This window comes from Onychostruthus taczanowskii, unplaced genomic scaffold (assembly GCF_017590055.1).
Source record: "Onychostruthus taczanowskii isolate IOZ18803 unplaced genomic scaffold, ASM1759005v1 scaffold1, whole genome shotgun sequence".
Classification (NCBI taxonomy): domain Eukaryota; kingdom Metazoa; phylum Chordata; class Aves; order Passeriformes; family Passeridae; genus Onychostruthus; species Onychostruthus taczanowskii.
In genome coordinates this window covers 27,387,784-27,531,962 of record NW_024496525.1, presented here as the reverse complement: position 1 = coordinate 27,531,962, position 144,179 = coordinate 27,387,784, and positions in this window count along the sequence as shown.

The following is a 144,179-nucleotide window of genomic DNA, read 5'->3' as shown; positions in this document are numbered from 1 at the left end:
GAGAGATAATACAGGTGGGAAGCATAAAACTGCTTCAGTAGCCAGCCAAGTTATAACTCTCATTAATTGTCAAAGCCATCTCTCTGCTCTTTTCAAAGCAAAGCCATCTAGGAATCTTCCCAGAGCTTGTTCGGCCTCAGGACAGACTTTCAGGTTGAACTCTAGAAATCCTTAAACAATACTTTAGCTATCTGCATAAGTCTTCTCTTGGACTTCTGCATACTCAGACATCACTTCCTTAATTATAGCCCAATAGCTTGCTTAATTATTCCAAGTTCTAACAAATATCACAAAATAGAAGTGGATGATAACATAATATGTGGCACAGTGACAGAACTCAAAGCAACTGTACAGGAAGGGTGTAATTACCCATAATTCACAGATCTTTAAAATGAGGTTCAGAGGGGTAACATCTTTCCCTGGACACAGGGAAACTGTGGTAGAGACAGAAGCAGTCATGTGGCCTTTATTCCTATACTATCCTGTTGTGTTTTGAAATGTGGAGTAAATGAGACATTATCATAAAATATGCTGTAATCATGGTTTTGATTAAGCCCCAGATCATGTTAAAATACTGGATTAGGCTCAGTGTTTTAAAGACAATTACATCTAGTACAGTAATAGAGGGACATGTTGAGCAGTTTGTTTTATTGACTCTTAATTAGAAATATATGCTTCGTTTATCATAGTACTCTCTGTAGGAGATCAAGGTGCAAGAGGTTTCAGTCTGATGTCACGATATGAGCAAGTTGGGAACAAGTACATTTCTATAAATTAAAATTAGTGCTTTAATAGGGCCTAAAAGAATTTTTAAAATTGTCTATAGGGATGAGTAAATAATTGCTTTCTCAGTACACTTCTCCCTTGGTCTGTGAGTTTTTAGAATTTTACTTTACTTTTTAAGAAATATTTTCACCCAGCTCTTAGACAACATTTTCGTCTTCCTTCAGGTTGTTCCAGGCCCCATGTTAGAATGAAAATTCTGCTTTTCCAGCAAAATCCTGTATAAGTCACTCAAATATCTTCATTTGTTAAGTCAATAATAAGACTGCTATAATTCTCTGTCACACCAATAGCTCTAGATTCAGTTATATGTGACAGATAAGTTACTAATGCCTGTAAAACTTCTTGTTCAAACAGTATGCTATGCTACTTTTAGAAACCAAACATTTTACCACTTAGATGATGAAAATATATCTGATCTATCTTGTAAAAGAATCAGCTACATTTATAGCAAATTTTGTGCACTATGCAGCTAATTAAGAAGACTGTCTTTCTGTAAAACAAATTATTGGACCTGAAGGGTACTCATGCAACTCTAATATTTCAGGCAAACAAAACAAACCAACAACAAATCAAGGAATAGCCTTTTCTCATTTCATTCTGAAAAATAAAAAGAAATCCTACATTATTTTTAAACCTATAGATTCATCATATTTCTTATGAATCCACAGCATCAAGAACCAAAACACTTAGAATGTCCATAAGATTACTGCCCAGAATAATTTATTTTTCTTGAAGAAAAAAAACCCCACCAAACAAAAAAACCCACCAGAACTATGTGTAGAAATTACAATTACTTGTAAGCTTCTGTGGTCATTCCAGGCTCAATGCAAAAAAAAAAAACAGAGCAGGAATGCTGTTTGCAGCCACTACTTATAAAATAATTCATATTACCTCTTTTCAGCTTTTAAAAGGTATAATTAGACAATGCTAGTCTAATGCTTCATTTGAAACCTGGGCCACTCCTGTCTGAAATTTTTACTAGTCTGGAACAACATGTTTTTTTTGCTTACATTACACTCATTTTACAAACATGACTGAAATTTCCCTCAGAAACCTCTCCCATCCCCTCTCACAAAGAAAGCATACACAATGCATGTGTTCAAAAAGCATTAAAGAGCATCACAAAAAATATTTGTTACCAGATTTATGTGATAGCTTGTCTATCCATCAGCATTAAAAAAAAAAAAAAAAAAAAAAAAAAAAGAGAAAAAACCTTGAGACGGAAGAAAAAATAATTGTGGAAGCTAGATTAAGAGCATAATTTAAGATATTAATTTAAGATGTCTCTGTTCATATGTTTTCCTGTTATTGTTGCTACTGTTTACAGTTGATGTTACTGTTTTTATTCTTTACTTGTCCACTGATATTTTGAAGTTAATTATGATCCAGTCCATGAGTATCTCTAGTGTATATGAAAATACATCCACAGAATCACTTTCATCTTTAAGGCTATGCTGAAAAAAACATATGTTCACCAAAACATACCCCAGAGTTAGATTCCCTTGTACTTCATATGTAAGCAACAGACCTGGGAGCAAAATGTTCACATCCCTGATCCAGATCACCAGGCCCTATGTCTGATTTTCTCCATCAAGTATCTCAGAGAATCAGTACTCAAAATATTCCTACGTTTTGTTTGCTCTTATTTCCAGTCACAATTATTTGGAATGTTTTCTCCCACATTACTCAGAGTACCAAAGCCCAAGGGAATATCTCTCTCTCTCTCTAACACAGAAAATTAACTGTATTTTCTGACTAAAGCTGAATGGTGATTTTCTGGGTGGTTCCACTGCAAGAGGCATCTCTATTTGCTTTCAGTTTTTCTGAGATTTATCTGAAAGACATACAAACCCACTAAAATCTGAGCAGGGGGAAAAAGCTTTGTAAGGGGCAAAGAGGAAAGTAGAGGAAAGCTGCAAGAGCAGCTCGTTTCCTGTGTAGGAAAGAGTGTGACTTTCTTGGCAGCAAGTCCATGGGCCTGACTTGTGATACCATCTGAGGATCCCCTTGACTTGAGCTCCAGAAGTATTCACCATACCCCATGCTACAGGGAGTTTATTATTTTGAAACTCATTTTCTTTGTACACTTTTGAAACCCTAAATGATAGAGTACACTGAAATCAATTGATGAAAAATGCTACAAACAGAAATTTTATTATCAAGGGCACTCCAAATGAGGTTGAGCTGTTTTAAATGCAGGTATGTGTTCCCAGCTAGTCTAATCGATCCCATACAATACATGTAATTCCAACTTTATATCTTGTTATTGTCTCCACAGGGGTTTTGTGGAAACAAGATGCTCCACATTACACATTTCCTATGATAACACACAAACATTGAACTATGTTTTTAAAGAATGCAAACATAGAAGCCTTAGTGAATAGTGGGCAGCATTCCTTTTTATGGGAAATCTTATTTGTAGGGATGCAGTCCAAGGACTCTTTTCTGCCAAAATAGCACAGAAAAATGTCCAACTGCCTTTGATAAAAGAAAAAAAAAATCCACCTTGTAGTCATCCCTGTTAAGCAGAAAAGTATGGAAGTTAGTGAATGGACTAAATTAGAAGAACTAATTAGGAGGACTAAATTAGAGAACCAGCCTGAGAAAGGATTCAAACCCAAGAATGTATTTTGGCAAAATTAATCCTTAGTTTAAAATGACACATCAGAAAAGAAAACCTTCCAAAATGTGTTAGGCTTTTTTGAGCATGTTGCACTTATTCATCAAGGAACTCAAGGAACAAATAATTGTAAGACATTCAGGAAATTCAGCAGGATTCAGGAAAAGAATTTGAAGGTGTTTAGGTGCTGCAACACCTAACTGTAGAAGTTAAGTGTAAATGGTTTCAAGAAACTGCTGGTTCTTAGTTAAAATCCAGGAATTTGTCCCAGATACAAAACAAATCTAAGAATTTTGTTTCTCATCATATCTGTGCCCCTTTAAATAATTAAAATTATTATTCACTATCCATTTTTGCTCATTTGTTTATCCAGATATGCTGGCACCAATATAACAAACATTAAACACACAAGACGAACATGAATTTTACTGGTTTGATAAATCAGTGGAAGGCCTACACAAACAGAAACTACACTGTGTTCATTAACATAGGTTTCAGTATTTGACTAATGATATGTGACTTGTTTTGGCATTATAGGCAGTAGTTTAATATTTTCAAGAAAAGAAAATAATCACCTTCAAAGGCTACTCTATGATATTGATTCTGTTATCAACTTTGTTTCTGAATTGTTCCAATTTCATATTTTTATAGTAATGCATTTTTAATATTCAATTCTACTTTAGCTACAGAGCTGCTGATCTAGATTCACAGAAAATCTTTAAACAAAAATATTTATCCTTGGTTTGTTGTTTTCTATAATGAAAATTATTTTCTGATTGAGTACCTTTGCTGCTGAAGAGTATGCAATTCCTTCTCATCTTCTCTTCAGCTGTTAACAATTGCAGGTTTTTTTCTAGTTGTACCCAAGAGATCAAGAATTCTTGTCATATTCCCCAAACAGGTATCTAAACCAGTATGAAATACTTCAAGTTTACTTTCTGTAGGATATGACTTTCATTATCTTAACCAGTTCTGTAGTGGTGTTTATCTGAAGCTCTCCATATATCTGTATTCTTTCTAATCATGAATATCTGGAGTGGACAAATTATTTCAGGAGCTATTGCTTCTGTATCAAATATAAAATAAATGTATTGCATTGTTCTAAAGAAATCTTCTATACTAGCCCCTGAACACTAACATGTTGAGCCATGGCACTTACTAAGAGTAGAGCACATAGGAATATTCACAAATAAATCCTCACTGAAGTTGTTTCTCAAACAACTTTGTCCTACACTTCTTTGCTCCTAGGTACACAAACTACCTTTGGCCATTGAAATGGATCCTGCACTTAACTTTTACACCTGTTTTTTTTTTCACTCTGAAGCATGTTTCATCTGCAAATTTCACCAATTTGAATGATTTTCTCACTTCCATGTCAGCAACCATGCTAAAAATGGTATTGTATATTCAGCTATGTTCCCCAGGGCCTCCTTCATGCACACCCAAATTAAGAAAAACAAAATATGCAATTACAAAATTTTATATTTTCCTTTTTCATCATAGGTAGTTGACTAGCATCTTACAATAGTAGGAGCAATATAGTTTTCTTTCTTTTCTGGGCCCAAAATCATATTCAGACTTATCTAACAGCTTGAATAGAGCTGTATGTATTTCTCCCTCCAGAATTCATTTTCTGCTACATCATACATGAAACTAGTTTATTAGCTCTTTAAACAGCAGGACAATAATTCAACTCTGCTATGTCTGGGCCCACCGATTTTCTGGAAAATATCCTGTAGGTTGTAATGTTATTTTTGCAAGAGTAAAAAATGGAGGGAAAAAAGGTATCTATTTCAGGAGATAATCATAACAGTTGTGTAGCTACTGTGCTTTATTTTCAACAGTTTGGTACAACATGAGCTATACGTTCTTGCATACAAAGAATTCCCTCTCCTCTCTGTCTCAGATTTTTGGGCAATAAGGATTGATTGGTCAGAATGTTACAGAGCTCAGCAGAGGTCATCTCACAAAAACTTTTCAAGGAAAAAGCAAAAGATCAGGTCAGTAGTACATACAGGAGATATAACCTTTAGTCAAATATTGTTCCTCTTCCCATCACAAAGCACATTCTGTAAACAAGGATAAAAAGGTGACTGCCAGCTTTACTGGTCCCAAAGGATGTCATGGTTTTCTCAGACCTTCTGACGTCACATCACCACTGACTGCAATGGCTATCATATGGACAGCAATGGCTATCATGGGCTGAAGTCTAATTGTGGAGTGTCTGCCACAAATTCTTTAATTTTTTTAATGTATTTTGTGCATCACTGTGAGGCTTCTGGCAAAGCCAAGTCTGAAAAGATTTGGTCTAGAAACATTTTTTAAACATCTATAAACCACTCTTTTTTCAGAAAAAATCTGTTGCTTAGCAATTTTGTTTTTTTGCCACTGCACACTCTTCATAAGAGCATGTATTTTGTGAAGAGTTCAGTGATATCTTTTTCAGGATTAGCTTTAATTATCATGGTTACAAATTTTTCTCTTGGGTCATCTCTTAGAATATACCCTTTTGCATGTCTTCTTCACATAGTTCCAGGTAGACTTTTGTGAGCTGAAGGGTTGTAAAGCACATTGCTGGCAATAAAAAAATTTGAAAATATTCAGAAGCCAGAGAGACTATTTTTCTTGTCTTTGGAATATTTCCTTCAAATTTCCAGCCACTAGGAAGAGAGCACCTGTGTTAGTGGAGAGACAAAAATTTCCAGAAACTTACTTATTATCAGTTATATTTCATGAAGAGAAAACTGTGCTTCACTAAGTCTGCACAAATAGAAACAGAGATGGTAGTATATAATGTAAAGAATAATGCATAGGTAGCTAAAATGGCATCTCATTGTTGAAGTTATTAAAAAATTTGAAGTTATTAAAAAAAATCAGTATAGTTATTGTCACTGTCACTTAATTTTAAGTATTGTTATCCATTCAACAACCAATCAGAGCTTAAAATAAACTTAAAATAAACTCTAGACTATCTATTTCCAGCACAAGGTGTGAAATGTATGCTACAATATAATGTGTTTTCTTCATTTTAGAAGCGGTCAGAAGAACAAGAAAGAAAATAAAAACTTATTCCTTAATGTTTAAATGGGGATCACTTCTTTTGATTTGCAATTAGAAAAAAAAATCACAGTATTAAATGTTAGGAAGTCAAAAGTAAAAACCTGAGGAAATATAGTTAAAGCTCGAGGATCAACTCATTCTTCAGAACAGAGTAGTTATCTAATTTCAGCTAAGAAAGAAATTACTCTATACTATGCAATGTATATCAGGAAATTGTAAATGTTAAACAAGGATTAGCTATGAAAAAGAAATAGACAAGTAAGAAAGTAATCTATAGAGGATAAAAAACAAAAATTCCTCAGGAAGGACCCTTTCCAACATGACAGCCCCTGGAAGACTAAAGGTACTCTTAAAAGGCAGCTATAGGTCATAGCTATAACATGTACCCCAAGAATTTCCTTTTGTATTTATTAAGCAAGGGAAAATAAAGCAAGTATAGAGCAGCACACAAGAGATCATTAAGCAGATGATGAAGACAGACTTTAACTTACCATAGTAGATCTTTTCTTGGAAAAAATTAATTTGGTTGACTCTGTTGCCAGGAGATGTTTGGGAGTAAGCCAAGAGATTTATGGCAATAAATCAATGAGAAATAAAATAAACACGAATTAGAGATATTGTCAGAAAGTTAATGTCTTGCTATCTTGTTTTTTATAATACAAACTAGTTCCTTATAAATGTTCCAGCTATTTTTGCAAAGGATTTTTTTTTTTAAATGGCACTGATCCTAACGACATTTGAGAGGACTTGAGTCGGTAGAAGCAGAAAAAGGCAACTAAAGCTTCTTTCTGCTCAATACAGTGTTTTAAGAAAAATCAGATCAAACCAGACAAAATCAAACAAACAAACAAACAAGCTAAAGACAAGCAGCAAACTACCACAAACCTGAATTGAGTGATAATGGGAAGGTTGCAATTAATAGTTCTCTCCATGAGTTCTCATCATGAACTGCTGCTGACGTAGCATTGAGCACTATCAGAAAGTGACCTGGGCTGAAGTTGGCCAGTTATCAGAAGTTCAGAAAAGTCTGTCGTTAATGTTATCACTAAAATTTCCATTGTCCTTGAAAAATCATGATATTGGGAGGCAAAGACCATTAAAGACAGGTTTCAGATCAGATTTGGAAAACTACTCCAGTACATGCAGACATCAACAAGTCATGACACTTCTGTATAATAGGCATGTATTCAGGAATGCAAGTAATTACATTCTGTCTTCTCTAAAACAGTGTCCCTTTTGTTTCATACTGAGAAATCGTTCTTTCCTAGAACACACTCTGGTGGAGAAGTACAATTTACTTTGTGTTATACCAAAGGAAAATGGGGCATTTTTAAAGGAAAGGGGTGACTCCAATATATGTCTAGCTTTTGAAGGATATTATCATATTATAAAATTGCCACATAAATATAAGATATAAGTTATTATTGTTAGAATCAGTGAATGTTTCTTTATTTGAGAGGATTTTCTTTCTCTGAAACAAACAGAAATATCAAAGAAGCAAACTGCCTGTTATTCCATGTCAAGGAAGTGCATATAAGCAAATGAAATGGATAATTTAAACTAAAACCAATACAGAAATCTCACTTTCCCCTTCCCCTCCCTCCTCTACTCATATATACACCACACAAGGGAGGTGAGATGCTTAACAGCATGATAAAATGATCCTCCGATGGCAAACACTTTAGGGAACTGACTTTCAGCATCCCGTCCGTCCTTCAGTTGCTGTTATTGCTTAGGTTGTAGAGTCAGAAAGTTATTTAGCTGTACACATTATGTTCTGAGTGAGCTGAGTGCATGTAATTTATGACTGTTGCACTTTAATGCATATTTAATAAAGCTGCAGACATTTATACACCAAATCAACTGTGTCAATTTTGTTTGCTTTGGGAAGATGGAGATGTCCCATGGCAATGCTGACACTCCTAGTGAGATTTAAATTATAAGACATTTCATTTGAGAAGAGAGCACTTTTAATGTACTATAGCTTGATACAGCAAAAATAATCAGCAAGGGCTGACTAACAGATACAAGGAATAAGAACTAGGATAAGTCTTGTAAAGAGTCTCACCTTTTGCTTGCAGACAAAAAGAAGGAAATTAGATACTAGCTGGCTCAGAAAACCCCCAGCAAATAACCAAAGCTGACAATTAAATTTCACCTCAGGTTTTAATGGGAGAAGGGGAGTGAGTCCATGTAGAACAGGGAAAGAAGGATAATCTTTCTAAATTAGAATTGTCTACAGAAGTTCTAAGTGTCATTTCTTTTTTCCATACTAGGACCACTACATAAATAGAAGTGACTTTTCTTCTCTGCCGTTAAGTTTCACAGCAGAAGCAAACTCTCTCCTGATGCCTTGCAATATTAACTGCACTTTTAAGTGGAGATATTTGTACCAATTACAAGGAAGATAAATTTTCCTTTCATCTCTTCATATGCTTTTCAATCTAATAAACCAAAATGTTAGGGCAAGAGTATCAACTGATTCAATAGTTTCTAAGTTTATAAGCCCTTTAAATAACTGTATGTGGAAGATGTCTCTCATCCAGTAAAAAAGCCTGGACTAAAGCTAGCTGCTATTTGAAGCACAGATCTGGACTGCAGTCCTTGTTCTGACAGTCTTTCAGATGGATCTGGTTTACCTAGCCAAGCCTCAATGCTGCTAATAGCCTGGAGGTCTGCAAGGCAGATTTGAAGAGCCCCTGCCAAGCTGCACACTGCTGCAGCTATACAGCCAGCAGCAGCCAAAGCAGCCAGCCTGGAGCTCAGTGGATGTGTCAGAGCAGTGATTTCAGGGTAGGTATGTCCACAAATGTCCAGGATTTTCCCACGTTTTATGGTGTGAATATGACCACTGAGTTACGTTTTGTATCAGAACTCGAGGATGTGTTTAGAGAATTACTTCTTTTTTTTGTAGTAAATATTAACTTCTCTCATGGGTAAGCAGCCAGGTAGTGACATATATGAATATAAATAGAGGGTATTTGACTGAGGAGCTTAAAATTGGAACTAATCAACACAGCTGAGAGTTTGTTAAAACCAAAAAATCCCACTTGGAAAAGAGTGCACTGAGACATATTCAATATATATTCAATATATATTCTGAAAGTATTGATGACAAAAATATGTGGTCTTAATTGAAGCGATGAGCTGCAAATCTCAATGAAAATGTATCAGGAAATCTGTACTTTGTTTTGTAAAAATCTAAAAAGCTCAACCATTTAAATCAGAATACTCTATTCTTTAAACACTAAGAATAAGAAGGGGCGGACAAAAGAGACTGACTCCATAAGAATCAGTGGGAACTTCACTGATGTCAACTGACCAGTATTCCATCTGGTAAGCATATTTTGCTCCTACAAGTCTGAATATTATCATTCTTTGTATGCATACTAATGGTGAGATTTTGCAGTGTTCATGTGTACACAACATGTATTTATTGTTCTCAAAACTTAGGATTGTAGTAGGAAATCTTTATTCCTTAGGTTCTGTTTACAGAAAGGGAGATCATTGTCTATCAGTCAGGGAACAGGCCACGCCACTCTGGAGCCCCATAGTTCATAATGGGACACAAAACACCAAAGCAGATATATGTGAGAATGAATATGAATAGAGTAAAATATATTGATTTTCTAGAATTTAATGCCATATCTTTGTTCCTTTTTTTTCCTTTTTCAACCAATTTTCAGACTTCTTTCTTGTCCCCCTTATAAATAATTCTTAAAATAACTTCTTAAAATATTCAGTGATTGATTGTTCTTGTTCTTTTAATCTCATTTCTATTCCTCCCTTGCTAATGCTAAGGTTTTCCCCCTTTACACAGAAAGAAAACAGTAATACAAACTATATGAGAACACACACACACACACAAAAAAATTACCCTGCATGTATAGAGCGTTTTCCAGCCTGAGAAGCAAAAAGGTGTGACCAAAAAGCCACATCTGGAATAAGGGTTTTTGGAAGACAGGTTATTTTTGCTATAACATCAGAGTACAATGCAGCAAGCTATGGGCAGCCTGTTCTGATAGCATGATTTATTCCTGCTCATCTGGTGTCACCAACTCTACCCTCACTGCAGATGATTACAGTACAAAATCATTTAAATTTACAAAACCCTGCTCAATTAATACTATTCAGTCCAGCAGCTCAAGGGTGTAAAAATTACTCTGTGTCAACTTTTCTCTCTTCTACTGTATATATTTAAATTGGACCTTGGGATGACCATTTATTGCAGTGCGTTTTATGGACACCCAAAAATAAATGACTTTTTGACACAAACTTTCAGGCTTTCTAAATCCAGCTTCCACACTGCTTGAGGCTAGAAATTTCATCTAAATATTATTGAATTCCAGCACAACATTAGCATGAAGAGATATTTACAATAACACAGCCATTACAACTCAATCAAAAGCTGATTTCAGCCAGAATTATGCAGAATTAAATCTTGCAGGATTCAAATTATTAAAAATCTGAGACTCAATAAAGTGTGGTCTAGAAGTCCCATTTATCAAGGAAGCAGAAGTGGTTCTACTGTTATAGTGAGTTTTTCATATATATTCTGCAAGAATTTGCATGAATTTTAAAACATTTGAGTTTAATTCTTATAGAAATCAAGTAAATATACCATATTTATGTGGCAGTAGGAGCCAAGTGAGAATAATTTCTTTATGTTTTCCTTTCTACATATCACATTTTAAATACATTAGGGTTTTTTTCTTTCTGGTTCCCACTGGGTAGAAAAACATTAATCCAAAATTCAAGAAATGTATGTATGCTTGGTTCCAATAAAAAGGGAACCAACACACCATTAAAAGTAGCTAGAATTAATTCAAAGCAACAATTAAAAAGAACATTTCTAGGCAGATAATGTATTGAAAATAATCTCTCACTTATTATAGTTGACCAGAACAATTGTTTTCAAAATTCAGTATATTCATTTTGGCCTTTTTCCAACTCATCAGCTACAAGCAGGGTCAGAGTCCAGTTCTCAATAGTAAGGCACATCTCACTCCATATGCTCAACTTAGCCCCCTCCTCTTACCAGTTCCCACCCCAACCTTTCAAACAAAACATCCCATGATTAATTTCAGTATTTTTCATTGACTTGTTTAATGTGTGATGGATGAAATCCTGGCACCTGTCTCACTGTGAATCCTTTTCATTGCTTGCTTCTTTCCAAACCACAGCATTACTATCCTAATCCATGTGTCCTATTTTGACAGAAAAAAACAAAGCCTCCCTTGGCCTTTATAAGGATAAGAAGTAAAGGCATGGATCTTCAGTCAGTAACTTCAACACTTATATTGCACCAGCTCAACACTTAGTTACAGAACAGCAATACTGATCTAAAAACAGAAGGTTTCAATTCCCCTGGTTTTACCCCTGCTCTAGAAATGATGTTGACTGTATTTCTGAGTAAGTTCCAATTTTTTTTTGTATTAAACAGATGCAGAAGCAATGTCATACACAGAAGCTAACTACTCAGTCTGAACACTTCTCTAATTTGAGAGATTACTACGAATTACCACTGGCAGTGTTGAAATATCAGCTTTCAGTCCGTTGTCCTCGTTCATTTTATGGTACCAAAATAGTCTAAATAACCAAAAACTACATTACACGCTGGTGCCAAAAGAAAATGTCCTGTGCATCTTCACAAGACTAATTGCCCTCAATCACAGATAAATTTCCTAGGGAATTAAAGAACTGACTTGCCTTCTTCCTAACCCATGCTGGCCATGAGATCAGGTCATACTAAAAGCTACAGTCTAAAGTAAAACCTGTAAGCAGCATCCAGAGCTCTCTAGGCAGGACAAGATGGACCCTGCTTCCCAAACACTCTCTTCCAGTCCCTGTCTTTTCTCCCACAGCAGACACAGCTAACACAGCATCTCCAAGCAATGTCTTTGCACACCCAGCTGCCAGCAGCTGTGCTGCTCTCATGGAACCAGCTTCTCCAGTTCTGTCATCGCACAACAGCTCCTTCGCATGCAGTGCCACCACCCTGCAATTTACACTTCATGGAGATCTGATCTCGGAATTTCTGCTCTCATGACTAGAGAGGGAGGATTTGGATCCAATTTGCAGTATTCTAGCTTTGATTTCATTCTTATTTAAAATTAATTTCAAATTGACCAATAATTCTTTAAGTAAACTGCTCAAAATTAAAAGGAAATAAGCTCAGTCAGCAGTAAGAACAATCCAACAGCTAAACCACCACTAAGAAGAGGTGTTAAAACACCATCTGTAGATATGTTTAAAAAGGGATTATAGGGCACACTGAAGATTAGATGATCTAACATCCCTTCTAGTTTTAATCTCTGATTCCATTGTTCAGTTGGCTTAACAAAGCATACCCATATTAAAAGCAGTCCTATAACATCAAATAGTGAAGTATTTTTCAGGAAAAATTGTCATTAACTGAACATAAACCAGTTATGCACCACTCACCAGGCATTGGACCATTTGCTTTTCACCAGCCTGAAATTGTGTATACTTCACTCAGGTGTACTGAAACCACTTTCATTTTTTTATTAAAACTGCATTTTGGTGAACTCATAGGAGGAAATATGTTACATAGTATCAACCAAAATTTGAATTTAATTTGAGATACAGAACACCATTCAAGTTAATGGAAGCTACAGGGGCACATCTAAAGGCAGAATTTTCCTCTACATGATAATATAAAATTATACAGCAGAAGAAGGTGAAAAACTAAAATAAGGAATTAAGTAATTTAAAACTAGAGGTTGCAATTTCTATCAGAATTTGAATGTCTACGATTGCAAATATGTTATGTTCTTTGACAGGTCCAAAGAAAAGTGATTATTTTCAACTCAGGGAATGTATTTTAATGCCACTTAAAATTTATGCTGTAACAAACTTCACAAATGAGCCTTTCCTCAAAGAAGAGATTGTTTCATTATATTGAATTTTTTGTTGTTTTTATTTCCCAGGAGATCTCTTAAATAAAATGGTAACATTACAAGTGGGAAGTATGTGTGCATGTAGGTGCATGTGCGTATGTGTCAGGGAGAGGAAATTTTTTTACTAGAGTAAATAAAAAATACTCTAAAATCTTTAAATCCCATTTACGAAAGCTAATACTTTTAATAGCTTTTACTATGGATGGGAAGAAAGTTTCATTCACAAATGGACAGATGAATTAAGACATATTTAAACATAATTAACTTTAATTGAAAGTATACAAAGAGATCTTATTCAGATACTCCTTATGCAAGTACCAAGTTGAAAACAATGCATCAAGGAATTATCTCTATTCTTTTTGGCCCATTATATTTCTAAATTATCAAATGAATTCTTGAAATACAATTTATTCATGGAAAGATGTATCTTTTATTGCTATATCTTTCACATCCAGTGTGCCCCAAAGTGTTTTATAAACCGTATTGTAGGCATATGTGGACACTGGAAATTATTATCACCAGAATTTTGCTTTGAAAATAATAGCTTGGTTTTTCATAAGGGGAAAACACTGCCAAGAGGAAAGAAGATTCAAATTTCCCTCTCAACACTAAAGAAAAAGGAAGGGTTTTTTTTCTTTATTTGAGGTAGTCAGCACTGATGGACTGAATGGGGCATAGCTAAATGTCTGGAAGGCTGGGACTTTTTTGTTCTTGTAATGCAGCTTGAAACATCCCAGACTTCAAATGGTAGAAGAATGAAAACTGTAGTAAACTTGAGATGAGCTCAGTCTTTTTTTATGATTGATGTGACAACCCTTCCATCCTGGTATAAATATGCTGAATCCAGTAAAAATAGGGAGACAACATGACTTTTTCATATTTGCACAGAACCCACCACAGAAGTTTTTGAAGATGACAAATGCAAACAAGGAAAAATTCTCATTTAAATTGAAGGCAAAGAGCTATCTAGGATCAGCCATAATAATCATATTATTATCACATTTTATGCTGGTCCATCTCAACTGAGTTGCTTTCTTACAGTTAAAAAAAAAGGTGAAAAATTGTTCCATAGGATTTTTATTAAACAATTCACAACAAAAAGAAGAACAAAAGTTCTGTTAACAGAAAATGAACAAAAAACTAATAAAAATTCCGTTAAATAAATGCATTAGCTCCACTTAAGCAAAATAAGAATATTCTCTGCAAAATACAGAATTGTTAGAAAAATTAATTCATTTCTTAATTTTCAATTTTCCAATATTCTCTTTTCTACCCTTCAGAAGACCAAATTATTTCCTTTTCTTTCAGGGAAAAAAATAGAGCTAGAGAGCTTTAGAATCAATTGTCAATACCCATCCTGACTCTGACTACTTTTAAGGACTGTCAAATCACCAAGCTTCATTTACATCTAGATCATTTTCCTGGACTTTAACCCAGGCCATTCCTAAATGTTATGAAAATTACTCTGTATGATATATTACTTATTTTAATCAAATACAATTTTTTCTAATTGTCAGTGCTATGGCAAACTCACAGGGGATGGTCTGACTTGTGTACATTTCTGACAGTGAAATCGGTAACAACAGCTGCTTTGTGCCAGCCAGCGCGTGTACCGTACCTCTCAAGCCTTGTCATTCACATCTCCCCTAATTACCAAACATCTGCTTTCCATTTCCATTAACACTGCACTACCAGCTTGTCTAGTTTAATACCAATGACTCTTGACCTCCCCCAAGGAAGACACTTTCTGTCAAAATTCCCCCAAAAGAAACCAGCTTGGCACACTAAATTTGTATTTAAAAAAAAAAAATCCACAAAACACTTCCCCAAGGAAAAGCCTCCTGCAATCAGATAAATAAGATTAAAAGTAATCTTGAACAAAGCAAACATCCCTTGCAAATTGTGCTTTATATCTCCAAGAAGCTTAAAATCTTTAAGGCCAGAAACATGAATATTCAAATGTAATATACAAAGCAATGGGTTACATGACGGGTTACAGTAGCAGCCTATAGGTTAGGGTGACTGCATTTCTGGCAAATATGAAACTATTATCTGTAATGATATCTGTCTGCTTAAATAGAGACCATAATGGAAGGTCCCAACTGCCTCTATTATTTTTTTAATTATAGGTTATTATAATGGTGTTAATGTTCACTGGTTAATCCAGGATCCTAAAATTCAAAAGAATTATGACTCTATCACTTAGAGCAATTCTTTTTCTTTATTCCAGGTTGTGATCTCATAAAAATTTATTCCTATTTGGAAATCAGATGGTACTTAAAATATTTAATAGCTTCATTTTGTTTTCAAGTTGCAGTACATTATAAAAGTACAAAAATTTTTTAAAATAAAAATGGGGAAATATTTTAAAGTGACTGCATAATACAATCATTGCCATCAAAATGACAGAGCAGTCCACATTTCTCTTAACCTTGATGACATTTTTACTCTGGACAATGACACTATTTAAGACAATGTGTTTCTCAAATTTAGGGTTATATTGTGAAATTTTGATAACAAATATAAAGAAAATCAAAGTGTGTCTCTCACAATTTCACAATCATGATCTAAATATTTTTTTCTACTCCAGAGTTTTCCATAGTGTTATCTCACTAATAGTGAGGCAAAAAACCACAATATAACCAGGCATTTCTTTGCCTCCAAAATCCAGTATTGCGATTCCTTAAAATCTAGGCAGTAGGTTCATTGCCTTTCACAGTACAGATAGTTCCCACTAGGGGAATGGACACTCAGGAGTGATTTGCACTGCCAAAAACACAATTCTAGAACACAGTCCTCAAATATCTCAAATATTAAATGTTCAAGTTTAAGTTTATTAAAGAGTAGGAGAGATAAATTGTTGATGAAAGGGGAATGAAAACTAAAGCGTAAAATCATTAGAAGATGACAATACAACATCTTGTAATTTGTACCAGCAAGTATAAAAGGATTCAAAGTACTTTACTGCAGGATATCTGCATTGGTATCAGCTTAGTGGCGGAGGATGGCACCATGGACAATGAAACAAAAGAGATTTAAAGAGAGGAGTTTGTTTGGGAGTGGGGGGTGGGGGGTGTTCAGTGTTCTTTGGTCGCTTTTTTGATAAGAAAAGAAAGTGACAAGATAAAATGCCGGAAAAATTATGTTAAAACTGTGAGGTTTCAATGTATAGTATCTTCCTAACTGTCAGCCTCCCTGAAGAACCTATCACAGAAAAACAGTTTAACGGAAAGAGAAAAAAATGATCTTTTAATCTCAACAATAAAAGCATTCCAGCCTTTGTATCTGCTGACTTACAAAAAAGTGCTTTCTAACAACAAAAGATGGAGCAGTAATTACATAAATCTCTTCATTCTTGATGAAGACACAATGGAGTATAAGGAAATCAATAGTGTTTCTGCTGTAATTCTGGTTTTTATTATGAGCTGAAAGCAAACTTGTTAAAATTGGATTCTGCTGCTTGTGTGTGTATGCCTGTGTATATGGAAAAAAAAATTAGGATTCAACAACACCAAAGCAAGAACATGCAGCTTTTAAAAGCATATAATTTTTGTCCTATAATACTTATAAGACTTATGATGCTGTGAAATCTTACATTAGAAAATGGGTATTATAAGAGCAATTTAGCATTTTACATATATCTTGAAAAATTGATAGCAACATAAAAAAATACAGTTTTAGTGGTTATTCTGCAGACAGCCAAAATGCCTAAAGGTTACCGACAAAATTGAAATCCATGTATTAAGTAAACTAAATGCACCCTGAAGTCAAATGTTTCTACCTTATTTTCAATAAATTGGCTGTAATGATTTTATCCCACAACATACATTTATAATACATGCCGCTCAAGAATGAGTAATACTGTTGATTTTGCAAAGAAAAGGTGGAAATTATTGCATTTAAAAATAATTAATAGATGGGTCTGCATACCTTTGAATTAAATTAAAAGAAAAATATTTCTTTTTTGTGGAGATGATTGCATTCATATCCTGTTTGGTGTGAAAAGTAGATTCCAAAAAGCTTTTAACTAATTTGTTCAATTTGTTTCAAAGCCAACATGAATAGGCTTGGTGCAAATTCAGATTCATTAAAACTTAATTAATATGCATCATTATGCAAATGAGGTTGCAGTTAATGAGTTCTTAAAAGAAGCTTTCTTTAATTAGTTCAGTTTTAATGGCATCATCATTTATCTGACTTGTTTTTAAAGCCACATGACATACAAAAAGTGACCATCCTCTACAATGTTGCAGTTTTCTGTTTCCTAATTGTGTTTCATCTTAATTCTTTAATGCTGAAAACTTTGAAAAAGTTAAATGTTTTGATGTTCAGTTCTACTGACTGTTATTTCAATTAAAAATACACTGTTTTGTTTAGACTAGAGATATGTCTCTTCTTTTTAGTTATTTTTGCCTCCTATTATCTAGACACTTGTTTTTCAGTGTACACACAGAAAAGGCAAGATATGTAACTAGCAGTCTTTAAACTCTGGGATGATTTAGTCTATGCGTTATTAGTGGAGTTCACAAGATTGTATCTATACTGCAAGACTTTACTAAAAGATGAGAGTTTATTGAGAAGTAGTACTACAAGGAGAATCAGAGGATTAGTACAGGTGTGAAACAAAACAGGTTAAACGATTGTCATGAGATCTAAAAAGACAAAAGCAATGTAGCTACACATTTCTGTAGTTTCCAATCTGGAAGCTTCAGAAATATAATAAGTTTTAAAACATCTTTAAATCTACAAAATATTGTGCTGCATAATTGCAATTATGTTTTGACAAGCTTTCTTCAGAATTTAAGTTCTGTGTGGGGAAAAATTATAAGTCTTTTACAAAGGTGTCATTTGCAATACAGCAGAGTGATTCTTAAAGAGTATGAGACTTGCAGCACCTCTGCAATGAGCTAGTCTGGCCACTTGCCTTTGGGGAACACATGCAATCATGAAATTTCTTGTTTGAATCTCAAAACCTTTACAGCCTGGGCTCTAGGTAACAGAAATACTGCTTGCAATGAGACTAAACTCTGTGGAAGATATTCTTGAAACAGATGTAATTCACTGCTGGCCTGCAAATAATGGCTCAGTTTTTACGCAACTGAAGCATTTCAAGTTGACTCGAAAAATATGCAGCTATGGCTTGCATTGTTTACAACTCAGGTTCAGGTAGGCAATCAGATTGGTTGTATCAACATGAATTACCAAATAAGGACTTTGAATGCCCTTTATATTTTGTTTATTCATGTTAATCTAAACTAGAAATAATTTATGCCAACAGAAAGACTCCTAGTGTTTCCAGTGACCTCTGGATCAGGCTGTTGGAATATCACATTAAGGGAAAAAGGGGTTCCACACAGCTGTGCTTTTTGTTTAAATCTGTAGAGCTGCTTGCATGAGCAAGGGCAGTTTACCTTTCTGCACTCGTGAGGATCAGGCATGTGATAGAGAATTCATCCTACCTTCATCATTAGCTACTGATTGCTGGGTTTAAGCAGTACCTGTGAGAGAATGGTTACTTTTCTAATATGGTCAGCAGTGGTCTTCTTTTCTCACTGCTCCTCACCCAAGAGCAGACCACTGCAGAAGCTGAAGAGATGGAACAACAACAGGCAATTGATACTTTGGTCATTTGGCTCCAGTGTACGTAGCACAGAACCCCACATATTTAAGACAGGTTGTAATGTGCAAGGATTAATCTGGTGAGATTTTACCATGCAGAGACCATCTGGGGAAAGGGACAGAGGTGATTATGGCACTCTGGTAGAAAAAACAGTAAAGGAAGTGAGAGAATGCAAGATCTAGGCAGAGGAATAGTTCACATATAGAGGCAGGTAAAACGTGAGTAGTACAGAGGACACTAGAATATCACTAGCTGTCACTTGCAAAATATTTAGAATTCAAGTAGTTTAAGAGACAAAAAGGAACTGAGATGCTGTTGTAACACAGGGCAGAAGTTTCAGTCTTTTGCCATTTCACCAGGTTTTCCAAATACAGCAAATGGAAATCAGTACATCAACTCCAGCTTTCCATCACACCTGGACTTGGCTTGGTGAGCAGCAGGTTTATTTTGAGTGTAATTCTCAGATAGATGGACAGACCCATCAGAAGTGTCCAACTCTATCTTCCATGAAAAGCCTACTTTTTTTTATAACCCATGCTTCATCTTTTTCTGCATTCACACTGGGAAAACAATGAAACTAATCAGGAAAGCTGCACTACCTTCAGACATTTTAAATGCAAAATTCCTAGTCAAACACTTTCAGAGATAAATTGGTACAGGTGATGATTTATAGATGTTTAGTTTTCTGCACAGCAAGGTTCAGCTACTCAAATTGTGGTACAGTACACATCCAAGAACACTTTGTTTGGAAGTAGGTAATGAAATCCCTTTGGCAGAAATGTGAGGATGTGTTCTGTTTTACGTGTCATAACCTCCTCCATCTGAGAAGGCAACAGGGGTTAAAAGTTGCAAATTTTGTCACTTGAAAGAAGAGAGGACTCAACAAATACAGGATTGGTGGACAAAAGCCAACAATTTCCAGGTACCAACTGCTACACTGATTGTATTTCCACTGTTGCAAACTTTTCTGTGTCTGTGTCTTTTTAATAATTGCCAGACACTGATATTAAATTGCAAACATTTTGACAGGGCAAATTCCCCTTCTCTCTTTTATTCGTCTTCTCATACAAATATTGCAACTAATTAACATCATTTCTATAAGAGGAATAGAGTTCCTTCGCCCACAAGTTGTTCTATCACTTGAAGCTTGGGTCAAATATCTAAAATGTCACACTATCATCATTAAATCGATGTTTTAATCCTCCTTAATATATGACAGAAATGAGCTGTCAATTATGAGAGAAATATTGGCATTTTATTCCTGACATAATTTTCAATGCAAGAAATAAAACACCAATTAAACAACAATTATACACCAAGGTACAACATGTTATATATTTGACATACAGTAAAATAATTAAAAAAATAATTTCTCACTAAAAGTAAGGAGACTAGGAGTTTATTAAGAACATCAATTATCTCTTGTCTTGATTCCTTATCTCGGTATACCTTAATACTCCAGTGGAAATTATGGCCCAAAACTACAACACTAGCCTCAAGTCAGGAATAGAAGAAAAATATTCAGGAAATGTTACGGCAGGCAGTGACTGATTTCTGAACTTAGCTCTGGGGAATTCCAAGAAGAATGGAAGTCTTACTGCAGGGACAGACAGAAGGAGAAAAAAAAAATACAAGCAGAAGTTAAAATAAGATGACTAATTTTAGGCAAGTTACTTCCATGTGCCAGTGCTTCCTCTTTGATCATGACTTCTTTTAAATTACAGCACCCATCAGTCTGTCCTTGCACATTTAGGAAGTGTTTCCTTAGATGCAAGGAAAATGCTGGTACCAGCAAATCACATAATTCCAGGGGATTCATCTATGCTGGATTCCCAGCAGAGCACTGAGAGAGGAATCTGCCATTAGTACCAGCTGCGTGTATAGCACACAATCTCTCTCTAGCGATCACAGGGAAAAGCCAAGTACTGGTTGAACTCAGTTGTATCTTTCATTTTAGAGACAGCAAATGGCTATTATGTGTCAGGTCCTTCACGACTTCCAGTGCCAGCTCTTTGTGGGAAAGCTTCCTCAGATTAGCTTGAATGAAACCTTTCTTCTTGGGGGACTGACTGCAGAATGAGAAAATCTGTCTGTGAACCTAGGGTAGCTAGGATTGTTGCATCCTCCCCAAATCTCACAAACCAATGGTTTTTTAGAAGACCTTTCTTGTTTTCTGTATTGCAAGACAAGAGGGATTTCAGAGGATGGTTTTCTATTTTAAGAGGGTAAAGAATTTAGAATCCATATTAATTTGCCTTTATAATTTCATCACTGACTTTCACTGAGACCAGAATTAGGCCTAATTTTTAAGCATCAAATAAAGGTGTTTCCTAAAGGCTGTTATTCTTTAATTATACTTTTGTTTTTTATTTTCTGCAGTGGACAATAACAAGAACAGTTCTAACCCCAGACTCCACATATTGCATAAAAGGTCTCAGTTAAAAGTCTGGGAATGTCTTGCAAAATGAATTCAGTGGGATACAGCCAACAGACAAAGTCCTGTATTCAGATAACCACACTCCACACTGGATGAGTTATATTCAGCTGGAAGCTTCATTATCTTTCTGAAAGTGGTAGAAAATCTTAATCTGAACTGTAATCAGTCCCTAGACTATCATTAGTGTCTTTCAAGTTTGGATAAGAAGGCTTAATTCTGATTTTATGCTCAAGTAAAGAAGAAATAAATCTAGTGGAAACTTGTGTGAAAACATACAGGCTGAGTTATCGTGGTTCCAAACATTGCCATCCACCAGCTGAGTCCTGGTAACCCATCACTTGTGTACTCCAAACTATCCCAAACACAAATGAAAAGGGTTTTGGTTGGTTGGTTGATTTTTGCAGTTTTTTGATATGCTACTCCGTGAGCAATCAATTACTCATTAATGCAGTAACTACTCAACTCCTTTGGACACACTGACAACGTCACCACACTTCCATTTTTTGTTTTGTATTTTTCAGTAAGTCAGACCTCTTCATCTACATTAAAGCAAGAGAGAATTGGTGTCCCCTGATTGTACCCTCAATTTTGTCATCATTTTCCTCTGGTGGAACTGACACATTCAGCAAACATCCTCAGATACCACCTCCTTTACAAACCTCTACAATCCTTTTCCATTGTAATCACTTTCTCTCAGGATCAAAAAACATCTTGAATAGTGATACCCTGTCTTGGCCTGGATGCTCTCAGGTGATTTCTCTCAGCAAATACCTTTCCTTTTTTTTGCCCATAAGCATCCTATTTGTAGGTGCTACTTCCCTCACAACTGACCTGACAGGCCAGACAAAAAATAACAAAAAATGCATTTTTATTTACGAAGCACCCAAGAAAACTTTGTGTATCTAGTTGTAAAACACTGTAAGTGGTAAGCAGTAAATAGGAAAGAGAACATAAAACTGATGAGCACTTACCCTCTATTCCCTACTGATGCTTCTACTTAGCCCTGCTTAGCATTTCAATCTATATAAAGTCAATGGGCCATATAACCTTCTTCTATATACACTAACCAATTAACATTATTCTTTAATAGGAAGAAGTTTAGGGAATTCTTTTTTCCAGTTTGCTTCAAAGTAGCACTATTACTAAACAACATTGGTGAGGAGCGCAAGAAGATGCACTTGCTCCATGAAGACAAATGATGTCTAAACTACTGGAAAACTTGCAATTATTTTTAATAAGAGAACCTCTTAAACAATACTTTCTTAATAGTAAGTAATTGTTCCATATACCTGTTAAAAAGTTACTGCAAAATATTGCACTTCCAGACTACTTAGGGAACCAACAATTTAAAAATATACAGGAAAGTATGGTAAAGTAAAAGGGATTCAGTCAGATTCTACCTTCCTTTTCTTTTTTTTTTCTTTTTCTTTTCCTCTTATTTGGGCAATAAAAAAATTTTTTTGAGTCCACTTTTGTTCAGAGGGTGTTTAAAACTCTTTGCTTGCAGTTGCTCAAGCACAAAAATAATGCTTGTTTGCTTGCAAACCCTTCAAATAAAACAGATTGGACAGTTCTGGAAGTGAGGTTGCATTTGGGGATTTGGAGTGCTTTTCTTTTCTTTCATTTTTTGCTCCCAAGTGTCTAAGGTTTGATTACTTTCAGGGAAATTTGTCTTTTGAAGCTCAAATTCAGCAATTTTAGTTGGTACAATCTCTTCAATATTCTTTTCATCTTACTACTTCAATATGATACTACAAGGATTTTTAAATGTGAATTTAATATCACCCAAAACCAGGGCCCAATTTACATCATCTTTGCTCATTCTAATTATGCTTTTTAAAACTTCATTGTGGAATCTGTCAGCCATACTATCCTAAAGAAGGACAGAACCTTAACAGTGAGAAAGTGACCCAGCATCTTGCAGATTTCAAGCCACACTCTCTGTTTAGTAACTATTTCTGGAACATTATCTCATACCAGGGAGATGTTTGCCTCCACCTGCCCTTCAGAAGAAAACACATATGCTTCTCAAGATTCTTCTTCAGAGTTCTTCCCACCTGTCTTTGCTTTTAAAGCAGTAAATGGCAAACCTAGTGATAGGGAATAGGTGAGATTTTTCTCTCCTATGGGAAGGATGGTATGTTAAAAAGGAACAAAGTACTCTGGCTGTCTTCCCATTGGCTTCTTGGGTACAACATGGGCAGCTACACCAATCATTTAGACACGGAGTGAGAGAAATCACAAATATCATTTAGGTTTGGTGAGGGTTGATAAACTGGTAATACAGAAAACTGATGAAAAATAACACAGCAGAGGCCAAATTTCATTAATTCTGACCACTAAAACTTGAATAGGAAGATCTAACATTTACTGAACATTTAGTAAAGAGGAGAAGGAGGAAGTCCCAGGAAAAGTGGCAATAAGGATATAATCTATTGGATGAACAATGCTGCAGGATATAAACTGTGCAACATTTCCTGGGAATACAGCACCAAATCTTTTGGGTTTAAATAGGGGCTGTAACTAAGGGCAAAGTTAGTTCAGATTTAATTCTGATTAGTTCTAAATTTGCAAAATAATTTGAAAGTTACTATGAAATGACTGTCTTTTGAAAGACAAAGGAAACACAGACAAAATTTCTAGAAAAATGGAATTCACAAAAGAAGAATCTAGGAAACTTGGATAATTAGTGACTAACACAATGGAAATATGATCAAAATAAGTGACTACAGAGAAGAAAACAGCTGACCAAAAAATCCAATCAATTCAATACTTGGGATATTGTCACTAAGGAGATTTTTCCAAATCCAACAATACTTACTTTTAGTGACAGCTTGGATGATACAGTAAAGAATAAATTTATAAATCTGTTAGGAATAGCAAGAAGGAGCCTAAAATTCAAACCAACCTCAGTAAATTAGAATAATGATCCAAAACCAGAAAGAGTACTGCTTCATACAGGGATAGAAAAAACGATGTTCAGAAACCTACAGTGAGTAATAATTGTGCTGCGTGCAGTTTTTAGGGGATTATAGAAGATCTCAGACTGAGAATGAACCAATGCTGGTACTGCAACAAATGTCAGTGTCGTCCTGGAATTTTTAACAGGAATATCTCAACAGGAAGAGACAGTTTTCTCCTCGACTAGAAATGGAATATCCTCAACAGAAATTGTGTCTATCTATGGCACTTGACTTAACCAAGACATAGACCAAACCTGAAGGTGTCAGAACCAGCAAGAAGCTTAGAAAACAGGTGTTGTAAAGAAATTCTGAAAAGACTGAATATGTTTAGAATAGAGAAAAATTAAGAAGAAAGCGTGATGAAAGCCTTCAAGTGTATTAAAAATTATTTTGAAGACAGTAAGCAAAACACACAACAAAAGTGATTTGTTATTTTGCAGGGAAAAACAGAAAGTTTTTAGATATTAAAAATCTTTCTAGATACAGGATTTTAAAAAATGAACCATGTTAACTAAGAAAAGCACTATATTGGAGCTAAGGTAAACAAGCTCTCAAGGTGATTATATATACATTTTAAGAGAGATGAACAAACTATAATAAATAAAAATATAAACCTGAGTCAGCCTAAAGTGTAAGTTTCACTACACATGCCCTATAAATAATTTTCTCTTAGAAATTAAATTTCTCTGGGGTTTTTTCCCCCCACTTTTTTTGGCCCTTTTGGAGGCAATTCTAAAATCTCATCATTTTAATGTTCAGAACTTCTTTATATTTCCCCCATTTGCTTCCTCCTAGTTGCTTAGTTTCCTTCTCCATTTCTCACTGCTATTGCAAATAAGATATAAAATACAGATGAATTATAATGATATTAAAATCTTTTACAATCCATGAAAAAAAGATTAAATTCAGATATTCTTGATTTTAAAAATTCAGAGTTTCAGATAAGACCCTAAAATGGACCAAGTTCTGTGATTTGTGACTACCAAATTATTGAGTGCCAATTTTGAAACTCCAGATTGTTTCTAAGCTTTCTCTGTTTCTATGATTTCTGTCAGAGCCACCTCAATCACTGTTCTTTGACTACTGACGTGCCATTCAGGTTTTTATTTACAATTTTACTTGTGCTTCTTATCATATGGACAAGAGACTTCTTGCAGATAATTATTTAAATTCTCCAGTAGCTAAAGCCACATATAGCAATTTCAGTAGTCTACTGAAATAAGACAAGTCTGTTTCATTTTCCTTCACATGTCCTTAACGGACCCCATAAGCACATTCAGTCATAAGAAAACCCCACAGGCACACTCAAAATAAAGTCTTCTTTTGTGGTTAAAGTCTTGCCTCTGATTGTGGCACAAAATTGTCATGAAAGCATATACCTGAGGTTTTTTACACAAATTTCTCTCTTTTCTACTAACACCTTAGTATATGACCTTGGGAATATGCCTTAACTTCTCTCAGCTGTTACCGGCTGAGATTGACCTAGTTAATTAATGATTGTAGTTTTGTTGGTACACTTTTTGATTCATTTTTATGAATCAAATAATTATAATTATTTGATAACCTGATAATATATTTCAATTTATAATATTTGGTTAATATTTTATGTTCACCATTTGTATTACACAGTGTAAGGACTGAGAAACAGTCTGTCTAAAATACTGTTTCTCTAAACATAGACTACTGCATATAGTAAAAAAATGCAAATAACTTGGGCTTGGACATAGTGAGCAACTACTACACAGGCACATATATGGTAAAATCCAAAGTGTCTTCCATCCATTACACCGTTACAGATTCAAATTCCTCTCTCACAGCACAAAAGCAAAAGAAAGCAATTAAACAAAAAAAAAATATTTAAACCGATAACAGCAAATACATGAGAGAAAAAAAGACAACTTGTTACCCTGAAAAAAGGGTAAAGTTAATGATAAATGTACATGTATAGAAGTGTACTTAATATCTGATAAAATATTCACAATCCAGTTAAAATAATCAGTATACTTCATGAGACTGCTGGATATAAGTCAACAGGAAGACCTTGTCCAAAGCACAGTGTTAGTATTTGTTGATTAGCCTCAGTTAACATGGACCAATTAGCAGATTATACATAATGGCAGAGACAAACACAGGACTAGTTTAGCTTGTCCTGAAGGCAAAGTTCAAGTTTGGTTTCCTGCTCTCCAAGCACCAAATTTATGTCTATGTCTACCTAAGGCCTGACAAATTTTGTATTACAGTTCTGTCCTGGAGTTCCTTATAACCTCCATTGATGCAGCTGCTGCCAGATAGAGAGGGAATATTGGATCAGAGAGATTTATAAACACTCAACCTGGCATCCTGGGTAACAAATCTACAAGAGAGCTGCTTATGAAGTCCAGGATTCGAGCCATACTCATTCAGCATGACCAGCTTTTTTCCAGGAGAGCTGTGAGTGCTCAGTCACAAATAGCAAATCACTCTCTTTTCTGTTACCAGCTAAGTTTGTGATGTTCTTCTGAACCTTCGCAGTTGTTCTAGAAAAACATTTTTATTTCCTAAGATGCATCAGTTTTGAGGGTCATAACTTAATGGATCCATTTTCTCCATGAATCACATGGAAATACACAGTGTCAGAATCACTTTTACTCAACTGTAACCGTTGGTTAAACCACATGATATACCCATAGTAAAAGAAATTGTACATATTTTCCCCTTGCAAGCTTTTTCTGTGAATAAGATTTATTTTTAAAAGAAAGAGAGCGCATATGAGTCAAAAGGTTCATTTACAAGGCTGTCATGGAGACAGCATTTTTAAATAACTACAGCTACATCAAATGATAATCATCAAACCAAACAAACTAAATGCCAAAATACTCTGAAACCTAAAAATATAAGCCAAGTCTAAATTACTCTAATTTCTAAGGCTTTACAACGTTTCAAAAGGTAAGTCACGTTCTGAGTGTATACTCTTTGTTTTTCATACTTGAAGAGCAGTGAAGTGGTTTGTGAATCAGGCTTTTAAGACATTTGGCTGTAGCAAAATTGTAATAAAAAATGCATAATATGTACTTAAGAAGGAAAGTAACACCTCTACCATAAATTGGTTCTTTGAAATATTTAAATTCAAAAGTCCAAAGCATGCTATTCTCTCGTAAAATAGAATTAAACAGCAAGTAACTTAGATATGTGAGTTTCCTCACAGAGATAAATTTAAAACTGGGAATGCTCAAGGAAAGGAAACTTTATTCAAGACAATATCAACAAGGCTAGTGGAATTTCCTCAAATTCAGGGTTTGGGAATTTTTTCATTCTCTGGGAGATCTTTCTTTCCATTGTAATTCATGGAAATTAACACTAATAATGAAAAAAAAATCTTCCTTTACTTCCATTCCTTTTAGTATAGTAGAGGAATTTCAGTGAAGAAAATAAAAAAAGCCTCCTTTAATGAAAATTAAAGTATAACTCTATGGTTTAATACCTTGTTCTACTCTCTAAACACAAAACCTGAAAGTCCTTAGACGCTGTTCCCACTCAGGCGTAATTCCCACTCAAGTAAACTGGCATTTTGCCACAATAAAACAAGTAACATGATAAGAATTCAGCCATGAGACTGTATCAGTTTATTGCAATATTTCCCTACAGACCACAAGCAAAACTGTAGTCTGGATGACAGAGGAAGACTGCCCAGCACATATGCGGTTACTGGAATTCTGCCAGTCGGGCAATATCCCCTGTATTGCTCCGAAACAGAGCAAGAAACATATTGTGATAGGCAATCAAAGCAGGGCAGTCACTTCTGCAAGCAGGGGCATTTGTCTTTCTGAGTTCCATTTTAATATGTTTGGGAAAATCATCAAAGTTAAAACAGCATGTAGAAAAAAGACGTCCTCCAAGTTCAAGAGATTTCATCTAACTTCCAGCAACCAACTAATTCCAAAAACTGAAATCTGTTCCTTTGCAAAGAGTTATGGTTTTTTACAGTTTCTCTGTCTCACCTGAAATTCTATTAATTCAGGTTAAGAATGGCCAGAATACCGTTATCTGAAGTTGAAAAGGATAAAGAAACGTAAAATTAGCTAAAAGCAGCAAAACCCCCCTACACGTGTGATTCTCTCTTCTATCTTGAGGAGTGCGTCTGTTCCATTCAGTGAGTTTTATGTAGAACCCCTGCATCTTTTGATTTGAATTCTTCTTTATTTCTCTCAGTTTAGCCTCTTGGAACCTGTGGTTATTACTAAATTCTCAAGGCAAGTCATGATCTAAAATGAGAAACACCTCTATAGGCTATAAATACAATACAATTAACTTCAACCATGAACTTCTTACAAAATGCACCAACCCTCTTTTGTCATACTGACTACGACTTCAGAGGAGAATGTGGATCTGTAAATATATATTGCATTCATTCTGTGTATCATGCTATATATCACATACACAAACAGAATTATTAATGGTCTTCTCTCTTCCTTCTCTTTATTTTCAGTGGATAATATTCACCCTATCCATCCTCTGTCTTTTCTTGTTCAAAGCCACTTCACTATGTGTATGACTCTCAGAACTTCTTGAAAAAAGAGCAATATTCATTAACTAATTAAATGTATGTATTATATAGTTTCTGTTAGTGACATGATAGTAAGAGTCTGTCAGCATTTCCCTTACAAACCCTGTTTTCAGAGGTTTATAATTACAGTGTAATTTTGCCTCTCCCACTGCAAAGTATCAGCTTGAGGAGAAATGTTGTTCCATAAGGATTTACTTTTAGCTGTTCAGAACATAACATATGAAATATGAAACATTTAAGTATGAAATATGGAACCAAAATTTTCATAAATTTTAATGATATGCATGGTATATCAGACTTCTTTTAAATTTTGTAGCTTAAACACAAGATTTGTGTTAACAACTAAAACAATATGGTTCAAGTTATTCATAATTGTTCCTTTTCCTAAACAGCTTTTTAAAAGAGTCTGTAGATCAAAGGCACCACTTTGAAGTATTACAACTTATACAATCATTACAAGCTTAATGATAACTTGGTAAGTCTTAGAGCAGTAGGTATTGTCTCTTGGCTAAGTTTTTATTTGTCTGCACTGAAAACGTATGTGGTCATTACTGTTCCACCTTGGCTTGGTCTCTCTCAGTACCAAACCTATCAGCCAAAGTAAAAAAAGGAATAATCTGCCTATATAAGAAGTTAAAAGGAAGTCTGAATTGAGACACTGGTCATTGGTTTCAGGAACATCCATAGCTGAGAATATTCCTGTAGCAAGTGTAACACCAGTTATTCTGTATTTTCCAGACACAAATGTAGATTTAACCTGTAACTCTTACTTTTGTATTCATGCAGCTTACATTCCAAGGTAAGAATTTAAATGTAGTTGTTATAAACTGCACTATATAGAAACAAAATTAATTACTCAGCCATACTTAGACATATGCACCTTTATGTTAAACGTTTACATTGCAGATAAAAATTTTGCCAAATGGAATTTATATAATTAGATAGAAATATATTTCCTACATGTACCCCCAGTAACACAGCAATCATTGAAACTCATTAAAATGCCAAAGTTTTAATATTTTTTCCTAGCTTAATTTTGTCTGAGGCCTACACACTTGAACTTCAGGTACCTTCATGAAGAAAATTTCTTTTAAAATTTGACCCAAGTTTGTTTAGGTGCTCCCGTCATACCAAAAGTGTGGTTATGCAGCTGCAAGCTACTAGCAAAGGATCCAAGTAGGTGATCTGTGGTCAGATCTACACTGGCCAGCAGTTACACTTGTTCTTTCCAAGTATATCAAAGTTAAATTGATTCTCATTCCTCAACCATCATAGTCTCACAAAAGCTTCTCTGACCTTTGAAACAAGACATTAGACAGTTCCAGGTTAGGAAGGCTTCCTTTAGTTCTGACTGGCAACCCAATTGAGAATGCTCTTAGTGTATCAGAACAGGGCAGATAAGAAACAAAGCCAAGCATATTTCTGTGAGATGCAGTTTGGCTGCAGTTCATGATCTGAGAATGGATTTTGATGAAGCTCTGAGAAGAATCACAATTTTAGCACAGTGTGTTTCACTGTTGCCTTTAACTACCTGTTTCCTGCCTCCATCCATGCTTTTTTTTTTTTTTTCTGAAGGAGTGAAACTTCCAAAGAGGAAAAAACTTCCTTCAGGGTGGCCTGTGTCATACATATTTCTCAGAACATGAGTATAATTGTATATAGATATATAAAGACATGCTGGCCTTAAAAAACAAAACAAAACAAAAGAGGGGGGGAAAAAAGAGAGAACTAAACAACCAAGAGCTTAAGTATTCCAGGACATCTTCTCTAATAGTTTTTGGGTTTTTTTCATTCTGAGAAAGAAATACACAAAAATTCTCTTGGGTGAATGCAGAGATTGAGGAAATCAAAGGCCAGAAGGGCTCCGGGTAACTTAAAGTGTGCTGCTTCTGTACCACAGTCTAACCTAGATCACCTTGGATTCACCACTTTAGCAGCTTGAGGCTGTACTATAATCTGCTAAACTGTCTTCACACCACAGACTCCAACGTTTCCCTCACTGGGCTCTTTCTGTCCTTGGTACCATCTGGCTTGCAAAGGCGTCCTCAGAAGTCCTCATTCTATGATGACTCCTGTGCAAAGACCTTCTTCCCAAAGAAATGGCAATTTTAAGACCTCATAAGATCATTCTAGGTCTTTTAACAGGACAGAGCAACATCCAAATTTCATGTTCAATCACTTGTCCTTCTTTGTTGCACACTCAGCTCATGTAATATCAGCTATCAAACTTCAGTGATGTTTTTGCTTGACTCACAGAAGCTGGAATCAAATAATTAACTACTGCACCTCATTTTATTTTAAAACTAATTTTTAATTAAAAATTTAGAACTAATTACTAGCACTCAGAATTGTTAAAGAAAGTTTAGAAATTTGTATTCAGCCTTTAAAAAAATATGACAAATAAAAATAATTTCAAATGTATTGCTTTTTTAAATGTCATGAATTTTCAGTCAAAATCCTGATTTTTGCCAGTGCTCACACTTGGCAATACTATTTAGCCTAGCAATTTTACAGTGCATCTGAGATAAGGAGAGATCAGCACCCCCTCAGATTTGCCAGCAGAACTGCATGTGTAGCTGCCCTCTGAACCCTCTCTTGCTGAAATGATAGGGACATGGGCTTTTCAAACACAGCTTTGACTAATGTGAGTTAGGGAGGAATATGCAAAAGAAAAAATTATGCAATGGACAGAAGTAGAGGTAATTTCTGTTGTGACTACTATGGCATGGAGGATCTCTTTAGCCTGCTCAGACATATTCAGGTGCTGAAGACCATCAGATTCATTTAAGACAAGGCACATTGGGAGTATGAAAATAATTAATTGAATATCAGGCCAGGTAGCTGTATTATTGACAGCTTCTTACATAACAAATTTTCTCATAACTTTCAACATGAATTTAAAAATTGTATGTAGTTATTTTTATTTTTCATCATGAATGTCATATTTTATAGCATCAGGAACAGCTGCTGCAGTTAACATATTTTACAGTACTTTTATGCTTTAGCATGTCACAAACAATATCTTGATTTTATAGAAGTTATTCTCACTTTTTTTTTCCCAGACACTAAACATAGTTAATATTAATTCAGAATTAATGATAGATTTCACAATGAGATTATCTATTGTGACTTTAAAAGAAATTTGTAAACATGTATATGAGCAAAACTGATCTTGTAACTGCAAAAGTTCTCCCTCGAATTTTCAGACTATTGACCTTCAGCACAGCACAGCTCCACACATCACCTATGAGCAAGAAAGAGCACAGCCAAAAGTCATTCATAAATCTGATTTTTTTAAATATACATGCCTTCTCCCTTTTTTTCCTTATTCTATGACTAACAAGTCCATTGAGAATTCAAGCATGTAGCTAATTGTCCAGAAGAGCTTTTCTGTCATTTCTGACATTTCACACAAGTATAGCCATGGTCAGAAAGAATCCCAGTTTTCAGTTACAGAGATGAACATTGTCTTTTGGAATCTTAAAGACCAAGAATGGGGAAAGAAAGTAAAACCAAGAAAGAGTAATTCCATATTAAAAATTCATTAAAAATACTTCTATGAAAGTCTATAACTGTATATGTAGACAGAGTAAATTGATTTACTGTATTAACTTCCTTACTACTGAAAGATGTTTTCACCATGGAGTTTTATACAAAGCAGGAACAGGACGGCCTGCAGCTGCTTGCCCTGAATTCTGGAAAACATTTTCCATGGAATTTGCCACCTTGAACTATTTTATTCAAAAAAAATCTGAAGGATTTGTTATATGGGGCTTTCCAAACATTTTTTGCCAAAAGTCTTAATGTGTGTCATTAGAGCTGCCAAGCTGTACATAGCATACAGAATGTCTTGCTGGAGTTTATAGAATCTGGCATAAGAAGGTTAAAGAAAACAGAGCACATATATGGAGAATGACAGCTGATTATTTATTTTTACATATTTTTCAAAGTATCAATAAATCCATCTGAAATTTCATAGGCTTGAGATGTTGTAAGGGCAGCAAACCACAAATTACAATTTAGTTTCATTTGCCTTCTACACAGTTTCCTCCCAGGCCCAAAAGAAATTTATACAGAACATATGCCCAAAATAAACTTTTAATAATCAAATGAATTTCAGCTTTCTGAAAGGCCTAGAAAGGTGTTATCAAAATAAAATTATAAAGTAATATTCACTTCACCAAACACACAGGTTTCTATCTTAATAGTTCACCAGGATAATGTAAAGAATAATGTGTTTGATCCACCACAGAACTTAGGCACCTGCAGTTTGCTGCTGAGGATGCAAATCATGCTCTGGTTAACAGCCAGTAACTTTCATAAGGTACCGACTTCAGAGACCACCTTTAGACACAATTAAAGGTGAAACTTATGATTTAAGGTAAGACATCATACAAAGCTTATAAGGTCATAAATCTTGCCAAACTTCAGTAATTTAGGTTAAAATTGTCTCTATTTGCCATCTGCTTCACGTAGTGAATCATTCAGGGCGGTGACTTTCTTTGGTCACTGCTGAATCTTATGGTTCCACTGCTGAAATTTTTCCAGTCTTGGTCACTTACTAACCCTTTAGTGCAACTGCATTTTGCACATGCTCAACAAAAACCTCTCCAGAATTCAGCTGTTCCCTAAATCGTTTGATCAAAAAATATTTAAAAACAATTTCAATCCCAGGATCAAACTCATCCTTACAAGTGACTGCCAGAAACAGTTATGACCACAATGGATACTGATGGTGACTTGTGTCTGAGTTTTGGGGTGTCTTTTTTTGGTTTTTTGTTTGTTGTTTGTTTGTTTGGAGGGGTTCGGTGGGGTTTTATTTGTTTGCTTTGGAGTTTTTGGAGGGGAGGGGCCAGCATTTTTTTGTGGGGTGTTTTTGTTTGTTTGTTTGGGTTTTTTTATTTGCTTTAGCCAGATCCCTGGAATCCACACCAGTTAGCTCTGAGGACTGGGTCAGACCATGTCAAAGTCAGGTTCTGTAGTGCAGGGGGAGAGAAAAGGCTGCTGCTGGTCAGCCATCCCCTTATATGTGCTCCCCTCCTTCCAGAAGCAGCAAGAATGATTGTCCAGACTTCCCCTCCCTGTCTTACTGTTACTTCTCCTGACTAAAGAAAAATCCAACTGGGACTACAGTTCCTTATCCCTTTAAATTTTGCCTACAGAATTAAAAAGCTTTGAAGTGGCTCTGAACACAAAGCTGGCTCCAGAACTCTCCCTCCTGTGCTCTCAATGGACCATATGTCTCACAGCCTGCAGGACAATGCAAATACAGTCAGTTCAAATACAGATTGAACAAATGCTAAGCCCACTGGAAGAGCAAGAAAGAGTCTATGGAATAACCCGGCATTAGATACAAATTGAGGCTGGAGGCTGCTAGGGAGGGAGAAGAACACAAGGAATGACTTCAAAGTAAATAAGGCCTAGGGTCTTTCCTTGAGACATTTCTGAAGCCATTCCTCACCTCCCAGTAATTACTTGTGCTTGGAATGCCAAGAGAAACTTGGAGGTGCATTTCTGCTGCCAGGTTGTTCTGGAGATCCCAGGATGCAGCTGAAAATGCCACAGCCAAGTCCTATACTCTGTACAGGCAGGAATGGCTAGAGGATCTGGACACACAAAAAGGCCTCAATTTCTTTTTAAAATCTCTACCAGTATTTCCAGTGCCATAAAACTGACATCTCATCCCAAAACTGAAATGTAAATTCTCTTTGTTCATCTGCTACTTGACTCCATCAGACAACTTTCCAATCATCTTAGTTTCCCCAGTGCATTGACTTTTATTTCCAAACGCCAAAATTACTTCAATCTGTATGGCTCAGTGCCCATCTTCAACTGCAACCCACAAGAAAGGTACATCTTTCAGAAATCTTCTAATAAGTTTAACCTACCAAGTTAGCTGGTCAATGTCATGTTATATTTTGTGATATCTTTTGCACATTATTTAAGCAGAGAATATAATCTCCAGGGCCTCCAGTATACTGTAGTACAGCTCATCACAAAACACAAAATTCCATTAAAAATAAGTATATCAAAAAGGAAAATCTGTATTAATTAGTGACATGCTAGAAAGAAAATATTTTTTCTTCCTTATTAAAAAATTTCTATATATTATATTCCTTTGGAGCCTGGCATTTAAATATAGCTGATTTCTTTGTTTCCAATAACATCTCAGCCACAATTACTTAATAAATTATAAATCAAAATGCAGTTTTTATGTAAATGTATTTTTGTATTCAAGCATAGGATTAATGTTTGTGTATGCAAATGAACAAAGGATATTTTCAAAGAGGTTATGGCTCAAACCATGGCAAACTTTAAAATGCTTTACTGTATTAATGGTTGAATAGGACACTGTTCTCTCTCTCTTTTTTTCCCCTTAACAATTAATAACTTATTTTAAATGCACCTGTTGCTAATGCCTAATTTCTGTTTAGTGCAACTTCAGAGCAAATAGGGTTCTTTGTCAGTGTATAGTTCCTGCTTGATGTTGCATATAATTCTTATAATATTCTGAATGGCATGTGCTAATTATTTAGCACAATAGCTCATCTTATGGAGCTGTAAGGCTGTAAAAGAAGGGTGGCAATTACTTAGGCTGGGAGCATCTATTTTTCTTGTAAAAACATGTGTTGAAGGAAAAAGAAAATAAAAAAAATAAAAGGAAGGAAAACTTAACTAACAGTCTAGGAGCCATAGAAGGGTTAATGTTTTGAAGTTTTTATTATCTTTAAGGCTAGATCTGAAGCTTGCAATCCAGATAGTAAGAGCTTCAAATTTCTATGTGTAGTACTGAGGTCAGATTCTGCTCTCCCCAAATAGGAGATTTTGTTTAGCTGACCAAACACAGTTCTTAACCCACCACTCTCTTAATACTTGATTATAAGAGCACACCTATACAGGTGTTCTCTCCTTATGCAGAGGAGATGTACCACTGACAGGTGTTTAAAGCAGTTTCAAAATCCATGTACAGAAAGTAGCTTAAACTCACACAGAAGAGAAACAAAACAAAATCAAAGCAACAAACCAAATTCACAGAATATATCAGAGTCATAGAATTATTTTAGTTGGAAGGAAGCTCACAGATCCAGTTCCAAACCCACTGCCATGGTCAGGGACACCTTCCACTAGACCAGGTTGCTCAGAGCCCCATCCAGCCCGGCCTTGAATGCTTCCAGAGATGGGGCATCCACGGCCCCTCTGGGAAACCTGCTCCGATGCATCACCATCCTCACAGTAATATTTTTCTGATTTCTAACCTAATCTAGACTCAGCTCAAAGCCATTACCCCTATTACTGTCATTAGATGGCCTTGTAAAAAATCCCTTTGACCTTTCTGGTAGACCTCCTTTGGGTGCTGGAAGGCACACAAAGTTCTCCTTGGAGCCTTTTCTCCCCGGCCAAGCTACTTCAGCTCTCTCAGCCTGTTTTCATAGGAAAAATGCTTTAGACTTCTTGTATGTGAAAGAAATTAAATTTGTGAAAAGGATGTTATTTATTTTTTAAAAGGTTATGCCTTAGGGTTCTGAGTTAGTTTCAGGCTAAAACAAAGAAAGGAACACTCAAAACTTCATTCAGACAAATATGGAATCATGACTTGGGGGGCTAATCTGGAGATTAGGAAAAGTTTGATGGAATATGTACAATTAATATGTCTAAGCCTGTCTATGATGATTGGTCCTGTTTTTAGTCCCTCAATCTTGTCAGAAAGATCACAGAGAGAACTTGGACATTTGAACTAAATCAAGGTAGACTAAAAAAAATGAGCATGGAATACAAAAACAGATATAAAAACCAGAATGGCACAAAGAACACACAGAAGGGAAAGACTCTCAGATAGTATTCTGAGAACTCATTAATTGTGTGGAGAGAATAATGAAAAAGTTCTTCCAATACTCATTTCAATCTAGATATAAACACTCTGCAGACCTCCTCTCAGAGTAGTCAAGCAATCAAGATATATTAGTTCAAATTTTTGGGGACAGTGGATCTTCAGCCTCTGTGTTCTACAATTCACTGAGATAAAATTTTTTAAAAAGCAATTTTCAAAATCCTGGCAGCAGAAAGAAGATTACAAGGCCTTAATTTATCCATCTGAAGTACAAACAAGGCCATGAAAATCACATCACCAGTCACAACTAAGCTACATATTTTAATTTCTGTATATTAGGATTAGTTGTTCAGGTTAAAAGAAAAGGGTGGGGAGGACTCCTCAGGAAAAGCTGCTTTCATTAATTTCTAAGAATCTAAGAAATGGAGATAAAATTGGAATTTACTTCTGAATATTTTTTTCTAGAAGAAATGGTAAAGTCCACCAAATAAATTAGACTTTAGATGATATTTTAAATACAGGTACAGCCCACAGAGAGGTCAGAAAGTCAATACATAAACTGAAAAAGGATAAACCAATATTATCTTAAACTAGATCATGTTCTAGATCATTTTTGAGACAGGACTCAACACAAAAAGATCCAACTTAAGCTGAAATTTTACAGGACATTCGAATAGCTGAGACAGACTTCACAACTAACCATATGCTGAGCATTTATCTACATGGGGCTTCCTGCTTCCACTGATGATGTGAACATTAAATTGCCACTGACTTCTAACAGAACCAAATCAAATACTATAATTATACACTTCATACTATCTGTGCTGCACTGTATTATTATCTATAATTGATTATTCAACTCAGTAGCTATTGTTCTTTAAAATGCTTTTGACGCGTTGTAGGAAAAGTGCTGTATTAAACAAAGTTGATGAGCAGAGAGATTTCGGACTTTCTGCCACGTGTAATGATGAAGCTGGTGTAAACCAGACTAGTTTCCCTTCCAGAAAGTCACATCCAAATTTTTTGAGACTGTGTTCCACATAGATAACCTTCAGCTGAGAAATAGACCTTGCTATGCTGACTATTGTGCAAATATATTAAGAGGAAAAAAAACCAAAAACCTGACTGCTAAAAACTTCCACATAGACAAGAAAAATATTTAGCTTGGGGGAAGAAAGGTGGAAAAACTGCAGAGCAGTAAGTTATTTGCCAGAGAGGTACATCACCCTAAGTTACAAAAGCACAGCCTAGCTCAAGTTTCTGGATTAAACATCTTAAGTCATAGTTACAGAGTCTTTTCAATCAAGTGTGAACCAACAGAATCACAGACAGGGAAGGTTTGGCTATTCTTGTCTGCCAGCTCCTGACTCCCATCCTGGAACAACCCACTTGTGGTCATGTGGCCATGTAGTGGACTGGACCAAAGAACAGATCCAGAATAAAAATAAAGATTTTCCTTCACTGAGTTAGTATTCAGTTTTTGTCCTCAGCACTTAAAATATTCAAATAGAAGAATTTTAGTTTCTCTCTGAAAATTCAGTAGTCTTTAAATATCTGATAGTTAAGCAGTCAAATTCTATTCTCAAAACATGAAAACACTGTGACCTATTCCCTTAGATTCCCATATATCAACTTATTTTGCTAAGCACAGAAAGCTGGTTTTGTATTTCCCTTTTTTTTATGCCAGTAAAATAAATAAGGGTTGGGTTTTAAGCTATCTAAAACTAGTAGGCTTAGTTCCAAGTAGCCTCAGTATTTACAAGAATGCCAAAGTAATGTCTACATTATTTTCAGATTAAGAAAAGAACCCTGAGAAAAAAATTATTGTTGGAGTGTAACAAGTTTCCTAATCACAAAAATATTTATTTTCATGTCTTCAGAACACATACTATTGCTTCCCATAATTACAAATGAGATTAAATGTTAACCAATTTAAATCTGTCAAAATATTTTAATAAGTGGGGCAGATGTTCTGTTTTGTTAAGTATCACTATTTACTTTATGAGGTAATAATAACCTTACCTTTCCTCTGCAATAGTTAATAGTAAATGGTTAGAGCTTGCCAAAGAGCAAATAAATCATTACACTAAATACAGGTTGTCAGGCTAGTTTAGTACCTTGTACACTCCATTTTACTTAGATAAATGGCTTAGAATGGGATTTACTCTCTATGCAATTTTATAGAAAGATTCTGGCTTTCCTATTGTGTGTAGTTTCATGTCAGATTTTAAGAAAGGTACTGTATCAGTATGCAGATTTTACATACACTTACTTGTGTGGGTTGACTTCACATATGTACAAATGTGAGACAAGCTGCAGACTTCCCAGGAATATCATTACAGAGAGTACTTTTGTAGAAAGACTCTGGCTTTGGTAAATAAGTAAGTATACCAATGCAAAACTCAGACAGTTGAATAGTGTAAAGTCAAGACTCTGAAACACTTCTGAGTTGTCTCTGATTTAACCATATTAATTTATAGTCCATTTATAGTCACTCTTCATCAAACTTGCAACTGCTCAGCTCCACTAAGATGCACAGACAAGTTTTAAAATTATTGCTGAACATATGAAGTGTAGATGCCACATTTTTCTGGATGGCTGAGACATATTCAGGGCTAAGCACAAGTGGTTCTGACCACAGTCCTGAGAAGGTTCCTGTTGGGGCTGTTACACAATTCAAACCCCAATAAAAATCTCCTGTCAGTCAGGACCTCATTTGCTCTTATAATTATATAGATAAAATCTTCATTTTGCACAACTAGACATATTTGAAATTTTGTATGGAACAATATTTGTACAGTTATATATTTCTTTTAGAATCACTATTTCATTTCTTCCCCCACTTCAAAATTCCTACCATCCAAATACTGAAAAGGAATAATTTGGGAAATTAAGCAAAGCTAGCAGCTAATAATGGTTGAAGGAAAGAGATCACAAGTTCCATTGGCTGACATTTGTATAAACTATTTGCAGAAAACTTGAGAAAAGCAACTCTGGCCATGGAAAGAAAGATGAGGTTATGAGTGATCTGTGAACAAGGAAAAGGTCCAATAAATTGGCTCACTTATTCACACTGAATAATTCAAACAGCTTGACTCAACACTAGGCATACTCCTTGCTCCTTTTAAAGTATTAAAATATTCATGGTTTCTTCTGTCAGATGCCATTATCACTCTGTGATGTCAGGAGCAATGGCTATCTTCCCAGGGCTGTAAGAGACTTGGATGTGGGTCATCAGCTCCAGTTGTGGGAGCTGCCTGGCAAACACTGCTTCTGCCTGTGGTCTCAGACTCAAATCTGTGTCCTAGCAAAGGCAACTTCAAACACTATCTCCATCTTTATGCCCATGTTCTAGTGCCACATAAGCACTGTCAGGCTGTGCTGCCTGAAGCAGTGTGTAGTGATAGCTCAGAAAGAAGGACAGCTATTCCAATCACAGCTGTGGCAAGATCATGTTAGACAATATCCTTACCTTTGTACAAATAAAAGAAATTCCATTTTTCCAGCTCAAGAACAAACTTCACTTTGGCTCTTTCCACAGCCAGGCACACAGAGGCAAATGGGAGCAAGTGATGACAAGGCAAGGCGTGCTGAATCGTGAGTATTTTGTGTCAGAGAAAGCCACTACAATGGGTTCTACAGAAGCCATCAACTTCCTTAAAGCAGCTATTGGCATCTGTCCTCAAAATAAAAATACAGGGGACAAGGAGCTAATGTGCTGGAGCACATTCCCAACCACAAGTTTCAAAGATACTCAGAAGACAGCTTTTCTTTAGCTGTATCAACATTCCAGTATACTTCAATTCATGTCTTGCAAGATGGACACACTTTATAAATTCTTTAAGGATTCTCTCTGCATTTGGTAAATTCCTCTTTAATACAATCCAACCTGTTCAGTTTTTCAGTGGATTTTTTTTCCCCTTTCTTTTAAAGACATCTTAATTAGTCTAATCCTGACTGGTCTCTTTCCAATGTTCCTGTTGGCACAGTAGGATTTCAATTAACATTCTGCTTTAGCACTGCAAATGCCCTTGCTCAGATTTTTTTTAATGTGCTATTTTGGATGCCATCTCTGTTCTCTTTTCTTCCTCAAAAATTGTTCAGCTTCTAAAAGGTTTTGGAAGCAGAGGTTGTTCTGTCAATTTGTGTTTTCTGAGCTTATGAAGAAATAGCCCACTATTAATTTTTTTTTTTTTTTCCCTGCTTGAGGGTTATAGTCCCTGTATGTTCTGACCACATCACTCATCCCCCTTTCAATCCCTTCTGGTTTCTGCTTCTTGTCCTCAGCTTCAAGGCTCTTCAAAACTCCACCCTTCTTTATTTGTCTGTTCTTCTCTCTAATTGCATATCTCTTTCTCTTTTTCACACACACATACACACACACTCACACTCTTCCTTCAAATCCACCAACAATAACAATCTTCTCTGCTGTTTGTCAGCTTCCCTCACACACAGCTCCACCCTGCCCTCACACATGGAGTGCCCTCCCTGAACTCAGCTGTCAGGCGATTGTCCTCGCTTCTTTGAAATCTATCCTTAAAAATCCACCTCTGCTGCAACGTCTAAAATAAATCAGCTAATTAATGATGGTTATTTTGAGGGGCAGATGGAATAGCTGACATTTAATTTACAATAATAATTTTAAAAACCAAAAAAAAAAAAACCCTTTTGTGCAAGTGTGAGTAAGTATCTTAATCTGTTTTAGACTGCTCTTCCAAAGGGACAGCAATATGGATGGAGCGGTGCCTAGATCCTGCAGCCTGTGAACATCATCCCTGGCTGATTTTAGATCACAGGAAACTCTCTCTTTCTCTACTCTTTACCTGTTTTGCATGTTTAAACTATAAACTCTGCAGGATAGTAACTGTGGATATGTCTGCTCTGCATACCATGTAGTAACTGATAAGCTTTAAGTGGAATAGGAGAGGGAAGTCCCAACAGTGTGGACTTAATTTACTCAAAAGGTATTGTGTCTTATACAATACATATCCACAGCAATTAACACAACGAGTAAATTATCTTCATTGAATTATCTTGGAAATGCATAGCTCAAATAAAAATAACAATGCTGAGCTAAGTACCTTACTACTACTGCAAATACAATATAACCATATTTCTGTTTAACCTGCAAGCCTGTTAACCACAACTATTTAAACACACAGGCTTGAAGGCTTGACTTCAAAGACACTGCTACCAAAATTATCCATTTATGTCCACTGTATTTATAATTGCTTACAGGCAAACAAATTCTTGCTGTGAATCTAAATCTGCAAATTTCAGTTCCAATCCAGACATCTGTAAAATTCTGCTACTTTAATACAACTAGAAACCTCATTTATTAGGCTAGAAACAGAGACACACATCTGCAGCTAACCACTCTTTTTCATTGCTCTTGGCTACAGAAATTGGCACACCTTAACCACATGGGCCCAATAAACCAATCAGACTTTTCTGTGCTTACTCATCTTCTCTGGAAAACTAGCTTACGTTTGTGGTGCATCAGTTTTCAGTCACTGAAAGGAGTGCAAAATATCTACATGTTGACAATTTTGTTGCAAAACTTAGGTATTTAGAGAATAGCAGATAAACAGTGGTAAGCCAGGATTTTTGCCACTATAAAACTTCTTCAAATTGGAACATATAATCAAGATAGCAATCTGCAGCAAGTGAATGAAAGTTTTCAACTGTTCCAAAAGATATAGTTAAGTACAAAATACCTATTAAGAAAAAGTTCATTTCCACCCCTTATATAGTGACTGAATAGTGCTGCTGCTTTGTGTCTTATTACATTCCTCTGATTTGAAAAACTCCATTAGAAACTGTGAAAATAATAATAAATAATTTTTAAAAATCCAGGAACATGATACATTTTCAACTCTGCAGTCTTATAGGAAAAGAACCAAACCATCCTCCCCATGGGCACCGAATGCTGACGTGAATTTTCCATATTTCACAAGAGATAGGTACAAGCGTATGGAGACGTAAGCATCACCTGAAGACCCCAAAGGGTTTTCCTATTCCAATCCCACACAGAGTGACCCTGTTCACAGATAGCCATTTCGTGGCTGCATCAGGATTTTCCATCCCAGGGTAAACCCAGTCATCTGCTATTTAACACCTTTTCATGAGTTTTCATCCAGAGGAACCTCACCCATGAGCTCTGGGATAACAGGGAGCACTGCAGGAAACACACAAGTAAGTTTGTCAGGGTGGAGGAGGAAGCTAATCTTTCAATTACTGTTTGCTCTGTACAGGGATCAAGTGAACATAATTTGTGCCAAACAGCTCAGACTGACATGGTGCACGAAATCACAATTAATCTGGGATCATCATCCTGTAATAGCACTGGGTTATTAGTTTTACCTATCAGGAAAATATCAATGTCTTATCACTTCTTTGAGAAAACACATGAAATGAGGTGTTTACACACCTTATATTTTGACCATGCAAATCTATAGATATATTTTTTCTCCTTTTTTTTTTATTAAACTGATGTTTCTAGCAGGTAGGGGAGGAATACAAAGCTGGTAATGGTAAGGAAAAGAAGTGTGTGGGATCTTTTGAGCATAATTCTTCAGTACATTAAATGAGACTAACAAAAGAGAAATTAAACATAATACCGTGCCATAGTACTATGACATAAGTGTCAACTTAGAATTTCAAATACAATAATAAGAGTCTTCTAATAATTATACAGGTGGCAAACAAGGCTTTAGGGCAAACATATGTGGCAAAAAATTACTAATAGCATTCAAAAAGAAAATCAGCTATGACCGACCCCTCCTATGCATCATATTCTGGTAAGGTCAGCTTGGTGGAAAGGTTAAGAGCAGTTAAACACTGACCCATCCCTCCCTAGTCTTTTCCATATTCATAGGAAACTATCATCCATATTCATGCAACAAGATAAGTACCTTGAACATGCAGAGGTTAAAAAAAAAATTCTTTACAATCTTATTCAGTGCCATGACACTAATTCCCAGAGCATGGATCAGGACATAAATTAGTGTGTCTGCAAGGCTCGGCAGGATGGGTGAACAGAAAACATAGAGCAGCCCTTGGGTGACACTTAAATATTGAAAGTATACATTCTGAAATCCTGTAACAAATCCACAACTCTTGGGCATGAGTAAACCAAAATGATTTCCCAATATGATGCATACAAGTGTCTGCCTTTGCACAGATCCACCTGCATACCTGAAAATACACGGACATCTGCCACCTGAATTTCCAGCGCTCACAGGTAAGTGGCATGAGGGGCCCAAGGTTGTGACACAGGATCTTAGGCCAGTACTTTCAAAAAATAACAGAATCAAAAGGCACATCCTGTTGTCCCTGTAATACTGGTGTTACTTTTTTTTTTTTTTTTTTTTTTTTTTTTTTTGCAAGAGAACTATCTAATAAAATCATAGAGCTTTATGTACCTCTTCTTTTGGTCTTTACACTTCTGTTGTGTAGCACTGAATGCAGTTGGAGAGGAGCAAGGCTCAGAAACACCCGGTCCTTTTGCAGAACTTACCTTCCATGCATATCATTTTGTCTTTTCAGTGAATTAACTCTTCAAACTTGAGATCTTCTTCAGTATCTCCTTTGTTTCTCTGTCTTCATTTCCATCACTTAAAAAAAATAATAAATTGCCTAATATTAACTTTATAATGAATTTATATTTCTTTTGCCCTACATTTTTTGCAGGTGAAAAATATATCCAATTAACTGGTACTCCCCCCAAACAGAACTTCTTTTCCTGCCGAGAGAAACAGAAAATAATGAACCTCACTAGAATAATATATTCATATAGTAAATGTGAGTTTCACTCCCTGCCCATTTCTTTTTACTGGAAAAAGTTACCTTCTTTCTTTCCATTCCTACAGAAGTATCAGCTCCTTCAGTGCATTTCAGTAGGCAAAAAGGCTCAATTTCTTTTGCCATTCTACTCATCATTATTATCATAAGGGTGGCAGAGCAAAAAGGGAGGCTCGGCTTAAACTAATAGCTTTCTACTATACTTATTAGGTACAGATTTATACAGCATCTTTGCAAGCATTAATTTACTGATTTTTAAATGCAGATTCTATCTTCCAGGGCTCAGTCACAGAAGCCCAGGTTTCTTCATTGGAGCTTTGCTGAGGCAGAGGTCTGAAAACTTGTATTTATACAGACCACATGGAGGTAACTCAGCCTCAATTGACTAAAAAATAAATTTAAAAATGGAGGGAGGACACAGGTGACCTTGAGTGCTGACAGTGTGGAGGGGCTCCCTGCCACTGCATCTGAGCCCCAGCTCTGCCATCTACACCCAGTGCTCACAGGGGCAAGGACACACCCATGGCCAGGGCCAGGCTTCAGGGGAGATGATGGGAAGAGGGTGGCTGAGGCCCTGGCAGCAGAAGGCCCATAAATTGTCTCTGAAGATTAAATGGTTCCCTTAAAAACTCCTCTCCTGTTTGTGATATACAGCTGGGCTGCAGGGCCCCCTGTAATTCCCAGCCATTGGTGTTACAATAACACTTGGGAGCCTGCGCTGCTGTCACAGCAGGTTTCATTTCCCTGCCTCACACCCCTTTTTCTCCCCAAGGATAGGTGCAATGTCTGAGCACCTTGCTGCCTTCAATGGATTGTATATTTCTGATGCCCTTCTGAAGCAAGGGAATGAACTTTTTCCAGACAGGTGAGAGCTGCCTAAGCTGCTCCTTCACAGCCCCTCAGCCCAGCCAGCCAGACTTCAGAGCAGGAGAGTTTCTTCACAGCTTTGGACTGGAGTGCTTTGCACCTGAAGCAAATGTTTCCCAGCTGTGCTGCAGAGACCAGGCTGCACGTGGGTAAGACAAGGCAGCCAAAACTCAAAAAGCAAGTAAAGCCCAAACCAATTCTATAGCTCCTGAGATCACATTAGGACTTTTCTACTTTTCTCATCTTAGATTTTAAAAAGACAGGTAAAAGAAAAATATTAATATCTGTTATTATGCTGTGTGTTGTCTAATTTGCCGGTTTAGTTTGTATGAGTTGCTGAGTTTCATAAAGAGAACTGAGAAAGTTTATAAATATGTAAGTAAATATTTACTTCCCTTGAGAACCACTTTTTGTCACTAACTGCTGCAAAGGGAGTTTATTATTGATGAAATCAGCTGTCCTGAATGTTCCAATTTAATAGGAGCACACAGAAAAAAAAAGTCCTATTTTTAATCTGTTATATAAAGGAAATTCTGAGTCTTTTAAAATTTCATAGATTCCTTTTGATGAGGAAGAAACCAGGCAAAAGTAAATGCTGATTTAAGAAAATATAATCTTTAAGTAATTTGATTTTATCTTTGATTCTATAGCAATTTTTTTTGCTTGTTTGTTAGCACTAAAACGTCACTGTGAAGTGTGTTGGTGATAGAAGAATTAGCAGATGATACTGCAGCTAATAAAAATTCTAGAATAAAATAATTTGGTAAGAGATTTGACTTTTAAAATTCAGGATCTCTTTCTAGCCATATACTTATGTGAGAACATGTTATCCAGAGTTGTCTTTAGACAATAAAAACTAAATGAGAGCTGTGGTGACTGCACACTGTAATGACAGGCTACTTAGCATGATAGTCTAGGGTATTTGTCCTCCCTGGAATGTGTGAAGGGTGTGCAGAGAGATCTAAGACAGTGGATCACTGTCAGCAGTACAGCAAGTTTCCACAGTGTTACCTACTGAGACCAAGCTGCCCTGTTTTTTAGCAGTGTTCAACCACCCCATGCAAAGCACTGTGCAGTTCCAGGTCACACGAGCCCAGCTCCAGTGTGGCTGCCACCTCGAATGCTGGCTGTCCAGATTCATGATTGCTGCTAAATGTTGTTACAGATTGCTAAAGCTGAAACATATTTTCTTTGCATAATTTTTAGCCCTATCTCACCTGAAAAGAGTATTTGACCCTTGTTTTACCAACTATATATGCTCTGTGACCTCCTCTCTGGACAGATCAAATGGCACATAGAAGCAATGTTGGTGGCAGAAGCTTGTATGTGCAGAGAGGAGAGCATGCCTGCAGAGAATCCCAAAAGATAATGGGAGTATTATAAGAAGCAGGGGAGATCAGTATGTTGCCAGATGAGTCCTAGAAAATCTGCCCAGTTTAGCAAAAATTAGCAGGTCAGAATTTGTTGATTAGAAGTCCTTCAAAAAATATTGTATAATTTAAATATTTTTAAGAGTGTATACCTGCAGAATTCCACAGGTCTATAAGAAACTTATGCAGAGAAACTATCTAGCACACTTTGTGCTCTCTTAGCAAAAGCATGGGGAAACTCCTCTCAGCAGCCTGAGATATGCAACATACTGAAAGTAGAGCAGTAGTTTAAGTTAAAATATATATTACTACCTGGGATTACACGTTTTTCTGTGTTTATGTTTCAATTTGTCAATGTATCTGCAGTGTATTCTTTGTGGCCCTGGCACATTACAAGGGAGCAGTTCTTCCTCCCACTAATCTACAGAAATGCTTCAGTTCTTTGACAATAAGAATTATGGAGCCTTTTGCTCAAGTAAATCAGGCAATTCAGGATTCATGTAGATTTAATGCTTCTCAGGGAAGTTGCACTACATAGGCTTACTTGTCCTAGGATTTTGAGAGCCTTTTAAAAGCCTCTTTTGGATAATAACAGGCCAAATGGTCTTCCTTTCTGCTTGCCCCTGAAACTTCCAGTTTTCCACTTGACTCCCAAAGTTCAGTATAAGACACAAGGTTTTAACCTTCTTTGTTACCTTTTCTCCTGAAAAGGCCATAGGCTGGGAGCTCTATTTCTTCTTGATCTCTTGTTCAGCATGGCTGCAGAGGAAGCACACTTTAGCAAAGTGCCCCTTTGCCTGTAGTAGGGAATTTATCAGCAAATGTGGATCCCAGCCTTGCCAGATATCCCAGCTTCCATGGACAGGGTAGTCTACTGACAGAACTCTCCTGCCAGCAAAGGCAAGGACTTTTGGCTTCTGAGTCTATGAGGTCTGAATATCAGCTCTGGAGTCCATGTGTGTCCTGACCTCCACCCACATTATCTTTTATTCTAGAACTTTTTAGTCCTGTAAATAACAAAGCTCAGTCTGATTTTTACCCAAATCTGCTTTGTGCCTTTTTTAGGATTACACTTTTAAAAAGTCCCACCACCCCCATCTCTTGTAATCAATAGAATGGGATCAATATCTAAGGGTCAGGACCTTTTCTTTTTCCTGTGGCTAAGCTTCTTCCAGCCTTGTATTTTAAATAAAACCTGCATTCCCAGTCATCTGTAAAAAGGATAGGAGGCAAAAAGACAGCTGATTAGTGTCTCTCCTTTAGGTCTTAGGGTAATGGCTGCTTTTACCTTTCTAGTTTAATTCAGCACATTTACAAAGCATTAAATCTGTCAGTGTGGCATTAACTTCTATCATGTGCATATTAATAGGAATAGTAATCAAAACATCGAGCGAGTTTGGGTGTTAAAACTGGTAATATTTTCTTTAAGTGCTAGTACACATTTGGCTTGGAAGGTGCTCAATATTGCAAGAGATTTTTAAAGTAAGATTTATCTCCTATCTATATAGAAATGTTTTGTGGTAAATCTGCTCATTTGCACCCCAAAGGGCATGACTTTGTCATCATGCTGATGTTTTCATGGAACATATTTGTAAAACACAATTCCTAACTTTTCTTGCTTACATTAAGAAGAATGCTGATTAAGTGGAATCAGCATGTAAGAAAATATTTAGCAGCTGTTCTCTTATTGAAAAATCATAAATACATGGAAAAATAATCACACATATATTTTATGCCAATTAGCAAATACTTCTTTTAATTAAATCATATTGAACATTACAGCATAGTCTTAATATTACTAAAATCCATATAAAATATAGGGATAGTGCAAGGAGAGAGAAAACATCTCCATCAATATATTAGGAAGGTTTTGTTAATAAGCCAGTTGAATGGGTTCAAGGGATTCCTGTTTTATGTGATTTTTTTATAATTTTACCTATCATTCCAGTGCTCTCATTAAAAAAAAGGGAAAAAAAAGGTAAAAAAACCTGCTTTCACTTTAAACAGCACAAAGGATAGGAAAAACTACTGCCTTACTACAAATTACTTGCAGCTTCAGCGTTGCCAACATATAACAGCTGTAAATCAAGGATCTATTTTGAAATAACCTAAATCAGTTTTTACAAATCAACACTCTTAGTAACAGCTTTCAAAGAATAAAAGAATACAGCCATGGGAATTCATATTTATGGCTGAGGGTAAGTATGAATTAAATGTATCTATTTCACTTATATTGCAAAGTACTATTATTCAATGGTCCAAAATATATCAATTTATCTGTATTCACTTTTTATTAGGAAAGAGGTGCAAAACCATGCAGGTTTTAATGATGTAGATAATAATAATCAGGAAAATAAATGCTCCCCAGTGAGGATGAGAGGAATGCAAGCTACCTTCTCAGAGGTTCAGCACTGTATCTCTGGGAAAAGAAGTATACATGCAAGAACATTGTTCTGGAACACAGTAAAGAGTTCACTGTCTTTGTCAACTGCAAACTAAAAGCCTTTGCTCTTCCCTCCTCTCGTATCTAATCATTTTTGCCTTGCACACACCACCTACACACCTAACACTTCACTGACAATGGTTTGCCTTTCCCTGCTACCCTGCAAACACAATGGAAAGTTAATTGAATGTTTTATGCTTTAGCAATATCAAAGAAATGAAAAGAACGCAGGTTTCAACTGTATTTCAATAATAAGTGCATTAATTTTTACCTTTTAACTGACACTTGTACTAATTTCCTTAAATGCTCTTTTTTACTCTTTTTTGATCTGTCTGGCTTTGTCGGGTCTGATGATGAGGGCTTACTTCAAATGCAAAAAGATTAGCTCTCTTTCCTTTAATAGCACAATTACAGCTTGTGTGATGTCTAAATCATGAAAGATATCAGGGACAGACTTCTAAAGTCGCATCAGTTTATTAAAAAAATGGTAGTAATCATTTTAATATCAAAATTACTCTCATTTCCTAGTGGCATTTAGGAATTGTTGGGCACAAATACACATACAGACAAAGATTAGTAGCCATTTACTTCTAATTTGATTTAGATAATTGTTATAAATAACACAATGAAATTAAAAGGCTCTGTGTTATATTTTCACCTCTACCCAAGATGTTGTTCAGGCACTAAAAGAATATTGCCACATCAAAGCAAGAACCAAGAGATCTGGTTCGACATTTTAAGATATGCCAGAATCTACATCTCATTTTTGGATTTAGTTCAACATGGGACTTAGTACTGAACATGGAAGAATAAATGTGTCTTCTATAAAGATATGTAATACATTTAATCCCATCAATGCTTAGTCTACTTTTTAAATCCTGGATTTAATATACTTTACTAAGAGAGGGCAAGATTAAGATACCCTTTCTCATAGTGGATCACATCTACCTCCTCAAGATTACCATTAGTTTTATTACGACAGCAAGAAAAGTCCCTGCTCAAGATGTGGGTCTGCAAGTGATGAAGTAGAATACAAATCTAAAGGGAGAAGGAAGATTTAGCTCACACTCCAAACTGGCTTTGAATCACACCCATTCATGGAATGGTCATGGCTGGCTAAGATAAAGAGAGATAGCAAAACTTGGATAAGGTAGCAGCTATCTTCTTCAAGAATATTCCCTAAAATACTGCATTTCTGCATTAAAGACTTATAAGCAGTACTAATGCCTTAAAACATCTAAATAACACATTGGGTGAGGCAGGTGAAAGAAAAAGTCTGTTGCAGTGATCTTTTTCAAGTATTTTAGGATGTTATGGCTATTAAACAGCAGTTGTAAGGGAGAATTTGATAGTTAAATACAGAAGTGAAAACACAAATTGCTTTAGAAAGAGCAAGTACTAGCTTTGATAAATTTTAAGTTCATAACAGATAAACTGGAACAGTTTGACCCATTGTCAGTCTATTTTAAGATGAACATTTGTTAAATTCTAATGAAAAAATGTAGCACTTAAACTTTGGCAGAAGGACAATTAGTTTTTTTCCCTGAGTTGAATAAAATCACATGGCACTGATTTTTACTTTAACTACAAGCAATAAATATGAGCTGCAACAGACTCTAAGAGCTACTGTGCATATCTACGTGGATACAAGCAAAGTTCACTTCAATTTCAAGCACACAAAATTCATGTCTACACCATATAGCTTATCATGCATTAAACCTGTGCATGCAAGAGCCGATTTTCTAGTGTTAAGAACAACTTGCACCTTTTTGATGTGCAGGGCTATAATCAGCACAGCCAATCAATGCTGCCTCCACCAAGAAGCAAGAAAAAGCCTGAGTAGCTATTATACACCATCAGCTAACTCCTGAACACTTCAGGCAGTTGAGCCTGAGAACTTTTAGTTTAATTTACATTAAAACATCTACCTTCTGCCACTTATCTTCCACGTGCATTAGGATTATTTTTTTGTTTTGCATTTTCAGAGATTGCTAGTGAAGCGTGTGGCTGGGGAGACACTGTGCCTCCAGAAGACACTTGAGGAAGTTTATAGGGAAACAAGCTCCCAGTTTCCTACTCACAGTCGGTAAATTTACAATTTACTATAATTAGAATGAACAGTTAGCTGTCATTCATCAGTAGATGTTCTATGGATCTGTCCACGGAGAGAAGATTTTGGAAGTGGATAATCTTTGCATTCTTAGGCTCTGCTTTGAATATGTCAATTAAAGAAAAAAATAACAAAGACAGGCAGACCAAAAAGAAACACCAGAGTTCTGGAAAACCTCTGGAAGAAAAGCTGATAGTGTCCTATATAAGACTGAGCAAAGTGGGGAGGGGGTTGTCTGCACAAGTTTCACTCCTGTGACTAAATTTTGCACAAACCAAAATTACTAAAGGATGCACCAGCTCAGGACCTTTAGCACTGACAGCACATTGTGGTATGCACAATGTGAATTCTTATACTGGATGCTGGCTCACTGTTTTAGGGCATAAGCTCCCAGATTCTAGTTTTAAGCTGGCTGGACACAGAAAACAATATGGCATTTTGTCGGGCTTGAAAGTGAAGAACATGTTGTCCATGTGGAACTACCTTGACTGTTGCTGGCCAAAATTATAATTTTTTCTCCCTAATAAGGTTCTCAAAATCATCCACTGATAACCATCATATATATCCCCATTCCAGCTCATAAGGGCCCGGTTAGGCAATGCATGGTTACAAGTATATTAATAGAAATGGTTTCTTTCTAATAGCTGAGATGTGTATGTTTGAGAATAACAAGATGAATATTTTATGTTGTTGTTTATTTGAATTTCATTTATCTTTTAAATACACTAAATACTTACTTACCACTTTAAAATGATGACTAGGGAGAAAAGTTTTGCCTTTATAGGTTTAGTAAAAATGATAAAAATTTGCAAAATATTTTCCTATCATTTCAAGAATTACTATAGATGGAAAAAAAATTACCCAGCAATGAGAACAAACTTTTTTTATTGTCTTAATTAATAAACTTAATAGAAAATTAAGATAATTTTTTTTTTCATAATTTCCAGAAGACAAATTTTAAGGGAGAGCCCAGGGCATAAATGTGTTCCAGAATGAAAATTTTGGCAGGAGTGTCATCAGTTCTTACTAGAATCTATTGCACTGTTTTATGGTAATTGTGATGAAATATATGGGCAGAAGTCTCTTTTACTCTTTGTATGTCCATGCTTCCCCACATATACTCCTGCCACTGGGATCCAGAGTGCTTTTCCCGCTCTTGCCAAGCTTATTGAATTTCTATCTGTCTACATCATCTACAATTTCCTGCTGAATTAATCTCTTGTAGCCTACTTCTTGAACCTATTAAATCAGATTTTCAGTCTGTACTCCACTGAAACTTAACTGAAACTTCTCTTAAAGGTAGCTCTTTTCTTCCAGTCAAATTCCAGGGTCTGAATCTTTTTACATTTCCCTGTGGCATCTCAACAGGTTTTCACATAACCTGCCATCCTTTCTGTATAAAGTCTTAAATCTTGTCTTCATAAATTGGTTTGGTTTTGGTTTGTTTGTTTGTTTTTTTTTTTTTTTTTTTGTTTTTTTTTGGTTTTTTTTTTTTTTTTTTTGTTTTTTTTTGGTTTTTTTTTTTTTTTTTTTGTTTTTTTTTGGTTTTTTTTTTTTTTTTTTTGTTTTTTTTTTGTTGTTGTTTTTTGGTTTTGCTTTTGGGTTTTTTTTTTATTTTAAATTGTCTTTCTGTTCTTCTATCTCTCTAAACAATGCTTTCAATGTCTCAGTGCACACTCCTCAGCTCTCTCCACTACCTCCCACATCTATCTAATACAGAAGGTAACATAGGGCCTTTTGTTACTATATTTTCTACAATGTAATCTAAATGAGCAAACAAATGCTTACAGTGTAGTAACTATGAAGACAAGAAGAAATCAAAGGTATGATAGATAAAATGGTATAACTGCTTTATTTATTTTTTTTTTTAAGTGTTAACTATTTCAATGACAAAGTGAAAAAGGTAAACACAAGGCAAATTTATCCTCTTTCTAAGCTCCAGGGAGGGAAATAATGCAATTTTAATTGTGTCTTGTTGAAATTGTCCATTTGGATGGCTAGCCCTTTTCTGACATGGTTGGTTTTTATATTAATAACTGTTCCAAATGATGTCTTTTCCTATTACACTGACATTCTGTCAGCAGTTTGTGCCTGATGAAAAAAGTGAGGCACTGGAACAAAGCAGTCTTGGCAAAATGGAGAATGTGATATTTGGCATCATCCATGTTACTGTCTCATAAACATCTTCAAAGAATATTTTTTAATTCTTTGAAATTTTTAATTCTTAAAATTCAATTCTAAAGCCAGTTTTCTTTCAGGCTATATTTGTTAAAGGAACAGAAGATTCATCTACTCTGAATTGGCATTACTTTTCCACGTAGAAGTGTCAAAATATTTGGTGTATATGATCTGGCATTCTAGATATTTTTGGTGCTGTGTGGTGGGTTGACTTTGCTGGATGCCAGTTGCCCACCAAGCTTCTCTATCACTCCCCTTCTTGGTGGGAGAGGCAAGGAAAAATAAGAATGCTGGTTTAACCAAGAAAGATAAAAGGTTGAGAATGCAGAGAATGCGAAAGAAAACAAAAAAATTTAATCTACTTCCAGAAAGAAAGGTATGTCCATCAGCTTCCTGTGAAGCGGGTCTTCAGTACATGTGGTGCTTGTTCCAGAACAAAAATAAACAACATAAACAACATAATAACAACATAATAACATCATAAACAACAAATGCCCTCCTCTTCTCCTCCTCCTTACTAGCCTTTATTGCTGAGCAGACACCATTTTGTTGGAGTATCCCTTTGATCAGTTTGGTTCAGCTGTCCAGACTGTCACCTCCCAAGATCTTTCCCACTCTTAGACTGCTGGCAGAGGGGGGGTCAGGGGTTGGAATTTTGGAGACAGCATTGATGCTGCTGGAGCATTCCTCAGCAGTAGCCAAAACACTGCTGTGTTACCACTTTTCGAGCTACCAGTGCAAAGCACAGCACTGAGCACTGCTACAGGGAAAATAACTGCACCTCAGCCAGGCCCAGTACACAGGGCTAAAGGCTTGCTCTGCTTTGAATGGCTTGCATTGTCTTTCTGTGTGGAGTAAAGTGTCATATATATATATATATATATATATACATATATATGTGTGTGTGACTTACCTTTTTTTAAGGTTTCTAGGGTGGTTTTGTCGATTTTGGATCAAAACAGCTGCTACAACAGATAAAAATAGATGAGACCCAATCACACAGCAATGACACTGACTCTACTCAGATTAAATGCAAGAAGAGGAGGTCAATTTTTTTTTTAATTGCAAGTGGCTAATTCACTGATTACTAAAAACCGTTCATGAATAATTTATATCTCAAATATTAAACTATGTATGGGATGAGTTACTGGCGCGACTACAAAACCACAAACCTGCAACTCTTCCTTCCTATAAAGCCTATCCTAAGACTTGACCTGTGTAACTTGCACTATTTATTTTTTTAATGACTGATCCTAAAGTATAGAAATATCTGAGTCATTTATATAACTTTATTGGATAAAAGTATTCTGCAATTTTAAGAAGCAATGGTGATTTACAAAATGAACCAATTTAAAACAAATTAAATCTCATGGGCCAAATTTATCATTACTGCCTTTTATCATTATTTTGCTTACACATTGTGATGTGTGGAAGGATTCATCCCAGTTTGAAACAAGCCATGACAATAGGAAAAGAGTGAGAAGACAAAGGTTCAGGAGATGAATTTCACAGTTAGTTTCTTCATCATAAAAAACAAATATAAGCACGATGCTCAATTAAATTTTTTATCTTTTGCTTCCTAGCACATGAGAAACATTTTCACCCCTTATTACACACCTGGAAGCCACTATATGTAAGTATTAGCAGTTCTATTTTATAGCCAAGAAATTAATGCATGTTGAAGACTAGGATTTTACAAATTAAGGCCTCCAGTTTGGACAAATGAAGGTTTGAGTACTACAAAATTGTGACAAATGGAACACCAGGTCATCAGCTTCTGAAGACCTAGCAAACATGCTCTCCTCAAACTTATCAAGCGAGACCCGTGAGCTTATTTTGAAAATGCCATCCTAAACAGCTCAGTGGACCTCGGAGCTGCATCTTACTGATCTCTAAACCTTGTTTTCATTCCCCATATAGGTTTTTGGGGATATCTGTATAATGAGGCTAAATGTTGCCCAGATGCTAAAGATGGTCCCTGTTTCTCTCTCTGCACAGGACAGGTGTGGAGGTTTCTGCTGTGGCAAAGAAGCCCAGGATGGCTCACAAACCACTCAGACTGATCCAGTGTAGGATGTACTCCAACCCGGACACTGGCAAGCGCTGGTCCCTGGCTCCCCAGCAGCGCAAGACGAGGCTCTGCCGGGTAACCTCCGGAGAGCTCCTGCTCCAGCTCCAGTGCGGCACCTGGGACCAAGGCTCGGGCTGATCCAAGGGGAAGAGTGCCACCTACTGAACCACCTGCACGAGCTCGCAGCTCCCGCGGCGCCAGGGCGTGCTGCTCCATGGGGAGAGCCCGGGCACGGCTGAACCTAAGAGCTGGCCACACAATCGAGCTGGAAAACAAGCGCACATCGTCACACCGGAATGAAGTAAAAAGATAGGGCTGGGTTATTGAGCAGATGTTGCTAAGTGTTAGCAGGCGCTGTCATGCATATGGCAGTGCACACGAAAATAATGTCTTTTAAATGTCTATTAATGTCTATTTTTATATGTACATAAATCTATATTTAAATTTCTATTTAAATATCTATTAAATACACTGAATTTTGATAGTCGCTCAACTAGAGAAAGGCTTGAGTGAGCTTTCCTCTCAACCATTTACTAGTAGGGTTGCTGGAGCCCATCAGAGGGGAGGACATAGTAGTTAATCACGTGAAAGTAAAATGCAGAGCTTAAGGACCTCCTGTTTAAAAATACTTTTCTTTCCAGTACTCTTATGGATGCTTTTGTTTTAATCTTGGGACCCATCTGTCTATCTACACAATTTCATATCTATTATGCAGCTGCTTAGCTTGCACTGCTGAAATACTTCTTCAGTTCACTCAGTATGTCCTGTTTTATTTACAACCACAATCAAAATCACCTGAAACTGACATTTTTCATGTAGAATCCATTACGTGGCAGAGTGCCATGTTTACACCAATACCTAAAAAACAAGTACAAGACTTCTTTGGAAAACCTTACTTTTCAGTCCTGCTCAACTTCTGAAATAAAATGGAATTTAGATCTTTATATTTCAATATTTTAACCTCAAACATTTCCGAAAGACGCTATTAAAAAAAAAAAAAAAGAAAAAACAAAACACCAAAACAGAATTGAAATGGTTAAACCTTTTATTATTCACATTGCATTCATAGTAAATTGTGTAATAGTTTTCATGTCTTAATTACTTAAATTTTATATTGAGCTATAGTGATATTATCTCTCTTTTTGTCTCCACACAATTGTATTTTATAATAGCTTTTATTAGGGCCTACATGAATAGAATTTAAAATGAACACATAATTTCTGTTACTTCTGCTGTTGAGAAAAGAGAGCGCTTTTCTGATATTTGGTGTGAAAAGTGCTTTCCTTTGTGTTTTATGACATATAGCAAATTGTACTAGTTAGGGACAGATTTTGAGCAGCAAAGAAGCTAAGAGGAGTACAGGGCACTTCTGTCACTTCCAGTGACTCCACCTCAGCCTGAAAGAGGGTACAGTGCCCAGCATAAAATGGAATAGTCCCCCTAGAAGAGCTTGATCTTCTCATTGAAATAAAAGGCAAAACTTCCACTGGCTTCCACAAGAGAAATATTGGAGTAGCAGATACATAAGTTAACGGTGTGTTTATACAATCTGCCTACCTGCCTTTGAAAGCAAGGTCAGCTCCCCCAGCTCACAAGCTCTGCCTCCTCTCCCAGCAGTGCACACCTTGATACCATCACGAGGCCCTCCATGGACTGGGGCTGCTCCTTGCATTTGGGGTGCCTCCCTGAAACCTGGCTGCCAAGCCATTTCCTTCACCTTTATGAAATCCTTCCTAAAATCTCCCTTCTGTCAGCACACCTACACTCAATCTGTGTGTAGGATGTGCAAATAAATTTAAATAAATATTTGTTTTCAATTGTTAACAGAAATAGCAGGGTATGCACATCCAGGGCTTAGACACACAAACAAGATCCCATAAGGTAACAAGTTTCTGTTGAACTGCAAGAATTGCCTGGATGCACACTGTTCCCCCCACAGCATTGCAAGGTGAGTCAAGTCAGCCTCACACACCTGCACAGTGGGCTGAGCCCACTCCAATTACCGTGCATTTGTTGGAGCCTAAGAGGACACAGGTGGGCACACCACGCATCAGCTGGTACTTGGGAACCCTTTGGTACAACTTGTTTATCCAAGCTCATTATTGCTACCCTGCCATTTTTCACAGGTAGTTTTGGAATTGTAATGTAATAATTTGAAATATGTGTATAAACACATACTATGAAATCAAGGAAGTGGGAACCTGTAAGTTCTATTTTAAAAACTCTTTAGACACACATATGCTTATTCTTTCATTATAACTTAATAAATTATCTTTTAAAAGCCTATTTACAAAAGTTTTAGTGGCACCTAAACATCATGAGATGTATTGTTTGCAGTTCTTAGGCCAGTAGAAGATGTCAACAGGAAAAGAGGGTAGGCTAAGAGCACCATTCCAAAACATTGATGGAAAAATTAAACATCTAAATTTCACTCATTTTTCTCCAAATATGTCCTTGTGAGCTCCAATCTTCCTATTCAGTAGGTGGGTCAGATTCTGCCTTCATTTATCATGTCAGCAAATTTCCTCCCAATGCCAAAAGCTGAGAAATGTCACTGTATTATAGACCACAGTTCTTTGTATGGCTGGCTGAGTTTGCCTAGAAGTTCCATTCAGTCTTTCTCTTGCTAAATGAAGTGCCTTCAATGTTGATCTCAAAGAACAGTTGCTCATTCTGAGTGAACACTTTTTATTCTGAAAATGGGTTCCTCTTTTTCTTCCCCCCTTTTTTTTTTCTTATTAACATGTCCACACTGTTACTAAACATAAAGAGTTTCTCAAGGAACCAATTTTACCACTTTTGTTTGGGTATTATATGGATGTTCAGAATAGAAATCAAGAGTACAAAAATAGATTTTCTTGATTTATGAGACATTCCTGTTTTCAATTCACCATCAGTATGTGCAGACACGATGCAGTCAAGAAATGAAGCATCTGGTTCTCCCACGTTTCATTTATGAACTTTAGCACCAGATGTAAATCATTCATAAAATCCCAAAGTGTTGGAAGAGTCTCTTCCTTCATTTTAACAAACATATATTCCAAGTACTGTACCTAACACTTCACATCATTTGTTACAAGTGATGGGATCTGAATTTTAATGACTTCCAGAGATAAATTTCAAGAAAGAAGGAAAGAGAAAGAAAAACAGGTAAGTGTGGCATTCCTTGTTTCTGACCATGAATTCACTTTGAAACCAAAAGATGTCACTTTAAGTTATTATAAACAAACTCTACATGTTATTACCTGAACACAGAATGTTTTGAAGAGAACAAATCTATTACCTTATATCTCTTCTTTTCCCAAATTCTTTCCATTAGTGTCACATTCATGTCAACAACTGCTGATTCAACTTCAAATCTGAATTGCTTTCCTGTTCTCATCCGCCAATCACCTTTCCTCTCCTCCTTCAATCCTCCTTTCAGCCCCATTTGTTCAGAGAGCCCCTCTTGCCTTTCTCTCAGCATATGTAATCCCTTCCTCCTCCCTTCCCACTCCTTTGTTTCACTATGTGCATTGAATTTCATAGGATAACTCACACTTTGGGAATTAAGCACCTGCCAAAATAATTATGGGATCAAGGCCTATTCTTTATGTCACGGAAACCTGTCTTCTTTGCGTACAAGAATCCTTTCAACAATATGCATTAGACAACGCTTTCAACAACAAATCAGTCTTTTCTGGCCCTTTTTAATACTGCATTTCTTGCATATTAATTTAGCTGCAGAGTTATCAGCGTGGGTTTCACGCTCTGAGGTTTCTTTACAATGTGGCAAGCTGAGGAAGTGCTAAGGAGGTGCACAGCAGATACAGCAAGAAGGCTCCTTTACAAAGGACCTCTTGATGGAGGAACCTCTAGGTGAGGGAACAGAGAAGGCAAGAGGATTCACAGGATCACAGATCTTCCCTTTCTGCCTTGCTGCCTTTTTGCCATTCAGGGCAGCTCTCTTTGCTGTCCTCTCTCTCACTGTACAGTTGCTTAACTGCTGAACTTCTACATGAATGGGTGCAGTTAGCCTCAGTGCACAGATATCAGCAGTAGAAAAATAGGATAATATCTAGATAGTTTCAGTTGTAACATGCCTCTCAATAAACTTTTGTAAAAGGAAGTTAAATAGTATCTAGAGAAGTAGTCACTACTGCAGCTGGGCACCTAGATAACACCATATTAAGTGCCAAGAATGGACTTGAGACAAGTCCACGTTTTGATTGAAGGGAGGAACTGTCCCACCAGTGGCCGGGCTGTAGATAGACTACACAAACTGATGGGGCTGTGGAGCACCTCCAGACATCCCCCAGCCTGATGTGCAACATGTTCTGCAAGAACACGCTGGGAACGTAGCAAGTTGCTTTACTCAGTCTGGGAGCACAGCAGGGCAAATCCAGGGGCTGTAAATCTCCTGCAGAGATCACAGCTGCAACCATAGCCCTCGGTTTGTAGCACTGTCTGTAGATCAGTTTCTTGGGTGCCTAAAGCCCTTGGGCAGAGAAGGATTCTTTCCAGTCTCTTGCAACCTTGTTCTCCAGCACAAACACCAACTGTTCATCCCCTGCCCAGGCACAGTGAGTTCCCCTTAAAACTTTTGGGGGGGGGGGGGGGGGGGGGGAGGAAGGAATTCTTCTCTTGCAGGCAAAACTCAGCTACTTTGGAAGCAGAGCAGATGTTCAAGAGCATGGGGAGAAAAAGTTGCACTGCACAATTTAAAGCACCAAATGAATGATACTGTATCAAATCAAAACTTCAGGGGAGATTTAGGTAGACACACTATGAATGCTGAAGCTGAAATCCAGCCTGAAGACGGGGACTTAACATCTCCCCTCCTGAGAAATGTGATACAGGAACTTAGCTGCTAAGCATCTCAGACTCCCACGTCACACCACTGCCAGGAGCACAGCTGACAGCCACTGGGACATTGGTTATGGGAGGCAGAGTGCCCACAAACCACCAGCACCTCCCCTCTGTGGCCAGGGCATCCCCTGGCAGGTGTTAAAGGTGTCCCAAGGCTTCACCACTTTTTTTCTTAGAAAAATAAAAAGAGGATAATTTTCTATGGATAATTTTCTGTGTTTCTTATTTTGCTTCCTTACAACCTAAAATTAAATCTAATTCATTACTATATTAGACTGATCAGCCTTTAATCATGATTGCCATGTATAAATATAAAAAGGTGATCAGTTGCACTCCAAGAGGTTTCCCTGTTAAAGATGATCATTCCGAACCTCATAACTATGTCCCCCTTGCAAAAATTCCAGAGTGTTAACTGTACAAATATTTATAAGGATACTGCTTACTGTTTCTGCTGGCTCCTTTTAACTTGGGTGTTTTTTGGTAATACTCATTCATGTTCTGTAAGCCCTATTCACATGGAATGGGTGTCTTTTTCCGTAAGTAATTCTTGATGACTTCAATAGACCAGTTACGATGCAAGGTTCTTAATTTCAATGGGTGTATCTGACTATGGTTCCTGCATTCTGAAAGGGACTAGTGGCAAACAGTGAATAATGTACAAATACATCATCATTACTTTTTTTTTTTGTATTATTTTACCTAAACTTTAATTCATTTTCAAAACAGGCATAACTATTACACCTTTGTCATATTTTCTCTTGTTCATTCTATCTACAGTGCTAATCCAGCCCAGGAAAAAAAAAAAATGTTAGGAAGAACATCAGTTCAGGTAAGTCATGCCTGCTATACAGGAAATACCACCAATTTTATTTTATTCTCCACCTTCATACCATGTCAGAGGCTGCAGCCTCGGCCTTTCAGAACTCCACAAGCATTACTTCCAGTCTCATCTAAGACCCACAGTGCTTGGGTGGTCTGTCTCAAACTAACCAAGGCAGGAATCCCACCTCCTTGATCCATAATGCGCTCATCCATTTCACTTGTCTGCTCAGACATCCCACGCCAGTGATTTATTTGCAGAGGTGAAGCTAGAAAAACCTCCCCTCTTCCAAACACATGTACACATACTTTTATAAACTGGCTGAAATATTCAGTAACTTCCCAGTGGGGAATGGTGTTTCCCCCTCCCTCTCCCGTGTGTTCTATACGGTTTCCATTATTATTTGATAAATGTGTTATGACACACTATTTACCTCGGTCAGCAGCTCTGGGGAGCTTTGTGAAGCTTTGCTCCCCACCTCTGCCACCCACTAGATATTTCACAAATAAATCACATTCCCAGATTAAGACAATACAGTTTGGTGCAGGCAAGGGAGGAGAGATGTAGGATGAAATTTTCTGTAGGAGGCTTTGGTTTCATTTCTCTCTTTCACTTCTGAGTCATGTGGAGCTGGTCCTCAGTCTGTAACAGTGGTGCTTGCCTCAGTCAACTTCCTTTTTCTTTCAGGGATAGGAAGGCATTCTCTGCCCAATGTGCCAATTCTCCATGCTTGAGGTTCCCAGAGAAATATTCAGAGCTCAGTTTTCTATACAGGAAGGAGCAAGTCTAAGTATGTCTCTTGTAATGCACATGTTCACAGGTATTGAAACAATCTTTTCCAAGGGCAGGAAGTGAGCCAGGATGTACTGTGTGAAAGAAGGTTTGCAGTCCTCTTCTGCTGAAAATCAGAAAATATATTTTGGATTAATTATCACAGAGAGTTTTGTGTGGACTTGGTCAGTAGCATATTACAGGCAAAATTTGTTGGGTGGAGGATGTTACCTTCCAAAGTAGTTATCAAATGGCGTTACTGCAGCCACTGCACATACTCCCAAAATAAGGCTTGTCAGGAAAAACTGAGTGTCATTGCAACTTCTTTTCATATGAATTTGACGCCAAAATACCAGGACACCATGAGTAGGGTCTGTAGATACAGTGAGTGGTTTGGGAAGCATTTTGAAATCAATGATTCAAATGTGTGTGCACATACGTGTGTGTCTGAATGGGGTAGTATCAAACCTGGTTAGACCTGTTTGCTTGAAAACTACTGAAAAGCAGACCTTCCCTATAGTCACAGACTGACCTTCCAAAATCAAACACAACCAAAAGCTCAAATGAGATTTGGTCCAGGAGAAAAAGCAGCCAGCTGTAGAAACAGAAAATGTTTCAGAGATGTCCTAGGGTGAGGTTATGCTGCTTGTATCCCCAGCCGTGTGTTCTGTTGGTGCTGGGTGTTATGTACTGTGCCTTCAAGACTGGCTCTGAAGAGCAAGGTTTGTTTTGGTTTGTTATCAGCCTGCTCCCCCATGGCTGGTGGGACAGAGAGACGGGACAGTACATAGTGCAGCTTTTGCTTTTTGCTGCTTGCTTTGCTCTTGCTTCTGCTGCGCTCCCGCTCTGCTTTTGCTTTTTTGCTTCCGCTTGTTAGTTAGTTTAGCTAGGCAGTCCAGATTTTTCCCTGGACTGTTTTTCCTTTCCCTTTTTGGAACCACTCAGACCTGCTCCGGACTGGGACCTGGAAAACACCGAGAGTTTACATCTTGTGGCTGCAGCAGCTATCCCCAGCGCCGGAGGAAACAACAACAGAGGGACCACTCCCAGGAAAGACTTTCTGAATTTGTCATCCTTTTCAGATCAGTGAAAGTGTTGTCATCTGGTATTGTCCATTTTGTGTGCTGGGGGTGTTTTTCCTGTTAAATAAACAGGTTCTTTCCACTTCTCTCTGAGGAATCCTTCCCAAACCGGTGGGGGGAAGGGGCCGTGTGGGTTTGCTTTCTAGGGAGGCCCCCTTTGGAGGTTTTGTCCCAGATTTGCCCTAATCCAGGACCAGAGAACACCACTGTTGCTAATGCTGCCTTGCTAATCCCACCAACGCAGAGCACTACCTGTAGAAAAGGCCAGAACCCAATCACAGTTTTGTTGATTCCACATTCAAAAAGTATGAATTAATAGTCTCTTTTTCTTTGCCATTGCCATAAATTAAAAATAAAAATAACAAGCCTGACTGAGAATCACAGGATTTTTGTGGTTTTTCTTCTGTGTTTTATAGTTGCAATAATTTTTAAAAATAAATAAATTATGATAGAAGCATACTAGTATAAGAAAAAAGGTGCTCCCCATCATCACCTCGATGACTTCAGGGTACTTGACAGGGTTTCTCAGTTAAATTAGAGAAGCACCACTGAACCATGCTCAAAGTGAAGTATATATATCACAGGCACCAGTGCTGCCTTCTCAACACCTTCACTCTCAGATAGCCAGATCCTTGCAATCTTTCTTTGAGCTCACTAACAAAAGCAACATGGGGAGGTCCTCCCTTCAGGACTATGTGGCTCAATGCTCATGACTTTTTCACCTTCTCCTGAGCTTGTATAGAAAGTTTAAGGGTTTTTTACCCAATATTTCCTCTAACATTCATCAGAGGTTGTGAGACGTATGTTTTCTCATCAATACTTCCAAGTTTCAGCCTTCTGTTAAGATAAGTCAGTCTGCAAAGAAGTAGAACAGTCACAGACCTTCTGTCCTAGTAGTTCTAAATACCAGACCTCTGTGCAGGGATGCAGAAGCTGCTACTGGCTCCTATTCTGTACATCCTAGAATAGAAATCAGCTACAGACAGTGCCTGCTAACTGAATTTGCAGCTGCAACAAAGCCTTTCCCATCTCCTACATACATTTGGAATATAACTCCTATCCCTTATGTCCTCTGTGATATTAGAATGAAAGACAAATGTGCTCACATTTATAAGCAGTAACCTCAATAATATGAAATGTGGGTATTTCCCTATGAACATAGAAGAGTAAAACCCCAGTAAAAACATCCCCTCAAATTCCAATATTAAGGAAGAAATTTAGCAATTATTTGTCACAGGTAATATTTCAAGATCTGAGCTGTGTAATTAACGGAATGCTATATTCTGACAGATTACAATAATACATGGCATTAAGCAAAAAAACCACAATATGCTGATGTAAGTGGACATGGCACACTCTACAGATGACAATTCCTGTTTGTGTCAGCAACAATATGAAAAGAAAAGAAAATCACAGGAAAAATCCTACCAGATAATTTAGAGATAAGAATTAGTTACTGGGAAAAAAAATTGGAATATTTGGCAAAAAAAATTGGTTTGATTTGGTAATGGGCTTAAATGCCAATATTGGGATTTCAGCATAACAATTTATATTTCTATAATTATTGAGCCCAGATTGTTGCAGTACGTGTGTGCTTGTGTGTCTTTGTTTCTCCTTAAGCCTGTTGAAGACATGAGCAAATTTACAGTGATAAAAAAAAATCAAATCCACCTCAACATGCTATATTAATGGAATTGCCAGATTTTCGCTTTCTGTTCCTGAGTCTGTTAAAATATAATAATAATTAAAGTAAAGCAGATGAAGTATACATGTTGCTTTCCTAATAATAAGCAGGGTACTTGTAAAAATCAACAGCCTTAAAAAAACCCCAGATATTATGGACAGTTATCAAATTTCAAGGATAAATCAATGGGAGAAAAAAAAAGGAGAGAATTATATGCTGTGATAGTTTTTGTAGTTATTCTTCCCACCTACATATTTAAAAAATGAAAAATTTTGTCAAAGCAGTCATATTATTTCAGCAGAAGACAAATGAAACCCCAATGTCATACAAATGTTTATCCTATATCCTTCATCTTCCCTGTCAGAACAGTGCCCCAGCAAGGAAAAGATAATTCTTGCTGTAGTTAGTCCAGGAGAAGGCTGTTTGTCTAGTCAGCTAATTTTGGCTTGCTGAGGGATAATTAGCATAAACTATTTTTTCTAGCCACTTACTCATTTTCATTAAACTTACAGGAATTTAAATAGGGACTTCCATTCCTCAATCAAGTTTGTCAAATCTGGGCCTTGTTTTTGACTGACTTTGCTCACAGGAGACAAACAGTATTGTTGCACAAACCTTCATTCCCAAGGGAGCTGAAACAGAAGCTTAAGTGCCTTTGGAAGGCATAACCTGAGTACTCAGAATAAGGTTATAAATTAAAATAAAGCAATTTGTTTAACCTAGACAGAACTGAAAGATTTTCACCAGGAAAAGTGAATCCTGGTTTGCAGTAGTTTATATTGTCACAAGAAAACAGACAGGGGTTCAGGGGAGGAGACAACCTGGGCAGAACCACTTTTAACATAAAGGGGGAGGATGGGACATACATAACTTAAATCCATTTAATTATAACTGATTAGGAACGCACCCCAACAATATTGCAATTCCATTTTTTCCACACCTCTTTCTCTCACTGTGTATCATCACCATGCCTAGTGTAACATCACATAAAGTCTCCACTGCCATCTCATTCTTCCATTTCTCTGTCAAGTCCCTGAGGATGACCCAGGTGTATAACAGCCCAGATGCTCCTGTGACTGCAGGGCAAGGGGCAGGCTGTGCTGAGCTGAGAGCCCAGCCAGGCCAGCAAGTGCAGGTGGGACAGTGGCCAGCACAACATGGCACATGGAGCAGCTGATGGCTGCCTCAGAATTACAGCCCTTTTCTCAGGAAGGTGCAAAAGATATATCCCAGCGTAGTACAAACATCAACTTTTAGGAAATTACTTAAGAACTTTGTGTTTCTGAGACTTCTACTACCTCAACAAATTTCATGGAGAGTGGCCAACCGCTTTCACAGTTAGTGAGGGCAGGAGCAGATAGATAAACATCATGATAGCACATGTCTCATTTCCTTAAAAAACAGATTAAAAGATGAAGACACTCATGTTCACCTGATTGTAAGTGATTTCCTGCCACTAAGCTGTGTTTCTGTGACCCCAGTCATTTAATATGTTTGCTTTTCCCTATGTTGTCTGATAGTGGTTTGGCAGCCACCCTCCCTGTGACAATGACTCAGTGTGCTGCTTTTCCTGTCTTATTCTATGAAACACATCATTTGATGTGACTAGCACAGCTCATTTTGATGACTCACAGAGCCAGGAAATATGAAGAAAATGCAGTTTTCTGAAGGATGAAGTTCAAACAAATGTTAGAAAAATATAGTTTTAAAAATTCCTTGTATTAAAATTGTGTATATGGTATAGTTCATGTCTACCTACCTACGTGGTACAAAGTCCTTCTTCTGTGTTAACAATCATTACAACATGTCTGAATAATCTGGAAGATGGATGGGGAGAATACACGGAAGGACATTTTCTCTGTCCATGGTACACAGTTAACATCCAGTTTGTGACATTCTTGGAGAACCCTCCTAAAACTGAGCCTCACTTTCTATATCCTAATATGCAGTCTGTAACTTCTGCCTTTATTTCAGTTCATATTTTAAAAAACTTGTATTCTAATTTGATAGGTCCAATCAAAAAAACAAATATTTTGTTTGTGTTTAAAAAAAAAAACAAAAACCTTACACCACACTCTGAATCCTCTTTTTCCCTTTTCCATCCTAGAGCTATAACCACAAAAATATTCTTCCCCTATATGTGATTATAGATATTTTTCTTACCTGCATAGGAAGGGAAAACTATGTGGATTTTCACATCTCTTCTTATGAGATTCTTCATAATTGAGAAAGAAAAAGGTCAGAGAAAAGGAGTTGCCACAACCTTCCTCCTTTCTCTGACCTCAAGCAGATACCAACTCCTCCAGCAACACTAGAATGGGGAGTGGAGAGGAACCAGGACAATAATACTGCTCTTTACACTGCTTCTCAGCATTGTTTCACTGGATTGAAGACAATTCCCTCTGCTACAGCCGCTCCTTCGCCAAGGATGTGGCGAGGTTCTAGATGCTTTTATTACTGTTGAATTCTGTAGAGTATAGGAAAGTTTTCTCATCATCTCCCCTGACAAAAGCAACAGCTTGAAGACCAGGAGTGCAATAAGAGCTCTTCCCCTGCCTCTCCTCCAGCACCCCCAGAAGTGTGCACTGCCACTCACATCAGGAGATGTGTCACATTTCTCCTTCTTCCTCCTCTCAGGAGCTAATGGTGAAATAGGTGTTTTGTAGGTAACACCTGAAAAAAATCACTGCTTGCTGCAGAAAGGGCATAGGAGCTCAGCCTGTTAAAGCAGAGGTGGTTTGAGCTGGACGCCAGCAAGAGCCAAACTGACCTGGCAAGAAATTCTTTGCAAAAATCGGCAGCTACAAACAGCCAGGCCACTGGTGAGAAATGGAGGAATGTAGAGCATGGTCACTACAGCCTTTTTCTTTCCAAAGGCAGAGAAATAATCAAACTGAGCATCATCACCTCCTCTCCAATTATGACCAAGTGCACACACTACAGAATACACTTTTGCATAAAAATAATGTACTTATTTGAAAATAAAGCATGATTTTTTTTTTAAGGAAATGGCAGAGAACAAAGTGCACAAGGCCAAACTTTCTAATAAATGAGATTTATTGTGGGGAAAAAAAAGTCCAATAATTACATTTTCAGGGGAAAGGTCATTATTACTTAGAAAGAGGTTAATAGAACAATATTAATGGCTTTTCACAGGGCAAAAGAGATAGATGCAGCATTAATATGAATGAAAACAAGAATGAGAATGCTCCCTGTTACCAAAGTTTAGACTGAAAATTCAGAAGGTCAAATTCCTCTTTCATATTCCCCAAAATAAAGAATTAGACAGTATAAAATCTTATCAAGCCTTTTCATTCAATGAGTTTAACAGAAAGCAGAGAAAGAAAGTGATCAAAAGTTTTAGCCTGAAGCCAACAATTAGAAGCATGGCTCCAGTTCTGTGTTTCTGGGAGACTCTAAGGGAAGATTGTTGAAGATAAAAGTCAACATGAGTCCATCACTGAACTTTTGCTAAAGCAATTGCAGTAATTCTGTCTATTTGGCCCGTATTTTAGATTAGACTAATTTTCTAAAGTAATGGGAAATTGCCAGAGATAAAAAAAATTCAATATACATTAATAATAATATTACATTACATGTCCATAATGCTGTCCATGCAAAAGTCTTAAAATGCTTTATAAACACTTAATTAAGCCTCCCAAAACCCTGAGAAGTAGATGATTTTTTTTCTCAACCATTCATCAACTGGAGAATCTAAGGCGTAGAAAATTTAAAGCAAAATATTTGCCTCAAGTTATGTAATGACTAGCACTGGTTACAATCAATCATGCAGGAATGAAGAAGGCATGTGCAACAAATATTGCCAAAATCAAATAATTTTTCTGTCAGAACAAAAAATGTCCTGCATACTTTACCAAGTCTGAGCACTCAGAAGCCTCTTAAATACATCTAATATTTTTTTCCTTGTGAATATTTTTACATACATGCATCAAATAAATAGGCAAACTAATAAATAAACAAAATGTGTTTATTTAAAATACATGTTGCAGAAATATTGCACATCCTCATTGACATAACTATCTAAATGATAAAAAATATCACACTCCAATAATCTTGGCTGTTAATCCCCAGCCTTGACCACTAATACTGATTTTCCTTTTTAGGTGGTGTTGAGCAAGGAAGAAAAGAGATATCCAAAGGTGGTTACAAAGATGGTTATTATCATCTGTCACACACATGTGTAAATTATTAGCATGTTTTAAGTACAGGGCTAAGCAGGATCTGTCTAGCTAGTAATTCCATCCTGAATGCTCTCAGCAGTACCACACCAGGACTCACAATTATGTAAGTTTGCTATTAAAATGCAAGTTGGAATCTACTGCTAAATCTCCATAGTCACAAATGCACTGAAAAGCTGTCCTACTTTGGAAGATTAAATTGACTTTATTTTTGGTTGTTGTATCTAAACACTGTAACTTGCTTATTGTACTCTCACTAATTCAGCTTTACTTTACCAAGCACCTCAGACAAGAGAATTTGCTGGAAGTCACAGTCATGCTGTGAAACATATATATTTAGGACATCATTTCAGAATACTGTAATTATAAGTATTTGAAGTCAAAACTCATAATTGTGCATGATGAGAGAAAACTGAGGAATCTTTTTGTTGAGTGGTCTGGCTGTAAATTTCCACCAATCTCACCAGTCTCAGCAAGTTTCAAAGGAGATGTATTTATATTATTTGGGATGCACTTTTGTCATGGATTTAAATACGGAAAATTATTCAGCAGCTACAATTCTTATTAAATCCTGACATGAAATTTATTTTACTATTAGTACTGCATTGTACAGTCATTTGAGGAAGATATTGCTTAACATAATATAACAGGGGAGATTAATGTAAGACATTAACTCTTCAGTCCTTACTCTTAATACTACGTTCTTTATATACTGCTCAGGTAAAAGGATGGATAGTAGCATCTTAAAGGCTTCCTCTTTTGTGCTCTATTCCTCTGAGTGAAAAGCTGATGTCTAGCCTTGCTCACACTGAATTTATTGGTTTGGTCTATAAGAAAGGGCTTTTGGAAGAAAACCTTTAATATAAGTCAAAGTAAATTAAACTGAGATAGTGCAAAAAGTGTAATGTGAACAGGATATCACGTGACAACACGTAAGGGCTAAATTTTGCCAATTGGGTGAACTTTAATAAATCACAACAGCACAGCACCACATGGAAATCAGCATCTTACCTAGACAGAAGTCACAGCTGATGACTTTGCAAAACCAAACCCCAAGATCGCTTACTATTAATGAGGTACCCGCTCACCACAGCTTTTACCAGGCACAACAGAACACTGCAAAGTAAGAACATTCACGAGTTTTGGCTATCGCAGTGCATGCAGTCTGCAGAGAATCACACGGCTAGTTCAGCTTCCTTAGCTGCTGCCAACAAAAGCAGCCAAGTGAGAAGGACACACAGATCTGGGTTCCCTCCCCAGCTCTGCCACCTCGTCAGGAAATCCTTCTTGTTCCTCTGGTTTCTGCCTGGAAAAATGGCTTTCTGCAGGGAGCTTTAAAGAGAAATGGGAGCTTTAAAAAGAGATTTCAGAAACACCCAAGTGCAATTCAGAGCCTGGTGATGGAAGTATTTTGTTTTCTGGGCTTTTTTTCCTTCCTTGCCATCTTCACAGGTAGATAAATCACTGATGTTTTTTTTCAAATAGAGATATTTCTTAAACATTTTCCTGTTCCTGTCCCTAAAACTGACTTTTGCACAGTCAGTATTGAAATCTACTTATGTTTCAAACTCTGTGGTATTATGTGATTTTGTTGGACACAGAGATGGATACAAAGGAACAATAGGTGTTGCAAATATTTTAAAAATAAGCTGCTTCAAGTACTTTAATCTTAAAAAGTACTTACTCAATTTAATCGCAATCTGCATAAAGTACTCAACCTGTCAGTAAGTCTTAACCCTAAAAATGTGAATGCAGAGGGATTTTTATGGACATGTTGGTGGGGGGTTTTAGCATTTTATTTTTTTTCATTTATGACTGAGTTATTGGAGAAGGGGAAATGTCTTATAATGGGGCTGTAGCTGAATGTTTAATTAGGAACAGCTAATCACCTCTTCAAGTAAGCTGGAGAGTTACATAACTGTTACCATTCCTACAGATAAAGACAGTTTAACTTGGCTTCCTATGGAAATAAGTTTTATGTAATGATTTTGTCTGTCTGTCCATCTTTCTTTTCCCTTCCCTTTATTTTCCCTTCAACAAAAAGCTGAACCATTAGCCGGTTTGAACTTGAGAGCTCCAAAATGGTATTCCTACTGTTTTTATGGAGATAGTTGATGAGATAAGAGAGAAAGACCTAAATCACAGCCCTAGTTTTCTCTAAAAGAAGCAGAGAAAGTTATAGACGAAGTTAAAACTTTATGTGAGATTACTATTTGTAATGCCTGAGCTGCCAAACTGGTTGACTGCTTTAGATTTCATGTGCTCGATTTCCTTGTACAGAGAAATAAATGAGCAATTTTCTGGCCTAACATAGGCCAGCAGATGATTGTATTCTCTTGGGTCAGTGCAGGTCACTGCCCTTACTCCAGGCTCAAAACATAGTCCTTTAGGAAACATGGCCACAATAAAATAAAGTTGAATGGTATATCATTTTTTTTGATTACTAATACACTCTATATTGGCTTGTCTTTTCTGCTAACTGAGAGCTATGACAAGAACTGGTATATGATGAACTATCATCACCTCATCAGAGGTGTTCATAATCATCTGCTTCAATGTACACTGAGGCAGAGTCAAGTCTACATTGTGAGTGATTTTGCAAATCAGATCCCAGAATGTTAATGATTTATATATTCCTAGAGTAACATCTGGACAGGACAACCTTCTTCAATGCAAGCCAAGTTACTCTGATATTAATAAATCCTCTGGTTTAATCCTAGTGCTGTTGTCTTTGATTAGAAAATCTAAAGGGGAGAAAATAATTTAAAACAACCATTCTTTTTAGCTGTGAAGTATTCTTTTCATTTTTATGTTTCTCACAGATGTGCAAGAGACATGCTTTCAACAAAATATAAGCCCAAACAAAAATTCCTGAATTTTCAGAAATGTTTCAAAATTCCTAGATTTTGAAGCCAACGCAAATCCTCTGGATCATTCTTATCTTCACTGGTGTAAAGCAAAAGCCCAGATTCTCACATTTTGGGAGACTTCACATGAATATTTAACTGCCATGAACCTACTGATAAAGTGAGCCAGGGATGCTAAATATTTGTTGCCCATAGCAGTGCTTTTCTCAATACTGTTTCATTAACTCTGTGCACTGTTTTACTCTGCTGGTATATGGTTGTGATCTTTCTGTCTCCTTTCTGAGTCACAATGTTCACAACAGACCCATTTTAATATTATTTCAGATAGGATTAAACAGAGAACTGTTTCATGCTGATCGAATAGAGACCATCACAATTGTTTCTTTTGAGAGAGAGGTGAGGGAAAATGTATCAAAGCTTGTGAGATAGCTGAGACATATATTTTCTGTAGGTACTAAGACTGTTATTTTGGCATGAGGTGAAAAAACCACCATTTCTTTACCAAAAGCAAAATCATTAGAAGACTTACAGAAATACAGATATGTCTATCTCAGCATTATGGTAAGATTTTACAAATCATAATAAGGTGTATACTCAGTGCATAGCATTCAAGAATCAGTATAGAAGATAAATATAGTATAAACAATATAAATGATCTGTCACTGAAATATCTTCAAGCAATGAAATATTTAGAAAAATTATAAAGATGAATATAATGCCTCATACATTTGCACATTAAAAAGAGTAGTAATGTTCCTTGCATTAGTACAAAATTAATCTTTTCATCAAATTTTTTATCCTATAAAGATTTTTTCTGATGGCTACAGAAATGTCCTGAAGTATTTAAATCACCTGTCAAATGTAAACCTACTTGAGTACTGACACTTTAAAAATATAATGTGAAATCAGATATCATTTATACTTGCTAGAATTTTTCATGCTGACTTGTAACATATGAATGAGGAGGCTAGATGCAGAAACAGTAGATTTTCAATTTTTACCTTTTTTTCTCACTAATTTCCAGAATGTAATTCTGCCCCCAGCTGGTTAAGACATAGCTGACATAGGAGATTGAAAGTGAGAAAATATTGAACCTATGAACTCCGCTTCTTCTCAGATGATGACTACAATTTGCATGCAAAGTATTAGCAGCTCTAGTGCTCAGCACAGGTGCTAATAGATTCTAAGTTCTTTATGTAAGTATATACTGCGCCCTCCTCATTATTGCACTAATAGCTCAAAGGTGAAACTGTTTTCAGGAAACAGAGTTCATTGATTACTCCTACAGAACGTTACAATTAATGACATTGGCCTGTGGTCGTCGCTACACCTGTATCAGATCAACTGAAAAGTAGAGATTTAATACATGCTCCACCAAGAGATTCCAGAAAGTTGCATGCATCTACTGCCTGGAATGGATTTTTACATGCTTACGTGTCTTCCTGTTGCTCTTTTTTCATCAGATTCTTAGGCTGTCTTTTTTGCAAACAGAACACATGTACTGAAAATTTTACGTGACTTTCACTTATTTTTCATGGATAACTGCAGCCCGTCCTTATCTCCCAGGAAGGAAGAAAAATAAAGGAAAATACAGCAATAGAAAAGCAGGGAGATAAGTTGTTATTATTATTACCTTTTGAAACAAAAGCTTTCATTCACCCTTCAACCTCCCTCCACTATCTTCTATCATATTTCAGGACATCTCTTCTGATGTAGCTGGAGAATAGATTGATAATACCTTCAAATCCATCTGACTTACTTTCCATTCCATATATCACCCTTTCATATGCAGCAGTTTCTGTCACATCAGCAATCCATCCCCTCAGTAGCAGTCCTGATGCATCCTTTCAGGTTCTCAGTATTTGTTTTCAATACCATGAGACTAAAAGGGGCAATGCCAGGAAGTTTAGCCCCTGTGTTCAGACTCTGTATATTCAAATACATAAAATGGGTGAGAAAATATGGTATAAGTGGAAATAGTCATTGGAAGTAGTTTTTACAGAACAAGACAAAAAGAAAAAAAAATGTAAAAGGAAAATAATTATTAAAAAAAAAAAACAGATTTTAGCATCTATGCAAATGTTAGCATAAGTTCAAAGTATGAAAAAAATAAAATGGTCCCACTGGATGATAGAGTCTGGTAACTGCTGCTTTCCACACTTTTCTGCTGCCCCCACACCCTGGTGTCCCAAGTGGACTCAGAGGAGAGGGCAGCCACAAGAACCCACAGTCCACCTGAGCCCTGCAGAGGCTGAGCGAGTGGAGCACTATATGGTGAAATTTAGCAGAACACTACAGGAGTATAAATGGTAAATGAACTTAGTGAGTTTACACAGCAGAGAAGTGGAATTACAGGATGGAACAGAGCTGCTGAGGGAGCACATGATTGAAGCAATAAGATGTGAATACTCAACTCAGTAGGCTTGACAGAAAACCTCTGGTATAGGTTTGGGAACAGGCAGAAGGAGGAGGAGTTCTGTTGGAAGGTGAGCCGGGGACAGATCCAAGAGGAACAAATGGCTGTTAGCGAGGAATGGTACAAACTCACAAAATTCCTCCTTGACCAAGCGCAGACCTAATTCTGAAGTTGCCAAAGAGAAAATTGAACATTTGTCTGAAGTATTAAATAGCATATCCAGTCAGACACATCAAGAAATTACTGGATATCATAGATTTATCAGGAAAAAGAAGTCAGTCTCTAAGGATGTAATAGTGAGGCAGGGCTGACACAGCATTGCGGGAAGGAGGTGGGTATCGTGCCTCACAGGACAGAAAGGTGGAATCCTGGTCAGTAATATTTGCCAACTGAGAGGATAAAACCATCCCCTACCTGGCTTATGAAACTTTTCAAAACTTCCTGCAGTCAATTTTAAAGGTTTAATTTCTTTCTACCATTTACCTAACAGCTCTAGTACGGATTTTTAGTTTGCTACAGATAAATTTTGTTGTAAGTGAGCTTTTCTCTTACGTTCCATAATGTAACAGAGTTTCTTTGTTTTCATCCACCTTTTGCTTGTCACACACCAGCACTTATGAAAAGTGTCCAATCAAATAAGCACTGGAAAAACTATCTTCTCTCCATTGTCCTTTTTAAAAGGTCTCTTCATTGTGCCTTTCATTAGAGATGATCAAGAGCTGAAGGTAGGGGAGGGGCTGAGCACACCCTAAAGACATTCAGAACAAAATTCATTTGACAAATTGCCAGGCTTTGAGCTACTGTGTCTGGAAAGAAAAAAAAAAAAAAAAAAAAAAAAAAAAAAAAAAAAAAAAAAGCACAACCAAAATGTAAAAGCAGATAACTTACAGTCTGACAGCAAGGACTCTTAAAAGAAAAGAGAAGTGTTCTCCATTAGGTGTTATGTTGTGATTATTTTTTATGAGGTCAATTTGTCTACTTTTTCATCAGAATGCAACTGCCCTGACCTGCACTAATGGCAAATTTGGGTCATAGTGTGAGCTTAAATTATATTCCTAAATACTTGCAAAGTATGTAAACTGCAAAGGCCACTAAAAGCAGCAAGACTCACCTAGGTAATCTGACACATTTCTAGTCTGAGGATTTTTATATGCCTTTGAGCCTTTTAATGTAAAGCCTACCTCCCTATTATAATCCTAACAGCTCTGGTTCTACAGATCTTTTTCAGTGTTTTTTTGACACACCACCACACCCCCCTCACACCACCCCCAAGTTGTTTTAAAATCCTGGAATAATTTGTGGTCAAAACTAAATCCAAATTAAGTCCATCTGGGGAAAGTAGAAAAACCTGAATTCCATCTTGTTGTCTTGAACATCCTATGGTTGCATAATAACAAAATGCCTTTGTTCTCACAACTAAAGTATGCATCAAGAATCAAAGAAGCAAGAAAAAAAGGGAATGTTCCAAGCTATTACTGTAACAATCCAATTACAATGCCTATCAAACTTAACTTCACAGGTTATAGCTCCTAATTGCCTGACAAAAATTGACACTTCAGTCGCAACAGCATAATATAATCAGAGTCCAAATTAAATTTGATCGTGGGCAGAAAACGATGCTATCATTCGGCGGCATGGAAACAGAAGATCAACTAGCATGATATCAAGGATCAGAAATGAAAATTATTCATTAATGGCAATGGTTTTCTGATAATGGAAATGACACAGTTCAGACGGCTTCGTAAAAACACTATTAATTAAAAAGATGATAGACCTAACAAGGCATAGAAACCAGTGGAACCTTTCTCTGTGCTTGTTAAGGTGAAGAATGACAATGTTTAAGAACAGAAGTTTATGCACTTTTGTGAAAAGTATTCCGCTGATTCTGTAGCAAGTTTACTGGTTCTTGCTTAGTGAAGCATCTTTCTCTAGGGTGCCATGTTAGAGGGACATAAAAAGTGTCTAAGGCCATAATGTGGCATTGTAATAAGCATGAATACTACCTGCTATAAAAGAGAAGGGTCCAGTTCATAAAAAAATTGCACATGGGATTTTTGCATACTCCCAAGAAAATAGTGCAAGGAAAACTATTTTATTTCCCTGTGCAAGCAGATCTGTCCCAAACTCACTTTTGAAATACAGAGGTGCTTTATGCTGGAAAGAGAGCAAGCCAAAAATCCGCCCTCAAAAGTTTCCTTGAGCAAGAAAAGACAAGGCCAGTGCCTCAGACTGCTGAAGTCAGACAATGCCTCTGTTCCTTGCACAGAGATCCTGATATTACCACAATAAAAACCTCCAACACTAATGCAATGCCACAGGCATTGTGTTTGAAATAACACTCTCCAAGGGGTGGTTGCTGTAACATTGAAACCACTGGGTGCTTCTGCTGCTTCAGCTGGAAAAAATCAAACTGGGCTCACCCCGATTTGAGGTTTGAGGAAGAAGAGGTCTATTGGCTGCTAATGATCTCCATAACTTGCTCCCATGTGCTCCACCTGCCCCACCCTGCATCGTGGGTCACTGCCCGGCACACATGGCTAAAACTGCTCTTGAGGACCCTCAACTCTGTCTTCTTCAGTAGCTAAAATGCAAAGAGGCATCCCCTGCTGCAATTCCTTGCTCCACAGGCAGCTGCTTCGGAAATGAGCAAGCATCACCCTCTGAAACTTCTTGATGTGGAAAACCAAAGATTCAAAAGCCTCAGTAATAAAGGACTTTTAGAAAGAGCAGAAGGGAAGAACAGGAAAAGACAGGTGTACCCTTGGAAAGGACAACTCAAAGCAAATCCTCCTGACCCTAGAAGGCAACTACAGTACATTTCAGCAAATCAGAGACTCAGTAACTAATCTCATGTCCCTTTGATTATCTGAGAACCACTTAAATCCAAAATGTATCATCTCCATCTGCCTCTAAACTATCTTCACCTGATAACCAACACACTTGAAAATCACCTCACTTGTTTAAAAAAAAAAAAAAACAACCAAACATAAAATACTTAATACTAATCTATTTGGAGCAGCTCCCAAATCAAAAACATGCAAAAAATTGATATACTTTTAACTTTCCCTAATTATTTAATAGTCCTTTTACAGAATGCACAAAGTTTGCCTGAATTGTCAGCATTATTTTTAAAAAGAAAACCTTTTGAAAAACCTTTGAAAAATCCCACCCCCTTTTTTAATAAATTAAAAGGGGTGATGATATTATGTAAACAACATATAATCATTGCACTGTACCTGTAAGAGCTCTAGGGCAGGTCATCTAGTTTCAGTGCATTTTATTTATTATTTTATTTTATTTTATTTCAATAAATATGTGTTTCACTCCTTGAACACAACTATTTAAGGGAGATGCAAGGAATGCTAGAATTCAATATGTAAACAGCTCAGGTGGAGACATATATAGTAACATATATGAATGGAGGAAACAGATACCCTATAACATCAGCTAGCATGACATTAAACAATATTGCAGCTATCATATGATTATCTATTGGTTCAATAACTTGACCTCATGAGAGGGTGCTAATAGACATATCAAGAAATTTTGAAACACAATGTATCAATATTTTCATGGTTGTTTTTTCATTGTGTAGCAAAGTTCAGAACTAGGAAGAATGAAAAACAAGGAAAGAAAATAGAGACCAGTGTTTATGTTGTTTGAGGTTTTAAAATAAATATTTTAATCATATAGCTGGTTATGTATTCTGAGCAATGATGTAAACTCCTTTCTGATAAGAGTGGCACTGTTCAGCAGCTAAAGTGGGTGTACTTATCCTCACAGCAGGGACTTGAACACAGAGGCAGCCAAAACCCAAATCCATTGTGACCATTAATCCTGCAGGGCAAAGTTATAAACTGAGTCATCTAATGGATAAATTCCCCCTCTAAATTCCAGAAAATTAAATCCCATACGTGCCCTTTAAGCATTCCTGGGTCAGATCCACACCCACAAACTCTCAGGCTTAATGGGAATTTTCTGATGAAAGCAGTTGTAGAAAATGTCAGTTGATGTGTTTTGACTGGGCATGGTGTGGCAAAGGTGGTATTTCAGGCAAAAAGAAAAGAGAACTAGAACATCTAGAATAACAGAGGTCAGCAGTGGGGATGCTTTGCAAAGTAACAAAAGAGACCCACACCCTCGTCTCTGCAAGGTCTCATTTGGGGCTCACTTGAGTCCAGACTACAAAGTCACCTTTTACTTCACCACCTGTCCATCACATCTCTCTTTACTGTGAAAATTTTGTGTGGTCTTGAGTTCATGCTACTGACTTCTAAATATCCCACATGAAGCAAAAGCCATTTCTACCTTATTTCTGCTAACAGTGTAAAAACTAAATAATTATCATTCTCTAGTTCAACCCTGGCCAGAGGAGAATCACTGTAAGAAGAGATTCACCACTCTGTATCCCAGTGCCATTGACCTTGAGGACTTAATAGCAGGAAAACACCTTGCTCAGGAAGGGCTGCTGTGGCTGAGAGCCTTCCCACAGCCCCATTGCAGATTTCAGCTCCTGATATGTACAACCTGAAATTCCTCAGTTTTCCAGCAGCACTCACTGAGACAGGGAATACACAGCATTAAGAGGAAAATAAATAATGAAATTAAGCTTTACAGGGTTGCTGGCCCATTTTCAGGTCCCCCATTCTAAAACTTGCAAGTATCACCATTAGGCACATGTCCAAGTCTATTTCCCTGGGGAATTCAGGCTTGTGCAGCACTCGAGAGGAGTCTGTTAATGACTACAAAGATCCACAGCTGTTTGCATTTTAGGCTCAGTGGTGGACCAGGCAATAAGCTTGATCCAACAATGAAGTTGTTGGACTCTCACAGCAAGCAGAGACATTGTGTCAACTGTCTGCTTGCTCAGAGCCCGAGTGAGTACCAGGGCAGCTTAGCAGGGCTCAGGGAACAGGGAAAGGAGTAGGTATGGACTGGAGAGAAGCTGTGCATGGCCCTGAAAATGAAAGATGTGTATAAAGGAACCAAGACTGAATAGCTAGCAGAAGCATAGATGAAGTAACAAATAAATAGGCCAGGGAAGTTCTTTAACACATATGAAAAGGGACACCATCTATTCAGAAAAATATTTAAAAATCAGATTTACTATAAACTTTTTTTTTTTTTTTTGGTTAGTTGCTTGCCATGGGGGGGATTTCTTTCAGAAATTCTGGGTAGTTTCATGAGTGAATAAATGAAAAAAACAGCTTTTCACAGTAGGGTTTGGTCTTCAGGAAAATGATAGACAGACAGATTACCAAAAACCTGCAAAAGATTGAGGGAGAGCATAAGAGAGGCTTATATTAAGTTTCACATTTTCAGACATGGAAATGAATGTAATATTAAAAAAAAATATGTAAGATGTTTGAGGTAAAAAGAAAAAGGGGGAAGCAGATAGAAAAATCAAAAATTGTTTTATCAGAGGATACAATCTTTCAACAACATATCAAAGTAATAAACATCTCTTCAAGCCATGCTCTGACTACAAATCTAAACTGTCTATGATTAGGAATGGATGTAATAATGGATGTTAAAACAAATTAAAAAGCATTTTTCAAGCAAGAATTCCTAGACACCAAGACCAGTAGCTCTGAAAGAAGGCTTCAAACATTAAAAATTGATGGAATTAGAGAATTTGCCAAAGAGGCACCCTTGTCAATGCTATATTTTAGAGCATGACCTGACAATGTGCACTGGTCCAAATTTGCTTCACTTAGAAGTAGTGCATTTCTCATTAAAGCAGTGTTTTCTGTCCTTTCAGTTAAGATGGTTCCCAGAACTTCCACAACTGGTGCCAAGGGGTTGTTGTAAAATTATAGAAGGCCTTAAGGACATGTCTGTGTGGGTGGGCAGCTGCTCCAGTTATTTATTGATTGACCAGATAGTATTAAGTAAAAAAAATTCAGAGGGCAAGGATGAAAATATTTCTGGTAAGGTGAAACCCTCCATATTTACTGAATAGATTATCCACAACAGGAAATACTTACTTGGTGGCTTGATTGCAAAGTCAGGCAGGTCCTCTGCCTCACTGACTTCACTGGAGTGCTGACAATTTACCAGCGGAAGATCTGTGCCCCCACGATAGAGTTTATTAATGCAATGGCAAGCTCTTAATTTTATAAAAAGCAGGACATAGGAAACACAAACATTAAATACCTTTTATTCAGTCAGTTTTCTCACATACGGGGTTTTCTAATATACACAGCTCCAAAAAGCAGGAAGAGGAAGCAGTAGAAAAGTGTAAACTCATAACATTCTGTTTCAAACTGAACTCTCATTTTTGACTCATATATGAAGTGCACCTACAGTATTAAAAGGAGAGCAGAATAGCTACTGAAAAGCAACCTCCTTTAAGGGCACAGCTGTGCTGCAACTTTCCTTGACTTTCTGCCTGCCTGAGCCCTTAAACACTCAAGACTTGCAGCACAATTTTAGGCTCAGAACCCTGCCCACCCTCAGCTTTTAAAATATCCTTTTCATGTAAGAAGGTTAAAACCGGATGCCCAATCTCCAGAGTGTGCCTGTGAACTGCCCTCCAAAATTGTACCACTCTACCCTGTGCCACTGATGCTAAAAAGAGCTGTCACCAGAGAAGATAAAGGGAATTCTGTGATCACACAGCTTTTCCAAATTCAAGCTCACATCAGAGAGCGAACAAACGTCTTTGCATGACACCTGCTTACTTATTTTCTGGAGTGACTGTAATGTAAATATTGGCAGCTTATAAGAACAAGAATACTATTCTGTGCCATATAACAGTGTTCTCCAGGACTGTCTGCTGTTATTCAGTAGCAGGTCAGAAAACAGAGGGCAAAATCTGTACCATAAATGTATCATATTGGTGATTCCAGGCTTCATGGACCAAAATATTGCATGACTACACAGTTTCTGTCTGTTCCTGCACCCTCATTTTGCATTCAATTTCTTCCATGGTTCAGAAAAGTCTTTCAGTATCAAGTGAGTGAGATCAAAGTAAACCCATAATATGCATGAACAGGTCCACTTTGTATAATATTAACAATGCAATTTCTGTCAGAAAAATGAAATTAAGAATGTAAAAAAAAAAATTTTAAAGTGATTAAAAGCAACAAGGCAGCAAGAAAAGCAAAGGATGTCTGTACATGGCAGGGAGGTAGGGGTTGCTGTAACACACAAAGCTTTTTGTCATCCCACTCAGCCATCCCTATAGCTTATTGCTACAATAACACCTTGGATTGCAGATACTGCTCTCTATTGATACCTAAGGGGCAAAGCCTTTAGATGACACCCAGTGCAAAATATTTTTATTTCTTATCCCTTTAAGATGTCCATTTATATTCCCTTAAGAAATGGAAACTGCTTTTTTTGTAGACTCTTATCTCAGGTTTGGTTAAAGTCTGAATCATAACACTTATATCCTTTCTCCCTACCTATTTTCATCTGTACATATAAAAGTAGAAGAAGCTACTGCAGTGAATGCATGCTACTGTGTCAGGTTGTGGGACATATGATCTAAAAAAACTCCTAAAAAGGTAAATGCGCCATGATTCATCAATTAGGCAGTGATTTTATTATTATTATTTTATTATAAATTAATAGGTACTTCCCAATGGGTAAGATTTTATTATACAATGCATAGGAGTTTGCTGCTATCTGCAGGTAAAATACTCTATTACTGAGTAAAGAGCTGAAAAGGAAGGCAAGCATTTAGCTCCTGGTTTTCACTTCAGCTTCACACAATTCCATGTGAAAATCCCAGATCTAGACAAGATGAGTGAAAATACAGATCCCTGACATGGGTCTGAGAGGAATGTTTTCTCTCTAATATGATAAGCTGGAGGCACACCACTGAGGATGTTTTCCTTCCAGGATCTGCTGGTAACCATGGGCAGGGTCAAGCTTTCTCCCAGCTCTCCAGAGCAAGACTGGCACCCTCAAGCTACTGAAGAATCAAACAATTCTTAGGATCTAAGAGTATTCTTCCGATGCTCAGTAGCTCTCAGATGTCCTCTGAGATGTGACAGGCTGACAGGTGGATGGGACACAGAGCTGGTTCCACAAATGCCCAAGTTTTCAGGAAGTCTGTAGACTATATCAGAAAAACCAGTTCAAAAGGCAGTTCTTGTTATAGACAAATTGTAATTTGTCCTTCAGTCCCCATGGCAGGCTTAGAAACCCAGATGTCACACAGACTGCTCCTCACAATCCTCTCCTTCCTCCTTCCACTACATGGCCACTACTGTTTCCTTTGCTTTCTTTCTTCAACTATTATTTCATTTTTGTTTTTACCTCTCAATTTGTTCTACAAGCATGCAATGAACTGAAATACATTCAACACTCTGAAGGACAATTGTTGCTGAATTTTCCTCACTTTCAAAGTCCTAAGCAGACTAAAAATTCTGTGTGTGCTTTACATAGCTCACTATATGAGAATACTAGCCCCAAAGTGTAAAATATGTTGCAAATAATTTCTGGATTTATAGGTATACTGTTACAGGACTTCAGCTGTTACAAAAAGTGTCCTAGGAATATTAGCTTAATTCCTTGGAAATACCAAGGATGACACACTTTTCCTATCTTGAGCCTGAAATGCACTGTTTGAGATTTTTTCCAGATACTGCAAGACAGCCTTAACTACTGTGTGGATAGAAATATGAACATGATAGAAGTCCTTAAACAACACTTAATCAAGCAAGATCATATTGGAGGAGTCATTACAGGAAATATTGACTACAGGAAATGACATGCCCCACATTATCTCATCAAGGCTTACATAGTCATCTTGCATATTTGCACTGCAGAGTTATAATACAGCTCTCTAGCTTGCTATCAAATGCACATCCTCAAGGCTCTGATCAAAAATTAAAGAGTCACTGGTGTTAAACTTTTCCTACTCACCTTTTTTTTTTTCATGTGGCCTCAATTTGTGAAAAGCTGACATAACTTTGGGGTTGTTTTCAAAAAAGGGTTTCAATAGGAGCTGATTTCAGCTTGTGGGTAAGAGATGGGCACCAGAGTCACTTAGCACAAAGAGAATGCATAACACAAGAGAAAGAAAAACACAAAATATCCACCACCAAAGTTTCTCCTTTTAACCTTTAAGTGTAGTCAAAACCTAATGACTTGTTAATTATCAGGAGTTTAATGATGCCTCTAAGCAGAGGTTTTGCTACAGAGCACAGTGTCCACGAACCTCTAGGATCTGGGGTTACCTCGTGACTTCAGCCTGCAGTGAATTCTCCTCTTCTCCAATTCTGCTTCTAAGAAAGCTTTCAACCCACCACCCCCCTCCTCATTGTTGCTACCAACAGTGAAGGAAACAATTTTGAACTCTGGCGTAGGCTGGTCTCCAGATGGCTGCCAGCTTTTTAAGCACTGAGTTGACTAACCTTGCTCAAAGCAGGTCTATTGAACACAGTGCTTCAAATATCAGTGTCTGCTGGGATTGCATCTATATATGTGGAGTCCCACCGTTCCCATCACTAGTGTAGTTGAATGAGTGAATCAGGAGCAAGAAGGATAAAATTGAGGAAAATGCATGAGACTTCTCCCCTCTGATGTTGAATCAGCCCATTAAACAGCAGGGAGTAGCTGAGCATAGATTTTCCTTGAGCTTGCTGACCACTAAAAGCAAATTAATATAACCCAGGCTGAGCCTGAGGCTGGGAAAGACCAAGAAGTTGACTTCCACGTGGAGATTAAAAGGACTGTCCTCAATTTAGCCCAGGTAAAAGAAGTGGCTCAGGAAGGAACAGAGTTAGTTCTCATTAGCGCCCTTCTGAGAACAGAAATCATGGGCAATTACTATAAGTCAATTACTTGATTATAATATTTATAATATTCTTATGGATTGACAATAAAATCATCAGCCAAACCATCCTGCAATGGAGACCCCCATCACTTTCTGAGAATAAAATTTATGGGGACAGTTTGATGCTATTTCCCTGGAGTCTGTCAGTCTGACCTCAGCCACAAATATAGCCTTTTCAAATGTAAGGAAACAGTTCTGAGATATGTAATATCTGATGTAAAAGAAGAAGCACCATCTTCATTGCTAGCCACAGGAAAGCCTGTTTTCTTTGGTTCTTGGCCCATATGAGAGTTAGTGCATGAAATATAAATTGCTGCTCAACTTTTAAGCTTGGCAGAGCCAATTAACACGGTCTTCTCAACATGGGCTTGGAGGTTATTTCAATTAAACACTTCGTACAAAAGCTGTTGCTGCACACAGGATTTCTTGGTATTTCTGAAAGGCTGTCCTTGGTGGGTAGTTTAAGTTCTGCAGTGCATTCATCTCTCCCTTTGATTACATCAACCTCAGTTCTCCCTTTACTTACCTGCTATCTGTGTCCCCCTCCCACAGGCCATCTGAGCACTGCTGCCAAAGAGATGACCTGCGCCCTGTCTCACTTCAGCTCACTGTTCTGATCAGCTCTCTTGGTCAGTTCCCAATGATCCATCTTACTTCATATTTTTATTCTGTTCCTCCAGGCTTATGTCTTCCATCTTTGGCCAAAATAACATATTCTGCTTCTGCTCTGAGAGCCTACAGAGTTTTTGAAAGATAAGTGACTTATGTTCCAACAAAGAGAGAGGAATTTTGTACTCGAAAAAGTAGAATAAAACAGGAGTCATTCAGGAGGCCACAGGGCTGAAACTATTTCCTCCATACTTTTGTAAGGCTCCTAAAGTCATGATGTTTGAGCCAGCTCCTCAAGACAGCAAGGAAAACAAGGACTTAATATTCTGCTAACACTGGAAAATCTTGAACTCAGAGTAAAGCACACCTTGTATTTAATTTCTTCTAAAGGCTCAACACTTCTGCAAAGTCCGCAGAAGTCATCCTTGTTCTGATTTCCCTTACATTTACTGTTTAGTTCGAGGAAACTTTTTCTACTGAGGAAAATGAATTATGTTCATGTCAAGATGCAACTCCGACTTTCAGCTCTTTGTTGTCCTGCTGGACAACATTGAACACATTGCCTATCAGCCTGTGCTCCATGTCTCCAGCAGTGCTACAGGGATAACTGTGTTTCCCAGGCCCTCAGGAGCTAGGGGAGGAGGAATACACTTTTGATGATATGGTATTAAAGCTCTGAAAAGGCAGTGGGGAGCTACCAAAACCTGACAACGCAAACCAATACCCACAGATAGAATACTTCACATAAACCATCAATAACGTGTACAATTATCATTGTGTAGTGAAGGTAACACCTTTGAGACACATCAGCTCTGCCCCTTGCAACATGATGAATTTCTCTGCAATGCTTAGATGGATGGTGGAAAATCTGATCCCCTGTTCAGACTCCTCAAATCAAGCCTAGATAGGCAAAAAAGGTATGTCTGGGGAAAATTGTCCTACAATTTACAGCACAGTAAATATGAAATTATAATCTTTGGTGTGTCTGGCATGCATGGGACACAAGGTTCTGAACTTCATCAGTCTGTGTTACCAAGCATCTCCTGGTGAGATGGATCTAGATCTCTTAAAGGTATCTCCAGACAGTCCACTAGACAATTTTGAGACTGAAGTTGGAATGGTCAGACGTTGGCTGTTAAGGTTGAGGTACAAGGGGGTTTTTAGATCTCAGAATTTAGAAACTTTTTTTGATTGCATGTCTCTTGAACTGCTTTTCATTGTAAGGGAATCTTCATTTCTTTGAAAATGCAGAAGAGAGTTTTAGGAGGCTGTTTATTCAGCACCACCTTGAACTTCCATTGCAAGAAAATGAAATCACCATCAAGTTAGAGACCTCTATACAACCTCTATGATGGTGCTTCTGCAAACCCATTTTGCAGAGTTGTAAGTGAATGTACATGTTTTGAGACAAAACAAATTCTTACCCTTTGTCTTGATTTTTCTTTTTTACCTCATCAGTCTATTTTTCTCTTAAGCCACATGAGAATAAGTGTGACCACTGAAGATGTGAGTTTGGTGAGATATAGATATTGTGCCTTAAACAAAGATAATACTAATGAATTCACATTCAACCTTTTCAGCCCAGTGATAGAAAAAGATTTTCAGTCACTTTAGCCTGAGCTACATTTGCACTCAGGGTCACCTAAAGAAAAGGACAACACATTCATCTTTATCCTCCTTGAGTTGTGGAACCACTCAGATAATCTATAGTGAGTTGCAAAGTGAAATTAAATACCTTAAAATGCCATCTATCTGATCCCCAATTAAAACATAATCTTTTTAAAACTGTCAATAGCTGCTGACCAGAATCAATAAGGAGAAGATTATGACTGGCACTTTTCCAGTGATCTTCAGACAGACAGAAAATACACTGTTGTCAGGTCCGCAGGAAAAGAGGAAAACTGGACCTCAAGCAGAACTTCATCACAGAGAAGTGGAATCTGAGATCCCATGTAATGATACTGCTGGGCAATTTTGGGGTTTAGTGGGGAAAGGAGAAAGGGTTTTTTTTTGTTTTTTGGAGGTTTTTAACTATGAGGACAAAGAATATGATACATGAAAATATTTTAAAGAAGTAACGCTGGAGTCTTAACATTATGAATCTTTAGAAAAGTATTTGTAAAAGAAGTTTTACTTTGATCCTCTAAATATGTACACTAAAGTTCCTGAGTCAGATTCAGCCAGTGTCTTAAGAATTTGAGACATACTGCTTTTTATTTGCACTTAAGGAATATAAGCTTACATTTATCTAAGTAGATCCTGGATATTTCTCATCACTGCTACAGGAGTTGAAGTTTTAACTATCTAAATCTAGTGTTTGACATCAGTGACGGGAATGATCCCTACTACAGCATGTAAGCTTAGGGTAAGAGGCCTAAACTACTTCTTTTCCTCCTGACCTACATTGGGATTGCTTTTATTTCTAGGCCAGAATGAAAAGTTCAGCATAAAAAACTGTTTCCTGGTGTGCAGAGGGCTTAGTAGCCTTTCTACCCACAAGCTGTTGCTTTCCTCCAGCCTTCCACAGTACAGATTGTGGCACAAATGCTCCAACCTGCCTGTGAAGTTAAAGCAGTCAGAGCCATACACTTATTGTACTGACAAAAAATCACCAGAGCATTACCTCTTCCAACGCAATCATAATTGGTGTTAAGTTGTCCTGCAGCGCTTACAACTCCATGCTGAAAAGTTGCTCATACATGTGAATTTTCCTTCTCCTGCTGCAAAAGCCATGAAGTAAGCTCTAGATCCAGAAAAACCACTGCAATTGTTTGTACTCACCTATACCTTTGGACTGGTGATCTCAAGCACTTGCCCTGACAGAGTGTCTGTGAAACACTAACTCTTTTCATCTCTATGCATCTCTTCCCATCTGAAGAAAAGTGCATGACAAATCTTCCAAGCCTCTGCTGACTGGGGGAGAAGTACAAGAATCATTCAAAATGTGGACTTGATAAGCATCTAAAATCAACAGAAGCAAAGCTGGGGTCTGAAACTGTTTAAGTGAGAAAACACTTGAAGGATTGTAGCACAGAAGTAATATGCTGAAACAGCATTTTAGGTGCTGCTTGCATTTAAGTGGGTTGAGGAACAACATATCTGACTTTTCTCACTGTTATCCATTATTTAAATAATAGCTTTAAAATGGCTAGTTTTATTATCAACCTTCTCATATTTTACTAATAATTTGGGTAAGAAAATCCCTTTGGAAATAAAATAGCCCATTCTAAAGTTACTTTCTCAAAAAACATAGAGCTCTTGTATTTTCCTGATCACATGAAAGCTAATACAGAAGAGGGCATGGCATATAAACACAACTGCAAACATGCCAGCACAAAATTTCTGGAATCAGTTCGGCCCTGCTGTTTTTACAGGGGTGATTCAACTCCTGCAGATTTGTACATTCTCCTGCTGATTTCTTCAATATTGGCCACTTCGATAACCTATTGGGTGGGTTTATGACAGCACTGCTTTGTTCAGAGCACAACTTTTTTGTCTCATGAGAATAGCAGGGACAAAGCTGCCCATAAAATGACTGTGCTGCATTGACATTTTGAAGCACCTCAAGTAGTTCATTGGCAGTACAGAAAACACTGCTGAAATCACACAAAACTGAGTCTGGACAAGGCCAGTTTCAAAAGAAACTCATTCTATTCATAAATTACAAGTAAATAATCTAGTTATTGCAAAGTTAGAGTTCTCAGCACTCAGCTAGCAGAACATATAACACCATGATCGCATCCTACCCTATTTCACCCAAAACCTACAAAAGAAGGGGAAAAAAGCTACTGAATATTTTTCAGTACTGTGTTTAATAATTTCAGGCTTGGCTGTGGTTTTTACTGCTTTCTTGGCCAAATTTTGCATTCAAAAGTAAGTCTCCATCCTCTGAGATTGAGGTCCTTTATATGGAGGCAGTAGCTCTCAAAGTCTTTTGTCCTTATAAGACTGGTACATAATGAGAAATCATCCCTGAAATCAAAATGGAGCTAGACAAAGTGACTAGAAAGAGACTTTGCATGCAGAATGTTTGCTAAAAGAAGTGAAAAAAAACTTTCTCATTTTTACTGATCAAGGAAAATAATGAAAAGAAGCAAAATAATAATATTCCTAAATGGTTCAAGAATTGTCTTATGAGTTACAGAAAAGTGACATCCTTAAGAATAGAGCAGAAAAGGTCCAAAACAGGCCTAGTTCCATGGCAAGTAGAGTGATCTAGTGAAGAGAAAAATCAGGCCAGGGAAAAACAAGGAAGGTCCTTCCACATTATTTTTCGGTCCAAATTTTGCCAGCCAGGTTTGAAAGCATTGGCAAGTGCATAATGGAAACTTGTCCTGTGTTTGAACATGGGGTATCTCCCTGTGTGTTTTAAACAGTGTTTTAATGGCTCCCCAATACATTCTTAATTGCAACAAACTACCAAAAAGAAATCAAAGAAAGAAAGTAAAAAATATGCCAGCTGTAAACACCTGCAACCTCTTGTTCTCCTTAATCATTTAATTCCATACACCTATATTGAAATTTCACACTATGCCTTAGCAGGGCATTGTCACAGCAAAACACTAGAATGCTGATATTGTGCTAGGTCAAGAGTTAAGTAAGTTCATTCCACCCCTGCTATTTTGTGTTTTAAAGCAGTCCTTAGTCTAGGCAGACTCTCTCTGTTATTATTACTTCTTGAATGATAAGAGCCGGGATTGACCTTCAAAAGAGATTTAAATGGCCTTATCCGAAAAACAGTCTGTGAACATCTATAAACTAATGTGCTGCCTTTACACTTCCTTTCTCAGAGAGGAGGTGTAAAGGCAGCACATCAAAGTCAGCAAGGAACTTACAATAATGGATTTCAAAGTCAAAAATCTAATGCAAATCTAAGTATTTGCTTATAGACTCTTTGAAGTCTTGACAGATTAAGTTTAGAAGTATTTTCTCAGATGGTATCTACATAATCTAATAGAGATGATTTCAGGAACTGAGTAGATGTTTCCAGTAGATGTTTCGATTATGGGACACATTTTCACAATAACATTAATAAAAAATACATTTTTGTTTAATTTTCTTTTAAGTTTATAGCACAATACTGAGCAGTTACAAATGATATTCTGCATCTGTGGAAATGTTTTTATCTTAGGAGGAAAAACTGACAGATGCACAGGATAAAGGAGTTCCATCTCTGCTATGCTTATATAATATAATTGACTTTGTTAAAGGACATTTAGGTGTTGTTGATTTACATCCTGTGTCAGCTTAATGCATCAACCACGTAAGGTTCCACTTGTTTAAATATTTCATTTTAAAATGTGCAGTAAGCTCATAACTTCACCAACATCCACTCTTCCCTGACTAAAATGGATTCTCCAGTTTAATCTATTGCACTAGAAGTAAATGAAGACTTCACCCTTTCCCTTGACAGAGGAACTGAGGCTGTCATTACTTATTACCATAAAAGTTGAAGGAGGTGCTAGAAAAAGGGTGACAATAATTATATGGTATTTTTCCTTTTTAAAAACAAAATGTGCAAAATAAGACTTGAAACATAAAAATAAATTAAAAAAAAATCAATGCTTGTATTTCTTATTGAAACCATTCTTTATTGTTACTTCTCATATCAGAATTTTTCTTTTATGTAACAAAATTAAAAAGAAGAAAGTGTTTGGGTTTGTTTTTTTTTCCAGGTTCAGTATGATTTATGTTTATTTATTGACATAGTAACAGAAAAATATTTTTCAAATTAGATACACTTACAGCTGCTGGAATTACCTAAAGTGTGTTTGTAGACCTAGCCTGTGCCTGAAAAGTTTTCATGGTCCTAACATGCCAGAAATAAAGCTCCTAATATGTGCACAGTTCAATATCCAGATAGAAGGAAATTTTTGCTTGTACATTTTTATTTTGTTAGAGCTTTTGCTAGCAATATTAAAAATAAATAAATAATCTCAGCCAGCCTAACTTTTCAAGAAATCACGTGCATAAGCTGGACTTGTTTATATGTTTTCTCTCTAAGATTTTAGAGGATTTCTATCCCCCCCTACCCCCACCCCAAAACACATGAGGATATCTACTATAAATTACAAATCAGCCCTAAGTAATACTGGGTATTTTAAAACAAACTTTGGAGCCTTAACCCTCAAATAGTTTTAGGAAGAGTCAATATGTCACCCCACCTTTATGAGTATAGGTAAGCTGATGGTGTGAGATTGTGTGTGGTGTATAAAATAATATAGAGACTGCACAGAAAAGAATGAGATAATCTAGAAATTCCACTTTGTCCCTTGGTAGAATTTTCTTCAGTCTACAGATGGGTAAAACTACACAAGACACAGGACTCTGCAAATTTATCTTCTCAGTCTCTTGAATGCAAGCTATCAGACAACACAGTGATGCTGCCTTTCTTTGAGCTTTACATGGAATTTATCTGACATAACCAGGAAAGATGGGGCAGGGAAATGGGACTGTAGTCTTTTGCATGTCTCACAATTATAAAGTTACTTAAAATCTGGAGAGGTTGGAAAGTGTAAAGTGCCAAATACTATCAGATGTGGTCTCCAACAAAAATATCTGCAATAAACTATATATACCCATGGAGCTTGAGTGCTTCCTATAACAAATCATACCGAACAAGACTATAAAACTGAAGTGATGTTAAAACCTGGGGTTTTTTTAGACAGATCATTATCCAATCTAAGGGATTAAACTACCTAAACAAGAAAGCAAGCTACCTTGCCTTCCTAATTGCCACATTATCTTGACTAAACTCCAGCCACAAGGAGAGAATATACTTTGTTCATTACGCTGCCTGCTCCTTTGAGAGCACAATATTCCAAACCAGAATATATATGAATATAATTTCCCTCTTTCTTCTTTAGCAGATATTTATAAGACAGCAACAGATTGAAACTTTTAGACTTTTACCTTTCACCACCTGGATGACCGGAATAAACTATTTCATATCTCCCTTCTCTCATTTCCTGTATTTCAAATGGAAATGATGACACCAGGTTATGCAACTCTGCGACTTACAGATGTTTGTCCATGTAAGTTGGTATTTTTCCATTTTCTTTCTTGATGCCTTGGTTCTTTTTTTCCATTGGCTCTGATTTCCAGCTGTTTGATGGCTTCTGTGTCAGGTTGCAGGAATGCCAGCCTGCACAGAGCACATTAGCAAGGCTGTGCTCTCTTCCTAGGAGCTCACAGGTATCCAAAGGCTCACAGCCACCCCCATCTCTCCCTGGGGTCAAGTGAAACTTCAGGGTTAGGCCAGTGCCCTGAGTGGAGTCACATTCACCCTTCATGTGGGGCTGAGGGATTTAGAACACCACAGCATGTTTGGTTCCGTTGCCCTAGAGTGCTTGTTTTTCTTTAATGAATTCATCCTTTTGAGCTATTTTGGGGGGGAAAGAACCTTTCTTCTTCATGCTTGTGTTTGTTTTACTTTTGAGGTGTGATCAAAGTAAGTCCTGGCCATGTAATCATTTAATGCATTTTGGCTGCAGTTTCAACCTTCTTTGAAATTTATCCCTTTTCTCTTGCCTGTGACAGCCAAACTTTACCTCCAGGTAGTAAAGGAGGCCTACAAACTCTTTTATATCTCACATCTGCTCTCAGCCCATTAATCACCCAGATGGTAGACAGTTTCTTCCTTCTCCTGTAGAGTGTGACTTTGTCTAGACTAGGAATTAAAGAGTGAATTTTAACGCGGTCCAGCTAACAAGTTTAAATGTGGACCAGGCTGTGTATCCTTAACTCATGTTCAGCTAGGCAAACACCTAGGAAGAAATTATGCTTCGACATGACAAGGTTAACACATGCCAAAATATGATCTCCCTTGTTAAAATTACAGGTAAAATCTTGACCCTTACAAAGTAAACAAAAGATTGCTATTGATTTCAAATTACCCAGAATTTCACATGTAATTTTAAGAATACATTAATCAGAATGATTTGAGAAGGAGCACCTACTTACTACAGATCTGATACAGGAGCTAAGAGTTGCACTGTGATTCCACATCTTTAGGGAACTAACTCCTTTGCCATTGTGGCCCAGCTGCACAGTGATACTGAACCACAGCTTCTCTCTGTAGAAGTTCAATTTAAAAGAGTAACCAGCCCATCAAGTATAATTTTACAAATAACACCCAGTTTATCTTCTCAGATTCATTGCAGAAGCTCTACCAGTTTTACTGTCCTTAAGCTCCTGGCTGCCAATATTCACCTTTCTCCAAAGATTTCCATTCAGCTGGGACACAAGTCCTCCTCTTCATCATGAGTATTTCTGCTGTCAGACGTTTCTCCCCAGCCTCCAGTGTCCATTTCCATGTCCCAGCCTAACACTCAACTGTCATGAGGACTGAAACAGTGACTTGTAGTGCTATGCTCTCTCTCACTTGGGGTGCTGAAATCTCTAGCTGTAGAAAGTTGATTTGGGGAAGTGAGGTTCTTTTTATTTTTGAAATCCATTAGCTCTTGGGCACACAAAGCAAAGGTAACACTGTTCATTTGTTCACCACAGATTTGATGGAGATATAGAAAAAAATTAGCAGTAAATGGAAGACCAAGAAAAGAGGAAGAAAACTGTGATGGTGGAGATGGGCAGGCTTTTGTATATGGTGACTTTCTCACCAAGAGCACACAAAGCCCTTGATCAGATTCACATGTAGAGAGGGATAGTGAATTAGTATGGGGATGTTCCTGGAGCTTGAACTTTCAAAAGTGAGTCACAGATGATGGAGAACTGCCTCCTGCCAGCCTTCACCTCATAACAGAGAAAAGGCCAGCATTGCCTCTATTCTCTGATTTTGGGAGAAAGCATTTTGTTTTTAAGTATCCATTTGATTAATAAGCTTTGTATAAATTATTAATAAGCCATCAAAGTCTTTAATATCATTTTAACTTGGGTTTTGTTTACTCTCTATTTGCCTTCTAAAAAATGTTTATGCAACATTATGAGGCAATGCATATTTATCAAAGACTGCAGGTTAATGGAGGATGATCAGGAAAGCAGAGAGAAAACATGATTTGCCTATTAAGTTGAATTAGGAGAATTTGGAGGCAAAATGCATGGTAACTGTTACTCAGTGTCTGCCAAAACTTAAATCATCATCTTTTATCAATGCACTGCCTCCCCTCCCAGAGTACATTGCAAATTATGATAGAATCATTTCACATTACCTTCAAAACTCATCTACCTCTTGAGAAGTATATTGTATCTATGCAGCAGTCTCAAACAATGTTTTTGGCTATTGAAATGAACTCAGACACAGAGTGAAACATCACTGAACAGTGTAAAGGCAGAGTACTGCTAGCCAGACAGAACATTGCTTACCAGTATTTTTTTTTTAATTATATTATTTGTAATGCTCCACAACAGGACAAGTTGTGAACACAGGGGACATAATGAAAATCAGCACAGGAAAGCCACATTTCAGGCTCACAAATACACTCCCCTTGCATTTTACACTTTTCACTTTGTCTCGCAGGTGCTGTGGCAGAGCTGGGTACAGATACACCAGCAATAGCCAGGAATAAGTTATATAACTGGTATTCCTTGCCAAGTGGGAGCTGCAGTCTCTCTTTTTGGTTTTGTTTTTTTATTTATTTAGCACATATAATGAATTTCACAGCAGGTAATATCTGCTTTCCAGATAACAGGTCATCAGTGAAGAAAATAACAATAAAACTGGGTTAATGTGACCTTGAAACTACAAAGCTTTATTCTGAGCTATATTAGACTTGCATGCATTGTGTTCATCATTTTATAAATTCACCTTGATGATAAATTAATTAAATTATAATCTTTCCATATAAGAATGATCTCTGATGTCAACACAGACAACATGCATGCTTTCTGATTACCTCTCACTGCTGTTTAAATGTATCTCAGAAGTAACTTTCCTACAGTTTACATATGCCTATCAAGTCATCATGGTCTAACAGCTCCAGAAATCCAGAGATTAATCTCCAAGATTGTGCTAAAACTCCATAGTGACTTGACCCTGAACTTTGCACAAGCCTGCCCTTTCCTGCTCTGTTCCTTCTCACCCACCCAGAACACATGCATCAAATTAACAAGAAATGGAACATTTCATTAGTTTCATTCATTAATTTAGTCTGTGGCTTAACAAATTTTATATATGTTGCTGAACTGGGAGGATCAAATTTTACCACATTCTGCAGTCTCGGTCTATATGAAAGCATAATTGTTCTATTCATTCTCATGGAATAAAGACTGACACACAATAAGCACTCAGACTGTTTCCAGGGAGTATTTGTTTACAGGTCAAATGGGTCCCTCAAGTTTTGCTCCTAAAGCATATAGTCATTGGGCATGTTACAGCATCATGGTTGGTGGTCACAACTGGAACTTTCAGCTAGTGTGCTTCCATATGAAGTGAAGAATCCAGTTTGAAGTCAAAGGAAACCAGGTACAGTACATGAAAAGAAAGCCTGACATGCTCAGTACACAGTTTACTTTTACTTTAATAGAAGTAGGAAGCAAGTATTTTGTGTGTTAGGTTATGCTCTGGAATTTACAGGGAATTGCAACAAAGGCAATGACCTCAGCTACTACAGACTGAAAATGAAGACTGCAGAGAGAGGTGGGAGATTTCAATGTCAATTGGAATTATTTTGGATTTAATATGGAGTAAAACTCTCAGAAACCTATTCCAGTGAACCTATTTGTGAAACAAGTTTGAGGAAAACAGAAGAGGATAACAAAATATATTCTGACTAAGTCAAAGTCTTTCTCTTGTAGGACAAAGATTAATGTATCATCAAATCAATTTATTTTTTCTTATCAAAAAATGTATCATGTTTGGCTAAAATATCATCATTTTATTTTCTGCTCATTTCCACTGAGAGGGTGCTCAGAAATCTTTTTTCCAGCAATACAACAGCCAAAAGCTCAAGCACATTAAGAAACCACACAACTGGAACACACTAACAACAAAAATATACCTTTTTTATTTGGTTTGACCTACCTTAAGTTTTAAATCAAACTGAAGCAATCAAATTTTTAAAGTCTGATCAGCTGAGAAATAAGGATATTAAATATGATTAAATGTGATTGCATTTGAGTGTAAGGACTGTTCTTCCATTACTGCTTTGATTAAAAAAAGCAATCTGAGCTGTGAGGTAGAAAAGTTAAATGCAGCAAGAGAAAAATAAAAGGGCTTGAAGTTTCTTTCCTTTCTTTTTCAAAATATATTATTTCTTGTGTGAAAAAAAACAGTATGTTCTTAAGTATGTGCTTTTGCAAAACCAAAAGCTCATTGGCAAAGTTTCTGTAACATAATATTCCTTCATGCTTCTTAATTATAGAAAATATGAAGATGAAAAAAAGGAAGAATAAAAAGTTGTTCTTATTGGACTTCTGAGAACAAGAATAGGAGACACATTTTGAAATGAAAAGTGGACTGGAAACCTTGGTTCTTAAGCTGGAATTTAATTGGTGCAATATTGGAGTTTAAAGAGTAATAAAGTTTTTGTCCTCAGGTTATGAGAAGAAAATTATCCATAACAATTTTTTGGATTATAATATCTTAGCTGCTTCACCAGTCTATCTTCTTCTGATATTATCATCATTACTCCTCTGATAATTTTCTGTGTTTCATACCTTTACCTCCAAGCACTTGGATGATGCTGAGAACCCCTGTGAACTTTTCAGATATGGGGTGGAGATCAGACACTGATCAAAATTAACTTGAACTGCAGAGTCTTCAGAGGTGTTCTCAGAAAGGCAAAATGCGTCACTCCTCAGAGATAAATAGCAAAACCAGCACAGATCACTCACTCTCACCTCTTAATTGAAAAGTTGGCTGCTGATTAGGAGCTGGCAGTGACCAACTCAAGCCATCAGGATGCCAATATATATTTTGACCCTATTTCTCCACCTCAGAACAGATCAATCACAAATTAATGTTATATTAGTGAAAGCAAGGACTTTTATTGAAGAGAGAAATCTATAAAAAATCATCCAATGAAATAGTGGAAAACAATTTAGAGAGAAAGCTAACCTAGATTGGCAGTGAAACTGTGTGTTTACTCAGTACAAGTAGGATCATCTGAAATCTTAGTCATATCTAAACACAGTAACACAAAAAAATTTTAAAAGATGACAACTGGTATATGAAAGGTTCTTTTTTTTTTTTTTTTTTAGTTTTTTTTAATGCTGCAGAATTTGCAATGACTTTTCTGGTTGAAATATATATTCTAGTTTGCCACAAAGTATTATCTACAGAGGAATACTTTATATTGTCATTGTTCCAAACCACTGAATGCAAGAAAAAATTCTCAAAACGATTCTCAAAAGGCACATTAAGATGAGTCTGAGGTAGGAAACTTCTTTTTTTAAACCTGTTTGAAAAATATAAGAACCACACAGCTGAAGCATTAGTCTCTGCATTTCTCATTCCTTGTGCTTCTCTCATTTTAAGAATGTTAAATGCAAACACTGAACACTAGTGTAACAATATAAAGTGACTCCTGGATGTGTGACCTCATGTGTACATGCCTGAATTCTCACTGGTGGTACAGCAATCCTTCCCAATGCACAAGGAGTGCCTGTCTGCACCTGTACATCACAGAACCAAGCCTTAAAAGGGGACTGACACCAAGAAAGAATATTGGTGGGTGCGAGGACTAATTTTCAATCTTGGATCAAGTACCTCAGAAGTGCTTATGCAGTTAAGAATTGGATATACATGCCTGAAAAGCTTTAGGGCCAAACTTCCAAGCTAAACATTTGTGTATCAGGTAAACCATCCACAGGGCAGGTGAGCCTCTCCAGACTTGACAGTTGTGTTTTACCTTGGTAAGAAATAAATGGAAACTAAAGATAACTCCTCTCTACTCATTCACACACATGTGCACATACTTGCAGTTCCTACCTTGAACTGAAAAGATACCTAGGCAGGAAGGACAGACAAAGAGAAACCATATGTTACAGGCTGGGGCACTGAGGGCACTGTCTGATAAGCTCTGGTGATTTATGGCAAGTATCAGAGGTTATTGTTCCTGCCTGCCTACCATCTTTACCATGTAAAATGTCTGTTTTTTAGCTACTGTCTCTGTCTTATGGGGACACAGACTGGGACTGTGGTCTATGGTACTTTCAGGGGAGGCACAGTGACCCTTCAGCTTTTTCCACTATGACCTCAGGGACTTCTGTCCCCTCAACAAGCACCACCAGAGCTCATCAGTCACAGGGTCAAGACACAGAAAAACGTTGCTGAAGAAACACCTGCTGAGCTCATCAGTGCAGAAGTACAGCAAGACAATCTCTGTCAGAATGAAATATATAACATTAGTTTTATAATTCTAAGTCCAGGACCCATTAAAATGCACATTTTCCATTACAAGAATGAGAAGAATGATGTACAATGACACCTTCAGAGACACAGATATGGAAGAGGCATGAAATTTATACAACTTTCATTCTTAGAACTAAGGCTAAACCTTTCCAAAATGAAGGAAGAGAAAGGAGAAAGGAAGGAAAAAAAAAATCAACCATGCCCCAAGGTAGAAAAAAAAAGAAAGGAAATAAAAAACAAGGCACTCTAGATGGAACATGCCAACATTTGCTTCAGTAAGGAAAAATGTTTATAATAAAGGCACTGAAATAAGTTTAGTTATAGAAACATGAATGGCATTCCTATAATAAAGTAAGCCAACAAGTCAAATGAATGTTCTTGCCCTTTATTACAAAGTTGTGTGCATTTCTTGTCTGATATGGAAGCTATGGAAGCTTTCCTCCCTATTACTGGTTCATCTTACACTATCCTGGGGTTTAGAAAAAATGCAAAGCTCAGAAGCACAATGCTCTTGTAAAACTAAAGAGCATTTATTTCTTATATTTAAGACTTGGTTTGCCAGGACAGTCTCACAAGATAAATAGTCTTGTTTTCATAAGGGCCTTGGTACAGCGGGAATTATATTTATTCTAAATTTCAGTTCCATCATGCTAGCATTTCACGTGAAGCAGAAAGTGCTTCCTCGTATATCAGTATGAAAATGTGAAAGACACCCTGTCTTAATGTTATTTTAAGAGATCAGAATTCATCTTTGAGCATGTGTATCACTCTCTTAGTAGTATAACAGAGTAAAATTATGTTATTGTTCTGTGCCCAGGGAAATAAAAAAGGCATCTCTTTTTTACCATCTTGAGTAAATTCTGATTGAATCTTATGATTTAGCTACAGCATGATGCAAAATCTGCTGAAATCAATGGGATCCTGTGTACTGATTTCAGAGGGCTTTCAAACATGCACTGTGGTAGGAAGACATTTGTGAATTGTTAGCTATTAACATGAGTTTGTTATCAAGCACTGAATCACTTAAGAACCTTAAAGATCGAATAAACCTCTATTTGGTTGCAATGGAATTTACGTTGCTCCAAATCTTGCCATAATTGATTCAATAAACTGGACAGATGTGATCCAGGTCAGAAAAGTATGTATGCTAGCATTTAGAACTCAAGCCAAATCTCCTTTTACTTTATCTCTTTTACCACTTTTTTAATATAACAAAAGATGTTTCTACTTTGGGTGAAACAGTTGAGAAATATCTCTTCCAAATAACATGCCAAGCTTTCAACCACCTCCATCAAGAAGCATGGTCACTAAATATGCATTTGTGCAGTAAATGGAAAGTGCCATTTAGGATCAGAGCTCCTTTGATTCACTAAGAGCAAAAAGTCTTACCTTCAGAAACCCATAGCCTCAGAAAATGGTGATTCACAACTAATCAAAGCAAGGCAGAGGTTTTTGGGCCAAAATGAGAGGAGTTGGCCAGTGGCAAATAGAAAGACGGGTTGTTCTAGACGAGTCCAAGAAGCTCCTATAACAGACCTGGCTCCATGCAGTGGCAGCACCCCCATGGCAGTAATGTTTCTGAAGGGACAGATGTGGTCCCTATCTCATTTCTGGTAACATCCTGCCTAAGCCTTTGCCCTTTAGTTCACCTTGAACATTCCTCCATGGGCCAAAAATAATATGACCCTTAGCAGAACTATGTCTTCCTGATTGAGGCTGTAACACAAATGGACCAAAGCCAGGAAATTTAAAATTAAGCTGACACTGTGTCCTTAAATTCTAGCTGTCAAAGAGAATAAGAAAAAAGAAAACCAGCTTCACAGAACAAATTCTCCAGACTTAAGTTTTAATGAAGTTTTGGTGTCCTGTTTTTTATGGGTTATGTCCCAAGCCTATCTTTATTCAGGGGTTGACTTTTTTTCTTTTTCTTTTTTTTTTTTTTTTTTACATTTAACTTCTTCACTTTTTAAAGTAGAAAGAAGAAAGGAAGAAGTCTTTAATAGAAAGTTCTCCATTGCATATTAATTGTCTAAGACACCAGAATAACTGCTTTGGTTAAATACATATTTATAAATACTTTTAAATGTACATTATTTATTAATAGACTGGAACTGTTCTAAAGGCATCCATTCCTGTCAGAGAAGGTAAATATATCTTTACAATTTTTAATTAAGTGACATTATTTGAGAAAGAGCAACTCTTCTGATAGAAATCCTCAGTGTGTAGTTCTGACTTCCCTGTTCAAAGAATTCACCCACAGATATCGGGAATTGGTCCCTTCAGGCAAAATATACACTGCTCAAGAGTCACAAAAAATGTTTTACAAGGGGATTTGTACATAGATATTTAGGGGAGAATCTCCTTTTCTCATCTGCCACAAAAGATCTGTGCCTTCAGGTTTATGACTTTCACTCAGTACTGCAACATCTACTGGTTTCAGTTCTTAGGCCAGCAGCAATTTCTAATATATGCACTTTGTACTCCTCAGGTTCTTCTCTGAATAGTGCCTGACCAGGATGGGAAAAAGTTTGATTCCAGTCAGTTGTGTTGTGAGTGGAGAATGTTTGCAATCTATGACTCAATTATTTGGTTCATGTCATTCCTCCATCTTCTAATCTTCCAGTTATCTGGGGTTCAAGCTTTGCGTTCAAAACATGCAGATATGCTGGTGACATTCAAAATTATAGGCATTGCTTCTCACCAATTGTTTTGTTTAATCCACATGCCTTCTAGGAGAACATATGAAACCGGGGGCATAACTATAGCATTAAGCATTAAAAATAATAATAATCCTTTTAGTCTAGAGAGAAAAGTTTTGAATTTTCCTTCAAAAGTTTGCTACTGAGTCAAATTCTACATAAACCTCTTCTGAATTTATTTCCACTTTCAAACTGCAAACTACTAGAGGCTTATGCATAACTTCAGATTTTCTTGTGAAGAGCTTACGCAGCTCTAATCTGCACATGAAACTCAGACTGACGTCAATGTCTGGTTTATGCAGGGATCAAGGGCACAATATGCAGTCAAGATCCCTTCTGCAGATAACCCAAAAGCAGAGCTTTGACCTTATAGCTCAGCAGAGAAAGCAAGATGCCAGTTAAGATACTGGTGGTCTAAAAATATTCACATTCAAACCTCAAACAAATGTTTGAAACATAGAATAAACCAAAAATTCTTGCTTGGAGTTTGTATCAATTTTACTTCTTTGTGCTATCATGAAATTTTATATTTTATTATGGAAACATGTTTAAGAGATAACACTTGGGAATTTAAAACAGACTCTCAACCTGTTTTCCATCTTTGCTCTAGTAATTTCAGCCTGCAAATAATTGTGGCTGCACATTCCATGTCTGCAGTTTTAGGATCAAGTGGGATACCTTTGCCCATGTCCTGTAGCAACAGCAGTGTATCCAAAACCACAGGCTTCAAAAGACATTCTGAAGCATAACTTCACTTTTTAGTGTCCTCTTCAAGAAAGAGTGATTCTCAGGTTTAAGGCCTGAACAGTGGAGAGAATATGAAGTTATTTTAGACTAATGTGCTTTGTTCAGTCTCATTTTCTTTTGCTGGAAACAGAGATAATACTCGTATGCACACCTAAAATTGTGCTGTTGAAATACTGCGTTCTGCCTGACAGAACATGCAGCCCATTTCCCAGAAATACAGTGTCTTCTCTGCCCTTAGAAAATAGGACCAACTGATGAGTTAATTTTAAGCTGTCAGCCCCAACCAAAATCCAAGATGCAATCGCACCTTTCCTTTGGTGAAGGCAGGAACGAGGGTCCAGGCTTGGTGATTGCTCACAGATAGTCTCTACAATAAACTGAAAGTTACAAAGAAGAGGATCAAGGAGGGCACGGACTGGGAAAAACTGTTATCTGAAAATGAACTTCAGGTTCTCTCTCAAACTAACTGGGCCCTGATGATGTACATCCTGCAGTGAATTTCCATTAAATATGTATTAGGCCTTTTTGTGAAGGAAGTTCTTTACAACCTGGTCACTGTGGTGTCAGATTAGACTATACAGCATGATTACAACCTTTCTATTTTTGTTAGGAATATTCTTCCTGAGTCAAAATGACATTTATGAAAAGTCAAAAGGCTTTTTAGTGAGAGAGAAATAAGTTCTCTGCTTCAAAAAAGAAAAAAAAATATGTATGTGAAATTTAATAACATTATTAACATTAGTTTCCATGTAATATTTTGCACTGCAATGTTTTCTTGAACAAAACAATTACATGTGGCAATCTGAACCAAAGGCTTAATATCTGTTATACAAACTTACATGCAAATTAGAATCTGATCAGCCTTACTGGCACCTTGAGTGTGATATGCATTAAAATATTCCATTTGCTTCAATGCAAATGACTGCATAGGATATGGAAGGTTATTTATAACTGACCACATGCATTGCCATGTCTATATGCAAGGAGCAGACTTAAAGTTGTTTAACACTGAATAATGTTTGTTGGATTTTTTTGGTTGGATGAGTGGGTGGGTGGGTGAGTTTTTGGGGTGGTTTTTTTTTGTATTCTAGGGTGTTAAAGAGTAATATTCCCTTAATTATTTTTTTCATATTTACAAACCTTTTATCAGCATTTTACTGGAATTTTTAGAATAGAAGATTTCAGTGTATTAAAATGTTGTTACAGGATGATGGTCTCCCATTGACAGATAATTTCATACAGAATAGAATCATAGAGTGGTTTGGAAGGGATCTGAAAGATCACCTAGTTCCAATCCTGCTGCCGTGGCCAGGAAACCTTCCACTAGGTCAGGTTACTCAGAGCCCCATCCAGCCTGGCCTTGAACATTTCCAGGGATGAGGATTTCACAACCTCTCTGAGTAACCTGTTCCAACTGCCTCCCCACCCTCACTGTAAAGAATTTCTTCCTAATATTGAATCTAAACCTACCCTCCTTTACATTAAGGCCATTTTCACTACAGGCCCTTGTAAAAAGTGTTTCTCCCGCCCTCTTGCAGCCCCCTTTAGTTACTGGAAGAAGCTGTAAGGTCTCATCAGAGCCTTCTCCTCTCCAGGCTGAACAGCCCCAACTCTCCCAGCCCATTTTCACAGCAGAGGTGCTCCAGCCCTCTGATCAACTCAGTGGCTTTCCTTGGGACTCATCCCAACAGGTCCAGGTCCTCCTTGTGTGGAGAGCTCCAGATCTGGATGCAGTATTCCAGGTGGGGTAAGATGGAAACAACAAAATAACAAAATGCAAATAACAAAATGAAGACAGTGTATTGGATTCATTGGAGTGGTGTTTCTCTCTGTAAATCCTTCTTCATGCCAATCAGCCTAGGCCTGATCACTTTGCCTACTTGCTTTGCAGAGAATAAGCCAGGGACTCAGCTCAGTAAGCCACTTTCCATAACCACTTTGTCAGGTCAGAAAACCATTCATTTCACAGCAAACTTATTCTGCCCTCTCTCCCTCCCTCAACTCATACACAAGCACAAGGCATGTCTCTCCTTGAGTGCACGTTTTACAAGCTTAGCAAAAAGCCCTACACAAACTGTCCAAAGCATGCAATTTCTAAAGGGTCATAATTCAGTCAACTGAAAACTGACTTTTTCACCTGCAGAAGTGCACCTCACCCGTTACAGCTTTTTTTTTTCTGCAGCTTTCCACCACTACCCTTGCTTAGAAGGCTATTCATAATAAAAAGAGTCACAAGGACTTTGTGTGAATACACAGAAAGCTATTTCTCTTCCCACTTTTCTCAAAGAAACTCAAATTTCACCTCTGCCCCTAACCAACACTTTTCTTTTCAACCATTTCAGTATAGGAAAGACTTGGCCCAAGTGGTGCCATTTTCAGAAACCTACATATGACTGAAAAGAAGCAGGGACTAAGCAGAGAATATCAGCATTGGTATTTTCTTAGCTGTGACTTGACCTGACTTGACAGATTTATATTTTAATGTGGATTTCCTCCCACCAAGGAGATTGTTATGCCCCATAAATCCAATATTCACAGAACTCCAGTATTAGGTAGTACTGAGGGATACTAGTGACAAACAGTTTGCCTAGGGTATCAAAAAGAGAAACAAAAGTCTCTGGCTTTGGAAAGGATCCAGCCATCCTCTCCACACAAGGAAACAACTGTCTCTCCCAGCCACAAATTCCCAGCAGCATCTGAGGCTAAAAAGCACATTTAAAATTGACAGGGTTAAGAAATCTGGAAGCCACAGGTAGGGTTTGTTATCCACGCTTCTGTGGTTAGCAGGCTATTACACCTCTGCAATAGCTTAAGACTGCCAGAATTGAATGCACTTGGGTTCTCCACTTCCTGGAAGATTCAAGTTCCAGTCTCTTTCTCAAGAGCAAGGTATAAAGAGATTACTAGCAACATCATCTTATACCTTCTCCTATCCAACCTTGTAAATTTGAGGCTGCCCTTGGTTTAAAAGCACTGATGTTAAAATACCGACAGTGTTTCTCTCCTTGTGTCTTTCCCACTCTTCACTTTTCTTTGCAGATTTCAAGGTGATGACAAAAGAGAGAACAGTCTTAGCATTTGTTAATACCCACTTGACCCACAAAAGAAATTCACTAGCATTCGCAGCTTCTAATTTAAAAACCATTAGACCGTTCCGCTTGGCGGACCAGATCTAAATATTCTTAAAGGGGTGGTTTAATTTAATCATTACCTTAACAAGCCCCCTTTTAAAATGATGATCCGCCAAATTCAGGGGATTTGTTTTGGAATCTGATCCAATAACTGGCTTTGTACAAAGAGAAGCATAGCCGCATCTGATTTGGTTCAGAACGGGGTGATAATCATGAAAATTACTTTGCATATTTAATCACTGTGAAAACATGAGTACAAACTACTTTCTAGAGATTACCTTAAAAAAAAAAAAAAGCTTCAGGCTTTGCAGCAAGCATGCCAAGTACTTTGATTTACAGAGAATTATTTGGATTTTATAGAAAGCTCAGTGTTTCAAAGACTTCAAGCTAGTCAGCCACTGGCAAAGAAAAATTACTAAACAGTACAAGGAAAACTTTTTATTGGAAAAAAATTATGTTAACACCAATTGTGGAGATTTATGTTTGTGGGATTTTTTTAAGTTTGTGTTACTTAACAACCTAGATTTGAAGAAAATACCTTACTCAAAACCTCTCTGATCTTGTCAAGAGGGCAGAGACACTCTCTTCAGATTTGACCTGGGATGTTTCCTCACTGACAGGGGTGAGTCAGAAGCTGGCAAGTCACAGCTGTGCTGTGAGCAGGACTTTCACAAAGTTTGAAGTAGGAGAGTTTGCATCAGGACTGCTCTCTGGTACCTGTACACAGGGCTTATGGTAGGAAAAAACCTGTCCAGAAAGGCACAGAAGTGTCATCATATCGTAGCTTCAGATTTTTATCTAGATATCGTTAGTTGAGGTTCAGCTACACACAGAGAATTTAGAGACAAATTCCTAGAGAAATTAATTTTTCTTGCCTAGATGAGGCAGATAAGTGAAAGTACAGTGACTAGGAGTTAGCAAAAAAGATACATACATATATATGACTTGCAAATATTTCCCTAAGCTGAAGCAACTGGATGCCAGCTGAGTATTCCATGGTATGTAAAGCTAAATTTGCTGCTGAGATAAATAGGTATAACTCCACTAAATCTGTCTGAGTTGCCTCTGCTTAACACTTGAAATGAATTAAGCCCTACCTTTACTGTCAGCTGCTTTTAAATCCTTGCTCTGTGATACAGCAATGTTTGTAAACAGCCCAGCATCTGAGAGCAATGGTGTAGGCAGAATATCTGAGGGATAGTCACAGGCATCTTAGATTATGAAGCCTGCTCTAACAAATATTTGTAGGAATCATCTCAGAGGTGTCTGCCTGTTTGTAACTACCACGCTGTACAAAATTCATTAAAAAGCGTGCCTAAAATTCTCTGTGGAAACTGGTGTAATATGTACATATATTAAGAAATATGTATGTATCATACAGACTGCTCTATTATAGAGACACATTTTATATGTAATATACACATATATATATATATATATACACACCTGTATATTTTGCATGCTTTTCTTATATAGTACATATTCCTCTAAGCATTATATGTTCCACAGCTTCAGCAGACTAGAGGTTAATGAACAGGCTTTTTCTCACATATGCACAGAACAGATAATTTTCTTTACTGTTCACGATAAGTTGAAGGAGCATTTGAGTGACAGACCAATTTGTCAATCAACTACAAAGTGTTGAGGAAGCTCCCTCTGCATAATTTTACACGCAGAGATCAAATGTGACCTCTGATTGTACAATGGGTATGGACAGTCAAGGTTATGAAGTCCAAAGGAGTCATGCAAATCAGTTACCTTTCCTGAGTGCCTTGACTTTCTAGGGTTATCTGTGCACTAAAATAATCAAAGGATTTTAAGAAAAAGATGAAAAATACTTCTTTATTATTTTAAGTGTGTGTATGCATGTGTGAGGAGGGTGCATGTATGAATTTATTGTGTAGCTTGAATGTATGTGTTTTTACTTTATAGCCTGAATTATTTTTTAAGGTCTCAACACAGAGCCCCTGGTTCCGACATCTCACGCAGTTTCTCTTGAAAGCTATATTTTAATAGCAGCTCCGTTCATTTAATGTTAGCCACTTCAGATGATTTCTTTGCTAAAACCTGAATTATGAAAATCACTTGTCAATTACCCTGGGTAGCTGTGTAAAAGAATTATTGCACATTCACAGTGAAAAGAAAACTTTATTTTCACCACTTTCCAGTAAAAGCTAATTCAGAGTAACTCCATTTAACAGTTATTTTATGCTGAAATACTGAATACCTCAGGGAGTCTTTTAGGGATTTTAAAGTCTCTTTATTTATAAATGATTCATGCTGCATTTTCAGAAAAACCTACAATTAGTGTGGGAAGCACAGAGACTCCTTTGGGAAAGGTAAAAAAACCCAACAAAATATACATGCATTATATACAGTCTTTTTATCTATTGTTGTTTTGCAGTGGACTATAAAAAGAAAAGAACTGGAAAAAATGGCTAGGAGATATTTTATCTAACCTTTTTAAATATATGCCTCAGTGGACAGTATTTTGTGAAGTAGTTACCCTTATGATTTGTACAGCCCACAAAATTCTTTTAATGCAGATTCCATTTTGACTTGCACTTTCCAACCCCAGTATAAATGAGCAAGATGTCTAAGAGGAGAAGCCTTCTGTGGTAACACAAGAGGACAAACCATTCCTTCTACCTGTCCCTTGTGAGAGTGATGGTCACTAACTCTTCCATATTGTTTGCTGCCTGGGGGGTGCTATAACTCATGGTCTTTGAAATGTTCACACCAGCAGGCATTAAAGATCACACAAGCTCACTTGACTTCATGGGGAATCTTTTTGCTCACTCAAGCCCAACAACAGATACGTATTGCTCTACCTGCCAGCACTGCAGGAGTTAATGCAACCCCTCTCCTTGTCACACGGGTGAGGGGAATGAGCAGACAAAGGTAATGAGCAGATCAAGACCCTCAGCACACACCCCTGAGGCTCCCATGACTTCACCCCTGATATGGCTGCCCTTGTTGGAGCCCTGGATTAGCGTGGAGCCCTGGATTAGCCTGGAGCCCTGCATCATGTGCTGGTGTTAGGGTTAGGGTTAGGGTTAGAAACACACTGGATGGCATCCTGCTAAGGGATGCTCCAGCATATATGTCTATATGCCCTAATGAAATTACACTCAGGAGCATGTCACCAAGTGGCAGAGTGACACTAGGGTTACCATTTATAGCTCCCCTTATCTTCTCTCAAATAAAACCCGACAAAAACCCATCCTTAAATATTCATTCAATCAGACCTTCTCGGTGTTTATGAAATGTTCTTGACTTTCCATCAGTGGTGAAGAAAATCACTATCTCTCCTCTGTGAGATAGTTGCACTCCTATGAATTACAAGAAGGGAAAAATCAAAACCAAACAGATACCATTGGCTTCAAAGAGACAAGATCTACTTAAATATATTTTTTCCCACCTCCATGCTGAGTTTGCACTGGTGCTGTTACAAACGACTAAAAAATGCAAACAAAATTTCCTGGGGATCAGAAAGGTCACACACAGTGTAATTGTAAAATAATACAGTTATTTTACAATTACTAACACAGTTATTTTACAATTACACCAGCATTTACAGTGTGAAACTTTCAGGGAGGTGAAAACATAACCATCTCAACCTGCTCACTGACCAGTACCCAGTGAACATGCCATGAGACATACAGAAGAGATGGCAAGAAGAGCATCATCAGATACTCTGTCTCACTGACAAGATGTGCAGATGACATGGGGAAGAGGTGGTGGGTTGTTATTTTTTATGGGAAATCTCAGATTTACTGGCTTAAACCTAGAGATGTACAGAATCTGCATCACACACTTACTGACTTGAATTTATTTGATTGTTTCTCAAATTGCTATGGTAAACATTGTTCTAAAATAAAGAGAAACTCATTGTTTGCAGTTAGATGGTATTCTAATTTTCTTTTTAGTAAAGCTCAGTGAATAAAACAAATGAAGTAGCAGACTACACACATACCAGGACTTGCTTTGGCACCTCAATTTCTTGGACATCAACAGCTGGAATGCAAAAAAAACCACCAACTTGAATAAATGGGAATACCAGCAAGAAGAACACTAATAGATTGCAGATAAATCAGAATACCATTACTGAGATATTCTCTGTGTGTCAGGCTACTAGAAATTAAAACAAGACCCCTAAGTACTATGACTTTTTAACATGCTGGGCTATATTTTTTAATCCTTTATTTATATTGCAAGACATGATATAAAACTCAAAAGATGGAGCTTGTTCAGTGTAATTTTCAATGTAGTATCTGTTAAGAAGTTCCCCAGTCTCTTGCACACTGGGTTTTCTATCACATCTACCAAACAAACAGAAAATACCCAGGCCTCTACTTTCTATTCTTGAAACAAAAAAAATAGTAAAGTATATCTAGCACTTGAGGCATCCTTTAAGCAATAGGTCTCATTACACCTTCACAATTAGGAGTAAATTATCTGCAGGGCTATCCAGAGCTGATGAACCACTAAGTTGTATTAGTATGAAAAGATGTAAGGGAAAACAGAAAAATAAAGAAAGGGAAAAGGAAAGAACAGGTTTTGCTTTAAAACAATCTCCAAAATTAATACATTCCAGGTAAATTTTCCCTATTCTAAGATAACAAATGATAGTTTGTCATTTCCTTAATGCTGTGGACCTAAGAAATAGCACAATTTCTATAAGACAGAAGGTATGTTAATTGTTCCATATATATTCCCCCAGAACTTACCCTAAGCAAACAGCAGAGGTGCATCAAGGTTTGTTTGATTTTCAAGCCATGGACACTTCTTGTGATTTTTTTCTCACTTCTTGAGTTTTTTCATTCTAAAAAAGAATGAGAAGAGCCCCTGTAAGTTGTAACAGCTGAATCAGCAAAGTGAGATAAGGCAGAGTGTTGGAGCCAGCTGCATATCCTGGTAAAGGTAAATTTTAGGCGTATTTTTTGGAACAAAATATGTCATTCACAAATAGGAGCAATGCACTTCATATTGCCAAAGCAAAACAAAAATTAGTTGTGGATCTCCACCCAGTATGAGGTCCTTTGGTCCCTTGGATGACCAGAGCTTTGGATATCTCACTGCCTCTTGTGTTTGTGTAGATCCCACAAGCTGCATTGCTTTCATACAATGCTAGTAAACTATTGGCATGTCAGGAAAAACTCAGAATATTGCTATAAAATCAGAATAATGCTACTATGTGAAGGGCTGTAGAAGTGATGTTGAGTTAAAACTAAACATATATTTCTTCTTGGAGAAGTGCCATCATGACTTCCACAACTACAAAAAAAAAAAAAAAAAAAAAAAAAAAAAAAGACTATGATATTGCTTCATTCATTTTTCTTTCTTTATTTTTAAAGTGAAGTGCAAGACATTTTCCAGGTCATGAATGTAACATGAGATAGCAGTGTAAAACATTAAGAAATAACTCTATGTAAAAAATCCTCAGAAATATGTAACATGGAAGGAATAATTTTGTTGTTTGTTTCTTCCCTATAAATAGGATATGATTATTATGCCACAAAAATTAGCATTATACTTGAGCATGTGGAATCCCTGAATCTGCTTTTAATCTTAAATAATAACAATAATAATAATTTTTAGTTTCACAATAGTGACTAAGAAGGAAAATATTTTTTAAGTGTTCCTCTGTTCTACTTTTTGCCAGACATTAGAAAATGCATCAGCAATAAAAGTGCAAACTTATACTGACAGCAAGTTATACCTCTTTTAAGATGTTAACAGGTACCAAAATGCAACATTGTACATTTCAGCTTCTGAAACAATAGCATTCACAGTAAACCACAACCAATAATTTCATTGACTAAGATGTGCTTTAAGTTAGATGCCAAATAAAATTCAAGAAGCAGCCGGGGACTAGCTGGTGGATAATCTGAACAAGATGGGAAAGGCTCAGGACGCATTTAGGCAATGCCAGTTAAAAGCACAGGTCAGTCATTCCCTTGCCAAGCTTTCCACCCCCTCAGGAATCTTTATTTAAAACAAATAAACAAACAAACCAACAAACCCTCCAAACCCCATTTCCTGTTTGCAAAGGAGGCCTTTCAAGGAAGCTTGGTACATTGGCCTTCAAGTTCGCTATAAAGCTTCTGCATTTTTCAGGCCATGGGATTAATGACAAATCCAGCAAAGCATATGACTAACTTTAAGCCTGTGTGTAATCTCAGTTAAGTCAATTAGTCTGCCTGCATGCTCAAAGGTAAGCAGATCCTGAAGTACTTTGCTGGTCTGGTGTGATTATCCCTAGTGATGTGTAGACACTGCAACTGCTAACCCGTGCATTGAGGAAACCTGGCTTCTCCCTCAGCTCAGAAACACATCTTTCCATGGTATCTACTGTATATACCATCAATTCTACTCTAAACCACTGAAGTCTTGAGGAAAGATTTAAAAAGAAATAAATAAGTGATGTTCCTCTCTCATTCTGTACAGTATATAATAGAGATGTTAGTTGTACAGCTCGATTGTATAGCAGGTGACTAACATTCTCCTTCAGTGTCTGTCTTTAAATAACAAAACAGAACAAATTTTCACTTGTGATTGTTACTTCATTTCTGTGCAGAGCTATTGTTGGGCCACCCATGTTACATTAACATGGGTAGCACAAGAATATTAAGATTTAACTCTAAAGCAGCTCTATCTAGGTGCATTACTGGTGAAGCTGGTGAGTTCCTTACTTCCAGCTTGAAAGTGTTGGCATGCCTAGAGATAGTAAAATAAGTCATGAATGCCACAACCAATCAGTTTCAAAATCTCCAGGAACATTTATATGGGCAGATACTGGTCTCCTAAAAGCTCTTCTGTTAGTTTCTTTGTCTCTGGAGCTGTTACTAAATTACCAGAGATCCTAGCAAGGCCTGAGTCTGTGTTGACCTCAGGCAGACCTTCTTGAAGAATGAACCCAGCCTGAGGTGGAAATACCCTTTCTCTGCAGCACATTGCAGGTTATGAAAAACCTTACCTGAAAATTGTACAAGAGCTCCTGAGTGACTCATGTAAATCTGTCATGTAAATATGTATTTATGGGGTTTTTAGAGTTTGGATAACTGCCACACAGACAGCTTCCTATCTCCGAATATATATTTAAGGACTTAAAAATATGAAGTTTTGACCTGATATGTTGCCATATATCTCATCACTGTTCCAGTGGTTGTGCAGGTAGAGGATGGCATTCCTGAGTTTTTCTGTTCCATGTGCCCATGTGTAGCTAATCCAGTCCTTACAAACAATGCAGGATTGTAAACAGGAAAAGGCTGCTTCTTGAAAGGGAGCAGTGTTTGGTCTGGAGAAAGTGCTACTGCATCTCCTAGAAAATGCCAGCTTTGAACTGGCAGAAAACTCTGCAGAGAAAATAAACCCTTTTTTGGTATCATTGCACTTAAGGGGACCAGGGGATCTGGCACAACACCATGGCTTGACACACCAGTATTTGTCTCCTGGATCTCTTGCACTGTGCAACTTCAGGTTAAAATTCCCTGACAGCCCAACAGGGAAAGAAATGCCCTTGTGGGGTTTCATATTCATCTGCTAGTATTAACAGCAAAAGGGAAAGATATCTTATTGCTTCACAGCTTTCCTTCCACCTTTTTTCATTGTAAAAGGCAATGGAGTCACATGGATTTTCTCACGTCTACATATTAAGTGGAATTTGAACTTCTTGGTGAGATTTTCTCCTATCCTGTGGAATCCTCTTTGCATTGTGTTAGAGAGATTACAACATGATTACAGGTAAAACTACCTGCTTTTTCCCAAGGGAAACATTAGAGCAGTAGTACTATACCCTAGAAACAGGGTCCATCACAGAGCAGGATGATATATCTTCAGGTCTAATTCCTGATTTAAACTTGTTTTCAAACATAGACCCAGTTATTAGAGCTGAGTTCATCCTGAGATATCTGCTTTCATGGACTGTGTTCTGGTATCTCAGAATTATCTGCTTTTTGCAGATACCCCTGCCGGCTAATTAATAACGTGAATTCATAACATGAGTTCTCTGGCTGAAATAACAGCTACAAGTAGATAAGAAAAGAGCATCTATATCTTTAATTTTAAACTTTTTTTCTTTATAAACTGCATGCAGTTGTTCTGCTATGTCATGTGTTGTGACATGATAAAGAATGACATGATGTAGCCATTAACATGGCGTAACCAAATGCAAAATGATTCATTCTGACTAAGCATATAATGATTTTCTTATTATTTTTCTTAAGTCATACATTCTACCTTACCCTTAAACTTGTTAATTCTATTCAGGAATCAGAGGCAGGAGTGTAGGAAGCAGAGCTGTCCATGCATTATCAGTAGCAATACAACATACAGATATGCAGAAACATAAATATTATGCTGAAGTGATGCTAAGGCTGCCTCTAAACCAGCACTCAAATTCTGTCTTGGGAGCTCTAAAGACATGCTCTACAGAACAGAAAAGCAGATGTTCAGAGGTGATCATGGCATGAAACAAGCTTTCACTTTTCTATGTAGACATCTTTGATACCAGTTGGAACTGTGCAGCAACCAGAAAAAGCTCTGGAGGAAAAATATTAGGAAGATGGCATGAAGTGCAGAAAGCTAAGGCTGCGAATCTTTATAAGTCTGTCATTGTCTAACATACTAAAGTGCTCATTATCAATATAATGCATCAACTCTCCAGTCTGATGGTTGTAAAGGTCAGTTATCCTGTATAACAGTCCACAAAATGAGCATTCTCCAATTAATTGTAAAAGCTGGTATTATAATTCTACCTTCCACACTTCATCATGACTAACAGGTGACATGAGTAAATGACAGACTGTACAGATACCTCTTAGTCATATTAATAGTCAGGCACAGTAGCAAGGGTTAAGGACAGAATGTCAGGTTTAACTTCCCCTCATTACCATTCAGAAAACTATCATTTAATATTAAGTTAATTGTAACACAAAGATATGAGTCATGCCCTTGTGTTACAATTACCTTTAATATTAAATAATAGTTTTTGTAATGGTAATTTCCTTTGGGGATGTTTCATTCTACATTAGGCAGTTCTGACTGATGTCTGTCTTTGCAGATATCTCTATCAGCCACTAAAAGCTCTTCTATGAGTACATATCCATAATCTACAGGAATTCGAGGCCATGAATATTGGTCCATTGAAGTCATTCTCCTTTATACTAGATGTTTCTAATCTATTAACTGTTTGACTATTTGGTTGTGCAATAACTGTGATTTTCCTTTTGAAATCCACATGGAAGTGCACTTCTCTTGCTCTGCTGGGATAGGACTTCATCCATAACTCCAGCTGCCTTGTTACATGGTCTATACATGAGGTGTGCAGTCTAAAGGATGCAGAGGGTTTGACTTGCTATAACCATATTAACCATCTGAGAATGCAGTGGATTCTAGGAGCTGGACAAAAGTAATAAGAAGAGTTTGAATTAGGCTTTTAATGAAGAACAGTGTTGTGTGAGCTCAGAAATCACAGGTGCTACTGTTAGACCTAGTTTCTGCCTGCCCCATGAGCAGAGTTTTTCTGCCAATGGTTACAACCATACAAAGCTGTGCATTGAATTAAAAGTTGTTTTCAGAAAAGTATCATTTAAAAGAGAAAAGGACAGACACTAAAAACTATGGGATTGACTATGAGCGGAAGAGTACGGTCAGTAAGGCCTCAGTATGCTCTCTGAGGCTTTAAGAACACTATGGAAATCCTTTCATTTTAAATCCTCCTGCACTCAAGAATCATAGCATGAAGGCATAAGGCTCTTCAGAAAGAGTGTGGCTGTCCAGCTCTAAAGAAGGTATGACGAACACTAACTCATGCTGATGCATAAGAATTCTTTTGCCAGTGGCAGGGAACAACACAAGTACACCAGTAATATCCCAGTGGAAAATTTGTACTCTGCTGCCCATGGCCATTTTGCAAGGTCAACGTGGGGAAAGCATCAGGATGAGCTTTGAGGCCAGCCGGTTCCACAAAACACCCCAAACTGATAATAAGTGGACAAACAGGTCCCCCTGCCGCTCTCCTTTTTGGTCCATACAGCACTATCTGATGAACTCTACAGAAAGCAGCAATGTTGAACTCCCTGGTACCCACCGGCCAGCTCAGAGAGTTCTGTGCTGGGACTAAAATCTAAGCCTAATTGCCTACAAAATTTTTGAAAAGTTCTGAAGTTGCAAATTTCCTTTTCTGATTAGGATCTGGGACTGAATGTCAAGTTTTCTCTGCTCTCACCAGTAGAAGACGTATATATATATATAGCAGGTATAAATCCTGGTGAAATTAAGTCTCATAAAGGAAATTCTATTGAAATGACCATAACTTTAGTGTAGAAGTAGTTTAAAGAGCTCTGAATTTTATCTTCCATATTTTTTGTCCTTGTCAGCAACAGCTCAGCCAACAATCACTATTCTCTCTTTCAAAAGTTTGAAGTACAGCTAATGGCTAAGTGAGACCACATTCTCAGTGTAGTTATCACTTAGAAACCTTCTACTCCATGCAAGATTTATACAGCCTCTGTACATTTGAATAACACAGGTTATGAAATATTGGTGCCCCAGATCATTAGTCAGGTAATTACAATTTTTGTTTGTTTGGCTTTAATTAAAATTAGTCTCAGAATGGATCCATTACAAGAAGAGGTCCTCACTGAACGATTGATACACAACAATTCTTGATTAGCTAATAAAGAACATCCATTCTTATCCCCAGCTTAAGAAAAAAACAACTTCCTAACTGCTCAACACTTTTTAACTTAGAGATTTCAAGTCACTAGTGAATGGAGGACAGTATCACTCTCTCCATTAAACACAACCATCTAGGTCAGGGGACAAGAAGGAAAAGAAAGTCCATTCTGTGACTCATACCTAGCCATTATCCATCCTAGATATCCCACAAAGACATTCAACAGTACTGGGGTAGTAACATGTATTCGCCTACTTAAGGGCAAATGCAATTGCAATTCTGCACAGCTTCACTGAATTTAACAGTCTTGTATACACTTGGACCAGTCCTTAGTATTTTTCAGATGCAAACCATTGCATTTAGATGAGCTTGCTTTCCTCAAGAGCCATCCTGTATTGTATTTGTGGCAGAAAAACTGTACAACAGCAAACACATTCATCTTTAGTCTGATGAATGCTTCACCACATGCTAGGGTGTGTCTTTCAAAGTATATTGTCTGAGAGATCTGTTCTCAGAAATCGTGGTGTGGGGGTTTTCAAAGAGGCAGATGTAGAAAAGCTTACATGTTCTGACTCAAAGCTGATTGGCCCAAGTACATGAAACTGTACAAGTCTAAAACTGAGACTAGCACAGACTTAATGATGCAAATTTCCATACATCAGTTTTATAACCCTCACCAATTTCCAGGAAACAAAGTAACATTGTAAAATTAAGGGGAAACAAAGGATTTCTCAGTTTATTAGGTATATGATACAAATCCTATGAAATTCAGTGGGAGCCTTTGCATAGAGAATAATAGACTTTGGAGTAGGCTTTGTGCAAAGGAGTAATTTCTGTCTATAGAAGCAAAAATGCCCGCAGCCATAGAGCCACAGACACGTATTTTGTATGCAAAAATAGAATTCCTTGGTGAGAACTCTATACATTATGCTTATAGGTAAAAGTTAAATAAAGCATCCGTCTGCTACTGTTGTTTTTCTTATTAAGCAGAAAGGAATGAATGCAATATGCAATTCAAAAATAAATTTGGAGAGAAGGAAAAGGGTGGGGGTAGGTGAATAAATATATGTAAAATCACAACATGATACTAATGTTCAATTACAAAAACTTTACAGAAGTCTATTTATTTATTTATTTATTCTAATTCTAAATCCTTACCACTACACAACAATGTCACATTTTAATGTAATATCATGTCCAATGCATATTCATGAAATAAAAATCTTGGCAGTGGCACAAGAAAAGTGGGATGAAGTGTGTTTGGCGGAGTGCGTCACGTTTCCAGACCAGCGGATTTTTTGATTAAAGTCCCTTATCCGTTTTATCATGCATATCCACTCTCTGATTAAAGTGATCTGGAGCTGACACTCACAATGTCAGTATGCACTGAGACCCTTCACACAAAACATGGTTGGAATTTATATGCTTTAAAAAAGGGGGGAGGGGGGGAACGAGAAATAGACCAACCAAAGCTGCTGCATTAAATTAAGTATATATGTATATATCTATGTACTGAAAAAAACACACTTGGACTTGCTTGTTTTAATCTTACATATTTCTTTTCAACATTGCCAGGCTACAAATACCACATGTTTTGCTCCCATTTCAAAAAGTATCTGTCGTTCACGTTCTTTATCTCTGTTGCACTGGGCTTTTGATCAAAATGCTTCCACGCTGAGGTGAAAAACACAGCTGAGGTCTCCCACAGTCACAAATAAATAACAAATTTCTCCAAATCTACACACACATTCTACCTTCTTTATTTTCTCCCAAAAAAACTTTAATTAATGTACCACATCTCAACCACAGGTTATCTGTTTTCTTAACAGATTCTGCCACAGCAGAAGTACATGGATGTTGCAAGGGCAGGTTTTCTACAGATCCATAGACCTTTTCTCCAGATCCCATGCTCAGAAGCAGCCAAGTATGTGTAGGTTATCTGAAAATGTATTTTCAAGCCTCACAACATTTAAGAGGATGCAAATTGCCTGAGGTAAGTGTCGCATTCGTGAATATGGTAGCCACTTTTCTGGTTTTCTATGAGTGGCTAAATTTTCCTTGAATTTAAAAAGCTAGTGGTCAGGTTCTTCACCTTGATTGCAGAAATTACTTAAGCATAAGCTCAACTTTAAGCATAAGAACAATGAAATTTAAGTACTTCAAGTATTTGTCTTACCTGCAAATAAAGGGATTTTAATGGCTCATTTAATAATGGTGTTGTAAATGTTCATTCTCTCTAGCAATACAATAGTATTTTTCACTTCCAAATGCTGGTGTCCAATCATTAAATACTTATGAAAAGGCATCCTTGGTTTTCAGAGATCCACAGGTCTCCCAGGTCTGCAGTGTTCTTCAAAACCTGCCTATAAACCAAAGAATTCTGGATCTTTTGGTAAATTTTATCTGGTTAGTAAGATTTCAGTGGCTTCTATTTGTTCAATTTACCCAGTATATCTTTCCATATTTAATAAATAGCTTACATAAAATTCAAATGTGTCTCAGCTCCTAGGGACCTTTTTTTTTAATTTTTATTTTCACAAAACTTTAGGAAATTTTAACTAGAAAATTTTTTGTTGCTGAGAACAGCTGGACCAGTACCATGTGTAGGGACCAGTGTTGTTCCTCTTCTGAAATCCTTCTCAGTTATTTGTCTTAATGTCAAAGTTCAATCTATGTGCTATTCCAATGCAGGGCTTTTTCTGAGCAAATTATGCCAGTCATGCTGAACTGTTGCTATACTGCAGCTTTGACAGACATTGAGTTGGAATTAGTGAAGAACTGTCAAATTAATTTCATTTGTTTATTAAGCTTCTCCTTTCTACATAAACTTTAGTGTAAGAAATAGAGTGAGATTCTAAGGTAACACATTCATTTCTTTTGTTTATTGAGGCAGAGGTTTGAATATATACAGACTTCCTGCATTTAACACTACTCTCAACATTCCACCAAAAGAGCAGAGTCTTCCTGAACTACTTGTTTCCCCACATCATCATTCTCTGTAAGGAGAACAGTCATAACTTGAGAACAAAAAAGAAAATAAGTGGAGATATTTGGAAAAGCATTCTGGAAAACCTTCACCAGGAATAAAGTGTGTTTTCATCAGCATGAACAGAAACCACTGGGCAGTTTCACAGTAAATCACCTAGAAGCAGAGTTTCCACATTTGCAATCATTTCTAGCCCTTTTCATCATTCCCATGTTTACTCACTACTAGTGGTGGCACAAGAGCCATCCCAGAAAGGAAAGATAAGTGAAACTGCCACATAAACAGCTGAGGCTCCAGTACACTGAGAGGCAGTTGCAAAATCCTTCACTGAATTTTTATTGTCTCAATATCAAGCATGGGCTGGAAATGAAGAGCTGCATCTGCATGTGGTACCCAGCTGAGCACCATTTGTCCTGTGTGAGGACACAAGGGACTTGGATGGCTGAAACCAAAGCTATGGCTGCAGTACGGAGAATTTTTATAAATTACACAAAACCTGGTTATATGAAATGCACATGTTTTCAAATAGCTGTTTACAGTTTACAAGCCAATTATTACCCTTAAACAAAATTTTTAGACTTCCAGACATCAGATGCATCTGAAAATTTGGGATTCTGTTCACGGGCCCCAACACCAAAGGGCAAATAAAAGATTATTTTTAAAACCAGAAAGAATAATAATACTGCATTGCTTGGATTAACCATTCAAAATAGTTTTTATTATCAATGATCATTATTAATCTATATGTTGTCTAATTTACACCCAAAATGGCTGCCTTTCGACCACTTCTGGTCCAAGGCTGAGCAGAAGCAATGTTGTAGTAAGATCTTGTATCACTTAATGTCTCATATTACAACTTCCTTACATTTAAGCTTCTATACAGCAATAGTCAGTAGTACATGAGACATTATGAATAATAAATAGCTGACTACATTTTAATTGCCGAAGTTGAATGAAGCACAGTCTCTGTTTCAGTACCCTTGCTTTTAAAGTGTGTGTTTTCTTACTAGAGGGAGAAATGAAAACAAATGTTTGTGAAAGATGCAACTGTAGGAGTACTGGCAGAAAGAAACAAGAAAAACCATAAATGAATCCACAGGTCTAATCCCACAGGTGAGAAGAGCAACAAGATGATAAGTTCAAATTGAATCTGATGGGAAAGAAAAGGAAAAATTCAGATATTTTGACACAGGCTAAACAGCGCAAGATGATAAATGTTTGCAAGCCAATTTACAGAGCACAGGGAAGGGACCAGAAAACCTCCTTGCTTCTGTATTTGGGCAAGTGAATATTCTCTGACCTAGGTGATCTTCTAAGACCTTCCCATTAAAAGAGAGACCACCACAAGCCCATATTTAAGTACTCCTTAATTTATTGTTAAGGCAGAACAATAGTTCAGGCTATTTAATAAAACGGGTTTAAGTATGAACAGCAAAATCCTCCATTTTGTTTCTAGGTAAAATTTAGATAGAGTGAGACTTTTCCTTGGCTGAAGTCGCCTCTCTGTTTGCACTCTTCAGAAGAAGAAGGCCACTTCTACTTACCACATCTGAAAGCAGGAGCTGGAGATAGGTGTCTTAATTCATGTTAAAAAGCAATGAAGGGAGCATATCCTGCAGCTGTTGAGACAAGCAAACGTGGTCCCCTCCCTAATGAATTTGTCCAGGTGATTCTTATTAATTTCTGTCTGTATGTAGACAGGAAGGCAAGGGTGCAGCCTGAAGAGGAGAGCCTGGCCTGGTGATACCTACTGCAGCACAGAGGGGAAGGAGGCAGTGAAAAAGGCAGCAGCAATCACAGGAGAACCTCAACCTTTGCTGCCACTCAGAACCCCCGAGCAGGACCTTGCCAGGAGCTGCTGGTCCCAGTGGGTTTCCAAAGCTGCTCACCCACACCTCAAGCCAGACCTGCTGCACCAGCCCACAAGCAGGTGTGAAGCAGCCTCTTGGCAATACCTTGGGTCATGTCTTCTCTGCAGAAGCATTGATCAGAGTGGAAAAACCACAAATTTTAGCAGAAAATGTTAACCTTGAAATTTTAACTTCCTTTAGACCTTGAGGATTGATTTAGTGGATCTGAGAGTATATTTTTTTGCTTCCATGAAGGACTGAGTGTGAATGAAACTGGGATTGGCATGTGCCAAAGTGTTTGTCGTAGAGCAGAGAGGATTAATTCTGGTTGAACCATGGTCCATCTCTTTCTCCAACTCTCAGGTTTTTAATGCAGTTGCTATTCTGGGTGTCTGCTCTACACATTAAGAATCACAATAGAAATCCAGAATATTGCCCAAGAGCAGGGCCATTAGCCCCCATAAAAACTGTATGCTGTACACTAGACAGTCTGCATAATAGATACATGTTATGAATACAAATAAAATACACTGTTTCCAATTAATGGGATTTAGGGCTGTGGCTTTTTTAACTTAACTCCTATGGTTTCCTTTTGAAACTTCTGCATATATTTTCTATTTTTGAGGGGGGTTATAAATCCTGTTTTAATGTTTTGCTGTTTATGCAAATTTCCAAATATAAAGGCATATGGTGGCAAAGTGGCACTAACTATCTGCTTTTCAGAACACATTCCTCTGCTATTACAAGAAAAGAAGGCCTGATGGAAAAGGAAAAAAAAAAAAAAAAGAAAGAAAGCAGTGTACAAACAGACATTGTATAAGCAGAGCATTGATTCACATTTCTTACCTTTATTCTTGACCTCTGATTCACTAATTGCTACTGGCTCCTGCAGGGCAACTGTGGATGCTCCTTCATTTCATAAGGTAGAGTTGGTGCTCAAGTTTGTAATTATAGTTTTAAACTAGCAGAGAAAATGAGAATAATAAAAGAGAACTTTTTTGAGTCAGAGGTTCCCCCTCACACTGGCAGCCTCACTGCATGGGTTTCATGTATCCAGTTTGCATTTTGCCTGATAACATGGAAGGCACATCATGCTATTCTAAAACAGCAGGATTATTTTCTCCATTCTAATTGATGAACAGCTGTGCTGTAATAGACTACAAAGCACAGCATCACTGATCTCTCCTCAGGCCACCCTAGGAACTGAACACTCCACAGGGAAGCAGAAAAGAATGAATGCAAAAAAAAAAAAAAAAAAAAAAAAAAAAAAAAAAAAAAAAAAGAAAAAAAGAAGAAACAACAAACATACAACAAACATTTCAATGCATTGTCCTTTGGATTCCTATTATTATTATTTGGCATCTCATTGAGCAATAATTAACACAAATTGTCCCTGCAGTAGTTCTGGTATATGACATGACCCTAAAACAATCATACCTTATAAAAGCTAAATATCAATATTTTTGAAAGAGAAATATTGGAGTTCAGAATGTTTGTCAATGTTTGTCACTGACCATCAGTGTTCACAATGCACAAGTCACTTCTGGAGTCACATATTCCCTGAACTTTGTCCCAGGTAGCCCACATTATCCATTCATTTTTCTGATGAAATTCATTATTTTTCCCTTCATTCTACTTTATGAAAGTTATTTTTGTTATTATCATTATGTGCCTCAGTATGGAATTTCAATGCCTGCTTGAAAGATTTTGATCCCAAAGGTTGGAAGCCTCAGGGATCACTGGAAGTACTTGTGTGTTTTTCTGTGGATGGAGACTTCATAAACCCAGCAGTATTCCTCAACTTCCTATTTTCTTGTTCTTCTAGAAATGGCTGCTCCACTTACCTTCAGAGGGAAACAAGAGAGTCTCCTTTATATTTTGGACATAGTTTAGAACTAAGGAGGAAGAATCAACCTGATGTCTTTATAGACAGATATGTTTCTCATCCTTTCCCTCACCAGATTCAGAGGGGTAAGGAAAGAGTCATAATCCTCATTTAAGACCTTTTCTACCATTGCTATGTTTTCTGGAAGTGTAAGAAATAGTTAAATGATGTTTCTTGTTCTATCAGTAAACCTGTTCCAAAAGCACAGACTCAATTCAATCAAAATTTTGTGACAAGAAAGCAATCTTCCCATTCTGCTCAGCAACAGAAAAGTTTTTGTTTTTCTTATTTTGTGTTATTGGAAGTGACTTGCTGCATCTTACCTATTGGTAAGCCCTGTGCTTATGTGTTCTTTTGTCTAGATAAGTGTTATCCTGTAAAATGAACACAATAAGACTTCTGTTTACCTTAATGCTAGTTAAAAAAAAAATCTCACAGATATAAGAAATCAATAACCATCCACAACAATTTACCAAGGATTCAGTCTGGGTAGAAAAATTCAAATTGTATTGATTTTTTTAGAGGGGAGGAAAAGCCACTTGACAATAAACCTCAACTAAAAGAAAATGCCACGTGTACACAACTAGAAGAGACTCAGAAAGCCAGCTATTTAAAATCCAAGCTGCTGATTAAGACAGGTAAGGCAGGTTTGAAAACAAAATCAGGCCCTGGACACTGTCACATTACTTAGTTGTCCATACCTTCGTTGGTCATTAATAACAGGAAGGGGATAAAGCATCAGGAAAACAATGAAGAATTTTGAAAGGTACATCCCAAAGAGGAAATAATTTAGTGCAGAATGCCACCACACATAAGCTCTTCTGGTCCAAAAAACACGTAACAAATGTGCTTACCAGGATAAGTGGAATGCTATGATCATTTTGGGTGTAACTTCAGGAGTTGATTTTAACTCACCAAGGCCTTTAAAGACTATTCAAAAATCCACCCTTCTTCTCACTTTTCTAACTACTAAAATCTGCTAAAGGACACAAAGCAAAAGCCCGCAGACTTACAAGTCGGTGGGCTGCCAAATGAGAACCACTGGTTCTGAAGGGCCTCAGGTCCCCAAGCAGGCTGAGAGATGTATTAGGTGTGCATACGATCAACCCCTAAGTGGACTTAGGGGTTTGTGGGGGTTTTATGTTTTAGTTTTGCCTTTGTTTTAATGGGAATTTGCAAATTTAATTATTACCAGGTGTGTGGTCAGCTTGTTAATTATTTTTACGTGCATTGTTAATTTATAGTGCTTTGTTCTCACTCACACTATAATATCATAAGCACATTTTAAAAAATAATTTTAAAGGAGTAGTAACAACATGTGTGCTGTGTGAAAGCAAAGCAAAGCTTGAGACATTTCCCACACTTATTCTTTCAGTTTTCTCTTCAGCTTCATCTCTATTTATTCAGCCCATTTCCTATTCCAACTGCATAAAAGTTCAAATAAACTCCGGACACACCTTAGTGGGCCACATCTTCCCTTTTCAACCAACACACAAAGAAGCATTTGAAGACCTCATAGCCCATGCAAAATCTTTGTATTGCCTGATCAGATACGCCATGCCTGAAGCTAAGAGGTTTGGTGAAGGATGTTAATACAAGAACCTGCTTTCTAGGTCTGGGCTTGCTGTGGGAAAACTTTCACACCCATTATGTCAAGCGGTGGAAGTGGTCTGGGCTGGAACTGACAGCCAGAGAAAAGGGCATGCTCGCCAGGAAGTATCAGCAAAAGGGTCACAATAATATGACTAAGTGACAGCAGCTGGCTGTCAAAAAGGAGAAATGACAATGCAAGATGATCTTGGTGAAATATAGGAGTGGACTAATCTTGACCTCCTAGCAAGAGAGTTATTTAACCTGCTGAGGGGCATCAGTGGGCTGGATCACAAGAGGAGACTGAGGTCCAGAGCAATGTTGGTCAGATTTTGCCTCTGGCTACTCTGTCAACATATATAGAAGAAACATTCTTGAGCACTTGCTAGAAATTGTAAGCCAAGAAAAGATTCACACACTCTCTTTGTTACAGCAATTTGATCAGATTTGTGAATGAGATAGCAAAATCAGGTTTATTCTGTTTTGTAGGTTTCCAGTAAAGACTTCAGGGACTCCAACCTGCCAGCCCACAGCCAGTAAGCAGAGACTGAGGCACCTGCCAGGCCACACAGAGATTTGATGATCTCCCTTAATTTCATCTTAAAATTTAATTAGATATGGTTTATTCCTAAATACAAAGAAGCCATTTTCCAAGTTTGTCAAACCTCCCACATATTGGCTGAATATGGAAGAGTAACAGCATTGAAGACAAATACTTGCTTTTAAATGTCTAGATTCAGAAGCAAAAACAAAGTTTTGTACACAGACAATTAATCTGATTTATTTTCAAAGGGGTCCCTAAAGTAGGAGTCATGTCCACAGGTCTATAGAGAGTACAATCTTTTTTTATGGGTCCATGCTACTCTTCTGTGCTGGGTCAGAATCAAAAAAGTGGATTTTTCTAAAATAGCCTATCTATAAATCATTTCTACTAAAATTCTGAATAAAGCACATACACTTCCTTAGAAAATCTCTGCTCACAAGAAAGAAAGGGAGAGATTTCTCAGAGAAGTGAGCCGACTCATGTCCTTGTAGTTATGTCCAATATTTTGACAGCGGAGTAGTAATTAACCTTGCACTCTGCTCAGTATCACTGCATTTCTGCTGTGACCACTATGAAGTGCTTTTTTGTGAAAGGAAAGAATGAATCTAAGTGGGAAAATTACTGGAATAAGAGAGGAGCTTTAATGGCAACCTTGGCATCCTACAATTTCACACATTAAAATATATTTTTTAAAAAAACAACCTACTACAGCGCTTGTTGCATAAGGCTAAGCTTTCTACTCTTCAAACTATTAATAAGGGCTTCCCATCGAGAAGACAAATACATGCTTGATGCATTTTTAATTCTGTGCCAATACATTTGACTAAAGCTGTTTGCTGTTTCAATGACAGGATTTAACTTGCCCTTCTGTATTCAACATTTCTGATTATTAATGACATTTAAAAACACAGACAGAGGCTGTAAAAGTTATATCCTGGTCAATTTTTTACAAAAAGTAAAAAGATTAGCAGTTGAAGGTCCAAATCCTTCTTATAAGCTAAATTTAATCATTCAATAAAATAAAATGTAATCATTTAATAGGTGCAATGGAATCTCTACCATAGCAAGGAAAAGTATCATATTGACTGTTATCAATCCCTGAGGGAAACTGAAGGCAAAAAATTGCAGCCTTCCCAAATCAGATGTAAATGCTGTATAGATAATCAGTATATGTACGAGTCCAATAGCCTTTTCAAGATATGTGCCTCTTAGTCAAAAAACATTCTTGTCTGTATTTTCTACTGTGAATACATCCCATGCTGAAATTAAATCAGAAATAAGTCAGAGGACATTGCTGAAATCTAAACTTTTTTCTTTCTGAACATCTCTGTAGTTCCAAGCAGTTTCTCTCCTAAGTTTGCCAGGAGTGTGTCTTTGAATGAAAATAGGATAGAATTGGTACCACTATTGAGACCAATATAGAGACCACATTGAGTTAATTTTTCACTGCAAGAAATGGAAAAAGAATTGCCCTTTCCCACAGACTGATTATTATTTTGTTATTTAAGTGATAATGTAAACCTAAGGTTAAAATGAAATTATATATACTGATGATCTCCTAGTGACCTCCATTGTGCTGTTCCATTACAGCACACAGTAATAATACACTAAGTGCACACACTTATGGTACTGTCAGGTACCAATGCAAATGAAGCATCACAGGAGGCACATTACTTTTGTTTTAACCATTAAAGACTCTAAGAAGTGCAATATGACAGCCAGAAGAAAGAAGGCTTGGATTTTCTAAAGGTACCCAGGAGTGGCACTGATTTGTGTTTTCTTTGGTATCCTTTTTAAAAGGCCTTTAGCTGTGCCAATATAATAGATTCAAATCCTGACCTTTCTCAACACAATGAAGATACTCTGTATATCTTACCATATAACACAGGGAATCAATACTGTATTTTACTAAATGTGAGTTAATTTTACCCAGGGAAGGAAATTACTGCTCTTAATAGCAGAACACTTTTTTTTTTCTCCTCCAAGTCAGTGAGTTTCAGGTTTGCCAAACCCTATCACTGTTTAAAAAAGGGTTTGAGAGATTTTAATAGCTAATAATAGGAGGAAACATAAAAGGACAAATCCAATTTAAGTGAAAGGGTTCCTGTGTAAGCATTACTTGTCAGTCTTTGGTCGTACTGTATAGGGACCAGCTACGGAGCAGTGGCAGCAAAGAAATATAAAGTCCAGATTTAATTCTGATACAGAGAAATACAATTTCAAAACCGGACGTCTTATCATAGGCATGTCCCATTGGAGAACTCATTTCCCTAGCAAAAGGCTGTCACTGCCATTATGTTGTACAAGGAACCAATTTACTACTACAGCTAAACAGGGTTACTGGTGCTGTTGGAACTTAAGCATTTGAAGTTATCACTATAAAAAAATAGCATTTCAAATGTCAGTGAAATGGGAAGGTATAATTGAAAAGTATCAATCAGAGAAGCAAAAGGGTTTAGAAGGCTAGGATTGCAGTTTTAGTACTGCCTTCTCCCCTCCCCGCATCCTCTTTTTATTTTTTTAAGCTTCTTTCTCTTTTTCCTTTTCCCTTTCACATGCAACTTCAGATCTAGCATTGTAAAATAAAAATTTTTAGCTTGGTCCTTGTCCTGTGTCAAACATGAAATAAAATTTTATGATTTTCTTCTGCAGTCTAAGTGACCATAGTTTCATGACACAGAACTCTCATCTCACCTTGCACCCAGAGCTGCCAATCTGGAAGATATCTAAATGAATGAAAAAAAGCTGAGCTAAATTTTAGTTGCTTTGTTTGTGTCTTTTTTCTCCCCTCCTCCTGAAAGAAAACCCATTCACTTTAACCTTTTTTATATAACAGAATATTTTCCCCCATCCCAGGCTGATCCTACAGAGAATTAGAGAGTGAATAAACCTTTGAGCTTTCAGGACTTGAAAGTAAAAATAAATGGTCTTTAAAATAAATTTAATTAATTTGCTTTCAAAATATCCTAATCATGCCACTATTGCTAAATTCGTTATGTCTCCACATAGAACAAGAGGGACTTTTTAAAACTGTCTCATTTTGCTGCATTTTATCCTGAATTAATGTGTGACAATATTAGGAGCATGTTTAGCTAATATCGGAATCGGAAGGCTGGATTTACACAATCTGCTACTCATATGTAGAATATCAAGCTTTCTTTCATTATTACTTTCCTTTGCTGTGCAAAACGGCTCCAGGGGCTTTGGAAAAAAACAGCTTTTAGTCAAATAGCAATTAGTAAAACAGAGCTGGTGTATAATCATGCTAAAACTTGCTTATTTTACCCCTTAAATAGGTTGCCAAATTGCATGTAGCAATTTGTCCTTTCAGCCCAACATCACTGCCTGGGTCCCAGGGACATCGGTTATTCTGAAATACCAGCACTGCTTCTGGCATTCACACACAAAGCAAACATATCCGTTGCCTGCTACAACTCCGTGAAAGCAAAGCTGCAAAAGAAATTCCAATTCACAGCATTGGCCCTTATTCATATTTTGAACCTGTTAAAAAGAGTTGAAAAGGTAATGTTAGAAAGTTCTGCTGTAGTAGTGTAATGCACTAGAGCATATCTGTTTACAGAGGAAAACATCAGCCCTATGTTCCACAGCCATCAGTTCCACAGCAAGGAAATGAGACCTGCAAAAAGAGTCAGGCTGGAGTTCTATGGTGAGCCCCCACAATCGGCATCTCCTCTTTCCCCAACATAATTCCTATGTTAAGGAAAAAATGTACCATGCATTTCTAATGGAGTTAGATTTTTCAATTGAAAAAAAAAAAAAACAAAAACCATCAAGATGGTGTACAAAAAAATTTTTTTTTAAATCACTGAAGATTTGCAGAAAATTCTTGGTCAGGAATGAGCCCAGGCTGTAGAAACAGAATTTTTTATTTAAATTTGGGTTTAGGATCTAGTCGGAAAAAACCTGAAATTTTGAGCTGAGGCTGGAAGAAAGGCACTCCCAAGATAAAGTTGCATGTCTTCTTTAGAGTTTATTTAAACTTCTCTTATTTCAAAAGTAATTTTACCTGACACAGAAGATCCTTTATCCACATTAGAGTGCAGATATATTCCTCCTCCACCACCCTTTTGATGAATTTCAATTTCAAATAACTTAACGGCTAACAGCTCGCAATTGTTCTTTATATTAATAGAAATACATGGTCTCTTTTGAAGTTCAGGTAGTAATTCAGTTCTTAAAATTCTTCTGCTGTTTATAAATGATTTGAACAGGGATGTCATAGCTTTTGATGCACCATTGCAACCCTTGTTCAACTACATTCTCTTATTTAAATGGAAGCAACTTTTATATGCTTAGGAATCAAATTAAATATTGTGCTAACTGGAACCACTGAGTTGTAAATTACATTTATTTTGGACCATGGGTGCATGTTATTAGTTATATCATGTGTCCACCTCAGGAAATTAATGAGAATGATTGCGAGAAACCAGTTTTTTTACTTAAAAACATTCAGAGAAGTTTTTTTGTGTGTTCTAGAATGTATGAGATTTTAAGGATAATGCCTTGCTCTCAAACATTCTCCAAATTTCATTTCATTAAAACAGCCGCAACAAATCTGTAGCATGGGAAATTTTAGCAGAAAAAAATTCAACCAAACAAAAAATTCAAGCAATTTCAAATAATAAAAAAATATGAGACAGAGGGAAAGTTACAATGAGGTGCAATTCTGCAAATAACTTTTTGATAGACTTCTGGCATAAAAACTCCATTCCACTACAGATATGGTTCATGTACTACCATTTCCTAGAGTGCCTTGGTTCTGCCACTGTAGGAACAAGGTAAGTCCAAGAGACTTAACTGAAATGAGTCATTGCTGCTGCAACTGAAGGGAAGGAGGGATTGCTTATTTCATCAGCTAATATTGTCGAAAACTGTAATTTCTACTTGGGGTGAGAGTGATAATTTCATAGCTCTGATTATGTTTCATGAAGCTGGAGAACTGCAGATTGTTCAAAGGTATCTGCCCACAACCACCTCAGTCATGCAGGCAATGAGGGGCAGCTGTCCCATGTCATGGCATCTTCTGAACACAGCTTATAAAGATAAGCCAGATTCTGTTTTACAGAACAGTTAACAAGAAACCCCAAAAGTGAAATACCGTCACCAGGAGGCTATTAATAAAGAGACAAAAATAGAGGGAGACTAGACTGTTCACTGACAATTTCCAAACAAGAAAAAGAGTTAATTTATGAGTCATTTTAAACAGACCATCCAAATCTGAGCTCAGAATAGGGATATTTCATAAATACAGTGTGCAGACAGTTGGTAAGACAAAGTCTGTGATTCTCTGATAATAATGAAGGGAGGGGGAAAGAAAGCGGGCAGAGGGAGATAGAATAGTAATAATACTTAAGGAATGTTTCTTTACCTTTAAAGAAAAAAAATGTCTCCAGTAAAGAAATATCTCTCCATTTTATCAACTCTCTAGCCATTTCTTGTCACTAGATGAATACTAGAGTGTCTACTACAAAAGACAAAAAAGAAATATACATGCTTTATATACAATAATTCATTAAAAAATAGAAAAGAGATGTCCAGGATTTTTTCCTAGGATAAAAGGAGCCAACTAGTTTTTAAATCAAAACTGGAGGAGAAGGAAATTAAGAAAAAAGCCAGAGGGAAAAACCAATGGGATTAATATTGATGTAGCTATGGCAAAAGCAAACAGACAGTCAGGGACAAGATTGCATCCAACCTCCAAAACACATGTAAAGTTGGAGCTAAAATGTCATATGCGTATGTAATTTATATGCAAAAATCTTTTACATAAAGATACTAACTGCCAAGTCTTCTTTCACAACTTTTTCAAGGCTTGCAGTAACTCTGGGATTTTATATTCTCCCTCCGTCACCTTACTGAAGGCACGACTGTCTGTGAAGAACACGGAAACTTTCTTAAGGCCATGGTATTAAATTCTTTCTTGCATTGCTGGGCTGGTGGCTCAGCAGGAAGACCTATTTTTGCTTGTGTTCAAGCAACTTCCCTGGCAGTTATTGCCTGCAACAGACTGTAGGGAAGTTGCCAACATTTAGAAGCTCTGATGATGTGAGCCAACCTTAGACTAATAATTTTTTTATCTCAATATAAGTGGAAGAATTACATAAAAATAGACAATTTTTAACAGTATGGTATTCTGTTATGAGAGAAGGCTAAATAACACGGGTGCCATATGAACATCTTTCTCCTATCTACAGCACCTAACTTTAGCATAGTCCATATGTCTATTTGTCTGATAGCTGAACTTATTGAAATAACATGAGGTTACAAAAGAGAGTTCTAAAGCTTAGTGTCCCCAAACCTTTCAAGGTGAGACACCCACCAGTTGTAAACACCTTTTTTTTTTTTTTTTTTTTTTTTGCATAACACTCAAAATCAAAAACAATTACCAACTGCACTGGAATTTTATGTGGGAAACCCAGACACATTTTTAGGAGTCCAGAAACTGGGATGAATGCTGCCGTCATTTACTACCATCCTGTGCCCCTATCTTCATACATGCAAGAGCTTCTGCTATAATCTCTTGGGAAGCTTCAGGATGGCAGCGTAGGCTGGAGAAACAAGCCCCCAGAAAACTCAGCCTGCACACACAAGTGAGTCAGTGGTCAGCATGGCATACAGAGGAACTAGAAAAAATTATTTCATTTCCAAGTTATTTTAAACTCAGCCAGAGCAGTTTCCTTCAGACAAGAATGATGGGCAAAGCCTCCAGAAGGAGACAAGCAATGGTGTTACAAATTTTGCTTTCATTTCTCATCTCTGTGGCTATTGTACATTGTCAGACTGTTTTGTGAGCATTTCCAGAGCAGAGGCTTTGACATATCTGCTCCCAGAAAACAGTTTAAATGTTGGCTTTAAATTCCTTAACAGATTCCAGGCCATCATCTTTTTTAATTAAATGCAAAAAAACTATGTTAATGCAACGTTAATGTTGAGATTGTCATTGGACAGATGTCAAGAAATTCAAAGTTATGGTTCCCACAGCAACCATAATTTAGCGACCCCCTCCCCCACTTCCACAATCACCCTCCTGAAACATATTGGTCTCAAATTGTACAATAGAGTGCGGGGAAGCTGTGACAGACAGAAATTGTGCATGGGACCTCTTGGAGCTGCTGCAGATGGGGCGGAGGCCAGTCCTGTTTCCAGAGGAGAAAGTACTGCTAATGGCAGCACTGACACAGTGCTCCTGTCTACACCTCACAGTGGTTGTACCCTTGTGTAGCTGGGGCAAACTGGGATCTCATTTCACCCACATCAGCAGAGTATCCGCCAGCACCTGACCCAGCACAAACCAGCTGTAGTGTGTAGTTACAAAAATGACCCTTGTAGTCCATGTTAGGGTATTAAGCCAATGCTGAAAGGAGCCAGATAACGCCGCAGCACAGCCAGAAATGCAAAGGTACCACAGTAGCCACCACAGTTAACACTGCACAACAAAACTCTCCTTTATTCATCTGAGAATATAATAGACTTCATCACTATGCACCAGAGTGAACACTGAAACACACAAAGCACAGAAACAATAATTTCCAGTGAGATAACATTTTTCACAGTACAGCTTTTCAGACTCTGATCTCTCAGGCTTTGTATGTAAAGGAAAACTACAAATTGCTTCAAAAAAAAGAGCCTGTAAACTTAAAATATAATCCAATACAGTGCTGAAAATCATGAGTTTGGAAGCAGTACTGGTTTTCTGACAATTATAATTTTTCTTATTTGCCATCCCAGCTTACTCCTCAAAATTCAATACATTAAAAAAAAAAAAATCCATTCACCCAACAATCCCATGACCTCTCTCTTGCTAATATTGCCTAGTGCACTACAGTTCCCAAATGCCCTTCTTCTAAATTGTCTAATTGAAGTTAACCTAATTAAGTTTGCCAAATATGTACTTTCAAGTTTTCTGCGTTACCTTCAGACCTGTAAAAAAACTTACACTCACGAAAGTACACCTGTTTTTTCCAACGTTATCAGTTTTCCTACACCTCTCCTTCCAAACCAATTTGGAGGTATTTTGGAGGACTGTTACACCTACATACACTAATCTTCTATCATTTTGTGCATGCCTTTTTTAAGATCTGAAGCTTTTGAATGACTACTTTTATTCCTAAAGTCAGTGAGTTACATCAGTCCATCATTACAACAGTTTCTACATCCTATGTTACCAGGTCCTCACCTGAGTAGAGATTATACATTTCTAGGTAAAACACCATGAGAAAAAAATGCTATTACTATTGCTGTTTCCTGACCATGTAAACCAGTGTTGGGGTGAGCAGAATTTCCATGCTTTACATCATTTCACAAAACATAAGGGTTGATGCTATTGGTGGATTTTTTCTCACCAGGTTTAAGACTGACATAGAAGACAAAGTATGCTTGCAAGGAAGTGTTTACATCTGCTACCTCAGTGTCCCCATTTACTACTCTGGGCTTTGTGGAGTTTGCTAAAGGCTTGCTTCCTAGGTTTTTCTCCTAAGAAGGACATGATGCATGTATGGAACAGGAAAAAAAGGTGACAGAGAGAGGGGAGAAGGCAATCATAACCTTAGGACACCCATCAAGTGATTTAAGTCTATATATACGACTGCAGTTCTGTCTTTGAAAGACGAATCAAGCAATGCTGCTGACACTTTCCTTTCAGACACTTCTTTTATTCTCAAGCCTGTCGATAGCTTAAAAGTTACATTATATCTTCTCCAGTGTTAGTGCAGCAGTTCCCCATTTGATTTCATATTCAGTTTGTATTTGTGGAAGCAGGAGGAGCTCTTTACTTTACTTGATAAATGGTAACATCTGGCTTTGTGATGGGCCATCACCAGCATGTTTAAAGAGCTGCTGACGCTTCAGGGAAAACTTGGTAAAACATTTCATTTAGAGGCAATTCTAGTTATTTATTCTATTTTCTGCATTCCTCGTCCTCTGCTTTATACTGGGGACATTTGCATGAAAACAGACCACAACTCCTCATCTTCACAACCCACTTTTTTGTGTGATGTCCTAATCACTAATCATGTTCGTGTCACAGCAATCATATTCATAGCAACCACTTATGATGTCATAGAAAATTAGAGTTTCTGAGAGGGGCAATGAATAGGGTATAATGATATTAAAAGGCCAAACTCCATATTACACTACAGCAGTGAAAATTTGTTAGAACTCTGTAAAAGAAAAGTGAATTGGGCTATTGCTCTTACATAAGCACACACAGGACTTGACCTTTTCTTTTGGTTAGAGATATACAATGAGCTAAACATTCCTGAAAATCACAATATTTATATAAATATTTTAACCTGTCTATCTAGAGAGACCTTCAGCAACTGACAAAAATGAACAGGCAGTTTCTCAAACAACATTTTTCAACATTCTCTCAGGAATCTTCTTTCCTTGAAGTAGCAGCAGGTCAAATATAGCCAAAGGTGTAGACATTGTACAAACAAGACTTCTCCAAAAGCCAAAATATATTTTTGACTCTTATATAGACTCTTTAAGTTTTGTGCAGTTCTGTGCTGGATATTTATAAGCAAATAAGTATTGCCCATTTCTTAAGCATGTGTCCAGCAGCTTAGCTATAGCTGAAAATCATAAATAATGAGCAGAAACATAATACAAGGATGGAGATCTGGCCCAAGCTTTAGAATGGTTATTAATTTATATTCAGGGTTTAGATACTAAGCAAAATTAGGCAAAGCACTTCATGTCTCCTCTGCACTTTATCCATTAAAACATCCATCAAAAAGGTGGGAGCAAAAATCCTTTTCCTTAGGTGATTGTTAGTAAAGATATATTGTTGGAACTCCACTTCTGGCAATTCACATACTGAGATACAAGGGCAAACAAATTAAAGTCTTTAATGTTGAAAGAACTAAGCTGTGTACTTGTGAATTTTTAGGTGTTTCCCAGGAAGTGTTATAGGGATAGCAAAGCTGTTAATGTGTCCTACGCTCTGAGCCATCATTCTGCACCTTGTCATTGCACAGGTAACATAGTCCACGAAAACATCAGGTGCAGTTCTTTCCTGACCCTCAATTCCATAGCCTCACACAGTGGAGGAAAACACAACTGCAGCCATAGGAGACCACTCCTTTCACCATTTTCCCAAAAGTAAATATTACTGCAGCTGAGCTCCGCCTGAAGTTTGATGCATACTGTAGCTCTTTTCATCTCTGCTCCCAACTGCACTGTCTGGAAATGCCCATTTGTGCACTTATATATGTTATCATAATGTGCAAAAACTTGGAATTGAAAAGAAAGTAAATAGTGTATCTTTATGCTATGTTACATTTTCTAGAAATGCAATTGAGGTATCAATCATTCCATTCTGGCTGCATTGATCGGTAATTTTCATTTTGTAATTTCAAATAAAGCTTCTCTCCACAACAGCAACGGCAGCACTTTCCAACATATAACTTCAGTTCATTTTAGCTTCATGAGTTAAAGATCCTCTCTCCCCATCATTCTTGCACGTCTCTAAGTGGTAATTCCACTTTTCCAGTTAGATTGCTGGAACATGCCAAGTAAACAGTCACCTTTTCCTGGAGTCGCAACATCTAACTAACAAGAAAATTTAGTCCAAACAACAGCTTGGGCTGAATCCCTACACTCCCATTGCAGCTCCAGCATTTAGAATGAGGATTTTTACATACATATAAAGTGAACCTTAGACAGTACTAATGATGAGAGTGATTGTTCAATTTACACTAATTTTCCAGAAAAAGGACTTGTGAAAAAAAATAAAGATGTTAAGTAAGGTGCATACACACAAAAGAAAGAAAGAAAATACAGTAGGGAAAAAAAGGAAATACTGTAAGTGGATGAAGCCAGAAGTCAGACATGATCAAATCCTTATTTACCACATAGCCCCAGGCAAGTTACTTCTCTCTGTCCCTCAGTTTGCTCATCAGTAAAATGGGCATCATAATCATTTAATTCAACAGGCTGTTGCAATGACATACAAATTCATTGCTCTTTCAAAAGCTGTGAGCTCTCCTAATGAAAGGTTCCTTCGAGATACAAAGAATTCGTAGTGGGAAATTATTAAGTAGTTCATTTTCATTTAAGTGACATTTCATTTAAGTAACTCATTTTCATTAGTTCTGACCAACAGTTTTCTGTGATAGCAGGTTTGTTTTAGACATAAAAGCAGAAAATTCTTAGAAAAATTACTAGAAAACTGACTGAAGGAGAAAGGGAGTGAGAGTGCCATTGTCAGTATCAGTATTCTATTTTTATTAATTATTCCTATTGTATTTAAATACCATGTACCAAAATACTTCAGGCACGTCAGAAATATTCAAAACAAAGAAGCGTCAGAGAAGCTTTGCAAATGACAGTAAAGCTGAATAAAGAAACCAGGACAATATTACCTAAAAGCTTCATGAATCCTGCATAAGAGAACATGTTATAAATTAAATATAATACTTATGCAAAATTTTACATATAATTTATGCTACAAGAGCACTTTGGCACGAAACTATGATTCAGGCCACACAAGGCTGTAAAAAAACCTTGCTGGAGAGCCGTATTTGAGGTGGACAAAGCAAAGAAAGGGCTGAGGCACAGAGGGAGCTGGTGTGACTCATGAATCATCACACCTTAGCAGAAGCCAGGCAGCTTGGTCTTCCAACCCGTCTGGTTAGAAGGCCATGCACACACATTCACACCCTCTTTAAGAATGTGCTCTGACAATGGTTGTATGCCCTCTTATATTCTTTTTCAATACATATTCACAAAAAAAAAATAAAAAGTTCAGTTCCAAAAACACTTAGCAAAAATAAAAAGTTATGGGCTATATATTTATGTTTAAAAAAGGACAGTCTAGCACATGTTTTGTAAGTCCTGAATTAACACGTGGACCATTGTGTTTTCACAGAGCAAATCCACATAAACACAGGATAAGTCTTGTCCTTGGAGGCCAGAGTTCAGCAGCTGATGATAAGGCAGACCACACTGTCTGGGAGAGTCACAGCCACAGTCAGGATCTTAGAGCAAAGATTTCTCACAGAGGCAGCAGAGCACAGGAAAGGAACCCCAGTCTCTGCTCTGCCACCACCTTTCTGCTGATTCTGGCCACAGCATTCCATGACAATCACCAGCCTTTGTGCTTGTGCACTCTATTCAGGGTACACACCCTGTAGGGTCTACTGGGAGTTCCCAGCACCAATCTGATGCCACCACTACCATCATTTCCTACCACTGCATGAGAGGAGAGGCAATACCACCCACAAACAGAGTCCCAAACACCTACATCCATGAGAGACTTGTATGAACTCCAGATGGAGTCTCCCCTTTTTAGTGTAAAATTTCCTTCAGTTTTGGCCATAGCTAACAGCATCCAAATGACAAAATCTACTGTTTCCCTCAGCTGAAACAAGAACAAATGTTTATCTACTTAACACACAAAGAAACAGGAAACACTGACAGGCTGCATAGTTTTGCAGGCTACAGCACAATTTTACTGAAAGAACTTTACAAAACCAGTTCCTCTGCAACCAACACTTAATTGGTAAGACTACACACATTTATCATTTTTTTTAATCTTAGCTTTGGCATATATGAAATATTGAAATAAACTGAGATAAGAAACAAATAAAATATGCAGAGAGCCACAAATGGGCCTTCTTTTGTTTGTTTTCTTGATTTTTTTCCCTACTTCCCACCTCTGCAGTGTCTGCCTGCAATGATTAAGTTGACAAATGAAGTTCTGACTACTAATTAAATTGAAAATAGCAGATATACTGTGACAGTGATCTCTCTCTCCCTCATACATCACCAGTAACAGTGACTGCGCGTGGTTTTCCCTGCTCAGCTATCCCTGAGCCCAGTGGCACAAAGCACAGCAGCTGACCTACACTGAGGTGGGAGGGAGGAAGGGAGGGAGGGAGGGAGGGAGGGAGCCACTGAGTGTCTCCTCTCACATATCAAGAGAGAACAGGAGAATTTAAACTGTAACTACCAAAGCCTGGAGTCATCACTCTGCTGGTGCAAGCACTGAGAGACCTCTCCTTTGGCTTGTCCCTTTGTTAGCCTGGCAGAGGCTGGTTTGTCCTCTAGGACACAGCTCACAGCTCTGGTGACGGGATCAGCGTGATGCTCTGTGCATCCCCATGCATAAGTTTCTCATGTCAGCCTCACAAACCTGCTCCTGACACCCCACGGATTCTAGCAGTTCCATACTGGGCAAAAGGCAGTCAGTACCAGGGGAAGTAATGGCAGGAAATCTCTGTCATCCATTGGGATAGCAGTGAAGGGATCACTTGCCCTCCAAGAGCACAAAGGAAGGAAAGATAGATCGGGGCTGCAGTCATCCCTGCTTCCACCACCTAACCTTAATGGCCTTTTCTAACAATTGTAACCATTCCTCAGACTATCTAGTGTCCTAATGATTCTTCTCATTCTGTGATGTTTTATTTCTACTCCCTTGGTGCAGTCCTTTTCATCTCTATAACAGGAAAAATTTGAAAGCCACCCTGAATGCTTTGATTTTTAAAAAATGCTTGATGTATATGAGCTGTGAAAATTCTAATCGAAATCATCTCTGAAGTTTATGATTTAATAGCCAAAGAATATTTTTTTCAATTGTTCTCATTGCACCACCTGCTTTTTTTGGGATGGTCTGTGGGTTTTCTTCCAATATGTTTGCAGGAGATGACTCTCACAGACAAAAAATGCAACTATTTGAAGTAAAAATGTCAACATGTTGATTTACCTATATAGAATATATACACATAGAAAAATACAAACATATTTTATGACTGTTAATAATATAATTTGTGTTTCCATTTGAGTTAGCTAAGGTTTTCATTTTTTCCTCATTTTGGGTTAGTTCATTTGATGTCATTATTTAAGTATTCTCTTACAGAATTGCATTTCTGGTTTCTTTTTCATTCTCAGTGAGCCATCCATACATTTCTGAGAGAAAATACTTCTACAGTGTTTTCCAGGACTTCTGAAAGGAAAAAAATTGTGACTAGCCAAGCTCATTTTTATTGTACTAAGTTGACAACACCAAGAACAATGACAGAAGAATCTCTTACCAAAAAGTCCTACTACCTCTGGTTGGTGCTAATTTTGTCTTGCAAAATTTCCTCTTCATTTTGGAAAATGTAAGGAGTAACCAGCTTGTTTTTTGTAAAATACAATTTACATTTATTTCCAGAAGGTCTCATCTAACTGAAGCTTTAAGTGAGGCTTTGGAAGTATTTAGGAATTCAAAACAAATGAATGTGCAGAGTGACATATAATCACTCTGACTGGAAGTTCTTTGGGTCAACAATTATTTTTTTGTTCAGTGTTCAACCACAGCTTCACACAACAGGAGCTGTGGCGGGCAACCAAAGCAGAATCATAATGGCTAACTTAATACAAACCTCTTTTAGGAAAATACCAAGCAAAAGCCTATTGTTCACCCTTCTTTTCAGTCTCACAAGAATGATGGACTCCTTTCACTCCACGGAAAATTTTGCTGATACACAAGATGGGAAGTTGATCAGACAGCTGGACCCATCCACGAAAAGTTAGAGAAGTATCCATGCTATAAAATTCCCCTAATTTTCCTCACACCTCTTTCTAACCAATTTGGCTTGCCTCACTCCTATGCATAGAAATATACTTTGCCCTTTAGTCATGCAATTTCAAGGTTATACTCAAACACATACTGGAAGATAAAAGCTTTAAATAATGTACATTCTCTCATTGTCCTTTTCATCGAGATCACAGGTGCATGACCTCGTCCCCCAGCACAAAAAGCTGTTGTCATGGAAACAGCTCAGGATGCCAACTTGACAACAACTGACATTCAAACCAGGAGGGACACCTTGTCTCCTGCCCTCCCCCACCAAAACACCGTTTTGTTACAGCAGGGGCCAAATCTGCAGTGTTTCTTCCTTGGCAAGGCTGGGATGTGTTCTGCTGTGAGGAGGAGGTGCAGCTGGCTCCAGCCCCGCATGGCACCCCAAAAACTGCCTTGGTTAAACAGCATCTGACACTACAGCTGAGAAGGGTATCCTTGGCTTTCAATGCTTACTGAGATGTGATAAGAAGGGAAGACCACTTTTTTTAGTAGCTAGAACAGAGAATCTCTCACAGTGCCACTAAATCCATTCCTTTCTGAGTGCCAACAGATCACTGTCTTCCTAGAGGAAAATCACTTCAACCCTCTGCATTTCCGTTTCCTGCATGTAAAATGGGGATAACTGTACTATGGCAAGCCTCAGATAAAGAGCTTTCAGCAATCAGTATTATAATCCTTTTTGTTTCTTATTCTATTTCCAGCTGTATCGATACTATGGTAATTATTCACCATTTATCTCTTCTAATTGAGTAATAAATAGTCCAGGAACAGGAGATAGACTTCTAGGCAAACATGTTGAGAAAGTGGATGCAAATTCCAGAGAGAAACAAGCTCAAGGGAAAGGTCTCTTATGTATATTTTGTCCCCCAGGAGATTTAATTGGAATGAACAATATAGTTAAAACACACCCGTACTCTTTGCCTCCTCCATACCTAAGCATTGCAGAATGTGTGAAATGTGGTACACAACTTTTAAAGGAAAAAATAAACACTTTTGTGTATACATATATATCTACTCACACATACACATACATAAATAAATAAATATGTATCATTCTGGCTGGGGGATGGGAAACAAAACACATACAACAGCATTTACTTTCCTGGAGGCTTGTGCATAATCTCGTGCCTGAATGCTGTCTTGTGATCTCTACATAACCTTTGAAACACAAGTGCATATTTCACCCTTGCAGACTAGCACAACCATTTTTTTGTCATTCCAATTTCATTTCCAGTGCGGTGTGGACTGCGGGCTCAGCAGTCACTGGAGTCTGAAGTGACTCTTGGGACCTCCTCACTGTTCTATATGCAAATGGCCCTGCACCTGGGCAGCCGAGCGGGCTTGCCGACAGTTTAGTTATGCAAATCTGATTGATCGAGAGCATATTGCAGAAGAACACACGCAGGCCTGAGACACTGGCAGCTATATTTCACTGGCTAAATTCCCGAAGAAAGAAAAAAAAATTAAATGCCAGGCATTTTGATGCATATTCCTATCAACCCCTGAAGTGCTCTAGCGTTTATTTCGGTATGTTTTCAACACTTTGCTTAAATGTTGTTAATGCAATTTCTTGTGCTATTGCTGAATTCACAGAAGGGCTTGTTTTCTCTGGTTTTGGTCTTTTTTTTTTTTTTTTTTTTTTTAAAAACAACCCTCAAAAAGACCCAACAACAAAAGGACAAAGAAAGACCCGAAACAGCAACAAAAAATAGTTGCTATGATGTCGCAACACAATAGGTCTGTCAGTTTATTTGAAATAATTCTCCAGGAAAATGGAGTAAATGCAGTGTTAAAATATAATTAGGTCTTACAGTACAGAGGAGTGCAAAGAAACTGATGTACTAGCACAAGTTTCCCAGACTTTATTCTTTCTGCAACAAAAGGTAAAACAAACAGAGGGAATGCAGATTACATACTGTCACCCAATGTCGAAAGCACTTCTTTATTTACTAAACACATTGTGTAAAAATGCAGGGAAGGAAAAGAAAAAAGAAGATAGAAAATAAAAGAATCATCTGGGATCAGCTTAAAATAATAAATTCATTTTTTATTTAACAGAAAAAGAAGAAAATAAAAGCAAAAATGACAACTCACCTATGTGTGAGCATGTGGAAACCTCTAATAGAGAACACGCTTCAGGCATCAAGTTAATCTTGGTTTATTGCATACAATTGATTTATCTTCATTTATAAATGAGTGGTGAGCCCTGGTTCTAATATTTGCATTTCTTGTAGTTGTGTTTATGTACTTTAATGCCTTGGGGAGCCATTCATGGTGTTGAAATAACATGATTTTTATTTTCTTTTCCCAGTTTTTCCAACTGCAGATACAGACTATTTCAATGTCTGAACACTGTTAAAGCCACTGGGAAGAGACATTAAACGAGACTTTTCAATCACTCATTTTATCTTTTCCAGGTCACATTACAATAGAGGTTTTCAACAAGAGGGCTAATCAGACTAAATTCAGAATATACAGTTTTATTGATTTGATGTTGGGGTTTTTGCTTGTTTGTTTGCTTGCTTGTTTGAAACAGTCTCTTCTCAGGCAAGTTTAGGGGTTGGAGGTTCCACAGCTAAAGACTTACAGATGCACAGATCCCAAAGCAGAGAAGAGAAACTGTCTCCAGTGGTATGCCTAAAATGACTAATGCACCAGAGTTGGTCTCAGTTGAGTCACGAAGCATTCCACAGAACGAGTTGTTACAATAGGCCACAAGACAAACACCTATTAGTCTGGTCCTACAGAATATGAATTCACAGAAACTCTCCCAATAAAATATTTTCCACTGTGAATTAGTGCATAAAGTTCTATACCTCAAAATATGTTTACATAAACATGCAATTAAATGTATTATTTGATTGAACCGGAAAAGAAAAAGTATTTGATTTTTAATCTCAGAGTTAAATCTGCCTTAATCACAAGAGGGCTGTGCACAGAACAAAATTCCTTGGTAACAGAAGATTGTCCAAAAGCACTCTTAGAAATTCCCCTGAGAAATATAGTTAAAATTTCTAGAGAGAAACCCAAGTTATCTAAAGGACTTGAAAAGCCAAGCAACCCTGCTGGAGCAATGTAAGAGCACATCTTATTGAATAGAAAACATTTCTCTGCACGTTAAGTTGTATTGCCTTTGGCAGAAACTCTTCAGCTGCAAATTTGTCCAAGGAATGACATACAGTACACATCAGAGGAGTAATGAAGGAAAGAGGCTTAGATGGGCACTTTGCAGCTGACGGGGAGCTGTTATTGAGCCTTGTCTGCTGCATTCAGCAGAAGGGGGAAGAAAAAGCCAACAGAAATTGAGGGACCATCTTTGTGTGTCCCCAACTCTTACTACCATCTCTTTAAAATAAATAATTAAATAAATAGTTTAAAAAATAGCCATCTGACAAGGAAAGCCTAGCCAGAGGGTCAAAAATGAAGATCCTGGGAAAGGTCAAGTTTAATCTCTACCCACGATGCCCTAGTGCATCCCTCACAACAGCTGACTAACAAAAGGGGCTCAGCACTGTGACTGACAGAATTCTTAATTGTATCCACTCATTCATGACAATTTGATTAAAATATTACGCCAAAGTCTCACCCCCTGTTTGCTTCGATCCTCCAAATCTAATTTTGAATTTTCAGAAAGGAGATTACCTCCACAAGCATGACTGGGATGCTATTAACTTCTACTTAATCTTTATTACTGATGTGAATTTAACATATGTATGGCTTCGTCTCGCTCCTGTTGTTTTCTCTCTAAAGTAACGTCTAGGCAATATACAAGTGGCGGACATTAATTTTCACTTTGATATTCTGTCATACCAAAGCTCATACTTTCATATGAAAATTTAAAGATGTACTGTCTTAATACCGTGGCACAATTAGACTGCATTAAAAAAAACCCAAACACAGATTGCTTCCTCTAGTCCCCACCAAAGAAAAGAACAAAGCCCCACTGAACAGACTTAAAAGTATTGTAACTTTTCACTGTTATCTCCAGCTATATCCCCTTCATTATAGGAGCTGTTCCAAGGACTGACAAGAACTGGTAAATTCTACTTAATGCCAATAATGCAGTTGTGAAGAAGTCAAGGAAGCAGTCAAAACTTCTAGCCAATTTGGATTATTCCCAAATTTATGAAACTCGTAATTGAATATGGCCATTGTTACCTATGTCCCTGTTTCAAAATATATTTCAATAAAAGGTATGATTTAATCTTCAAGATGTCTACTCTACTCCCACACTCCTTTTCTCCCCACAAGTTAACAAATTGACACAACCAGCTGCAATTATGTTTATGGGAATATTCACAAACCTATTGAACATGAAGCATTTCTAATAAATAGGCTGGTCTGGAAAAGAATTCCACTGAAAATGTTATTTTATTTCCTTCCCTTTCCCCCAGAAGATTAGAAAAATATATTTTGATATCTTCTTTTGCAAAATATTTTTATTCATTTCTGTCTGCGTCTACTTATTTTTATTGTAAAAAGAGAAACAATAAATTAATCTTCCTAGATTCAGATGCTGTGACTTCCTAATTTGCCTGTCCAGCTGCTGCTCCCATCAGCAGGGGAGTATTTGATTCAAACTTGAGGGAGGATATCACATCCAGTCATTTAACATATATACCACTTACAAGGAGTTGTGGAACTACCCTAAGTGTCTCAAATTCCATTCTACCTGCACAATGAGTGACAGACTGATATCTATTAGTAATGTCCGGAAGAAGCTTCTCAGAATTCTTTTCCACATTTCATACATCTTGCTCAAATAAATATTTGGAGTATTGTTCAGAATTTAGGTTTTTTTCCAGTCAAGGAAAATAATCTGTATTTCTGTATTATAACCTTTTTCAGCATTTCCCCAGACTGAAAGTATACTCACACTCAAAGTATTTAAGACACGTCTTCCACCTATGTGTATGGGACTAGATGCATATCCTCTCTATCTTGTTCTTTTCTGTTCCTAACACTGTCATGAGACACAAGAACCTCTAGATAAGGGAACAGCAGCACAGTAGAGAGCTTCCATGTCTTGCAACAACTTTTCCAAAGTATTCCCACTACAGCTGTAGAAATACAAAAATTGTCTGAAGTTGCATCATGACTGTGACAATACTAATGACCACTGAAAATATCAATCTCACTGGTCTATCCCAGAGAAATCCCCACTTCAGCTGATTTCACCACAGCTTTTAGAGGATTGATGCAAAAAGGACCACATAAGAAAGAGAAATGTGCAACAGATTTGCCAATATCATCCTCAAAAAGGACTCTCCTCCCCAGTTCCAAATCTCAAGATATGTTTAATCCTTGGTATGACAGTACAAGGCATAGACACTGGAAAGTGTCTCGGTGCCATCAGGAGCACAGATGCCAGAGACTGAGGTAGATTTGCTACCCAGCAGTAACCCAGGAAAGGGTGGGTGAAAATGTGACAGTGAGCTCTGCTTCTCCCTTGCAAAAGAAGA